This window comes from Nilaparvata lugens, chromosome 3 (genome assembly GCF_014356525.2).
Source record: "Nilaparvata lugens isolate BPH chromosome 3, ASM1435652v1, whole genome shotgun sequence".
Taxonomy (NCBI): Eukaryota; Metazoa; Arthropoda; class Insecta; order Hemiptera; family Delphacidae; genus Nilaparvata; species Nilaparvata lugens.
In genome coordinates, this window is record NC_052506.1 from 16501099 (window position 1) to 16611885 (window position 110787).

Consider the following 110787-nt stretch of genomic DNA (forward strand, 5'->3'; position numbering starts at 1 on the left):
GAGTGAATCGTGCTGTTTATTTCTGATTTCTGACGTCTTTTCAAATTTCGGAATGCATTTCAAGGAAATGCCATCAGCACTATTGCAAATATTGCGCCGTCTAGACTGGTAATTGTGGTGCTGTGTAAACAGAAAAAAACGTAGAGGCATAACAACCAATCAACAACCATTCTGCCAATTATGCGAACTGATAATGCGAATTCTATTAAGCCATTAAAGAGTAGGCTACAGTATACAATCATTATTATGTATATGAACTGTAGACTGTGCCTGTAAAATAAATTAGTCAAACACTTAGAACAATACATTTGTTATAGAAACTCATATTCATCACCATAAGTAGATTCCATATTGGATTGTTTTTGGAAAAATGTGATTCACAATTTCAGGTTTCCAATCCCGAAAATCCCGGGATTGACGCTGAAAAATCCCGGGATTGTTAGGTACCAAAAATGGACCGGTGCCAAAAATTGGGTACCAAATTAGGTACCAAAAATTGACATCCCTATATGGGATACAAATTCAAACGTGAACTGAGTTTATTAATATAAGTGAGTTCTTGATATTGGAGAAGACAAATAACATTTTTTAAGAGTAAATTATGATTCAACTGTGAATTATTGTGATTCAACTGAATCAACTAGAACAGGTGATATCAGATACTTGTGGATGAGAAAAATGCGTGAGGTCTACTGTTCACAGAACTACTAGTAGATAGAAAAATAACTTGAAACATTCGATTTCAATAATAAAATCATGTGTCGAGCATTTGTCATAAAACACCTTCTCAAAATTCATGAGGATGCATCATTCCGAGAACATAACTTAAGACGATCTGTTAAGCTGTAAATCTTTGAAATAATAATACTTTGAAATACTTTGAAATTATTGTAAAGTTGTTATTTGCGGGAAAATTATGATTTTTATAGGGAATCAATGGAAATTTCAAAAGTAGACAAAATATCTAGTGAATTTAGATTACGGAATATGAATGAACCGCCGAATTTTCGTCTCGTATCGTGAGCAATTCTACTATAATTATTGTAATGGGGCGGAGTTTGATCCACTTACGGAGTAAATAAACTGTTCAGATGTAATGTCCCAGGGGCGTAATGGTGTTGCCACATTTGGCCAAACATCATCCAATTTCCGTCTAAACAATCTAATTAACTAATTACTATACTGTTTGTGCTGAGTAGCTTCCAGATCTCAGCTATTTGGATGGTGATGTCTGATCTTCATCAACAATCAGTTTCCAATATTATGCATGCCTAATAATAAGGAAAGTACTGGTTCAAAAATTAAAAATTTGTTTTATTTACATTTTGTTTCAAAATGACGTAAAATGAAATTTCAAGTGAGAAATCTAGTCATATTTTATTTTAATATACAATTTCGACCTGAAACAATTAATACATAACCACTTACACAATTAACAATAAATATACTCTCATTTGTATGTAAATTAAAGCTGCGTTTACACCGGAGTTAATAACACGAGTTATTAACAAAAAGTTATTAACTTGACTGAATCGTCAAAACTTTCTCTTGACAAAAGTTTAATAACTCATGTGTCTAACAGAAAATTCCTTGTTATTAACAAGATCTTGTAATCAATATAATTGACTTCCATATGATTTCATTTAACGATATAACAGCCGGAATAAAAAGCAAAACAATTGTCTTCAAAATACTTTAAATTGAAACATGTGTGATCATTAACATAATGATCTTCATGTGATATAATGTAAATGAATTATTATGTGTTTACACCAGAGTCTAAAACAAAAGTTTTCAACATAAGTTGATAACATTTTCTTTTGGCTGCTAGTTTCGTTATCAACAAAAGTTAATAACTTTGTAACGTGTTTAGTCTGCAGCTGTAGTTATTAGGGAACAGCTGTAGTTGTAGGGTAGGGATGCTGGGCTAGTGTTGCGGGGAAGATAACCTTAGATAACCTTAGTTAGTAACCTGTTATTAACAAAAGTTAATGCGATAAAAGAGGCTTTGTTATTAACATAACACATTTCTTTTGATATTTACCGACTCTCGATGGATAACATGAATCTTGTTAATAACAAGGAATGTTCTGTTAAAAACACGAGTTATCAACTTTTGTTAAGAGAAATTTTTGTCGATTCAGTCAAGTTGACAACTCATGTTATCAACTCCGGTGTAAACGCAACTTAACATGATGTTATTGACTTTTGTAATTAACATCAGTTGATAACTAAAATGTTAAAAACTTGTGTTATTAACTCCGGTGTAAACGCAGCTTTAGAAAGAAAATACTTCTTATAAGAAATTATCACTGTGACGTTTCCAGTCAAAGATTGGACTATTGATTCAGCGTATTGGACGCAAACCAAAAATAAATAATTATTCTCATGACAGAGAAGAACTACATCCTCCATATTAAGAAGCTGTCAATTTTATTATGAGTAAGTACAATAGCGTACAAACTAATGAGCTCAAGAATATTGCACCATCTAAGGACCGAATTCACCAAAACGAAAACTTGCTTTAAGTGCCTGTTGATCTAAATAAACAAGAAATCTTATACAAAACCAATTTAAAATCATCTGACTAGAACCAACTGCCGTTCAAACCTAGTTTCGTTTTTGGTGAATTTGGGCCTTAATCCAGTGATAAATTATTTATTGTTATCAGCATTAATTTCCTCTAAACGAACGTCATACAGTGGTTCAATATACAGGTGATAAAAGGGCTTTGAGCTCATTAATGTTTGAGATAATGACTCCATCTCATGAAATATTCCGTTTGTTTTCACTGTAAATAAAAGTATAGTGGTGGGGTAGATGTAAGGTGTATGATATACATAGTTTAAAATTTAACTAATTTCCAATGTAATGATAGTTTTTCAGGCTTGTTTTTATGCTAACGATCGCAGTGCATGTGAGCGCAGCGTGAAGTCAGCTTTTTTGAGCAGGCGGTGGAAATAGTAGAGCTGTATTGGTTGGTACCAGTAGACGACGACAACGCCGACGTGTGGTGTGTTTGTGTGTATGTGTGCGTTCGGGTGATAAAAGTGGAGCGCTGGCTCGGAGCGGATCGTTGTGGGTGAGGGGAGGAGGGGACGCTTCCGCTGTGGAGTAGTGAGGCCGGCGACAAGGCTCGGAGGCGGAGGGTGGAGGGTGGTTTACGGAGGCGGCGAAGGTCGAAAGGGGTGGTAGGAGTGCTTGCTGTTGTACGTGTACACGGCGAGGCCAGGACAGACGTGGATTAAGTGTGCGAGAGAGAGCGATCCCGACGGGAAAGCGAGCGAGCGAGATGACGACAGAGGTCGGCTTAGAACGCCGAAGGGGAGCGAACGAACGGCGTAATGAGCGGTGTCGGTCTACGAGGCGGGGTGGTGGTTGGGTTCGGGCCACTTTATTTCAGTTTTTGCACTCGGACGGGTGTCGGGGTGGCGCCGAGGCATTGGGGCTTTACTGCCACCTCCGCTCTTCACCCTCTCGGCGGTGGTTTTCATCCAGAAGGCGGCTTTAGGTCGGGGCGGCGTAGCGGGGGGGAGGAGAGGCAACGTTCGCCTCACATGCACAGCCGACAAAACTGATCCGTCAGGAGATCGTCGGCTCTGCTTAACCCTCCCCACCACCCTCCCACCCATTTCACTTTACCGCAACTCTTCTTTACTACACCAACCCACGCTTTTTGCAAGCGCGGAAGTCCTTTCTTCGCCGTAAAAACTATGCAAACTTTACTTTTTTGTACTAGCTGTTCTATCTACAAGTGCTCCGATAAGCCATCCAAGAATATGTTGGACTCACAATAAGGTTTTTCTGTTATCTTAAACATAAGAAATGAATTTGTTTTTCAGGAAAAACACAACTATTTTTGAAAAATGGATTTTCTGTTGAAGAAACACTAACCTGATTTAGATAACCAGTCCAAGTTCAAATTATTGAGTCTCCCTTCCTAATCGCTAGGAGAATAGCGAATTGATCAATGATGATCTGAAACATTATCTAAATTTGAGTAATCTGATCATTTACTCCACTGAGCCTCTGGAGTCTGAGAATCTCGTACAATCTTCCTCTCTTTTTTATATTAAGGGTTGTATGGCAGAGAGGACCTGGAGAGCACCCTTGATGAAGCATAAAATTATCAATCACTCAATAAATCTCTTTTTAATCGGACATCTCTGTTAACTAAAGTTGAATCTCTAAATCTTCAACTAACAGCTCGACTAGAATATGATACATCATGAATCTATGTGGAATTGGAATGGAGAAGAGCAAGTTCTTGATATTCAAAACTGTAATACTTGATATAACTATTCAGTATGTTTTATGGAACATGAATCTCAAGCAATAAATGTCGTCAATATTTATATACTGATAATGAAACTGCAACAAAAATGTTCTAGTTGACAGCTCATTTGAATTTATCGAAGAGGTTATGTTAATTTCGAAGGTTAGTGAATCTCTTTTGGCCGAGAATATCACATCTTCAATGTACTGTAATCCTACAATGAAATTTAGATTTGACCGTCAGAATTTCCTATAAATAAAAATAACGTCAATTCTACCTCATCAACCAATTTTGCTATTTCGAAGAAGATATTACCAATGTACCTTGGTATTCCAGGTTCATTGGATCTTAGTATAGAAGTGAAGCCCACGAATAAGATCAGATATGAATTCGTATAATGTCGAACCCAGCAAATAATGATGTGTCTCTTTTTGCAGTGTATTGATGAAGGATTTGAAATCGTCCAGAAATGATATTCTTGTTCACCTTAGCTGCGATAGGGCCACGGGGCTGAAATGTAGATGCTCACTCAAAGGCGACAACAACGTTGAGGCGGCCTGTTTTGAAATAATGTAGCATTGAACAGAATCGTTGAAGGCCGACGTTGGTGTGAGAGTGCTGGAACTGTATAGATGCGATACATTAGCGAGGCGTGATGACGGTGTTGCCTCTAGGTGGGTGGGAGGGTGGATGCGATTAGAGAGAGAGAGTGAGAGAGAGAGAGTGATTGAGCGTCGGGGAGAGGTCAGTACGGCACGCGACTTTAGTAGGGCTGTTTGGTAGCAGCGGCTCGATAGAGCTTGCCTGCCTACCCAGAAGCCGAGCAATAACGTCGCGACGCCTAACCCCACCCCTCCCACCACCCGCATCTGATCCAAGACGACGTCGACGTCGGTCTACTTCCCCCCCTCTTTTGCCACAAAATTTATTACCATTTTCCCACTTGTTTACATTATTCTGAGCGGACCGAGCACACACGCACACACGCACCATCGCTCTTTCACGTCGGAAATAATCCGCGCCCGATATCCATCCCCCCCTTCTCCGCCCGACCGACCCAACTAGCGTCACAGCGACAAACGCAATTACCTGAATTAAATTAGACTGCCACCTCCCTACCCTGCCACCACCCAGCAACCCATTTGCTTCGATGCTAATGTTGTTCTCGCTCGCTTCAACAGTCCGTCACACACTTTGCTGCTCCGCTCTGCTCAAGTAGCTGCTCCACTAACACTCCCTCTTTATTGAAACGCGAGCCTGGCGTCACTTGTCACCGCCGCGACGCACATTCCCTTCTGCTACCCTCTGTTCATTTCGAATTCAACCTGCTCCCCATGCCACTGAGTAGAAATGTGTTTTCTTGCACAGTTGTTATCAGATAATAGTCTGGTGAGCTAGGTAACTGAAATGTGAGATACGGATGATTTGAAAAATATGCATTATCTTGAGAATATATTTTCCAGGGACTAACGATTAATTTCTTTGGATAAATTATATTAATTTGTTACTTATGAGTAAAATTGGGGTTATTACTGATCATAATAACATTTAGCTGGGACGAGTCTTTTTGACGTTCTAGTATCTTCGTACGCCATACAAATTGTTATAATACTCATACTCATCATCAATATCAATCAATATCGATAGTAATTTTATTCAATTCAACACAATATACATGAAAGAAATCAAGATACAAAAAATCACAATCAAAAATTAAATTTCTGATAAAATACAAAAACAGGCTTAATGGTGGGGTTTGCTAAAAAGAAAGAAAGGAGAAAAAATGTCTAGCAAACTATGGTTTCCCATGTAATAGGCAGGTAGAGGGTATAAAAGTAAGAAAAGAAGAGAGACTTGTGAATGATTTTTAGATTGAATAGCCAACAGTGTTGATTCATGAACTCATTAGACTATGACAGAGAAATTTAATAGATGCTTTAATGATATTTTATAAATATTTCTATGGCCAGTGAGCCTAAACAGGTACCATTCATCGGTTTCAATTCTGAAACACATGTCACTCCTCTTTCTCATCTTGAGATTTCTCATCAACCATGAAATATCTTGTAATTAAATCTGAAAAAAGGAGACTATTTCATCAATAGCAATATTTCCATGCAGTAAGTTTAATGGGGATTAGTTCGAAGAAACCAATACTAATGGAGACGTGGACCCGACTTGCAGTGGAAGATAGAGAAAAAACTGAATAGAGCAACAAGCAGTGAAAATGAGTGAGATGCATAACAAATGAAAAACTACAAGGTTGAAAAAATGATGCTAGATGTAATTAGCATAAAACATCCGTGATGAATTTTCCTTCTTTTTCTCATTTTTTTAGATTCATATCTCAGTAGGCTAACAGCAAGGTTTAGCCAAAACTGGAGAAGTTACTTGAATCTCCAAATTTTCACCAGTTTTTAACGGATCACCAGAGTTGTTCCATTAGGAACCGGTCGTCACTCTTCCCATTGCTTCAGCGATCTTTTTATTGTTCGCAGAAAGAGATATGGTATGACATAACGCCTTAACGTTCCTCTTGCAAGTAAGTAGTTAGAGCTTGAATGTGTATAATATATTATCAAATGGGTTTGTTTTCTACAGCTTCCAGTGATCAACGAGGTATTTAGATCATTCATAGTTCGAGATGAGCAGCTTTGTACGATTTGCGATCAAATTATTGCTATTCTATCAGATTCGTGTCCTATGGATTGGAAGATAGTGGGTGGATCACTTCCAGGTTTTCTGAAAGGCTTTTATAATAATTTGAAAAAGAGAAAAAAATGAAGGAACACACCAGAGATCATGTAGCAGAGATTTGAAACTAGAATAATTATACTCAAATAATTTGATTTCATAATTCAAATTGGTGAGCTCCCCTCAGAAAGATGGACATGATTGACATTGTGCTCTTGAGTCGGAGATCAACAAAGATAATTTATTATGCTGCACTTAGATATTTCGATGTCATAATACCAACAAATAAATTGCATCCAGAAAGAGGAACATGATGAACATAGTGCTCTGGAATTTGGAAGGTTTGGGATCAGTTTATTGGTTAAACTGCGCATTCGGTATCGTCTTGTTTCTCCACTATCGAAACAAAATCGGCATTGTAGCCGGCGCGTTGACTAAAATCCGTAGTGAAGCACAGAGCAGAGAGAAATTCGAGCAAGAGATGTATGCGCTGAACGAGATGGGGCATCAGATGCATCAGTTGATAGCAACTTGAGACAAAGCAGTGGTCGGATGAGCACCAAGAAGGGTACAGAGTACTCGATTTGGGTGTGTGTGTGTGTGTGTGTGTGTGTGTGTTGGTGAGAGAGCGGCTAGTGTTTGAGGCGGTGAATTGGCGTTGCAGGCACGGATGGTCGTCGTGTTGATGGGTGGGAAGGGAGGAGAACAGCAGATTTGGACCTCTGGGATGTCTGGACGCGCCCACGCGAGGTCACCGCACACGAGCTGGTGTGCGCCTGTGTGTGTGTGTGTGTGTGTGTGTGTGTGTGAATTGACGTCGGCCTACGCTAGTGTGACATGGCCTCCATCACTCTCGCACGCGCATCGTCCCAACGGCAGCTTGTCTTGCTGCCGCGCGCCCTTCACATCAACCCAACCCCACACCCCACCCACGTCTTTCCACCGGTAATTTCTGTTCTTTACACTGCCTCGTTCTCTCTGCTTGCATCACCATCTTCTGCTTCTCACATTCTCGTTCGATTTCCTTCTCACAGCTTCACTCGTTCTTTATTCCTACCGGCTACCGCACTGATCTCGAACTAATCTATTTTTCACATTTCTGTTCTCGCATTGTGCTATTTTCAATCTTGTTTACAAAAGTTTACATCGAATTTCACTGATATTACGCTGTGAAAAGTAGGTATCATTTATATTATAAAAATTATTGTAAGGAACTTGATAAGTGTGAAATAATGTTCAATTTCAAGTAACTTAGTAATAAAATTTTGCAACTTGCATAAATTGAAAAATCAAAGATACTTCCTCTTTAAATCATTCCAATTTATCTATCCGTCCCTCTCTGGGATCCTATGTGGATGAAATGTTGAACTGCAATTCTTCAGTCACTACCGTATTCTACAGCCAAAATAATTCTGTACTGTTTCACACGTGTAATCATTCCAATTTATCCATTCGTTCCTCACTGGGATCCTATGTGGATGAAATGTTGAACTGCAAATCTTCAGTCACTACCGTATTCTACAGCCAAAATAACTCTGTACTGTTTCACACGTGTATTATATTATAGTATGGCGAATGAAGTGGTTGATAATAAAAACTATGAACCTGGCTGGCTTAGTACTGAGTTTTTCAGAGTGTCAGAGTTTTTCTGATCAACTTCATAGGCTTTGACTTGACTGTGTTCAGGCAGCCAAAACCAACAGCTCAACATGCTCATTTGAAGTACGGATATTTTGTAATAATAGAAATAACCATCAATCATCCATTAAATAATATCAGCTCACTATATTTTGAAATCGAACAATCCTCAATTATGAGGGAAACCGCTGATAGGCTTGAGTCTTGAAGACTTCTGGAAACAGGAGCAAGTGCATTTCAAATTTCCAGTCACGAGTTGAATCAGATCAAACACTAATGATGGGAGAGTTGAGATTTGTAGAGGCTTGGGTCTACTGGCGAGGGAAGGATTAAGGTTCTGGCATCTTAACTCCTGCAAATTAGGCAATGATTGCACTAATTCATTGTACACTGTCGATTCAAATTGTAGGATTCCCTTAAATCATTTTCTTAATATGCTGGGATCGTTTCACAAACATTCCATTACGACATTCTAAATCGCATATTGAACATTCTAATCTCTCCCAAATAAAATAGCTCTCGACACACACATCAATATTTGGACAATAATTTTTCCGTCCTTACAAATTCTATTAGATTAAACATATGATGTCTGTCAAGCTCCGTTTAATCTGGTAGAATTCTTAAGGACGGCAAAAAATCAAACGTCCAAAAATCGATGTGTGTGTAACTTGTTTAACAAGGTGCTACAATGATAATGGAAATAGTTAATTTTGTCAAAAACTCCTACTTTGAAAACTTTGCTTGTCTTGATTTCCTCAACCATCACACAAGAATAATATTTTTCGTTGTATTGCTCTAATGGTGAAGTTGCTCAAGAGACAGACATAATCACCAAACGTGAGGTACCGGTTAGAGGAAGAGCGGCAAGTCCGGAAAAGCCGCCCCTCGGAATTAAGTCGGGGTGAAGTTGAAAAATTAAATCGACGAATTTGAAAGTATAAATGGGGAACGGGAGGCGTAGCGTACGTAGCGGCTCTGTGCCGATATTAATATTTTCTACGGGTCTGGAAGCTGCCTCTCGCAGACGTGGAGGAGGTGGAAGACGGATGACGCGGCGGCAGTGAGGATGGTGAGGCGGGCAGACAGGATGGCAGGTTGTCAGGACGATCAGTTAGGAGCGAGAGGCGGCGACGAGAGATGAGAGAGCGTGTTTCGGTGCTCTCGATAGTGGGTGGAGGCAGCGGAAGAGATTGCCTGATGCGAAGGCGGGCGGGTGGGGGGTGGGGAGTGGAGTGGCAGGCGTTGAATGTACACAGGCGGCGAGCGGTAAAGTACAGAAGGGAAGAGCGGAGTGCGGAGAGGCGGCCGAGTATTAAAGCGGCTACGCTGGTGCGGTATTGTAGAGCGAGCACACCGAGTGTTGGAGTGTTGCTGGCTCACAGGAGCAGCCAGCTCAGGGCTCCATTCGAACCAACACACACACTCTCACACAAATCAACCGTACTTTGCTGCTGCTGCTGATGCTGCTTGTGCTCGCTGCTCGACTCGCACACCGATAACAAACCGCACACAGAGGTACGCGCGTGCACGCCTACACAAAACCACCAGTGCTGCCGACGCTGCACGACACGCAGTCGATATATTATGGTGACGGCCTCACACACACACACGCAACACCAGGCACGGACGGCTACGAGCGTATTTTATCACTGGAACTGCAGAGGTGTATTGGTGCAGATAGGCCGAGGCCGGGCCGGTTTTATAATGACGGCAGACCTGGGATTAGGCGGACCGGCCGGCGGCTTTGCGTCCGAATTAGCGACGAATTCCGCTTTATTTGTTCCGGCCGCAGTATACAGTGGTCGACCTGCTAGGCGACTAATTATTTCCACTACGGTACTGCGCTGCGGTGGCCACTCTGCCTCTCCGCCCAACCCCCAACCACTACTAACATCACAAGATCAAGGAAAGGCTACATCACAACAAATATCAATTTGATGAGGAATTTTTCCCTCTCAAAGGCTGGAAACATAGTCTACATGTTTCAAAACATTGATGTCAAAAATTCCTTTATCAGACAGACTCAAGTCTTTCAATTCCTATATTGGAAAATTATCAAATATCTGTTTGAAAAACTATCGTGTTTTATTTCTTCACAGTACAACTATACTCATATAAGAATACTTATATGAGGATAAGATATAAAAATGTCTTAATGAGTTCAAAATTTGAAATGATGACCTAGTGTCGATCCGATGACAGGTAATTTGTGTAAAAGTTTTCGTGTTGGAGAAATATCTTAGGAAACAGTAGAGATAAACAATATTTTTAAGATAAATACTTAAGCAATATTGAAAATATACCAGGATAACGGATCACGGAGTAATGAACGATGTTTCTCTTCCCTGTGATAAGAGAAAGCCGTCTTGGAGAATTCTGAGCTGCATATTGGATATAAATAGGACACTTGAAAATGACATTAGTTCTGAAACATGTCAATAAAGAAATTAAAGAGGTACTAAGTCATGTGAACTGTGATCTGACAATTCATTTAGTTGTCAGACATAGCCTACTGAATGGCTGGATCAGACCAGATTTTTTCGGCCATGAACCGTATTGGTTTCAATAGTTGACTACAGATTAGTGAAATGCCTATTATCATAGAGAAACAATAGCATAAGTTATCTCAAGTCGATAGTTCATGTAATTCTTTCCCGTGAAGCTGTGTGACACTGGTATCTCATATTGTACCGTTCATACACTATCACCTCAACAAAACAGTAAAATTTGACAATAATCAACAGTAATCGGCTTGAGATAACAGTAAAAGTTGCGACATAAACGCTCTATACCATGATGGGATATCTACTTACGCTATTGTTTCTCTATGCTATTATAATTCTACCAAAAACAATAATTTTATCAGTGCAACTGATCCAATAGTTCTGATTTGAATATATCGAACGTTGGCTTTTCGCTACTCGTTTGAGTAGAAACCTTTTGGCAGGTGTACTATTTTAGACTCTTATTCCCAGATCAACATTGTTTCTCTTGGGCTAAATTTACCCTAACCGAAGACTTCAAGCTCGAACATACCGTTCGAGAGTTCGAATAACAACATAAATACCCTCCTGCACGTTATGCGTTGCTTCTGGTCTTTATTACACAATAAGTTGAGCCTAGTACCAGAATATAGTCAACTTATTAAACACGAGGAGGTCATGCTAGTACTTATTCTGTACTTTGTTCTGAAAGCAAAAGTGATTCAATCAACATTGCTGAGTCAGTATTGACCAGGAAGTTTAACACTTTGACGCTTGATGTTTAAATTGATTAAACAAAGATTTTCACCATAGCAAGAGAAGAATAGAAACAAATGGATATTGATATAGGAGTCTCAGAAACAAATTTATCACAGCTATCGATTAAAATAAAATTCATTAATAATGTACTTATTAATTTAATAATAAAATTTTGATAATGTACTTATTGTATGAATGAATGAATTGATGTTTTAACGCTATAACAGCGACTACTTTGAACCAACTAGCACGGCACACAATATTCACTTTGAACAAAATGAAAAGTTTCGACTTGAAAGCTTAACGATAGATACTTAATACAATAATAAGACTGATTCAATGTGATTTATATACTGTATAAACTTGTATGAGATTGAATACTTTTACTCATTCAGTTACTAATAGAATTCCAAATAGAACATGTTGATTACACTTACGCTGCTCCTTAGATATAATTTGCAATGAACTTTTCTCATACTTCGTCTTTCTCATATATTTTAAATTCTGTTCTTATTTTGTGAATGTGATTTTTCAAAATAAATTTGAAATCTGGATCGCGCTTTTTATTCTCTACAGATTACATCCAGGCAGGATGAGCATGAATCTTTCTTTTGTTTTGTTGTTAGTGGAATGAGATGTGACGACTTTTTTCTGTCAGTCAGTTGTTTCTCTGTAGAGGAAAGTCTTTCTGGTATATTTTCTGTCACTGTATACAGAAATTGCAAATCCTCAAACAAGATCTAGTGCACCACTGAATTTTTAGCTGCTAAGGTCAAATATGTTACAGAACATGCAAACAGGCCATAACCCTGAAGCAGATAAAATCGTGCATGAGCAGTTAATTCGGTCAAGAACATGTTCATCACATTCGGATGAGTTATAATATTTTACAAATCCTGTTTGCTTAATATCTTGAGGGGAACGTTTCAACTCATTTTTCTTGAGATAGCCTGTAATACCAATATTCTAATAGATTGAAATAAGGGTTTCAAATTCATTTTACATACAAATTGTAATAAGGTTTTCAAATTCATTTTACATACAAATTGTAATAAGGTTTCTGATTTTTTAATATATTACTGAATCTGGTATAATGGAATATTGAGATAGAATATTGGTATTAATATTGTTCGAAATTGGATCTGTGTATTATTTGCACAAAAAAACAAGAAAACCTACTCTAGAACATGGTACGCTATAGTGGAGTAGGTTGAATTTGGATTGAATCATGGATTGAAATTCAATCCATTTCAGTGGGATTTAGATACCATTGGTGATACAGTATTTTGTTACAGCACATGAAGTATCTCGTGTTCAATATCAATATCAAAGTATCAAATAAATGAATGAATGTTTATTTCCCAAAAAAACTAAACCTACAACATCAATTGCACAAAATATTGGATAAATTACAATTACATACGATAGTTGTAATGAATTGAATTTCAAATGTCAATTTCCACACAGAAAAAACTAAACAAGTAGAGCATACATAAGAATTTTTTGTAACTAACTATTGTATGTAATTGTAATTTATCTAATATTTTGTGTAATTGATGTTGTAGGTTTAGTTTTTTTGGGAAATAAACATTTATTTATTCGATACTTTGATATTGATATTGAACACTAGATACTTCATGCGCTCTAACAAAAGTACCACCAATGGTATCTAAATCCCACTGAAATGGATTGAATTTATATTAAAAAATGTGTAATCCGTTTTCCCTAACATGATGCTGTCAACATACCAAGATGTTGCTTGGTGAACGTTCACATAACAAACATGAATTGAATTTTCATAAAACTTTTCTGCTCCCAGTTTTTATCTCGGAGCCCTGCTTGTTTTGCAGTGGATATGAACAAACAGAACAGGTGTCGTCCTGCTGCTTGTCCAGACATGGCAGTTTTAGTGACACTGGGGAAATTGCCAACCAGGCAAAATGGGAACTGTGCCAAAATGTTAAAGAACTACTGCAGGTTGAAAATTCTGTTGAAATTCGTGACTGGGAAGCCAGATCGCTTGTTACTGCTTGTTGCAAAATATCTAGAAAATAATCTCTATCAGGGAAACGCTGAACTTAGAAACTCAATCAACCATAAAACTCGCTTGTGGTGAATAATAATTTTTATTCGTTCGAAAAGACTAATAAGTCTTCGTTACACTATGCGACTGGGTACATAATTCACAAGAAAATCTGCAAAATTGCAAGGGTTTATTTGAAAACTCTCAATACATTCTCATAAACAGGAAATAATAGATGTATGAAAAGGAATTTATAGAAATACAGTACACTTTGATAATGTATTCCTTGGTGGACAATAGTTTTTATAACGATTCTCCATTCTCTCTCATTTGATTTTCTCACAATAAGTATCATTCTATTGTTTTCATTTGCCTTTTTATACTTAAGGCCTTTTTGCCTTATATATAAATTTTAATACAAATATAGGAAAGAGATGAAATGATGTAGAAATTTAGTTCTAAAGGTTAGTGGAAAGTAGACTTTAAAGTGAAATGAAAATAAAGCTACTTCGTGTACTGTCAGTTGAAGGCGGGGTAGGTAGGCAACCCTGCACGACACCAGCCTTGAAAAGGTACTGCATTTAGCCTATATACTAGCAACCTCATGGTTGAAATGTGGTTTAAGTTTAATAACTAATAATTGGATTGAATTGCGATTAGATGATTAACGCCAGAGAAGGTTCAACTCAAACTAAATTTGAACATCAATTATACCTTCATCGTTAATGATTTTTCCATACTCTGCTGATCATAACTCCATAATGATTATCTCTGATGAAATTGACCTAAATTGATGAAACCTACATTTAGCTTATTGCTAATATAATAAATTTCTAATAATAACGTAGTGATCTTTTAGAGGGATCATCACATCCTTTAACTTTCTATATAATCCATATATTTCACCAGACATCATTTTAAATTTGAATTCTCCATTTCTTATGTAGAGCTCTTTCATTTCAATATGAATTAGCAAATCCTGAGTAGTCTACTAATATCTCTTGTTCTTTCATTTTTAAATAAATATCCGTTCCTGAGACCTTGTTTTATTATAATTAGTTCCTGATCATTTTTTTCATTACATTGAATTGAATTGCATTTATTGTTTCACAAAAAGTTACAGATTTTTAAAAAGATCAATGAATGTACTGATTCCAAGTAGATTATGTCTATACTTGAGATATTTCACAAAATAATTGAAACTGAACTGGACCTGTCGGTCTGTGAACAAATGGCTCATTGCTCTATCTTTTCGTTTCATTTCGATTCAAATCGCCACCTGCGTTGCCAGTCGAGGGGTGTGTCATAAGTTATTATTATTGTCCTCACTAGTAATTCACTTGAATAAATATAGTGTCCTGTCCAGGATATTGTCTTTCAATGACCTATTGAAAATAATTGAAAAGACTTAAGATATAGTCAATAATCCAGTTAATTTCAATAAATGTTATTTTTTACAGGAGCATGCTTTCGTGTGTGCTCACACATCATCATCACCTTTTGAAAAGTTTTAGTTTTCTATTTTCTTGATATTTTGAGCCAGAACATTGTGATTGCGATTCGGTTCCACTACTTGTTGGCTGAATGACACTTTTGAAAAAAGGTGGGCCCCTTTTTTGCAGGATGTAGGCAGTGACAGCAGCATTGGAGTGTTACGATGATGGAATCACTTGTACGTGTGGGCCGACAACTGATATGCTGCGGCGGCGGCTGAAATAAGTTGAATTTTTTGTCGGCGGATGGGTGCGCGTGCGGTGGCGTGGGTGCGTTGCGTTGCGTTCCATAATGAGCAGGCCTCACACTCACAGTGAACAGGCGGTGGCGGCGGCGGCAGCAGTGCTCGTTATCGGAGTATTGACTGTGTGACGTCACTGGTCTCGGCACGCGACTTGGCGCTGGGCGGCGATTGGCCGGCGCCGTCATGTGACCTGGCTCGCGACACTCACAGGCGGCCGCGTCGCTCAGTCGCTCGCCGGCTCTCGAGCGGTAAGCATCGCAGCGCAGAGAAGTGCATTGCAGTTAGTGCATCCTGAAACTCGCCGGTCACTCTACACCATACAACTACACAACACGCTGGTGAGTCTTACCACTACTATAATTTCGTTTTTCTTCACATTAAACTCCTCCAAATACCTCGCCGAAAAGTAGGAAACAACTGCTGAAAAGTTTCAAAGTTTTTTGTATATTTAAAATCAAATTCTCGCCCCCCGGCTGCGTAGTATATAATAGTTCAATTACTGTAATAAAATCAAATACTTTATTCACTATGCTGCATTTCTCATAAAAATAGGCCTTAAATCATCCATGGTAAATTTAGTTTCTTCATGCAAAATCTCAAGATGATCATAAGTTCTTCAGACGTGATTATGCCGTCAAACAATTATTTTGTATCCCGTGTATGAGCGAACTCTCTCATTCATTGATAAGAATATATAGATCAAGGGCATTCCTCATTGGGATAGGCCTGCGTGGAATCGTTGTTCGTCTTATTATTAACGAAGGTTATCCTTCAAAAATAGTTGAACACAAGTTTAGGAGATAGAACAGTGCTTTATTGGAATAGAACAAAATGTACTGCTATTATGGATGAATATGTTGTTATCCATATACATATTGAAATAGTATGTAAAAAAGTGAATTGATATAGTTGAATGTTTAGTTTTTTACAGAACTAACACTTTTGTTTCCAATTTCTCTTTTTATGATTATGGAGATTAATTTATCATCAACTTTGATGGGTTTGAGTTTCGATCATTTATGACGTAGAAAGATCTTAGTTTCCGATTTATGTTTTCAACAGTATCATAGTACTGTCATAGATAAAGGATAAGCATAAGTATATTTCTTGTATATTTATTTATATTTCTTGTATATTTATTTATATTTCTTGTCTCTGATACTGTTGACATCTACTCCAAATACGGTATATGTCCACTTATGAAATTAACATGACGCTTATCGACTTTAGGTACAAATTAATGAGTATGGAAGACTAATTGTGCTAGACAATGTGTCCTTTATTATCAGCTTGATTCGTCTTTGGCAAATTTGCATTGTCTGAGAAAATGCTCCCTTATTCATATTGCTTTACTATGAAATAATTATGTCTTGGGGCGCAAAACTCGTTCTATTCTAATCGAACTGATTAATTTGATCTTCATCCATGAAAGAAATTGAACAAGGATTCGAAGAAATTGATTACAAACCTTAATTGTTATTAAAGTCCGCCTACAGCCAAACTTCGGAACCGTACTAATTTCTCTCAAAATATGTACCATTAATTTGCTTCATATAAATATCAAGCATAAGCCGGTATAGGTTTGCTGATAACTATCTCTCCTGTGCAGTCAATTTCATCAACTTGATAATTCTTCCACACTCTAATATGGTTCGAAATTGTTCAATACGGAAACTGGAATAAAGTTTTAAACTTTATCAAAAAATTATTTTTTAAAAAACCATATCGATAGTCGATTTCAACAAATATTATTGATAACTGTCCATTTCAGTATTACGTTTTGTGATATTGCTGTTGAAGGTGGGAAATACAGCTTAAAGAACGTCTTCCTTGTTCAAGAGATTAGTAGCTAACAGAGAATAATTCTTCCAAGTTCCGAATCATGTCTTTTCAATACTATGATTCCATTATTTCTATTGAAAAAACATTCACCGAACATATTGAATGAAAAAAGACTAAGAAATTGTCAAAAAACCACTGATTTATTGATAATTAGAAAGACCGGTTTCGGTTATTACACCATTGTCAATCTCTGATAAACTCTGACAATCTCTGATGAGTTTATCAGAGATTGACAATGGTGTAATAACCGAAACCGGTCTTTCTAATTATCAATAAATCAGTGGTTTTTTGACAATTTCTTAGTCTTTTTTCATTCAATATGAATAATTACCACAATATCAACTTCTCAACTACACAAAAAAAAAAGATTCACCGAACATCTGTAAATTTGTAAAGCGCACAAAGTTCTAAAACATTTGAATATAATTATAATTTGCTCTCAGTTTCAAGCAATGACAATGCACCTGTTTGTTTCTTAGGTGATTTATCTTTTGGTGTACATGTAGATTGAAATAATCAAATTGTATCTTCAGACAATCTCCACGTTTATCGCAAAAATATTCCATACTCAGAAGTATACCAAGCTCCAAGGGTAGTATAGAATTTCCGTTTCTTGTCTCATTCCTTGAAAATGATATTTCAGGGATTATTAGTAAAGATCATGGATAGTAATAACATTCTTGAGGAGATACAGAATGATGAATAGATCGGCAACATTATCCTTTTTATAATAATATTTAACACAGATAAATATTCGTTAGTTTCAACAGTTGGATCACTTTCCAATTGATTTAATTTCAAGTATTTTGTTTGAGTTTTTATTATAGAAAAATATTATTCTCATGTATGAGTTCTTGTAAGAGTATGTAGAACTGACAGCAGATTGTGAATCATATTGTTTTGTTTTTTATGAGGAATACAGAAATTTTTGAATTGAATTGAAAAGTTTTTGCTGTGAATAGAGCAAATCTGAATATAAAAACTACTTTAATTTTAATATAAAAACTCACTCATTTGATAGAAATCTATTCTTCCACAGTTTTCATCCTAAGTTAATTAATTTGTTGGTCAAACCATTCAAGTAAGTCTAGTGATGTAGTGAAAGTGAATTTATTTTTTCTCCCTCTGGGAAATTGTCTCAAATCAAACTATTCCTTCAGGGAGAAAAAGCTGTATTTTCCACTCTAGATATACAAATAACTAATTCATCCATACATTGAATCTTAATAATTATATGCCGCTCTTAATTATATACTTATTTTATAAAGAATCCAAGGTCCATAATTTTTTTTAATACGAGGTGGGAAATATTAGAACGATAAAGTTGTCCAATTGGATGAAAACGTTACAATATATACGTGCATGTTGTATGAGACAATTCAAGTCGAATGCGTACATTATCCACCTACCTGCATACTTTCTAAACTGAGTTGGAGTATGGTAGCCTAAATTTAGCGTGGATTTTCGTGTTGGTGCGGGTCTTACACACTGCCCGCCAAGTCATCTTTATAGGTGAAGGCACTTACAGCCTGTGCACGCCACATGCATAAGAAATACGGAGTGAAGCATTGCCGTCTCTATACATGTATATATAAAGAGATGGCAATGGGTGAAGCCGGTGAAAGCAGAGTTCAAAGCAGAGTCCAGACGCCACCACCGAACTTCTGAGTGTCCTCGCAACTCCCATCTTGGATGCGTCGACAACTTAACCGTGGAACCGGTTTGGGCATCGATTGGGACATTGGGACACACATTGACAATTCCACTTGAGGCTTTTCTGCTTTTTTAAGGTACCGTCTGTCCTTTCTTCTCGCCGTTGTGTAAGATTTGTGCTTTGTGAAAAAGGTAACCCTATTACAATCCACGTGTCTGACTCCAGGTTCAAGCTCTGTGGTACTTAACATAAATAATCCACGAGTTCAAGATGTTTGTCATTTCTAGATAACGCTTCAATTATAAATAGGTGGTTTGAGTTTGAGTCCTGAATCACGTTTAATCTCCAACTTTCATTGGAGAATGATCCCGCTCATTCTCAACAGTTACTGATCATCTTTATTATTCGAATGAATCCACACAGTGACCAGATTACAATAACATAGATGATGGATATTCATTTAGTTGAAAGAATGCTTTACAGGAACCTCTCCATACGCAAAACTCTCAACAATATTGAGTTTGCAGCAATTTTCTAGTTTATAGAACCCTATCAATTATTCAATTCAAAAATGAGTGATCTGTTGCTGTAAGACTCACAGATGAGAGATAAATTATCAGAAAATGGGTCATCAATGTTTATTATGTTCATGATCGTTTTAAACGTTTACGAATTTCTACAAGTAAAGTGAATTGTCAAGTCGATAGAACTTTAGCTTCATAGGAACCACTCCATACGCAAAACTCTCAACAATAATTATTGAGTTTGCAGTAATTTTCTAGTTTATAAAATCCCTCTCAATTATTCAATTAAAAAATGAGCTAGCTGTTGCTGTAAGACTCATAGATGAGAGATAAATTATCAGAAACTGGGTCATTAATGTTTATTATCTTCATGATCGTTTTAAACGTTTATGAATTTCTACAAGTAAAGTGAATTGTCAATATAGAACTGGAGAATCTGGTATTTCAAAATAAGTTTTTGTAAGAGAAATGGACAATGTAATGCAACATTTTGTCGGAACACATCCATTATTACTGGAAATTGAATGTTGTCAGGCTTCATTTATATGATAAAATCGATTACTTTCAATAAGATTGTGGAAAAGAACTCCAGCGGCTCGTATACATTGCAATCCAAACCTGTAATACGAAACGAATAGAATAATTTGAAAAATATTATTTGTGGATCATACATGGTGGGTGGCCTGGAATCGACATACTTGTATCCATGGGACGAATGGGTTCCGAAACCAATGGTTCGATACGCTGGACACACGAACGAAATCCACAAATAATTGATGATAGTGATGAAGAACAAATAGATTTGTGGTGTGCATGGAAAAGAGGCCTCAATTACATCACTATTTATTTTGGATGGGAGAATGAAGGCCATAGCTGCTGTGTGAGCATGCAGGACCGCTATTTATGATAAGAGGGTGGCGGGGTCTGGTTCTGACGGAAGTTGCGGGCAAGTATTTCACGCACGGTCGGGCGGCAGAGCTGAATTGTGGAGGCCGCCGGGACTGGAGCCAAGTGTTGGGGGGTCAGAGGGTGGTTTGAGGGGGGTGGGGGGAGTGGTCGCATGCGGCACGAATATCGATGGGGTTGGGAGGGGTGTGGGGTGCGGGGCGCGGTCATCCAGCTCTTTAATTTTATGCTACTGCACCCGGCGCGGCGACATAAAATGCGTGCCACCGTTCAATTAATGTGTGCACCGGACTAAACGACGTCCGTCTCCCCCTCCCCCCTCGCCTCCACAGCATCTCTCTCCAACTTGTAACATTTGCCTGCAACTTGATGTTGACATCTAGTTTTTGATGGTTGATGAATCGTTTCGCTTTGTTGGACTCATCGACCGATACGAAAATACTGCAATTCTGAATCTGTGAGTTTTACTTCACCAACTTAGCATACCGAAAGCAATAATACATTATTGTAATCTCACCTCATTAACCACGCACTAGCAAAAGCATGTGTGGATGATAATATATGTAGCAGAAAAATTACTTTATCAGTATATAGTACCGGTATTAGTTGAATGAGCGAAGCGAATTCTATGTTTCAAGTCAATCGGCGTTTGTCTGTTAGTTTTTTTGTACCGCAGTTACAGTCGCAGTTATGGTCCGATTTGGATAAAATTTGGTATACAAGGCGCAGAAACGTATGTATTCAAAATTTTTTAATTCATTCCCGTTTCAAGATGGCGGCCCTTTATTCGGAAATTTTACCCTAAAAATCAACCTAACTTTTCAATACGGTACTTTATCAGATCAGGTACAAATTGGACTCATTCTTCTCAGCTCTTCAAAGCGATATTATTTCATGTATCACATGTTGAAAATTTTCTAATTTTTGGCATTTCGATTTCCCCCCCCCCAAGTCCCAATTCAAGTTTCAGTTTTTTTATCTTTTAAACCGTGCTTCCGAGCTCAAAAGTGTAGAGGACCTTTATTCTTCAGCGCTCCAAGGTGGACTTATTTCATATATCACATGTTCAAAATTTCAAAAATTTAGAATTCGATAATCCCCCCTCCGAAAGTCAAAAAATTTCAAGTTTCAGATTTCTTATCTCTTTAGCTGTGCATCCTAGCTCAAAAGTGTAGGAAACTTTTATTTTCCAGAGCTCGAAGGCGGTCTCATTTCATACATTATATGTTGAAAATTTTGAATTTTTCATAATTCAATTATATTTACCCCCCCCCCAAGACCCACATTTCAAGTTTCAGATTCTTTTATCTTTTTAACCGTGCATCCTAGCTCAAAAATATAAAGAACTTATATTTCTCAGCGTCCACCACCGATCCTATTGCATTTATATCAGTATACTCTAAATCCAATTTGTATGTGTGTTTGTGTGTGAATAGGCGGGCGTGTTTTTATAGTACTGGTACTACTATACTAGTAGTTTTTAGTACTCTATACATTTTGAAGACCAGGGTTGATACGGATATAAGTTAAATCAAACATGGACTTGAGCTTGATGAGTTGAATGACAAGTTGGAAGATTTAATAAGTTGACCTTATCAAATGGGTTAACCACATTGGAAGATTAAAAGATATGTGTGAATTTGTGCTATTCACTGTTAATGGAGAACATTTTAGGTGCTTCTGAATTCAAACACTCACAACTCAGTTTGGAATGTGTAAGCTACAGTACTCTACTGTGTGTTCATAGGATCCTTGGACAGTCGATGATACTGCTACAAGGCCTACAAGAAAATAAATATGTTCTCTAGTTTGAATTTTCTCAACTGCATCATCCAATAGGTACCAGAAGTGTTATGTTGTATAAGAAAATTCAGATTTCATACTATTATTTAAAAAAATCAGAAGTATGGAACATGATAATAAGAATGAGTAAACCTTTGAACATTACAAGGATAATGGTGAGTAATAATCTCAAATTTTGTGATTTTCACTTGAACCTTAGATGGACATTATCACTTTATCAGTGAGTGAGGTTTATTCAAGTCTTAATTTATGGCTGGAGTGATTTTGAGGTGAAGACTCACGTACAGTTGAAATAATGTTTGAATATCAGTATATGAAATTCACAAGGAAATGAATTGAAAAATTTTCAACATTCATAAAATTGAAATCATTTGGTCTTTCTGTAAAATAGGAGACTATTCTTCCAAATATACAAGTCATTAAAGTTATATGCTAATGACAAGTTATTATTTGTAATATAGATATCATTATGTGCATGCCTGTTACATAATATATATGTCCGATGAGAGTGACAGGCAAAATGACAGTGGATGTCGCTTTGAAATATTTACTGATCCGATGTTAATAGTTGGCCGGCCGGAACACGAGGCGGAAGGAAGAAAGGCATTGCCAGCATGGCTGGTGGTTGCCGTCTATTAATACCTGCGTCAAAGCCTCCTGCCTGGTCCGAGTCCGAACTGCAGTCAATAAATTATATCACCTATTCAGATTTCCAGATGAAGATAATTCAGGGCCCAACTAGCGGCTCGTTAATAATGAACGCTCACCCCCACCCTGTTTTGCTTTTTTGCCGTCACTCGTTTGCTATTATTCGATGCATTTTTGATGAGCACTCACTATTCGCATCGCTTCGCCTCCGGCTGGGAGGGGCTGATCCGCAGCCCTGTAATCTTCGCTTACAAGTACGCGTTTACTTTTAGACAAGCGTTTACAGCTTTGCCTATGAAGAACTACATTTATCGCAATAGATTATTGTCATAACCACAGACGTAATTGAGGTCGGTTGTGTTAGTAATTATGGTAGTCATGAATCTAATGATAACTTCTGGATGAAAAATTGAGGAATGCAATTTGGTGTTAGTTTTGTTGTCCAACAACACATAAACACATTGTGATTTATTGATCTGAAAAGCTGTTCGTTGCTGTAATGTGAGAAAAATATATCAAATCAAAATAAAATTTGAGAGATCTGCAATAACAACATAAAAAATTCACAATTTACTGATAAAAACAAATTACTGTTGTTGTAGGAAAAATATCTTATTTTGAAACTGCTGGTGAAACATAACGTTTTTTGAACTCATTTTCAATCAAAATTCGGGAATGAAATAGTAGACTAAGGGCTAAGTCAGTTTTTCTATTCCCAATCACTATTGTGTGATTATGTGTGAATCATGTAGATATAAATAGAATAAATTACAATAGGCTGGAGTTATTATTATTCCAGATGTATCATGTCTTCAACAATTATGATCACCAAGGAACGACTCGTTAATCAATAAAGTATTTTGAAAAACATTGTCTAGTTAATCAATGGTTGATGATCACGCAAAAACTGTTTATCTGCTCTTCTATTTCCAATTCTTATTTTCGAATCGTTCGTCACTTTATTGGTGGTTTTCAGATATGACGGATGTTAATGTCTAGTGATTGATTTTCAAAACAAGGTTTATGATTTGATGAGAGAAAACACCCTTGTGTTCGAGATAAGATGAAAAACTATACTAAGTAAAACTAGAAAGATTTGATATGGAAGGAAAGGAGAATGTTCGTAAGAAAACAACAAGAATCACGAAGAAGGATAGGATGATTCTTTTTCCTCTGTCAAGAACGCAGATCCGTATTTTTCGATTGTGCTGTAGCTTAACTACTCTAGGCTACAGCAGCTTATTTGCTTGCGGAGTCATGTATGTCTCTTTCTAGCTCAACAGTTTTTCGCTGCTGTTTCTCATCCCATTTAACCCGACCGACACCCGAGTATGGGTTGTTTGAGCGTGAGTATGTGCTGCGGAAACAGAAAGTTTTGATCCAACTTTGCAGCAGTGAGGGCAGTTGAAACAGTGCAGCTATGGGGGGGGGCAAAGGAAATATGAAGGGTGGTGAGAAGTTGTCAGAAAGTTTGGTAGGATGTGCTTTTCCATCTCTGGCTCGGAGCACGCTTCAGCAGTCGACCAGAAATAAGCAGCACAAAGTGACTTTGACTCGTGCAGGCAGCAGACGCTGATTAGCAATCTGCGTGAAATGTGCAAGTTGGTGTGCACTCAATCAATGACTTCACACGGACAACTACTCCTTGTGATGAGCGCTAGAGGCGGGGCACAGGCGCAATCTTAATCAATGCGCCGAATCTGGATGTATCTACTAGTTTTGGCAGTTTTTAACCCTCAATCTATCTGGATCTATCTACTAGTTTTGGCAGTTTTTAACCCTCAATAATTGAATGACAACAAAAACCCTTCTCTATTAGAGCAAAGTTGTTTCCAGGTAATCAAATTGTGTATGACAGATGATGAAAAATAAGGAATATCTATGATATAGATTGAATAATAGAATGGAATGACTTTTTTATTTCTTATAATTTTTTTATATATAATAATAGATAATAGATAAATTTATTTCCTTGAAAAATACAAACAAGCAATTGGAAACAAAAAAGTACAAAATATCTAAAATGCAATACAATAGGTCTATGAAAAAATATGGAATTTAATTCTATTGGAAATTAACCTACTCAACTATGGGAAACCCATGTACTAGAGTAGGTGTTAGTAGTAGTAATAGATTCTGGGTGGGGGTGGAAACTGCAAATACGTTGGGTAAGTGAGCTCACATATTGTTTGAGATTATGTTTTCTATATGATGTCTTCCAGTTGAAATAATCCAGTTCTTAGCGGCAGTTTTGAATCTTCTTGGTTTTTCTATTGTCTTGATTTGTGCAGGAAGTGGATTGTGGAGTTTTTGTGCTAGGTGGTTGAAGTGTCGTTGATATATTGCCTTCCTAGCCACGTTCGTTATAAGAAGGTTTCTGTTTCTTGTGTTATGACTGTGGTTCCTATGTTGAAAGCTTTCCGGGTTTTTTTTGTAGTCCGCAAATTATTCCATTATTAAATATATTTTTCTAAATACTGTGGTCAATAAAAATAATAAATATATTGGAAAATTATCGGATAAATCCAACCAACAAAGCGTGTTGTTGAGGACAACTATCATATCATAATTATTATTTGTTAGATCCAACATGGCTACTGAGATTCGTTGGGCAAAGTGATTTGTATCATATACTATCCTATCACATACTTGATGGCAGTGATAGGTCTCCGTTTCTGTATTAGTTCTGGTTGAAACTTACATAAAGTTAAACCATTCTATTGAAAGAAATCTTGAGACCTTCATGATCCTTATAATAGTCAATGGTATATCCAAAAAATCTTTGGAATCGATCCAGGTGGAATATTAAGGATTTTAAAGTGTATAAACTCTTATTGGAAAAGGAAATTGTTATTTTTTTTCAAGAGGAGAATTCGATTATTCAAGTATTGTAATAATACCGTTATGTTGATCATTATGTGATTAACATAAAAACATGAGGAAGGTTTCAATTTTTTCACAATCTTGGGAAATGTGAACGATTTTGGCTTAATTTCAATATCATTCACCTACGCTATATTCAGTTGGAAATTCAGTCTGCGTGAGAAACAAAAGCACAGCCTTGAGAGCTGACAAATGAAAATCTGTTTTCCTGTCATTACGGTGTCCAACGATCGTGTCAAATGTTTCCGATAACGTTCGACCTGAATTCTTTTCCGCGAGGTTTCGCAAATGACGGAGGCGGCAATGGCCTTGCTATTGGCTTGTTTTGTGTGCGCGTCGGCCTAGATGAAGAAAGTACACAGAAAGGTATTGCAAATAGAGGCCGACCGCCCTTATTCATGGATAATAGTGGCCTGCAGCGGCCACCCGGCAATCATCGATGCGGGCGGAGCGGGCTCAAATTGTGCTGCTACTGTTGCTGCTGCTGTTTCGACTGTCGACCCATTCACACGCGGGCGAGCAACTGAAACTTTGATGAATCAATTACCGGAGGACAGACAAAATAACTGTCGCTCAAATATTCACCGACTGTTGCCGAAAGCCGCCCCGAAAGAAATAAAAGCGCAAAGTGTGCACCACATCACAAATAATGGCAGCTTTGATTCATCTATTTATTCGTTCCATGATTGAATCTTTTGTCGACTAACACAAACAAACACCACACCTCATGCCAGAAATTGCGATCTAGTCATCAATATATCGAGCTGCCTTGCAGTAAATGCTCAAAGCAGCGAATATCTCCAGTAAAACAAAATCAAGTATAGAAAAATTATCAACGAACTGTATCAATCGGTGCCGTGAGAAACATAGACAGACTTCACAGAACATTTCAAACTATCATTCTTGTATTTTGGAAGTCCCATAAACATAGTATACTCCATACCGTACTAAAGATTGAATTTTTGACTAAATTTTTTTAAAAATCACCAAACATTCGTTTGCGTAATATTTAATCGTGATGAGGGATAGGTGAGAGAAGAAAATTAGTGTATTAGGATTAGGATTTGTGTTTGCCTACTTTTTCTATTGGATTGAAAAACGATTTAAATAATTTCGAATTTATTCAAGGTGCTGATTCGACTTGAGCTTGATCCATGCATGTAAGTCAAGGACTAAAGAAGAGTAATCGTGGTTCACAAATCAATTCCAGGTCTATGAGGTCTGGGTAGTGTGTTTTGTAAAAAACCTTTATTATCAATGTATAAAGATTGTATTGGCCTCATCTTGGTAAAAATTCCTCTTTTCATGGAAGAATTATGCAATGGAATGATATCAACAGAATATCCTCACACTAAGTTATCCTCTACAGCTACACTAAGATTGAAACACGAGTATACGAAAAATACGAGTAGACCTTAAATTTATCCATTCTGCAAATTTTAAACAAAGATAAGATTAATTTTAAACAAAGATACAAGATTACACAATACCAAACCTCACATTATTTCTACTATGATTGATTATTCTCCAACTGCTCTTAACTCGTATTATAATACATAATATTATTCCAATAATAATTCTAATAAAGGAGCGAATGCGCATTGCATATTTTGTTCACAAGTAGTTGGATAACGCAGTAGGTGACCTGTTTTATCTATTCGATTATTATTGTCAGCTACACGAGTGTGTAGGTTGCAGAAGCAGTTGATTGTTGGCATGGTTGATTATGGTGAGGAGGAGGAGGAGGATGGAGAGGAGTGGGTAGTGTCACAGAAGCCGATTGTTGGGTGTGATTAGGGAGCATGGTGGGAGGGGGGTGGTGGTTGTCGGAAGCACCGTCTGGCCAAGTCGTCATCATAGCTGCTGGCTCATGACATGGCATGGCACTGACATTCTGTGTGACAGAGCGGCGCGGCGCGCGACCATTAAGCGTTATGAGTTATGGGCGCACTGTCGCGGGGTGCCTTTGATCTGTGAGGCGTGCGCGACAAGTGCTACTGTCGAACAGAGACAACAAACCGAGAGAAAGAGATGGCTACGGAAACCTTTGTTTCGGACCGCTGCTTTATTTTCGACCAGGCCGGGCGTGCTTCAAATTTATCCCGGCGACTTCTTCCCATCTCATGCGGCTCGTCTCTTTCTCTCTCTCCTTCTCGTCGACCGTGCATGCACTTTGCTATCCCTGTCTCTCGACTCTCAACCTTCACTCAGACTCTCTCACTTTCAAGCGTCTCACTCTTCAGCTCATCCTCCCGTTACTATCAGTCTGCGGCAGTTGAGATAAAGTAGCACCGCTCACTTGCCTCTCTCTATTTGCGTACTCACTGAGCCAGCTTCGTTTTCCGGTCGCACGACGTTCGCCTCGATTTACTAAATGCTTCATCAATGTGCCATATCGCAATTCTTCTACAGTAGTAGCCTACATCGATGTACAGTCATATTGTCAGTGGAGGCCAAATGAAATATTTTTAGCATTAATTAAGCCTCCTGTTATAAAAAGTAGCTTGATTTATAGAAGGTATCTTACAGGATAAAATAATTGATTATTTATTCTTTATTGATTCATACAATAAGTACATCATCAAAATGATAGGCAGAGAAAAAAAGGTAAACTTGTGCTATTCCTCTCCCAAATTTAGATAAGGTTACATATAGTCCTAAATACTTGATAATTTTAAACAAATCTGCATTACTTATATGACTTTGAGCTTCTTTCATGTTACTTACATATTAGAGATATCAAATGAGAGAGAACCCAAATTATTGATTTCAAGCTGACTTTTAACAGTCATTGTAATACGATTGATCTCAAGAGCTGATTCATACAGTAGGGGCCTGTATTGAAAGAATTGTAGGGTAAATATTGTATTGATGAATCTAATGAGTAATGGAAGTTTAGGAAATTGAAGTGAAAATGAGTATTTTATTGTTTTGTATTCTAGATTTTCATGTTGTACTTGTTTTTGAATAAATTGAATTGGAGAAAAATGAAGGACAGTAATAGAATCTTAAGATTTACACACTCATCGCTAGTCAGCGTGGCAGTAACATACAAGCACGGTTCCAACTTGTACTATAGTATGTGCATCACTTGTAAGTGATTTATATGAAATATTTATATTCTTCTCTTGATATGTACTTCTTAGCTTGAAGAAATCAGAACATAATTTCATATGCAGCTATCACAATTGTTTACTCTTGTCTCCAGGAAATCTTCATCCATTTTTGAAAAAAAAATTCATTTCTATTCGAAAAGTTCGTAGAGATACAAGCAGGTCATTGCTATCTAGTTTTAGCTATCACTAGCCCGTACTTTATCATGTTACTTAGCCCTCATTATTAATATGTTAGCCACACGAATTCTGACAAAAATCTATAATTTTCATCTCAAAGTCACTCTACTATTTGGATGGATAAAAAATGATCAATTCAAAATAAATAACAATATTGTGAATTACTAGGTACTAATTTTGATTGAATTGTCATAGGTACCATGAACTAGTACTCATATTCAACAATAGTATGCAGTCAATAATTGACTTATTACTTAATCAATTATCAATTGATTTATTGACTTAATACTTGAATTATTCAAGTATCTTAGCGCGTATCAAGTAAATTCAACTCCATTGTTCAGATAAATGTTCAGTTTGTATAGTACCGTACCTGTACTGTCTTAATTGATTTTCAGGGGCAGTATAGGCAACAACCTTGACTGGTTCAGCGGTAGTGGCATAGAATAAGCAATCTTTGTTATATTTCCTCTATGGTAGTGGACACTGAACACTATAATCCTCATAGTCATATGAGACAGCAAAAAATGGAAGATGAACTTAATTGTTCGTATTTCCAACAGAGTTTTTGAACATTGATGTAATTATTAGAATAGGGTCAATATGGTTACTGGATGAGAAGTGATTCTAGGCTAAAATCGTATACTCTCAGCCTGCTCCTCATGGAGTTGTTGAACCCTGAAAAAAGATTTAGGATATTATACTAACCTGCTTTGAGAAGCTCGAAAACAGCGGCTACGAGACAGCAGCTGTGGTAGTGCTAACCAAATAAGGTTTCTTTGCGTCCTAAAGCTGTCGGCTTGTCTGAAACCCTGCGGTATCCGCCAATTAGAAGATCTCCCTCCAACGACGAAGTTCATTCTAGCATTGATAGACAGACATTCCTGAAAACATTAATTAACCTACTGATTATTCAGGAAAATGGTAAATCCGAAATTACGTTGATGAGTATGCATGTTGAAACTATTTCAAACCATACACATAGTACAGTTATAATAGTACAGTTCGAATTAGCAATTAACCGATTTTACTGCAAATAAGAAGCAGTAAACAAAGACAATAGATTATTAAAGTTATTGGAAAGCCAGCTTCTACAAAGATAGTTTCTACTGCGTAGAGTGTAGACCAGAAACTTCGGCTGATGATATAATGTAATGAGATAATCACAGTACACTGTGACTAAGCGCACTAAATTCGTCACTGTTTGATTGAGTAATCACGTAATCGTCTGTGTCGAATGAGTTATATACTTTGAATGCTCATATTTTTCGAGAACTCAGTAGATTCGATTTTATATTACTGAGTTTTAATGCTGATGCTTATTTGCTCTGATGATGAAATTTTATGTACAAATCATATAAATTGTGGGTATTAAATGTGAAATAAATCCCTTGAATAAAGATTATGTGGAAATAACGTCGGGTGTTTTCTCTTTTCCATATTTGTGAAGTTTACGGTGGATTGTAAAGACGTGTTCTAGACATTGACTGATAATGTAGGCTACAATATGAGTAATTAAGTGGAGATACTGAGTCACATGTGCTCTTCAGGTAATTTATTGTAATACAAAGTAAAAGTTACCTGACAAAGACTACCATTCTATGGAACGCATGTTCTCGAGAAGAAAATAAAAGAGACAGAAACGGATGATGTGCACGTTTCCGTGCAGCAGGCTCGACCATCCGTCGCTTCGGCGGCATCCGGCATCGTTTTAATTATCGGCAAAGTGTGAAGGTGACGAGGAGGAGGAGGAGGAGGGCATGAAGGGGTAGTCACGCAGAGTGCCTCCTCACCCCCTTCCCGCCAGACCCCCCTCGTTGTTCGTTGTGTTGCGGTGCCTTGTGCGGAGAGACTCGACATGGTTCGTGGGGGCAGTGCAGAGGGAGGGAATCCCACTCGTTATTTAGATGGCTGGGTGGTGAACGGGAAGCGCCTACGCCCCGCGGTCACCAAAACACTCGAGACCGGCTGCCGAAGTGAACTCAGCCTCGTTCCTACTGCCTGCCTGTCGCTCCTTGCCGCTGGCTGTCGGTCTTAACGACCGAGGTCTCTCGTGTGTGTGTGCGTGTGTGAGTGTTGGCGCATTCGGTAAAGCTCCCGATGCTGTGTTACGAGCTCTCACCCTCCACCTCCCCGACGTTTACCTCTCTCCGCATCGAGACCACATCGGATAACAACAACACGAGGACGAGGCAGCAGAAAATGTCGAGCCGAAGAGAGAGAGGGCCCAAAAAGCGCCGTTAACGAGAGAGACAGAGCTGTGCGCTGTGTTATCTGTGTACAACTCGTCTCCCGTGCGGTCGAGGCAACGCAAAAGAGACAGATGACTCACCCGACGGGCACCAATACTGTTTAGGCGCGCGCTTGCAACACGCTCACACACCAACACACACTCTCAACAATGTTCACACAGTCGTTTGCAGATGGTGATCGCTGTTGGACGACTCTTCCTTCCACTTATATTATATCTCTACTCTTCAGTTATCAGAAAGCGGCTGCTCTGTGCTCTCGGCTCGCTGCTTGCATGATTGCGCCTCAAGCTGCCAGCACCCAAATGCTGCATATCTTTCATTACAACAACTACACTGCTGTTTTCTACTCCTTGACTTCTACAACAGTACTCGTTCTACTCCTCTTTGTCTCTGGAAATAGTTAAACTTAGGAAAACTCCCGAATGCCTTGTATAATTCTGCAGATACAATATTTCAGGAAAACACGTCAATGTCCCATTGGATCGTAATAATTATTCATTGAGCCGACTTGTTCGGCATTAATTCACCTTTTATATGAGTTCATCTTGCATCGATTTGAAGCAATCTTCTAGTGTGGTTCTGGATAAATATTGTGGTTTAGATAAATCTCTCTAGTGTGGTTTTAGATGAATGAAATGATGAATTAATTCTGTTCGGTATATCAGAACAAGAGTAATGTTTTCTACATATTCAACTCCATCAAAGATCAAACAACACAAATAGTATAAACGAAATGGAAGTTGATCGTGGGTTGTAGATGAATTAAGTTGAAAACGTCGGCTCAATAGAGATTGATATAATATACACATAATAACAGTTTATAAGTGAGTTGCCGTTCCAATCTGGACACTACCATACATGCTGAAATGATTTATTTCTAAACCTCTTCTAACTTCTAATCTTCTTTTCTTCTTTTCTTTGTTTTGTGTAGTTAAGAAGTTGATATTGTGGTAATTAATCATATTAAATAAGAAGACTGAGAAGTGGTTTTTGACAATTTCTTAGTCTTCTTTTATTCTTGTATTGATGCAATAATACACAATAAGTTTTTTTTTAATTCTTCACATCAGGCCAATCTATACGCGTGGAGGCACTCAATCAGCGTCTATCAAGTACAAAATCTCAATAATTCCTGTATATCAGCTACTTTATGACAATGGACCAATCTCTATACACGTGAGTGCACTCAATTAGCGTCCATTAACTATAAAATCTCAATAATCAGCGACTTTATGACAATGTTTGTAGCTAAAGTATGCTGCCGCTCTAAAGTAAATCTTTGGAGTATGTTTCTCTGGCATTTTTCCTGGTCAGTCGTGAACCTATTCCGCCGCACCCAAAGGTGTCGTGGCAAATCAAAACGGTTGGATCAGTATCTCCTTATTTTACGGAGAATGTTATTGCTAACGGGGTTTAAAGTTTGAAGATTGATGGTGTTTTGCTTTGGGTGAAAACATATTGGAGCGGCGAAGGTAACTTCAAGCTTGAGAGTGTAGAAAATGATGCATGTAGTATTTAAATGGGTCAAAACATACTGCTCCACTATGTGCATAACCATTTTAATAATTATTTTTATCACTCCCAAGCATGAAGCCACCTTCGCCGCTCCACTATGTTTTTAAATAGGTCAAACATACTGCTCCACACAGCTCCACTATATGCACCTTCATGCATTATTTCCAACACTCTTGAGCTTGAAGCTACCTCCGCCGCTCCACCATGCTTCCACCCTTTAGGTAGCACATATGACCATTCGGAATAATTGGAATCAGAGGTGTCTTCTCGCGTTCTCGGCGGGTACTATTTATAGCAAGTTCCAATTAACGTTGTATTAATCAATTGTATTATTTTTAACCATCAACAATGTTACACAAACATGCACAGTCAATAAATTATGGTTATGCGTTAACCTATATAATATTTTAGAGGAATAGATTGGCTTATACATGTACAGGATAATAACAATATAAAAATCTTGAAGTACCCTTTATTTTTTAAAAACTTTAAAATAGCTCAACATTTTCAAGTTGAAAATGACCTAAGTTAGGGTCGAGGCTAGTTGTTGAGCTATTTTAAAGTTTTAAAAAAATAAAGGGTACTTCAAGATTTTTATATTGTTCTTATTAATTTGTAAATAGTAGCCCATTAAAGTGAAGTGTTTTTATGTACAGGATAGTAGTATGTACACGATAGACGCATGATCACTTATATGAACTGATTAACTTGCAATATTACAATAACATTTTGAATTTTCCGAAGATAGTTTAAAGCCCTTAGGTACTAATAAATTTATTCTAATTTGGTAATAAAAACTAATTTATTCAATTTGTGATTCAAAGTTTACGCATCAATAAAAAAGCCCAACCAAATAGAGCATTCTGCAAGTGATTCCGTAGCATAATTATTGGTAGCATGGACTCATGAATTTGAACTTTGAAGATCATTATATCAAAATTTGGGAACAGAATAGTTTTGGGCTATGCTATGCCTGTTGTTCTTTCCTGATCATATCTATATGATTTGTAATTGTATTAACAAATAAATAAATAAATAAATTATCCTCGTTATTATCTCACTGCCGGCGCACAAGTTGTGCCATTTTGTAAGTTGTGATATTTATCAATCTGTATTATTTTATGGCAAAATAAATGAATTTGAATTTGATGAAATAATAGATAATTATTCTATTTTTTTATATAAAATAGATTACATAAGAAGATTGCATTTTATAACACAAAATTTTCTCTAGTCGAATATCTAGTCGATCAATCTGCTAGTCGAACATGAAATGGGAACTGGATGATTTTTATTTCATTGTTCATTCCTATAATTAGAGCCGTACATTTTCATTGTACATTGTTCATTGTTTATTCCTATTCATTGATCATTGTTCATTCCTATCCATTCTTTTTCATAGTTCATTCCTATAGAGCTGTACTGGTATAATTAGTGTAGTATAGAAGTAGCCCTTTAACAAAGGAAAAGTGGATATGTACAGTCAACTTGCAAACAGATATTGATGTCACCGACCAACTAGTTTTGCTGGCATGTCTCAAGGAACGATGCTCATTTGTAAATTATTGTTGTGTTGAAGGTGCAGTGAAGCAGCAAGCAAGCAAGCAGTAAATAGGCCTACCGAGGTGCGGAGCAGCAGAGGAATGTGTGAGAGGTGCCCGCACGCTAGTGCGTCCCCACTCTAGAGATGACCGCCAAGCTAGTAGGCACAGACAGCGACCGCAACAACAACAGCAACAACAACAGCAACAGCAGCAACAACAGCAACAGCGGCAGTGAGTCGTCACTCTCGCACTCGCACGCACAGGTGCAGATAGTGGTGCCCAAGGTCGTGAAGAAGCACACCCCCGCCTCCACTTCTCCACACCACCCGCAGATCGCTCTCGGCGTCAGCATACCCGCCTCACCACTGTCGCTCAACCGAGACGGCCGACGGGTCAGTCTCACACTTTCTCACTCACTCCAATAGATAATATACTATAATCAATGAAAATGGAAAGAAAATTAAAATTCAATTCATTTAAATCCAAGTCAATTTTTTCCAAAACTCAAGGTACAAAGTTCGTTACAGTATCTATCTCAATCCAGAGACCAGAGATGGTTGAAACTCCAGGCACAAATGTGTGTCAAGAGACTTTATCAAGGGTGGCCAGGTGCCCTAGAGGCAACTTGGCCACCCCTTCCTCAGCGGTAGGACCTTCGAAGTAGGCCAGGAGTGGAACTCACGTAGGTCACGAGGACTAATCAGTCTGAAGAGACTGCCAAGCATATCACACTGGATTGCAACAAGCAACCGGGTGATGAATGGGATGTTAGTAAAGGGAAAAACTCCTGGTTCTTGTAAAGAACACAGGTATTGGTTTGCCTAACTAACGTACTTCTTGGGAACACAATAAGCTTCGGTTGACGTGTGGGGTTCTTTGAACCTTCGGATCCTTGAACCCGTCCCTTCAAAAACAATAAACAATACCTCAATCCAGCGTAACCTAGTAAGTTATAGAAAAAAATCTAACAAAAACAACTAAGGCACAAGATAATCAAATTTTTTATCAATGCTAATCATGGTGTGAAAAGATCAATTATTATTGAATGAAAAGGAAAACTAGAATAATGAAATACATTAAATTAATTAGTGAATTTCTGTAATCAAATTAGCAAGTGATCATTTCATGAATTAAAAGGCTAATTAGAGATTATTTTAAAATTATATAATATCATATTCCTGAAAATGTTCTGGTCGTATAACATAATTTTTCTTTACCATTTTATTCCAAGATTGACTTGTTTATTTAAATTCTGCATTAAACAGGACTCCTGAAGATCTCCTAAAACCTGATAATATATTACACATTAATATATTTTATTGAATTAGAATAATAATTTATAAATGGAATAATTTATCATTATTATCAATTGAAAATAATTTATCAATCCTTTAATTTAGCCTCCTTTATGAGCTTACTAGTATCACAGATAAAATAATTAATACGTAATATTTACTTATTAATAAGTAAAAGTACAGATGATACAGTGCATATAAAAATAAGTAATATTTACTTCCTTTTTGCTAGTATTAGAAGTGCATCATGGTTGACACATTTTAAAAATACTGTATTCAAAGAAGTAGGATAGCTCTGGATTGGTTGTCAGAGTTGCAATAGAATTTTGTTAATAATAATAATTATTATTTGATCATTGTTAATCTTAATAATTAATTTAACTCAAATTATTCTCTCAAATTAAAATTTCCGTTAAAAAGCTTGATTGATAAACTAAAAAATCAGGGAAGCCACTTACTTGAAAGCTAAAAGCTAAAGCTAGAAATTACTTGGAAAATGAATTATTTGATTGGATAGCAACAATTTACCTAAAATACAATGTAAAATACAATGTAAATACAATGCAAATACAATGTAAAATACAATGTATTTTAGGTACCTTGGATAGCAAAATAAATCAATTGTAAAAACAACTGTGATTAAAACATATTAGATAAAATGAATATTCCACTTGAAATTGAGTGGTATTAATCAATTTTCATGATTCCAAAATATTTAATACTACTGTAATAACGTTTTCAATATTGAAGGACTAAGTCAAGTTTTAGATTTGCCTGAAGTGCAGGTTCATGTATCTGGTCTTATCAATATTCAACATTCAAGAACAAAGCATCGTTCTAAAAAATCATACTGTAACTTCACTTGAAAATAACGTCAGTTTTTTCTAACCGGCCATGGATTCTAATTATCCAGTTATTTTTGTAACTATGTAAGACAACACATCTTACATCCCATACACTTTTCTATAAAAATAATGTTATGGATAATATAAATTCATCTATTCAATCTGAATGGGATATGATTCTCTGTTTAATTTTCTTGTATATTTTGGAGATCTGTTCAAAGTAGATTACTCATCAATTGAATGTATTGTTGCAGGCCAACAAGCCACTGATGGAAAAGAGGAGAAGAGCACGCATCAATCAATCTCTAGCACTCCTGAAAACTCTCATATTGGACTCTGCCAAGTCTGAGGTAATTATTGAAATATAGGCAGGCCTACGATCTGTTGAGAAAAATTCTTATAATATAATAGATGAAAATTACATACTCTTCCTGATTAGTTTGCAAACCAATAATCGATTTGGAAAATATCTGGTTGCATCCTCATTTCTCATAAGTGAAGCACATTATATCCAAAATAATATTGTTTACAATAATTCAAATATTAATAATTATAAATTATGAATAAATTAATAATAAATTGATTACACAATAATAGATCGTGCTTCTTCCCTGATGAATTCTCTATAAATTAGATCGATAATATAATATATTTTTTCTCTTGATTTGTTTATTCTTTGAAGGAAGAGAAAGTGACGTTTTGAAGAGAATTGTATGAATCGATAGAAGTCTTATACTATAGTCTCTAGTGTGTATCACATAGCATGACAAAGACTATGAATGATATAAATTGTTTTTTTTTTAATTGACCGAGCGAAGTGAGGTCTAAAATTCAAGTCGACGGTTTGGCATTTCTCTTAATGTTGAAATGTTTAAATTTTTGAATGTTTATATGTTGCGCATTTACGGCGAAACGCGGTAATAGATTTTCATGAAATTTGACAGGTATGTTCCTTTTTTAATTGCGCGTCGACGTATATACAAGGTTTTTGGAAATTTTGCATTTCAAGGATAATATAAAAGGAAAAAGGACCCTCTTTCATACGCCAATATTAGAGTGGAAATCAGACTATAGAATTATTCATCATAAATCAGCTGACAAGTGATTACACAGATGTGTGGAGAAGCAAGTCTATTGCTGTATTTCCATAAGGTCTATAGTTTCAATCAGGTACTTGTGGATGAGAATACTGCGTGAGGTCTACTGTTCACAGAACTACTAGTAATTAATAGTATCACATTTATTGAACTGTAAAATGAAAATGAAATGAACTGACATTTATATAATAAAGCTAATAAAAACTGTTTTAAAATGGACATAGGCCTTAAAGGCCCACCGCAAAGTAGACCCACGCTAATCCACGAAAAGCAACCCACGCCATGGGATGTTTTGTAAACCATTGCTAGGCTTTTCCAGACATCTGTGTAATGATAAAAATACATGCAATGAATGAACTGATGCACTTGTCAGCTGATTGATTATGAATAATTCTATAGCAATGGTTTACAGAACATCCCACGGCGTGGGTTGCTTTTCGTGGATTAGCGTGGGTCGACTTTGCGGCGGGCCTTAGCTCAAACAAGTGATAAGTACCTTGTACACTGAAAAAAAGCAAGGTACAAAATAAACAAATACAATGCAAACAACTTGAGATTCTGAAGAGCTATCTTTCAAAACGAATATAAAATCAAATTGAAAATGAAAGTAGCTACTTTCAGGTAGATAGGTAATTGTACAGTATTTAATTATATATTGTTGATAAAAAAAGGGTCCTACCATCCTACTGTTGTGGTTGAAATTCTCTGAAAAAATGAATACATCAATTTATTGTTATTTCCAGGTACTATACTGTTATAATAATACGGACCAATATTATAAGGTGGAATTTTCAATGAATTCGAGATCTGGAAACTAACATATATAAAAATTTACAATTCTTGGAATATGGGAGAAGCTAGGGAGTATTCCTCCTATAAGAGCGAATAGCACAACGGACTATAAAATATTTTTTCATATAACTAGTGTGTTTAACAGAGCTTGGAATGTGTCTCTGGTAAATATTAGTATAGTTTACAATATTGGAAATCAGGTCCAATAACATGTTAGTCGTAATTAGGATTGTTTATGGTCAGTAGGTCTGTAAATTTATAGGAGACTTATTGCAGTACCGTACTGTACTTGTACTGTTGTATGCCCACTAATAGTTGTACTATTAACATTAAACTAACAGTTGTACTGTTTTAGAGAACTCCGAACATATCAATATGAATCACCAGAAACCGTTCACTGAATTTCTCAACTGTCAACTAATCTTGACCCTATTCTTTCAGAATACAAAACATTCTAAATTGGAAAAAGCAGATATCTTGGAGCTGACAGTCAGACACCTTCAGAGACAGAAGACATTAGGGTCAGCTGTTCTAGACAAGTACAGAGCAGGATATCAGGAGTGTGCGAAAGAGGTACTGTATGCACCATTTTTATCATTTAATTTCCATATTTCTTAGTCATTGAAATATCGGTTAGAATGAACATTCCAACAAGTCTCCCTTGGAATAAATCTTACAAAGTTGAAGTTTTTTGACATTTATATACACAATACACGTACTGTTCCTGTATAAGAATTTCAATTATTATATCTGAATTTGCTCACCCAGTCAACTTTTATAGTCTCATTCATTACATTGAAATTGATAGCACTCATTTTCATGTTGAAACAGCACAAGTGCGATAAATTTAATACATGTGGATTTGACTAAAGTAAAACTGTGTTTTTCAATTATGGAGGAGTTCCACAATATCAATGCATAATATATTCATAAGATTGAACTAATGAAAACAATTTTAATTGAAGAAAAACAATTTTTCATCTTAGTCAAATCTACATATTTTATTAGATTTATTGACAGACCATATATGAAAATGAATGTCTGTTTGTGTGTTAGTTTGTTTGTTCCCTATAGACTCAAAAACTACTTGACAGAACGGCATGAAACTTTAGGAATATGTTGTGTGAATTTTGGGAATGGTTTCTGACCAGAAATTTCAATAGGGAGGCTAATAATAATTATATATTAATACATTTTACAGACCTATGTTTTCGAAATTGTCGGGCGAGCGGCTAACGTAGAACGGGAAGATCATCATGATTCAAGATCATGTTGTGATAATATGATCGATTTAGCATCTAAACTTACCAGCTGTAATAAACACTTCACTCTGTGATAAAATGGTTTACTGGTATTAAAACGGTAGTTTTAAGCACATAGGAAGTCCGTATTGAGATGAGAATGAAAATATTGATTGTAAATAAATAAATTTCATGATTTACCAAATAAAGTCAAGTCTGACATGAGATACATTGACTTTTTGGCGGTACGAAGTTCGCCGGGTAAGCTAGTAAATAATAAACTCCTCTGGATGTGCCGTCCAACATCCAGAGGAATTTTTATAACTGTAGTTTTGGGTTGAAACCAACACATGAGTAATAAATTCAATGAATAATGAAGGATTTGACTGAAATGAAACTGCTTCTTCAATTATAGAGAAGTTACACGAAATCAATGCATATTCATAGAATTGCAACAATTTTTCAGTTTACAAGATTTATGGATACGCTTGAGTTGCACCTGAGCATATTCATAAAGTTGGTTTGAAACCAACACATGTGTAATAAATTCAATAATTAATGTGAATTTGACTGAAATAAAACTGTAATTTTCATGTTTTTCAATTATAGATAAATTACACATAATCAATGCATATTCATAGAATTGTAACAATTTTACAGGTTACAAGATTCCTGGACACGCCTGAGCTACACCTGGGTGTGACTCCGAACCTTAGCATAAAGCCGGGCTCGCCGCACCAGCTGATAGACCCGACAATGAAGCAGCGACTGCTGCGACACCTGGAGAGCTGCGTGTCAGAGATCGACCTGGACTTCAGCCTGGCGGCGGTCAAGTCGGGCCTGACCGACGCCATCGACAACCGACTGGAGGACATGCTGATGGCCGTCAAACAGGAGCCGCTCGACTGCGACGACACGACGAGCCCCGCCAAGCCGGACAGCAGCACCGTTTCGCCCGGCGACGAGAACAACAACAGCGCCGGCGCCGCCAAGAACCACAAGCGACGCTCCAGCGGCGCGCGCAGTCGAAAGTCCAGCAACCCCGAGAAGAAGCCACTGGTCACCTCCACCAAGGCCACCAAAGCCATGGACGTCGCCACCGACTTCTCCTCCTCGCCAGCCACGCAAGCCAGTACCTCCAGTCAAGTGTCTGTCGTACAGGTCAGTTTTCAAACCAACAATAATAATGAATTGATAAGTTGGATCCAACCAGAGAAAAACAATACAACAATATATTCAAACTGAAAATTAAACTATTAAACCCTTATTATTACCCTTTCTAATATATAATATATAAAAGTAATAGAATGGAGTTTTGAAGAAGGGTACTTTGATTAAGAAATGTTTAGTTTAATACGAATAGCCTTGCAAAAGTGTTAACAATACATTTGTGTACTAAAACAAAATAATATACCGGTACTGAAAATAAAAAAGTAGTTTTTAAAAGTAGGTATATATTGAAAAATTATATTGAAAAAAGTAGTAGGTACTGAAGTATTGAAAACAATAAATGAAAGTGAATAAACAAAATAGTTTAAATTTGATAAAAGAAAATCTCACACTCGAAATAGGATGGCTTTTGGTACAAAAAATAATAGAAATTCAAATATATAACTTAAGAGCTTGAATTTTCCACTAAAAATTTGTTCAGATTCTCAACAAAACATGGCTCTTAACTAAACAGGTCCATAGCTCTATGGGCCTACTTCTGCAAAGTCCTGCAGTTAGCAGCCATATATTTTTGTAACATTATTGCTAGTTACTTTATTTGTAATATCATGAGCATCAATAAAGTTCAATGATAAATAACATAATACTGTAGTTACGTGATAAATTGAACTATAGGAACTTCAGTTCCCAATATAATTACCATTACCATCAACCCCAGTTTTCACTTTAAATTCTTCTCTCAAAAATTCAAATCAAATATACCCTCACTGTAATTATTTGTAATGGGTCAGTCCACTATTACTGTAGTAATTATTATGTGATCAATAAATAAGAATCTTTCATTTCTTATATCTAATCTCTCCTAGCCTAGAACATAAACACAATACCGGTACAGATCAATGAGATAAAAATCTTCAATTTCTTATATCTAATCTTTCCTATCCTAGAACATGAACACACTATATACCGGTACAGATCAGTGAGATAATTGAATGACTGGTTTTTGCTGTGACAGGTGATACCTTCACGATTGCCCGACGGCCAAGTGGTGTTCCTGCTGCCCAGTCACTACGTGCAGGTGTCCGGCCAGGAGTCAGGTCTGGCGGACACCAGTGGACACCGCGGCGGTGACGAGGACGCCAACATGCCCGAGCAGGACGCCCCACTCGACTTCAGTGTGCGTTCGAGCAAGGATACCAACACGCCCGACTGGGCCACCGAGATGTCACCTCTCACCACCCCCGCTCTAACCACCCCTCTCTCTCCTGCCGACAAGGACGAAGATGTCTGGCGACCTTGGTAGCCAGCCACCCCCCATCATAGATTGAATCAATCAATCAATCAACCCCCAACACTGTGTCATACCAAAAATGTAATATATAAAGTTATAAATAGCTTTTAAATTTTATAAATATTTTAGGTTATTTCTTTTGTACAGTAGAGTTATTAAATGAGAGATTGGTAGTTTATTTGTTGTTGAAATGTTTATGTATGTTACAAATGGTTTCCATTAATTTTTATTTTTGTATGAGGACATTTTGTTTTGTCCATGTTATTACTAATTGTTCCTTTAATGTAAGCTTTTGTGGAGTGATAATAAAAGGTTGAGTGAGTGCCCCAAAAGTACAGAGTTTGAGAATTTACTCCACAGTTTTATGATATACTAGGCCTACATGAATGTTTTTTGAAACAAAATACCGATGTATGTATTTGTAGATGACTAAGAAGAAAAATGCAAATATTATAAACCTTTCATGCAACTGATGAATTGATGTATTACTTCGATGTGCAATTGAATTTTCTTTAAGTGTGTTGCAATGTTAATTTCACATAGAACTGCAATCTGTTACCAATGACAACAATCAAAATATACTTTTTGTAAAAAAAGATTTACTGTAATAATTATTCTGAATGCACAAAATCCTATCTAAAGCTCTCAAGTTCACTCAAGTTCTACATTTTACTCTACTGAAACTTTCGTGCCTGAATTCTACTACAGTCATTCTCTAGAGTAGATCGAGAATAATATCTACACATCAAATACCAGAAGGCATTGATGGTAAAAATAAATTTCAATTGCAACTCACCATAAATATGGAGGGTGTAACTGTAGAATGAAAATATAGACTACCGTGCAATGTATGATTTACTAAAATTAGTTATAATATGACACACATTACAGTTAAATTTTTGAGAACAGTAGGTACCGGTACAGGCTGTTTGCAGTCTCAAGACTGAGAATTAATCTCTTGTCAAATAATTGAAAAATAATCACCAAAATCAAAACTTTATTATAAATAGTTTGATCTAATGATAATTATTGATTTTATTCGTGGTTATTTAATTAATGCATCAACCATGGATTTGATGACTGCTGTGGAATATCAGTAGGCCCAATATGAGTGATTTCGTCAAACTGAAAGAAGCAAGAACGTTTTGGTAATTTTTCAGTTGAAGATTTTTTTGAACATTTTTGTGATGGAAATGAGTAGGAGTGACTCATGAAATACTTTATCGTATAGTTTGTATTTAATCACCTTATGAAGCTTATAATTTGATTTCTTTGAACCACTCACTGTTTGTAAGTCACACTAGGTATCTATTAATCTATAAGTGGATTAAATTTTACTAGGGTACCTACTGTACGTATGAAAATCATGAATCAAGACTCGTATAACATGCATGACATTGAATGTATTGAATATTATTTACAAAAACATAACTACTTGTTTTCACATTCACATAAGTTGAATATGAATAGTAATTTGATAATAACTCATAGACAAAATATTGTGATATATAGTTCTGTTATATTAGTTTGATTTAAATAAAGATCATTCATACGCTACTTTTGTTACAAATAGAGATACGGTACCCTGCAGATATTTAATATTCCTATTGAGAGCTTTTATGGATTGGGATTGAAAAACAATTTATTTATTTTAAACGGCTCTTTGAAAGGTATAAATTGTATAATTATTACGGTATTACTGAAATTTAATTGTAATCGTTCAAATAAAACGTTCCAATTTACAGTACTCAAGATTATTCAATAAATTGGCCTTTTACCTATTTTTTAGTATTAAAAGTCCTATGATAATAAAAATTCGACTGAGTCAGCATTGTCAATATTGTAGAACCGTTCCATAATTGAATAAAAACACAATAATAATTGAACCTCTGATTGTAAAAAGGGCATTAGTCCAATTTTTTGTCAAAATGAGTTATGGTAGCCATTTTGTTGTATTAAGATAGACCTTTCGATTAGTGTAAAAAGGATATTAGTCCATAGAACCAAACGGAAGTTATAGCCATTCATATTCTACGTTGATTTGAAGAAGGGTACATCAGTCCAGGACTTGTATCGTTTTTACAGTCAACACGGCTGTTCCCAGTCAGCTGATTACTGTTGTCGTCTACGTCGGCCAACACAGCCATCTTTCTACAGTCTACACTCACATTTTATTTTCAGTTTAGTCAGTCCAGTGATCTGTTCAATATTATTGGTCTTTATGCTTCTTTGGCTTCGTTATAATAATATTTTCATTTTCCAAAATGTTATCTGAGAGTTATGATAGTGAAAATGATGTTTCTCTACCTAAGCGTAAAAGGGGTATGAGAAATACTGATTCATATGAACCCAAGTTACATCCAAGCAAACAGTTTCATTGGAGGCATTAGGGCCTACACACCTACACAACTGCCTCAACTTACTGACAACTGCTTCAAACTTCAGAAAAAAATGTCATCCTCTCACTTCCACGAATTGAATAGAAAGCGTACACAGGAGTGATTCCTCTGAACAACAAGAAGGTGGAAGATGTAAGAAAACTTTTAAAATACATCCCTGATGAGCACAAAGCATTTTATGACTCACTCATGTAATGGCCAATCACAATGGCCAATCAAGACGAAAGTGACAATGAATAGGGGAGGAGAGATAACTATTTTTTCTATAAATTTTTTTTTATCAATATTGATAACAATTTTTTCATCTCTTCAAATAAATGTATTATTTAAATAATTTTGCATGTTTTAAATCATTTCAATGCTCAGAATACTCAAAAATCAAATTGATTGTAAAAAGGGTATAAGTTTTTGGCCTTTATTATGTATTTATTGGAAAAATTTGAATTTTTTTTTGAAAATTTGACTGAATAGTATTATGCATATTATTGCAACCAATAACTTTTGTATATAACGTTTAAAAATCCAGATGGAAATAAAGAAGATAGAGAGTTTTTTGTGTCTCCTGAAAAATTGGGCTTCATGGACTTATACCCTTTTTCAAATCACCGGTTCAATTAAAATAATGTCAAATTCTACACAGTTATATACTTGTGTGGTCACGAAACTATATGGTCGTGTACCGAATGAAACTGTGTTGAATTTGACAACATATTTGTGTTTTCCTATGATATAATACCGGTATACCATGAGTGATCAATTCTGTATTTAGGCCTATTATACAGAATAGAAGAGAATAATGACACTGCATTTGTTTTTCATAAGGTGCAATTCACATTTTTTGCACATTGCACATTTGGAGAGCGAATTTAGAGCGCAGCAAACAAATAACAGATAGGTACAATAAATGATAGATAAGGTACTGTTATCTCAATAACAGGTACTACGGTACAGACGATACAATTTGCATGAAGAATAAAAATCAGGAAAAGGATACAACATACTTCTGAAATTTGAATCAACAAGTAAAATAAACTTAAATATTGATCTCATATATTTCACTATCCATGACAAACTGCTACTAATTTATAATTAGTTTTTGAACTATTTTTGGCGACACTACACAGTAATATGTGATTGATAATCAGAATAATTTGACGAATAAAAATGTATACATACATATCCGGGTCCCGTTCCAGCTAGTGCCGGGTCTGGGTGTTTACAATGCCTCTCCATCTTGTTCGGTCCTCCCACCATCGCTCGTCCTCCACCTGCCGCCATCGGTGTCCTCTCTTCTCCACTTCGTTGGCCACTGAATCTGTACATCGTCGTCGCGGTCGTCCTCTTGGTCTCCTCCCTTCAATCCTCATCTCCTCCATTCTCCTTGGCAGCCGATCCTCTCTCATTCTCTTCATGTGCCCAAACCAGCGTAGTCTCATACTTTCAACCTTTTCCCTTATACTCCCCATGTTCAATTCTCTTCTTATATCCTCATTTCTAACTCTGTCTCTTCGTGTCTTCCCCTTTATTGCCCTGAGGAACCTCATTTCTCCTGCCTGTATTCGACTCCACTCTCTTTCCGTCATCGTCCATGTCTCGGCTCCGTATAATATGATGGGTACGTAATACATCTTGTACATCATAATCTTTGCCTTTTCTGGTACTTTTCCATCCCAAATCAAATGTTTCACTGTTTGGTAGAAATTCCCTCCCTTTTGTAATCTTCTAGTTATCTCGTGGTTTATTCTCCCATCATCTGCAATTTCACTGCCCAAGTACCTGAAACTTCCAACATTTTTCAGGGGTTCTCCATTCAATCTGATATCTCCGGCAAAATTGTCATCCCTTCCAAAAACCATTACTTCACTCTTTTCCCTGCTTATTTTCAGACCATATTTCTCCATAACCCTGCTCCAAGCATCCAACTGCATCTGTACATCCTCAACTGTTTCTCCCCAAATCATCATATCATCCGCAAATATCATTTTCTTATCCCTTTCTCCTACTTCCTCTCTCACTTGTCTATTCATTCCTTCCATAACTACATTGAACAAGGCTGGTGATAGAATACTTCCCTGTTTTAGCCCATTCCTTACTTCAAACTCGTCTGTACAACAACTTTGTGTTCTTACTCTGCACTTATATCCCCTATACATCTCCTTTATTATGCCAATATGTTCTTTCTCAATCCCAAAATTTTCCATTTCCTGCCACAAACCTTGCCTATCCACTGAATCATACGTTTTCTCTATGTCTATAAATAGCATCACAATCTTCTTATTATATTCCCAGCTCTTTTCCATCAGTTGTCTTATGGAGAATATAAGATCTACTATACTGCGGCCTGGTCGAAAACCATATATTGTTCCTCACTTTGTTCAAGCTCGATTTTTGGGCAGATTCTGTTTAGTAATATTCTTTCGAAGATTTTCGCACAGTGGCTCATCAAGGTGATTCCCCTATAATTTTTACAATTCTTCTTACTTCCTTTTTTAAACAAGGGAATTATTTCTCCTTTCTTCCAGTCCTCTGGGATTACTTTGCTTTTCCAGATGCATTTCAGAACTCGGTAAAACCATTGTATTCCAATCGGTCCAGCTGCCCTAATCATGTCGACTGATAATTCATCAGGTCCGGGTGCCTTTCCACTGCTCATTCTCTGAATTGCATCTTCCATTTCCTTCCAGCTGATATTACCCTGGTTTGTCTCCCACTGGTTGTTTCCTTCTTCCTCTATTTCTCCCTCGTTGTTGTTGTATCTTGTCCATTTAGAAGTTACCTGAAATATTCTTCCCATAACAGTTTTATTTCCTCAGGCTTCTCTACAATTCTCCCGTCTTCTCCTTCCATTCTTTGTGGCATGTATACACTTATATAATATGCTCAAAGATATGATTTGTTTATCAAATGTCACTATACAATATAGTGACCTCAACCGGACAGATGCACTGAACTGTGACCAGTGGGCATTTATTTTATCAACTGTGAAAGTAAACTAGAAGTGGATTGGTGCATGAGCATGCCAAAAACACACGCTGGAGTTGGAATAGTTTTAAAATGCCAACCATTCGAGAACATCACCTGAACTAGAATCAACATACATGAGGTCCTTAATGATTCAGGCGGGTATTCCTCACACATCAGTTATCTGCACCAACAATGGGTCATATATGAATATTATGATTCTAGTTGAGAAGTCAATTTAGGTACAATTTATACTGGAGACTGGAGTAATGGTGAACAGTTGAGATTTCCATAGAATGAGAATTTCAAATGTCAACCAATCAATTATTACTATAAAAAAAAAGTCTGGTTGCCTGTAAAGTTGGTATACGGGCGAAAGTTTTACGTGACAACGACTTAGAGTGGTAAAATAATTTTAATGTGAATATTCATTTGTATAGTAGGAAGAAGGATGAAGTAATAGTAACAATTTAAAACATTTATTTATACAAAGAATTATATTTAAAACATCAATTTATACAAAGAATCTCGCACTGAAAATTTCATATTCGTGGCGCAAGTAGTGGCGCAGTCGCAGGAGATTGCTTGCGGCACCTGCGCAGGTTGACAGCTCCGTTTCACTCTCTCTCCAGGTGAATGCTTCGGGTCGCTGCTGGTTGCTTGCCTCTGCTCCTATTCGTGCTCTTTCCAGACGACCGTGAACCGAAACGAACGCTCTCACTCGCTCTCATTGTGAGCGCATAACGTGGGAACGTAACGCAGTTTCTTGAAGTGTCACCCGGCAAACCAATTTATAAGACGTTGTCACGTCAAAAACAACTTAAATTGATAATAATAGTAAGCTCACTACAATAAAGCAAAGTACACTACAATAAATTCTGGTGTCATACAGGAAAGATTCGAATTTTACTTAGGTTTTTTAGCAGTAGATGTATCAACAAATCTCTTGTCAATATAACAAGCAATCTATCAAAATTAATACGTATTCAACTATTCACATTCTGAATATTATACTGTACTTATCGACTAGCTAAAAAACGGCAACTCTGTAGTCGAGCAATTCAAAATTTTTGAACAAGATTGAATTAAGGTGGCATGAGCAATGCTTGTGACTTGTTAAGATGATTTAATATACTTTATAAAAATGCTGTGACAAATAGATTAAATAATACATTTAGAGAAATATTGAAATTCCAAATATCATGAAATATGATTTTTTGATTGGAATGATATGTAAAATATAATTTTGAAAAATAGGGAGCTCTCTATTATCTTCTGGCCAAATTCAACTTCTATGCTGATCACTTCACAAGCACTCTGAGTTCGGTTTTCAGACGCGAAATGCGTACCGTTGTCGGTGGTTTGTCGTCCATCGTTGCTGAAAATCCAGTAAAATTTCTAACAATCTAGAGGCTGTTCTTACTTCATTTTAACGTTTGTTATTTTCTGTGTAGATTGTCCTTTCAGTAATTTTTCAAAATGAATGTTGAAGAAGAAGTAATGAAGATACAGAAAAAACTGACCAAAATGACTTCCGAAGATGGATCAGTAAGTTGTTGGTGGTTTTCCTTGGTTCTTTGGCCGTCTTTTCCAACACTATCATATTGAACCGGTTGCCTTACATTTTATAATTATGTTTTTATCTATGAAAATAAACATTTGACATTTTGTAAATATCCTTTTTTGACTGAATAGTATAATGTTTGTAATCTTAGAAAACTTTATTGCATTGTTAGTGATAATCAAAATTGAATTTATTCATCAAACAACAATTCAAATTAGCAGGTTTCCCAATTATTTCTAACTTTATGATAATTTTAAACATGATATTTGGATAGAAAAGCCTAATTTCAGATTAAAAAGAGTGAAAGCACATGTAGGACAAAAATATTGAGTTACTGCTCACATTGTTGAAATGTTTTAGGTAATGCTAATGATTAACCTAAAATTGTTTGTAATCAACATTGTTTACCATCTAAGCGTTGGTTTAATGAAAGATAAAGGTTTTGTCCTGCTACTAATTTGAATCACTAGTTTCTATAGATTTGGCATGTTACGATGATATGTAGCCTTTAACCAATATCAATTTTGTTCAGCTCAATATTATTTATTTAAAAAAATAATGTTTGTTAGATCCCACACATTAGGCTACACTTTAATAGTCAGTCAGTCACTTTTAATAGTGAGTCACTTAGTCTAGTCTGAGAAGTGATACTATGTTTTTCTTTTGCTCCTTAAAACAACTTTTACATCTTTACGAATATATACCCTGGTGTGTGACTAGTGATGTGGATCGGGAATATTCCCAGTGGGAAGGAACTTATGATTTGGCAATATTTCCGAGGCCAAGAATTTCGGGAATTTATGGAAACTTAGGGAGTTTATAAAATTGCTCTAAAATGATTGAAATTGATCAATCCCACTCATATTTACATCAATATAATCAATAAATCATCATTCTTTGAGCCTGTTTTTGCTCACTCACTTACTGTCTTTTAAATACTCGTATAGTCCAGTCTATGATAGATTATGGAGGGAAAATTTTGGAACACAATTTTTGATCACGTAGCTCTTTTAAGGGTAGTAAGGGGTAAACATATCAAAATTCCTCACTCCTACCCCCTGTGATAAGGTGGTGGGGGTGGTTTGAAAGTGCCATATTTTGTTTTTTGCATATATCTCGAACAATATGCGCCTTTCGGAAATTTTTTCGAACTCAATCACAAAATTAAAACTCACAAAATATCCTACAAATTTCATTTCCAACATTTTTCCATATCTCTTATAGTTTTATAGTTATGAGCTGTCTAAAGGTGCGTAGAGATAATATACGAGCCGCGAACATGAGCAATTCATTTTTAATCAGCTGACTATATCTGTATTTTTACAGAAACTGTTAGATACAGACATAAAAAGCTTGGTATCAGCTGATTAAAAGTGAATTGCTCTGTAGGCACATTGGGATATCACATTTTGAAGAAAAACCCTTCCGACTTTGATTCTTCATCTTTTTGGCCTTATACATTTTTAACGATTAATTGAAAAAATCCGTGCTAATCATGGACTCATAGAGCATTATATTCTCTTCGATTTCCTCTATGGTCTATTATTTTACGCATCTTCCAACGATTGTTGCAGCCGTTATAGTTTTGAGTGTGAAAATCCTCAGTTTAACAACAATAGATTAATTGTCAGGGAAATTGGGAGGGAATGTTTGGAACACAATATTCGACTTCGCAGCTTTGTTTGAACTAGTTGGAAGGTGAACTTATCTAAAGTCCTCATCCCTACTCCTTGAGCTTAAGGGATGAGGGTAGTTTAAAAGTTTCATTTTTTCATTTCTGGCTGACACGCATGTAACTGGGAAACAATGCATTTCAGCGACATGGCTGAGTAAAAATGAATCTAGATAAATTTCCTACAAGTTTTGTAAAGTAGAGTTTTGTGATATCTTCTTTAGTTTTTGAGATATTCACTTTTAAAAGCTTGAAGTCTTTGAAAAGACAGTTATTCTTCCAAATTTTTGCACTTTCAGGGCTCATTACTCAACAACAATGCATCGAGAAATTTAATTTTTTTACACAGGGGGTAGGAGTGAGTAGCTTTTATATGATTACTCCTTTGCTTAGAAGAAGAGCTACGGGGTCAAAAATTGTGTTCCAAAATTTTCCCTCTATAATCTTTCATTGACTGGACTGTAGGAGTATTTAAAAGAAAGTGAGTTATAGAGCATTCAATTCTCTTCAATTTAATGTATTATTTCATCATTTTATGCTTTCCATCAATTTTTATAGAAGTTTTAGTGTTGAGTGTGGTAGGAGTGAGGACTTTTTATATGCTTACCCCCCTCACTATCCTTAAAAGGACTGCGAAGTCAGAAATTGGGTTCCAAACTTTTCCCTCTATATCTTTTTCGTTGCCTGGACTAGTATCTTATCACAAGTTAAATGAGCCTCAATGACTCTTGAAAGGTTGTGAGCTGTGGAATTATTTTCTTTTTAATATTGAATTAAACTCGAGTATTCTCCTTGTTTTAGCCTATTTTGCTGTATTTTATAACTTTCTAATTTTTGGATTGATATTCTACTCTAATCTTTATTTAGGGGTTCAATTATTTTTGTGCGGAGAAATTGAATAAAATCATGCAATGAAAGTTAAATTACACTCAATACTTTGTTGACTTTGTTTACCTGATTTACAGGCATTTATTAGTTATTAAAAAAATCTTATTGAACTTGTAAAGCTGCGTACACATATACGCTCTTCCAACCCTCACGGAGCACGCTCCTCCCTCGTACCGCCCTCGTTCCTCCATCGAACTGCAGTCGCGCCGCCCACGCACCCATCATGAATGTTACGGAAGATGTTACATCTTCTCGCGTTCCCCGGTCGAACCATTGTTGCTCCCCGGTCGATCATCAATCGCTCTGCTGGAGTGACGTTCGGTTGCGGAGCAGAGCGAAAGTCTGTACGCACCTTGAGACATGAAAGTAGCATGATAATAGTGGTGCAATTGAATGATTTAGGCTATTGAGTGCTCATTTCTCCTTTCAGTCCATGATAAGTCTATGAACTTCAAATGTAATTACTGTTTTCTTTGAACTTACTACAATTTATAAGTTATTCATCCTTATATTTCTAACATAATTCTGTTGAATAACAGTTGATTGAGACCTTGTGTAACAAAAAACGTCTTTTTCGGTAATTTTTTATGAAAGAAATAATAATTTTTTTTCAAGTTCCCATAAATTCCCGGGAATTTTACATCACTATGTGTGACTCTTGACAGTAATTAGGCTTAGGGGAAGGGTGGGTAAAGTGGCCATTCGACTTTATGCTGTTAGTTAGTAATGCATTCTCGTGGAAATAATGCCAACTAGTCGCTAGCCAGTCGGTCATTGTTGTCCGTGACTTTGGATGCTCTACTGTTAATGGTACCAACAAATTTCGCATTTTGCTGTTTCCAACATCACATAGTTAAGGTAAGTGACAAATATTATTTGATACTGTTTAATATTAATAGGTGTCATATCTATTTGCTAGGTTGCAGCTGATTTGCTTACTTTTCATCTTTGAATACATTTTCGTTTGAAAGTTCATTGTCAAGTTGGTTAGTTTAGGCTATAATGTATCTTATTAGTAATGGCGTTCTTTCGGGCAAAGTGGCCACTCTGTTAATGGGCAAAGTGGCCAGTGGCCACCCCTTTGTTTTCTCATCACTTTCTCACCACTTTGCTCGCCCCTTTTTTTTCTTATCAGGTAAATTTTTTAGGCTATCATTGAGATAGCCTACCTATAAACTATTAAGATTAAAAACATTAGGCTACTTGAATTATTTCATTTATTTATTTTTAATCATTTCAAAAACAACATATTGCAAGGAACAGCATGGTTTTATACCCATTCTCCTCACACATATTCATTCTCACTCATGCTTAGCCATCATTTCCATAAACTGAAACTCATATTTCTCATTCAAGTAGAGGTGATGAATGAATCATTATACTGTATAGAGTTTGGATTAAATTTTGAATAGAATGGAGTCTATAAGTAAAAGGTCTATGGGAGGTTCTTTTGAGTATGTTATAAAATGAAAATATTCTCTATTAGGTGGAGTTAGCACTAGGAAGTCCTTTCTACCATTCAATATCATTCACAAATAATACAATATGGGTATGCATGAATAAATAAATAAATTATGTATGAATGATGGAGAAACTATAAATACTTATTTTAATCTTCATAATTTCGTTCTCTATTGTTACAGTTACGCTGCTATCAAGATGCCATCTCATTATAAGAGGAAGACTGACCATCAGCAGTCATGGGATTCGGAGTCCATGAAACAAGCAATACTGTACTGGCTGTGAAGAGAGAAAAAATGCCATTTGCAACAGCTGCAAAGTGGTTCAATGTACCAAGGAATACTCTGAAACGTAGAGTGCTTGACAAAAATGTCTATGCAGTTGAAATCAAGAAGGTTCTGGGCAAATATAGAAATGTTTTCAGTGAGGAACAAGAACAGGAGCTTTGCGAATATATCATTGACATGGAGAGACGTTTCTATGGGTTGACTCAAAATGAACTTCGGTGTGCTGCCTACAGCCTTGCAGAAAAAAATAAGATTCTACACACATTCAACCATGAGAAGAAGATGGCTGACAAGGATTGGGTAGCCGGTTTTAAGAAGAGGCATCCTTCCATCAGCCTGAGGACACCTGCAGCAGCATCCCTAGCAAGAGCTCAAGGATTCAACAAAGTGAATGTGTGCAAATTCTTCGACATTTTAAAGACTGTTCTAGACAATCATTCGTTTCCTGCTCATAGAATTTACAACTGTGATGAAACAGGACTTTTAACCGTTCAAAGTAGAAGTACAAAAGTTTTTGCTTTAAAAGGCAGGCGGCAGGTGGGAGCAATCACTTCTGCTGATAGAGGTCTACTCTCAACCTTCGAAGTATGCATGTCTGCTGGGGGAACTTTCATACCTCCTTTTGTAATATTTCCCAGGAAAAATATGAAAGCAGAGCTGACAGATGGAGCTCTCCTGGCTCAGAATTTGCATGCACTCAAAGTGGCTGGATGCAAGCAGATATTTTTTAAAAATGGTTTGAACACTTCCTGAATCATTCAAAGCCTTCAGCAGAGTCACCGGTGCTCATATTGGACGGGCATGCCACACACACTAAGAATATTGATTTCATCAACATGGCCAGAGAAAATCACACGACTGTGATATGCTTGCCTCCCCATTGCAGCCACAAACTTCAGCCTCTGGATGTATCCTTCATGGCACCCTTCAAGGCATATTACATTCAAGAGTGTGAAAAGTTTCTGAGGAATAACCCTGGACGAGCCATCACATAGTTTCAAATCAGCAGACTCCTTGGTGAATCTTTTTTGAGAGCAGCTGTGCCCTCAACAGCCATCAATGGTTTCCGGAAATGTGGAATTTTCCCATTCAATCCAGATGTTTTCCGTGATCATGACTTTCTACCAGCTGATGTGACTGACATCCCAATTATGGAAGAGAAAAAAGAAAATCAAGAAACAAAAGAAGATTCTGGACCTAGTGGTGTGAATGAAGATATGAATAGAAGCTCATTCAATGTTTCTCCTAGAGAAATTTTCTTCCAAAAAAATCCCAGATTGTGCCAAAAAGGCAAAACAGAAAAAAAGGAAAGACAGCAGTCATAACAGGAAATCCTTACAAAAATGAGTTATTGGGGAGATGCAGAAGAGACAGGAGAATGTCAATAAAAAGATCCAGAAAAGGAATGAAAAGAGAAATATTGCGCCAAAACAGAAGGAAAAGGGAGCAGTTTCTAGAAATGTAGGCAAATCAAAAAACCCGAAAACAAAAAAAATTAATCACCAAAAAAATTGAAGAATGAAAGGAAGAAGAGAATTTATTCTACATCAGAAGACGAGAATGATGAAGAGTGGGTGCCTTCTGAGAATGAAGATCAAAACATTCCTTTAGAAAGTGAGGACCATGAGATGCCTTCAGCAGAAATTGATGACAACAGGACTTCAAAAAAGCCAAGCCAAGAACTTCATACTGAGTCATTAGATTCAGACAATATTGACAGTCAAGATCTTCTACAGCAAGCAGAAGATTTTTGTGCCAGCCTCAAACAGGGAGAAGAGTTTCTCACAACTGAAGATGATATTCGACAGGAGTTAGAATAAATACTTCAAGAATAGGCAATTTAATGGTATAAGGCTATAATTATTATATTGTAAAATTATTAAAATAAACAATAAATATGAATGGAGTATTGTAATAAGTGTTCTTTTTTGAACTAATTCAACACTTTCATGCTTGGATTTTGGAGGCGGGTAAAGCGGCCAGGTTGTGGCCACTTTACCCAACCTTGGAGGGTAGAGTGGCCATTTAGCACATTTTTAATTCTATTATTGAAATCAGATGAATAATGAAATTTCAGATATAACACATGTTTACTTGGAACCTAGTATAAGCAATTTTAGACATGAGTTTCATTACTGTCAACAATCATAAACTTATTGAAAAGCCAACAAAATAAAAGAGGGGCCACTTTACCCACCCTTCCCCTACTTGGATAACAACTACATTGAGGTTAAAATTTCCATTCTGGTTAACCGGCGTTAAACTTACTGAAGATTCAACCGTCCGATTTACGATTTTTATTCAATACATCAGTATTCAATATTCTTATAAAATTACTGGAAAATATTAAATGAATCTGGGATCAAATCTAGGATCTCAAGGCTGCTACGCAAGCACTATTCACTAGCCTTCAGATGATAGACCTATAAGGTGTCCTCACATACTGTTTGCGTGTTTAATGTAGTCACTGTTTTTGAGGTGTTTGATGATAACTAAATAAAGCTTTATTCAGAGTTGAAGTGAGTGCTATAAAAGTCCAGTTCTTTACTTTAAAAGGTAGAAGACGTAACTTCAGTCTGATAATAGCCCACACTTGGTTGAAACGATCTCGTCACTGCTAAAAATAAGTGCTTATTCCACATCAAAAGTGTTTTCAAAATCAATGCCAAAAACGCTTTTTGATTGAGGTTTTTGTATGGCTTACAGGGTTTTGTTCATTGTTCATCAACATTTTTCAGGGGCAAGAGCAGGCTTTAGACTTGCTGAAGGCTCTGCAGAACTTACCGGTCAATTTGGAAATTTTGACAAAGACAAGAATTGGAATGACTGTCAATGCTCTTAGAAAGTCTAGTACAGATGAAGAAGTGATCAGTTTATCTAAGACACTCATCAAGAATTGGAAAAAGTTTCTCGGTGAGTCTGCTTTTACTGCCTTATTGTATGTTAAATCACCACTTAAGTCAGTGGCTGCTAAAAGAGTAAAACGTATAGTGGGGGTTATTCCCAAGAAATTAATTTAAATTCATCAAGCAGAGGTCAACTCTTGGGTTTTGTGATGACCCACTCTATCGTGGGAGCGACATAATGCAATGCTGTGCAATCGACTGGCCAGTTTGACAGTTTGAAACTGAAGCGACATGTGCCTGCCAACTACTCGATTCCAGCCTACCATGGACTGTTCCATAGCCATAAGTTATTGAATAGTACTAAGGGAAAAAGAAGATAGTTCTCCGTGTTATCACGTCATCGCATTACCTGGGGCACTGTTGGCCAATTTTCAAACGTCTGAGAATACTGACAGTCTACAGTCAATACATGTATTGACTCCTAAGGAGTGAAATTCATGCCTTCCGGGAGAGGGCTACCTGCACCACCACGATACGAGGACTTAGGCAACGAGGCAACATTGACCTGCCCTACTCCTGACTATCGAAAGCACATGAATGCTACCCCTTATGGACTCAATACATTTTTAACAGACTGTCGATTTGTGTTCGTTAGCTGGAGTATAGGAAGTTTTGTAGGCTGTTACGTGAGAAACACATCAGCTACCCTATGTACTTGCTGAGAGATAATGAAACCAGTGAACTTGTGAAACAGTTTGAGACTGTTTCATAATTTTGAATTGCAGTCTATCTACAGAGCTAAGTGAAACTATCAGCAGCAATCTCAAGTTATTTGTTTTTGTTAATGTTTTAAACTTTGACGAAGTCTGTCTGGCGACGGCTGGTCATGGACTGATCGTATACTGAATTAACTACTTTGGTTTATATAAAAAATATTTCCTTGGAAAATTTGTAGCATAATTATGTAAACTATCTTATATATTATCATGAATGGTTCTAGTTTATCAAATACTGCAAGGCAATTTAATAAAAAAATTGCATTTTAGTTGTACGTGTTATGAATTCCTAGTATCATTGTGCTGCTTAAAGCTGCGTACACATATACGCACTTCCAACCCGTACCGAGCACGCTCCGCCTTCGTACCGCCCTAGTTCCTCCATCGTACCACAGTCGCTCCGCCCGCGCACCCATCATGAACGTTACGGAAGATGTTAGATCTTCTCGCGTTCCCCGGTCGAACCACTGTTGCTCCCCGGTCGATCATCAATCGCTCTGCTGGAGTGACGTTCGGTTGCGGAGCAGAGCGAAAGTCTGTACGCACCTTAACAATAGTATATGAGTTATAGCATACTCTAGGCATGCCGGTATTCTCGAACTAGGGGCCACAGAGTAGGTCTGTAATCTTAGTTGATGTTTTCAGTCTTGAAGGTTTTTATACCTAATTCTTTTATGGAATGCACTAGAACTCCAACTATCCGAATTAATTGGGACCGGAACCCATTCGGTTAATCAAGTATTCGGATGCTTGTAATTTTCACACAAAAATAAGGAAATTAAAAAAACTACAGTATTGAATGTTTGTTGACATTATATCGAAAATAGATCATTGTACAGCCAAATTTCGAGAGTAGGCTATATAACTTGATACAAATAGTAGAACATGAGTAATGCAATATCATCAAATAATTTTTGGTAGGCTAATACTGTACTAACATAAGATACCTTAGGTGTTGGCTGTGATTTCCATTTGACTCACCTTGATTCAATTCTGCAGTTCAATGAAAGTATTATTATTCACTCACTCACCTCAAATTATCCACCATGCTCTCAAATAATTATTTTAATGATTCACTTGAAATTTTTTCAAAAGAACTGAGAACTTTGATCCATTTACAGTATCGTACATAAATTGAAATTATGCAGCAGTTCATCACGTAAAACCAATTTTTCTTTGCTTAAAAGTAATTTGTTTTTCTGATACAGCTGGTCCCAATGCTTCAAAAGATACACCAGCCAGTGGCTCGAAAAAGCCAAAGGAAAAGGAAGAAAAACCTAAGGAAAAAGAAGAAAAAGAGAGCAAAGAGAAGGATAAAAAGATGCAATCTTCGTTCCCACCAGCAAATACCACAGATGCAGTTCGTCTAAAATGCAGAGAACTCCTTGCTAACGCAATTCGAACTGATCAAAGTGAGTCCCTTATTATTATTATCATCATCTGAACTATTTATAACTTGATTTTATGGAGATCTTTTGCAAATCATTCATTTACAATATTGTAACGTTATTCCGTGATTTATTCAAGATGAGCATTTACTCTCATTTAAAAGTTGTGAAAGTGATCATTTGAAGTCAGAAAGTAGGCTATCCACATAGTCTTCACCGTACACCAGACTGCACTGCAATGTGATAAGTTTCAGTAACACTCATTGAGTGAGACTAGACACTTTAAGACACATTAACGCATAGGCACGATGTGAGACTCATTGAGACTTCATACTAGTGCTCTTGAAAATTTCTGAGTAAAATAATTTATTGACAATCTGTGATGAGGACACATATAGCTGCTTCAGTGTTGTGTGAAATTTTAAACACAGTAACAAGTATCAACTTGACGTTTCTGCACTTTCATCACAGGGCTGGGGATGAGTATTCCCAATATGTTTACCTCCTAACTAGTCTCAATGAAACTGGAGAGTCAAAAATTGTGCTCCAGACATTTTGTCTCCAAATTAGCCTACATTGTCTAATGATCTATTTGCAAAATGAATGATCTCACTATTAATACTAGAACTGCTATAACAATTAATGAAAGCATGAAATGGTGAAATAATACATCGAATTGAAAATAATGAAATGCTATACAACTCTATGTTTAGCACTTATTTTTCCGGTGCATTGTTGAAGAGTTATAAGCCCCGAAAGTGCAAAAAGTACGATAAAAAACTGTCTTTCCAAAGACTACATTTTCAAGAGCTGATAACTCGAAAACTATAGAATATGTCACGAAACTTGTAGGAAATCTATAAAGTTTCATTTTTGTGTAGTTGGTCATGTCGTTGAAAGGCATTGTTCACAAGATACATGTGTGTTAGCCAGGAATGAAGAAACACTACTTTTTAAACCACCCTAATGTCTCAAACACAAGGGTTAGGGATGAGGATTTTCGATATGTTCACCTTTCAACTAGCCTAGTTCAAACAAAGCTACGAATTCACATATATATTTTGCAATAATTATGCATGTATTATCGTTATTATTTGTAATTTACAGCACCTGCAAGTTTGGAAGGCTGTGCAAGTCCCGAAGAGTTGGCTGAAGAACTGGAGGAGGCGATCTATCATGAATTCCGCAACACGGACAACCGCTACAAGAATAGGGTTAGAAGCAGAGTTGCCAACTTGAAAGACTCGAAAAATCCTCAACTTCGGACGAATTTCTTAATTGGAGCTCTTGCAGCATCAAGACTTGCTGTTATGACTGCTGAGGTAACTAGATCGATCATCAAATCCTTTCATCAATGGAAAATCTTTGATACGATATTTCTCTCATTTTCACAGGGGTATGTTCTAAAACAATTTATCCTGTTGGAAAACTGAACTCACTTTTGAACTTGAATAGTGCAGCCGACTATACAGGTTGGGTAAAAAGTCCGAGAACGGTTTAATATCTCATACACAAAGGTGATTTGGCGGTGGGTGTGATTGGGGATCGATATCTCAAACCGGTTAGAAGATATTCATATTATTAATCAATACCACTAATGTATTTCATTTCTGATTTGCATGGTATTGATTAATAATGTGAATATCTTCTAAACGGTTTGAGATATCGATGTGCGGATTTCGCCATTCATGAAATTTTGTCTTGAAATTCTGTATTGAAATCATGTATCATATGACAACCTTCCTATTTAAAAAATAAAGTTGCATTCAATATTGGCGGATCCAAGATGGCGGGCAAGATTTTAAAAGTCATAGTGTAGTAGTATTACCAATGGGAGTAGGATCCTCAATCACACCCACCGTTAACTTACCTTTGTGTATGAGATATTAAACCGTTCTCGGACTTTTCACCCACTCTGTAGAAGGTTCACTCAGGAGAAAAGAGGGATAGAGTACTGCGCATGTGCCTTGTTTCTCTCATAATCTGTTTTGCTCCAGCCGATCTGACATCCTCTTCACTAGCTGATATGTTTCTCCTAACTGAGCCACAGTATAGATACAATATGGAAACTCGGCTAGTACACTGGCACAAAAAACCGCCATCTTGTTAGAAAGTTCCGCATTGTAATAGTATTGATGGGAGGTTCGGATCACTCTACTCACCCGGATCAATTGATTTCGTTTACTGCTGCGAGCCAATCAAAAGACCAGGATTGGAACTTTCTAACAAGTTGGTGCAGTCACGTGACGTGTCTAGAATTTGTGCCATGTAAAAGCATTGGTTGGATAGGCATTTTCAGTGGATGAATGAATGAATTTTATTTGCCAAAAACAAAATGCAAAAAAGCTTTACAAAAAATAAATATAAGTATATGCTACTGCACTTAAACCAAGATACATACATTTATTTAATTAGATATAATAACGAAATGATATCCTTTATATTATAAATAATAGTTATAAAATGAAGATTCAATTTATTTTATTGATAGTTTCCATTCTGTATCTATTCTGTGACTGAGCCATCTACAGTTTCTCATGTTTAGTGTGTGTCCCTATGTGGTAGTCTTTTCCTCCAGCACAACACTTCTACTTGCTAATAAAACGCTAAAGTGGTCGGACTTCATCAACTATCATAGTAAAGATCATCTACAAGTTGTGGGTGAAAGTTTAATGCTATCAAGCCGGCGTATATTAGTAGACTGGAGCGTCACAATTTCAGTATCCTTTCACTGTATCGTTATTTGGATCAATTCTCACTCCGTTCAGCATTTATTTGTATTATACCTCACTTCATCATCTCCCACAAGTCAAAGATCTGATGCTGGTAACACTCATACATGAGTTTATTGAATAGGAGCAATCAACATTGATTATATTTGATTATCTATTGTCTATTTGATTTAATTTCAACTATTTTGTTTGGGGTTTTTATTGTAAAAAAATATTATTCTTATGTATGAGTTCTTGTAAGAGTATGTAGAACTGACAGCAGATTGTGAATCATATTGTTTTGTTTTTTATTAGGAATAAAGAACTTTTTGAATTGAATTGAACAATCATACCGATGTAAAAATTAGAAAATCTGGGTACGGATTAGTTCCATTTGCTAAAAAATCTATGTGTCCACACTAAAAATGGAAAATTTCATTTGAAGTAATGATTACAGTTAGAATATTTTTATGATTATAAATACAGTAGAAGAGAATGTATTTTTCTACCTGGAAAACTGGATCTTCCTTCACCGATTATAGTACTTCGAAAAATGAACTATTCCAAACCCAATTCATTTTCCATTGAGGTAGACCATAAGCTGGCAAGCGTAAATAGTTGTTTAAATTCATTCGATGGATTTTTTCACCTCCGAATTTTCAACATATTGTTCACATTCAAGTATCATAAAATAATATTGAATTTTGTTTCTGATCAGGAAATGGCAAGTGATGAAATGAAGGCGATTAGAAATAAGTTCATGAAAGAAGCAATTGATGATGCTCAATTGGCCACAGTCCAAGGAACCAAGACTGATCTACTCAAATGTGGAAAATGCAAAAAGAGGAATTGCACATACAACCAGGTAGAGTATTCTTTTTTATTCCATTATTTACAATACTTTTTAAAAGGCACTTTAGGTTCAAGCCTAAGACGGTCGATTGTTTCCATTCCAATGTAGCATTTTAAGGTTAAGCTTTAATCCTCAAACATAGAAGATCTAAATTACAGAATTAGTATATTCTACTTGTAGCAATTCTATCACCTTATTCAAATTGGTATATCAAATTGGTAATCAAATACTTAAGATTTTGAAAAAGATTTGCTTTACTCTTTTATTACACAGTAGGCCTATATTATTCAATCCTTAGAAGTCTGTGCCAGGGACGTATATAAGAAGAGGCCCAGGGGGCCTGCCCCGAAATAATGAATATAAATCAGTACAGTAATTACAGAAAAAAAGTACAGTAATCTGAATTTTTGACGGCCTGACGGTAAAGTAAAAAGGACATTCTGCGCAAATTACCCTCTGAATATGAGCAGCGAAACTGGAAGTGAGTATCATGGAGTGTTACTATATTTCATAATTTAATTTGGATTTTCTTTTAATAATAATTATTAATTCATTAGCATTTGAAAAATTGCAATATCTCAGTAATTTATATCCATAAAAATCAGATGTAGCAAATAACAAGGCAGCAAACATGTTGGCCAACTTCAGAAAAGTACAGCTACAAGAGTTGACCATGTTCAAATTTGACCGACGGAGTTTTGATCAATCCCGAGGTTGGTGGAACAGTATGTTTGAACGAGTGATCAAATTTTGACCATGGTCTAATTGACCATGGCTAGGCTATATTTGAACGAGGTTAATGAAACCGGGCGTCAGGCCATAACTTTACAGATATAGATTGCAATATGAAAATACTAAATTATGGTAATAAAAGTGGAAAACTGAACGTTAAAGAAGAATTTCATATTTATAAAGCGGCAAAATTAAACAGAGATAAAATAAACTTAATCCAATTAGACACCAATAACCCCATTTTTGATAGAATCATGCTAATTTAAATCCAAAATTTATAGTTTTATTTCATAAAATCATATGAATACACTAACATATGTTCAAAATAAGAATTTTCCATCAGTATTTATTTACTTACTTACTTCATATCACTTAAAAATGGCATCAATGTCCGAAACTTGTTGTGATTAAATATTTCAAAAGGGTACTGAGATTTTTATTTCTATTTCTATTACAAATAGCCCTATACAGAAAAGAGATAAATTGATTTGTATGTGTATGTCGCGAATGTAAAGCCGTGTTCACACTGAACAAATGTTCGACAAACATGTTTGTTAAAATGGTTTGGGCAAATTTATTATGTTTGACTAAACAATGTTTGCCCATGGCCAGTGTGGACGCGTCATCAAACAAAATATTTGTAAGTGAGGAGAACAGGTTTCATGTTTTACTGCTGTCAACACTGAGAATGTTTGGAAAAACAGTAATTTTTTGTTTGACAAACAATGATTGTCCAAACTTTTTAAAATGTTTGTCCCTGAGCTCCTCAACAAACATGTTTGCCGAACATGTATGCCGAACATGTATGTCGAACATTTGTTAATTTGGACACGGCTTAATATAAAGAACCTGGATTTTTGTCAATATTATTTGAATATTGACAAATATTCAAATATCTTTGTTTATTTAAATGGAGGAGTGATTCAATCATGAAATTTCAATCTGTGTGAACGCAATTCGATTTATAAAGTAGCACAATGTAGACAAGACACCGTCTTTGTATTGAAGCCGTCAATAACATACAATATCAAGTCATTTGAAATGTCAAACTCATGAAGTGTTGTGTGATGTTTCAGGTGCAGACAAGAAGTGCTGATGAACCTATGACAACATTTGTTTTGTGCAATGAGTGTGGCAACAGGTGGAAGTTCTGCTGAATTGCAGCGATTGTCAGGTGTGCTACGCTCCTCTTATGAGTCAGTCAACCTCCATCCTTGTAAATATTCAATTGGATCTTTGTGAGTGTACATTTTTCAATGAACTTGGATTCTTGCAACGTTTTAGGATTATCTCAATGTCTCTGCTAATAGTTAGTGGGATTTATTTTAGAATTTGATTTAACATTACGATGTTTGCTATCAAAGCAGGTTAATTTGGAATATCACCGATAGTTGATGTGAAATCCTCTTGAAAAGTTGTATCAAATTTTATTTTAGTTGTCGAGCCAAGTAAGCTCTCAGTTGAATGAACTTGGTAATCAGTTTTTTGCATGACTAGGTAATTGTAATTTACTCTTGCATACGTAACTCTGTATTTACATAACATGATCGTTCATGTGTGGTAAGATGATTTATTGATCATTTGAGATTAAGACCCATGATAAAGTCTGTTTCCAACTATCTGAAATGTGTTCATTTTATTTTTTGATTTTATTCATTGTTTTAATTCAATTTGAATCAATAAATTAGAATTTGTTATCATTGAACATTTAATTACAATAGGTTATAAGACTTGAAGTCAACTGGAAATGTATAATAAGCACAATATTTGTAAAATTATTTGTTTTCCCAAACAAACAGTCATCAATGTTAGTATTGAATGATAGTAGAGATTAATCTAGTGGATTTCACCAACAACTGGATTCCGTGTCCAAAGCATCTTAATGAAATTAAACTCATTTCAAGTTGCACCTATAATATTATAATCGTTTTATATTTTTTTTAGTTTCACATTGAAGGAAACTGTATTTCATTTTAATCGAAATAGGAATTGATGTTACCTTCATGAGTAAGGTCATGAATAAACAATTGAGTATTTATTATATAAGTTCTCATTATAATTTTTATTGATTTTATTAATCTTCCTTCTTATGTTAATAATTATTTTGAGAAAATATTTATCCAACTTATTGAGCATCTTATTCAAGTTGTTTATGCTGGATACATATTTCCGGGGAAGAGCGGTCACCCAAGTCGTTTTTGTGATTGTTTACACGGCTGTTTATTTGTGTGAGTGTCATTGTACTGTTTAGTTTCTGAACGAGAAATCTGTCCGACTTTGAGTCTAATGGACCAACAAAAGTGCCGCATTACTTTCAATATTGCTTTCATTGTCCATTTTTTCAAACAATAAGTCTAGAATTTTTATATTTTTGATTTTTTAAAATGATGTCATTGTACTCGCTGAACAGATTTGGAATTGTTCTTATTTCTCCAAATTTGAGGTTTTTACAATATCATGTGTTATTTTAATGTTAATCAATCCCCTCAATTTTGGGTATTTTGTTTCTAATCTGTCTTATCTAATTTGTTGACATGTAGTACCATACAGCAAACTATGGGTCGCTAGAAACGAATTTGAAATCAGAAATTTTCCATCACGTGAAAAGGTCAAGTTCCCCTATCCACTGAATATTGTAGAATAAGCATTTTTTTAACGAGTGGCTGTTGTACAATTATTATAATTGTCCATTAATTATTTTCTCCGGCCTAGCCTCTACATCAGCATTTTGATCAACAATCACACAAACTACTTTGTTCCCGTACAAAAGTTCCACATGTTGAGTCTAATTTAGACAGTTTTCTGAAAGCCCAACATGATCTTCAATCGTTATAAATTGGAGGGAATGAAATCTGATATATAAATAATATTATATTATTGAAATATTACCTTATTTCCCATCACTGATCATAATATCTTGATTTGTAATCTACATTAATTATATTGTTTGAAATATCTTATTTCTCATTGCCATCTGGTACTAAAGTCAGGTATGTCAAAACAGATGACAAGTCACGATTATAATAATTATGTTGCGGCATTGCCGGCATAAACCAAACTACTTTAGTCTAGTTGGTTTTCAGCCTTCACAAGTCAGTGAATTTGGTAACACTTAATCAGGAAAGAGAGATACACTCTTTTCAATTTTTCCCTGTTACTTGAGATGCATGAATTTGATACAAAAGTTCTTAGACTTCTCATCCCCACCGCATAGACCTATGAGTTCATAAACTTAGTCGAACAAATTATTAGTCTTTGTCATCATTATTTAAATTACTGAAGACTGCCATTTGCATTGACATTGTCTGATAATGTTGTTTCGAATAACCAGACAGTTGACTTCCTCATATTAATGCTTCATCATTTCTTGTTAAGCGCAGTCTGGCGCAAGCTATAGCTTGAATTAATACAGCTTTTTATGTTTATTGTTTTAATAATGCATTCCCCATCGAATGATAACAATAGTTTACATTCAACTAAGTAATAACTGAATAATCACTGTACTCAGTTAATCATTGACGAGTAATAAGATATAATACTGTAGTTCACTACTTGCTATCTTTTCAGAAAGATTCAATAATTTTTTTATCAGACTTCTACTTGATATACTTTTTTGACGATTCAGAAATTATGTGAACATAATATTTTGTATTTATAATGACGACTTTTTCAAACAGAATTAGATTATTTACATGCGGCTTGTGCCAAAACAAAGGTTAGCGTTTCATTATGTGCAGGTTTTATTAATGTATTTTTAAAAAATTGGATGAAATGGAAAGTATGTGAAAATGGGAGGAGTTGGAGGAGATGTCTGGCTTTTCAACGGAACTGCTTAAATTTGAATGCTACACAGGGTCATTTTCAGAGTACCAGTTTAAACGGAATCTTGTCTTAAAATTGATTAAATGTATGTCAAGTTTCGTTTTCTATAATGTGATTCATATTGAGGTTATTAAACCACCAGCTGATTCAATTTAATTTAAGCTTTCACTGTGCAAACGGCGCGTAAAGGTAGGCGCACACAGATCGTCATCGGACGGACGGCACGCATCGGACGGATCAGAAGATTAGATTTGATGCATTGTTTCCAATTGGAGAACGCATACCTATACGATGCGGATAGATGCATTGTTTCCAATTGGAGAACGAATACCTATCCGATGCGGATAGATGCATTGTTTCCAATTGGAGAACGAATACCTATCCGATGCGGATAGATGCATTGTTTCCAATTGGAGAACGAATACCTATACGATGCGGATAGGTATTCGCACTCCAATTGAAAACAATGCATCAAATCTAATCGTTCGATGCGTGCCACCCGTCCGATGACGATCTGTGTGCGTCTACCTTTAAGAAATGAAATCTGCTATGAGCAGATTTGAACAAAGCATGCACGCTTTGCATTTCATGGGTTCAGGCTATCATAAATTTAAAATTTTTTCAATACTGTCACAGCTATCTTTAGGACCATCCTAGAAATGACTGTGATAAAGTACTTTAGTATTCATGGCTCAAGCATAAATCTCTTCAGTTGAATAATTAATTTAATTACCATGTTTCTTAATGATACTTTATTATGGAACAAACTTTTAATAGGTTTGAGCTAGGTTTTAATTTCTTATGAATGGGGTTTTTAGTTAACTGTGGAAACATTTTTTAGATTGATATCAGGTTTACTAAATTCTTTTGAATTGAATCAACGTTCTTCATAGACTTGATAAGTAGGTTTAATGATGTAAAATCATTATTGTGAATTATTGTAATGTAGAATCAAGAGCGGTGTTTCTTTTTTAAACCTATTTTATTTTTGGTTATTCAACATCATGTGAAATATCTCTGTCTTAATTAACTTTCTTATCAATTTTAGTTATTATTTTAATGATCGCAGCCTATTATATAGGCTTAAATTCTAGTGGTTTTGAACCATCTTATCAACATTATTTATTGTGATTCTTCACGTCTCATAGTTAAGTCTACCTTTTAATTGACTGTAATATTCAAGTAGCCGATTTTTGGTTGATTAAATAGATTTAACATGTCTGTACATCAGGGCTATTTCTTTATTTGAACCGAAACCTCTTTGATACTTGATTTATGGACCAATGCATTAAGACTAAGGCTGGTCACATCCCGATTAGTCAAGACAAGACTAGTCACTTCTAGTCACAATACTTCACATTGCTGCTTATGACGCAACACACACTGATTAGTCATTGCAATTAGACATGACTCCATAAGCAACTAAGTAAATAGTTGTATTAATCTTCTATATATATATATAAGCGAAATGGCACTCACTCACTGACTGACTGACTCACTCACTCACTCACTCGCAGAACTAAAAATCTACCGGACCAAAAACGTTCAATTTTGGTAGATATGTTCAGTTGGCCCTTTAGAGGCGCACTAAGAAATCTTTTGGCGTTATTTTAACTCTAAGGGTGGTTTTAAGGGTTTAAAGTTCTTTTAGCATGTATATTCTTCTTATTCCAATATCTTGAAATTATAATTGAAATGTCCATACCATATGTTAATATAGAACTATAATCTAGAGAGAGTACCTCTTCGAAACAGTTGTTCTGGTAACTAAATTAAAAATTTTGTCAGGTTGGCATTAAGTTGAGTTGACTTTGTTGGGTTGGCACCAAGTTGAAGATTGAAATGCATTTATCCAGGACCTCCTTAATACCAACTTAATTAGCCAAAATTAGCGATTTCTCAGCTTTTCTGCGTTTCCTCACCCTTTTCAATAATTGATGGAAATATATTTAAAAAAAATCAGTACACAGGTTCAGCTGAGGTGGAAGAATTTTGTTCGCCAAAGATACGCCGATATAGTAAGAGGTGTTTTTCGAGATCAAATTTGACATAATACGTTCAAATTCGGTACAGAGGTTCCGCTCAGGTCTACATGCAGGCGAGCGAAGCGAGCCCGCTGATCTCATTTTTGGACAATCCAGTCGGGGGTTCAGGGGGCGGAGCCCCCTGGCTTTACGGACATTGCGAACAAAGCGAGCCTGACGGCTAGTAATAGTATATAGTATTAATTGACCGAGCGAAGTGAGGTCTAAGATTCAAGTCGACGGTTTGGTGTTTCTCGTAATGTTTGAATGAATGTTTATATTATGTTGCGCTTTTACGGCGAAACGCGGTAATAGATTTTTTTGAAATTTGACAGGTATGTTCCTTTTTTAATTGCGCGTCGACGTATATACAAGGTTTTTGGAAATTTTGCATTTCAAGGATAATATAAAAGGAAAAAGGAGCCTCCTTCATACGCCAATATTAGAGTAAAAATCATACTATAGAATTATTCATCATAAATCAGCTGACAAGTGATTACACAGATGTGTGGAGAAGCCAGTCTATTGCTGTATTTCCACAAGGTCTATAGTTTCAATCAGGTACTTGTGGCTGAGAATACTGCGTGAGGTCTACTGTTCACAGAACTACTAGTAGAATAGAATTGAATAAGTTTTAATGTAACCGCTTCTGAGGTCTTCAGAAGCATTACCTCCGTCACATTGTACAACAAATGTCACACATACAATACAATTATTGGAAATATACTATTCTAAAAGAACTACAATATCATGATATATTAATATCATGTCCAAACAAAGAAAGATATTAAAAAATATATATATATATTCAAATATAAGATATTCTGGTCTTGAAATATAATGCAGTCACACAAATAAAAACGAACAAACAGAAATGAAAAGTATAAGTAGTTGATACAGTATTTACTTAATGTAGGTACCTCAACATAATATTAATAATTTTACAAAGTCCTAGCCAGTTCATAGAACTCCTGGAAAGTGTAAATGGGGTTACTGATTAGGAATATCTTCAGCCTCTGCTTGAAAACTAGATTTGGCAAACCTCTAAATTGTTCAGAGAGCATATTAAAAAGCTTCACACCAATGAATAGTAATGTTTTTTGCGTGCTAGAATACTCGTAGCGGCTGGTGATCAAATTATTCCTGCCTCTAGTCTGATGCTCATGGGATACTCCCTGCTCAACAAAACCATTCACATTCTCCTTTACATAGGTCAGACACTGAAGAACAAAAATAGAGGGAAATGTCAGTATTTCTAATTCTTTGAAGCTCTCTTTGCATTGAGCGCGCTTTGGCAGTCCACAAATAAGCCTGATTGCCTTTCTTTGAATACGAAATAGCTTTGAGCTATATGCCTTTGACTCCCACAGTACAGCACCATAAGACAGGTGTGACTGAATGTACCATAATATATAGTCTGCTTGAGGTCTACTGTTCACAGAACTACTAGTAGTACCATAATATATAGTTGTATGTAATAGTTATATTGTGACTAAACGTGACTAGTCTTGTCTTGACTAATCGGTGTGTGACCAGCCTAAGAACTGCAACTTGATTATTTGATGTGTATAAATTTCTGGAACTAGTTCAGCTTGACTGGTTTTGGTACCTGTAAGTGCAATTTACTTCATACTGTCAGCATTCCTCACAAATTAAACAAATGCTTCCCATTCAATTAATGCTGACAGTTTAATGTGAATCTCACTTTACTTACCTTCCTCTCAGCCCCGTAAACATGGCACATTTCGTTGTTATATGAGACCGTCATAATTCATTTTAATAATAATGGAATGTTGGAATTCTATAGACAATTGAACGACCGGTGATTGAAATGAATGTGTAAAGCAGTATTTCTCCCACCTCAACTTACCAAGAGAGGTGATGTAATAGCATCACCTGATTTAGATGATGTCTAAATGTGATGATTTAGAAGTCATCACAAATTGACTTTCACAAGTCATCATGATTTAGATGTCTAATTGCCGGTTGCACGTACATCGGTTAAATTTTAACCGTGATCAATTCCACGAGAGCCAATCAGAGAAGCCGTCTTTTCAAAAAAACCTTCTCTGATTGGCTCTCGTGAAGTTAATCACGGTTAAAATTACCCGGCTTTTGTGCAACGGGGCCTTAATCGAACTGATTTAGATATTTTTCCTACATCTCTTCCCAAGCTATAGGAGTCTTCCTATATTAAGGAACACTTTAATATAGACTTCAACTATATTAAGTATGAATTATACTAATATTATAATATTGCGAGTGAGAAAACCCTCCCTACTAATGGCAGGGGAGCCAATGAATTTGTTTATTTATCAGCAGTTTAGTGCAATTATTATTGTTGTATGGTGCTCACAACTATAAGTTGGGTGCTGATGGGTTCAGAAAAGAAATAAGTTGAAAATTATAAGTTGAGTACTGATAAGTTCAGAAAATAAATTTGCGGGATTATATTTATATTGAGGTCCACGTTATTATGGCAGTGTTTGGTTAGCAATTGTATTTCTATCCTTGTCTATCATTTAACAATTTAAAATATTTATAATTTAAATTATCGATCATTTAAAAAACAGATAGCGCTATCTCTTTCTCGCTTTGCTCTGTTGCCAGATCGGTTTTCAACAATGTAGAAATATAATTAATTAACAAAATATTTAATCTTGATTATGAAAATGTATTATGGAACCATTGAAAATTTAATTTCTGGCTTGATAAAATATAATTAATTATTTTAAACGAGAGTTGATTACATCAATAAACCGGTATGATGAGTCACTCTCCATAGAAGGGATTGATAAGACAGAGGTTCGGCAACGTTGTTCTCCTATCTTCCTCCACTGCAATTATAACGTGGGCCTCGCTATAGTAATTAGAAAGGTGAAACCAGGTTATGAAAAAAATTATACATTCACTTCACATTTGGTGGTTAATAAAATCTATTATTTTATTTGTCACAAAATACTGAGTTAGCAGAAATACTGACTTAATAAAAATGTAAAATTAACAGATACGCTTTGTACAAGAGGAACCTAACTCAATAAAGTTGGAAGTTCGTTTATTGCATTAAAAAAGTGCTATAGTATAACTTTATTGGAATAGTATGTTTCATCTTCAATCAGTTACGTCTTCGCTAGTTTTAAAGATATTTTTAACTGTTGTCGAACAGTTATTTTTATTTCAGTTCACGAAGAACTGAATCCTTTTCAAATTAATGGAAAGTGGTATGCTCACAGAACTCTGTTCTGGAATTTTGAATCCGGAATGATTCCTTATTTCTCCAGCTCTCCGGTTCAAGTTTGTTTTGATGTCATCTGACTCATCCCCTAAAATCAAAGTTCATCAATTAAACAACGTTATCATATTTAGATGCAATACAATATTGAAAATCGACGCTTTTTGAACTTGACAGCGATAAGCACTATTGTTCAGTTCAGAAGATCAGAACAATAAATTATCAATATTCAATATAGTCAAGAAAAATTCAAATTCGAAGTGAGGTACTTCGAAGTGAACTCCTATTTCTCGGATAGTTTCATTCAAAATTTGAAATTCAATTCGAATTATCTCTCTGGCAGTGAAGTTATCTTCCTGAAAGAAAAAATCAATTTATTTGACAAAATTCATGAAATTTTTCATAACTGAATAAGGTTTTCTCTTTTGCTATTAAAAAGAATGACTAGCAGTCACATTTTTCTAATAAATGAATTGATCACTCACTGTGACAACGAGATCTTTCGGCAGGTCCGTCATCTTCCTGGTTGTACTCATAGATAGAAGGATAGGACCTACCGAAAGATCTCGTTGTCACAGTGAGTGATTAATTCATCTATTGGAAGAAATCTGACTGCTAGTAGTTCTTTTAAATAGCAAAAAGTGATTTAATAATAAGTAGTTCGTGATGGAAAACAACATTGAAGTTTTCTCTTTCTATCAGGGTGTGATTACTTTGAATGCGTATATGTGCAGGTGCAATCATGCAAGAGCCGAAAAACAAAATTTGAAAAATGCCATTGAAACACGTCATGACTTGCATGTATAGCTGCTCACATTGAACGCACCAGGAAGTGCAAGCGTTCAGTGTGAAAGTGTCTATTGCTCATCCCAGATTTTGTTTCTCATCTGCAAGCTTGGTCATGTAACCAACCGTGCAGATCAATACACGCATTAAATGTGATCACACACTAAGCTTAAATAGTGTGATGTTTCATGTTCGATTAATAAATAAGTAGAATAATTTGCTTAATCATAGGAAATGAATGCATTTTATCAACTCAATTGGAACAAACCACTTTTGTTTCAATATTTTTGTCTATTCTTCCTGATATGTCTTGTAAAGGTAGAGTGCAGGTCTGAATGATTGTGTACTCACTCAACGTCGATTTGCACGTCAACTCATCATTGTACTAGCACTGGAACTGACTGCTGTGCGATCCAGAACTCACCACCGTTCTTAGCGATTGTTCCACTGAAAGAAAAACGTCAGCTGCTCATTATCAGGTAACTAATGTCAACAAATTCTTTCAATATAATTTTTTTTAAATTTCAAATTTTAGTTATTGCAGGCTTCTATTTACTAACAATATATGGAAAGAAAAACGTATAAAATTTTTATAAAAATAATGTATGTAGGTGGAGGAAAAGTTTTGTGTATATCACGAGTGAATACTGCTTTTTCTCCCTTGGGGGAATTTCTTCAAACGTCCCCCCTCAGGGAGAAATGTTGTATTTTCACTCTCTATATGCAAATTAATATTAGATTCGGTATAAGTATCAATATCAATGATGTAAAAAAATGAATAGGTCTATAGACCACCACTCACATAAAACTATTGTAAATGTTGTAAAGCTAGTCATAAAACTCATTAGAAGCATCATGTTAGCAGATTAAATTTGTTAGAGAAGCAAAGCTTCTAGGGTTGAAATTAGAAATGAATTTTGATGAAATAAGATAGCAGAATCAATAGTTTAAATAATATCCTTGTCACATAATCTTTGATGTTTTTTCAAAACATGCTATCAAATAAGATAATGCAATATTTGGAAGAATAGTGTGACGTCACAATACATCGTCTGCATTGACTTGTTTCCAAACAAGAATATTCTTCGGGTATAAGTAGAGCATGCTATTACTGTATGTACTTAGAATTCCTCTATCATATCAATAAATTCACTAACAAATCCTTCAAAATAGAATAATTTAATATCAGCACACTCACGTAAATTTGACACTTTCCCTCAGTTTGGCTGGCGCATTCCATATCAGTGTTACATTGTATTTCTCATCGGCATTCTTATGAGTTGCGGTGTTCTGGAAATCAATTCAAAGACAATCGTTTAATACATTATGTTATCCTCCGAACTCATGAATGTTTATCCTCAAATTCTCATCTATTGTCTGCCTCAGCAGAGAGCAGATTTATTTTTGGAAAGACTCCTCTTGCTCTCCCTGTCATCGAGTCACTTTTCATATTTATTTGTTTATTATTTTTCATCACATTACATCATAATATTGGGAATACTCCCATTTGATAGGTGATCTGTTAAATAATTGCCTCCTTAGAACTAAGTAAGATTTTTAACACGTAAAATAATACAGTAACAGTATATAAAAAAAATATGTAACAAAGTGTAGCTTACATTAAGTCTATCATTATTCTTAGTCCTAAAAATAGATAAATCGAGTGTTGCCAGATAATATAATAGATAACATCACACATTTCCTCTTAGTTATTGCAGTCAAAAACTAAACATTTCTCCCACTCAGAGCAGTAGAATTCCAAGCATGAAAATAATGTAAAATAAAGAAACTCATCAATTACCTCAAGCAGAATTTCATAAAACCAATTCATTCTAAATTTTATTCATAATGTTTTCATTAAATTCTCTTAATTGAATGAAAAAATTAAGAAATTGTCAAAAAAATGCCTTTGTGTTTTTTTACAATTTCTTGGTTTTTTCATTTAATATGAATAATTAGGCTACCACAATATCAACTTCTCGACTACACAAAAAGTGAAAAAAAAAATTCTCTGAATACTGGAAAGTAATTAAGGTTCAACTTGGCTATCTAATAGGATATCTTTCAAACTTTTCATCACTTCATCCTTAGCTATTGAACAAAAAATACAAATTCCACTGAAATTCAAATAAAATTTATTAAAAACATATCGCTGATTAAATAAGTCATCCTCATCTCTCGTTGACTGTCGTTAAACATTCATTCAATCGCGGTTGAACTTACTTGCAACTGGGAGGATAAATTTCAATTTAATCCAACTAAGAATTAACGGCTTTTAAAAATATTTCACTTTGTTATGAATCAGTATAATCAAAATATGGTGAGAACAAAAACTACCTACCCTCTTTCCGTGAGTACAGTCCAAGAGCGAGTACTGGTTGGATGGCTCGAAAGTGCCGTAAGGAATGTCGCCGACTCTGGCTTGCAGGATGAATCCCTTGAACGACTGCTTCTTGGGGCTGAAGATGACGATTTCGGTCTTGCCGCCCGGCTTCACCTTTGTGAGCGACGGCTGGATGACGTAGGGCGACGCACTCTTCTGGCCGTCAACGCCGTGTTGTGGCACGAGGTCCTCGCACGCACCCGAAGGGGCGCCCGTCGCGAACGAGCTCACCCTCTGCACTAAGCACAGGCAGACTACACTTCCCAAAAGCACCAACTTCACTGCCATCTGCAACATTCAAGTCAATTCCATTCATTTAGTACTTTTCCTAGTCAATAACTCCATAAAAAATGAAAGACTAGAATAAAATATAAAAAACGTTTATTGAATAAATAAGCTACCTTAAGCGAACATTAAAGAGGCTGCTTGACAAAGTACCATAATACTACCACAGTATTATTAGTACTGTACTATATTATTAGTTGGCCTTTACAGTATTATTAGAATTATTAGTACTCGTATTATTATTTTTAAAATAATAATATTATATTCGTATGGTTTTTCAATGGTGGGAATTCCCCGGCGGAAATTCCACCTTTGCTTGAATTTTGTAATTTAAGCCTGCAATGTGCCTCACACAACTTTTATTATATCAGTTGGGACCGACTATTTAACGTGCCGATCCGATAACCTGGCTGAAAACGTTTTTCATATTCGGGTTTGAACCCGGGACCGATCCCCTGAAGGAAGTTATATTAGGAACTCCCTGAATTATCTAATTAAAGCCGTCAATGGGCCTCACGACTGTTATATATCAGTAGGGACCGACAATTAACGTGCCCATTTGATACCAAGGAGTGACCTGGCTGAAAACTGTGAACCAGAGATTGAAATAATTCTAACAAAGTTTCAATTATTTTAATAATGTTAAACAATGATTGAATATTCAATTTAATGAGTGTGGCTCTTCCTCTTTAGGAAGGGCGCATTTTCTTTCTCCATGAGGAAGCAAAGACTATTCTGTAGACAATGTTCATCATACTATGACCTAATTATGAACAGATATCACGTGACTGATAATGATTTAGCGTGTAGTCTTGTAGTTTCCTTTTTTGTAAAGTCTTCACATTCTACCTTCCGAGTGTTTTCACACTTGGTCGAGTGGAAACAAAGGATGTGAAATTTTGTTCAATTATAGTATTTATCATATGAAGGCTGTTGATAAGGATTTTTTCTACTACAATAGGTGTATAATTGACATTGGCGAACTGTAAATTATTAACTCGAACATAATGCACTGTGTTTATTAGGAAAGGTTGAAAATTAACATCCATTTCAGCAGTCGAATTCCGTTGCCCAAGGACACATAAATGAAACTAGGACGAGCTTGTCCTTGCGCTGGCAATCTGGGAATACCAAAAGTTCAAAGACATTCCCATTGCACTATGTGCCAATCAACTCCAGATTGTGTCTAATTCAATTGCACTGACCCATAATTGAATCAATATTTTTAAACATTCATACCAAATAATAATATTATTATCTATCACAGACTCTCAGCATTATTGATTGTATGGATTTTCCTGTTTCCTTCTTTTCCCATCAATTACTGAAAATCGTCATTTATTGTAAATTAGGCACTGTAAAATATGCTATCAAACTTATTTGTGCAATTAAAAAGTGTATAGAAAGCGTAATTTTTTACCTCTTACAATCAAATATAATCAACTTACGATGAAGTAGGTATTATTTCGCTGCTAATAATGGAAGAATATTATGGTTTTCCCAGAACTACTGGAAAATCAAGTTGATCACCTTGATATAATTGGGTACAGAATGTTGATGTAATATTTCTTTTTCTTGAGGCGATTACTTTTGTGTTGAAATGTTATCTAAAACTAATGTTTGTGTTATAACTCAATTTAACTTCTATAAATCGTCTAATTATTACTGAAAAAATACAGTTATTCCCTCTTACCCACTACAAAACTACAATCAATCTAAGCGATTCAAAAAAATCCCAATCAACAGATAAAAACTGGTCTATTCGTCAGTTCAAATTTTCAATTCAGAAAAAACATTTCTGATGTATTTTTAATGATGGAGAATGACGTGCAAGCTCTTAATAATTTACAGGGTTTCCTGGGAGTGTATAGTTATTAGCTTGATGATATATTAATAATGATAAGCGAATTGTATGAGAATAAGTGATTTATTTAGAAACATATTACGGTATGTACAATTTGAAGAAAAAGGTAAAAAATTGAATGAATAAGTCAGCCTTGTATTGACTTGACTTGCCGATGACCGGATCTCCAAATTATAATAATTAAATAAGTTGTTTGAGATGTTTGGTCTGTCGCTTTTATTTCTTTCTAAATGCAAATTAGCTTCAAAACTATATTTATCAATATTATACCGTAATTATTTGTTACCATAAATACCGTAATAGTTATTATCAACCATTCATTTCATTTCACCAACCTTGGTTTAATTTCTCAATTAAAAATATAATTGTTATCTATCATTGGATTATATACCAAACACGACTAATATAATGCTACTAGTTGACATGCTACTATCTTGTACGTATAATAATATTGATTTATGATAAAAATAGAAATAGCTGATTGCTTTGTTACCTTTTTTACAGTTCTTTAAATAATCTGCTCTGATATTAAATTCTATCAACATTCTCATTAAATGGAACAGGTGGAATTCACTCTTGGAATTACCTAGGAGTACCTCAGTAATTCTCTCAGGAGTCAGGAGTACCTTGTCAAGTTTGTAATAAATATTTAATGTAGGTAACTCACAATGAGCCATACCGTAAGCATCATCGTTTTAACCATCTCGTAATTACAACAAATGCAACTTTAGCATAATGGATAATTACATAATTTTTGGCTTATTTTCTTCTTTAATAGGTATATTATTCCATTATTGGAACTTATGTGTTCCTAGAGGCTCCTTACAAAATCAAAAAGTTCTAAAATCGACTTTTTTCAATGTAGAGCTTTCAAGCGCATAATTGATATTTATTATATTTTCAAATATAAAACATAATATGTGCTTCAACTCTAGATTGAAGCTTGAATTACCAAGTCTTCCAAGTTTAATTTTTTCCATGAATTCCATTTGTTGAAAATCAGTTTAGTAGCTTACCGCGGTAACGTAGAGTATGAAAACTATCATTTAAAATTTATGAATATCATTACATTCCTATTGAATGAAACGTTTTGAATAATTATTTTGCCTAAATTATTATCATACCTAAATTTTAATTTATGAGAACGGTATCCACAAATTATAATTTGAGAGTTTACATTCAGAAAGCTGCTGGACTTATAATGCATGGAGATCGTCTGTTCTTGACCTCCGTGACACAATTTCTTTAGAGACCATACACACACACACACACATACACACACACACAACTTGTCTCTCCAAGTTGTATGACATACAGGCTACTTAGTTAAAAAAACGTTAAGAGTAGGTAGTATATCTTAGTTTTGAAAGTGTTAATCATATGCAATATGTAAATTCATTATTTCATCACAAAACTACAACCATTTATGGATGTAATGATATTCAAATTCAAAAATTCAACTTTTTAATGTTGAGAGTTGTTAATTTATCATACAGGCTACCTGACTTGTTTGATTAGTTCATCTCCCAGTTCCAGAAATTGTTTGAAATAGATTGTTAAGCTTTTATTATTTTCTGACGATGTAAAATGCACAACCCATGCCGGTTTATAATGTAAAAAGTTCGGTACCGGTATACTAAATAATAGTTCACATTGATCAAATAGGCCTGGTGAATTTCAGCCTTTTAAGGCAACAATATCAAAATTAATAAATTTATTTCGTAAGTATACTTTTGAATTGAAAGTGTGCGTTAACATATTTTCCAGGATTTTCTCAGTTTTCAATTGAAAATATAATTTTTTATCTTTTGAAAGATAATTTGAGAAAATCTTAAGGAAATACCTGTACAGTAGCCTACTGGTACTATATTTGCGATGCTGTAATGTTTTCGATATGAATGTATAGTACTCTGCACAATTCATGAGCGAATTGTCATCGTGTAGGCTGTGTAGGCTTATCAAGATCATTTACTCCAACAAGTGAATTATTATCAACTTATTCTCACAGAGCAGGATTATTTCAAATTTTCTTATGAATGTTTCGCTTGTGACAGTCAAGCATTAATAATAATAATAATTTCTCTGATTGCCACCAATGAATTGGTTGGCTGGTGGATAGTTGTAGTCAAGGAGATGATGGTTATTTTGTGAATATATCATCTCCTCATCAAGGTCTGATTTGTAGTGAGGTGGAACCTGTAAATATAGATGTATATAGCTTGAATAACACCGACTTTGAGAGGGCAGGTATTGGATTTTTGTTCTTGAATGTACAAGGGCTGAATAAAAAATCAGTTATTTTGGAAAGTCTTGTTTCAGATTTAAAAAGTGGTTCAGGGGCTCCTATTCTGTTTCTATGTCTGACAGAACATTGGTTGTGTAACGATGAAATAGAATACTCACACCCTGAGGGATACTATTGCTCTTCTTATTTTTGTAGAACCAACCACATTAGAGGAGGCACCGCTATTTTTGTAGCAAATGGCATTGAAGCAAGAGCTTTGAATATAGATAGCTTTATTTCTGAATTCAACCTAGAAGCATCAGCTATCATAGTTGATAGATTTAAGATTATAATAATCTGTATCTATCATTCGCCAGGTTATGATCCATTTGTATTTCTAAGCGCTCTTGAGAGTCTTCTAACTCACCTATCTAAATGGGAGGGTTATATCATTGTAGCTGGAGGTGATTTCAACGCGGACTTTGATGTTACAACAACAAAGCCTACCGCGTTGGAGTTCCTCAACATCCTTCGACAGAATAACTGTGTTTGTATCAATTCACAGCCGACCAGAGGTGATAGCTGCCTAGACAATGTTTTTGTAAATTGTCAACGCTGTCAAGTTAAGTGTTCTGTGGTTAAGGATTTTCCGTTTTCTGACCATGATGGATTGTTGGTGAGTCTGATAACACCCAAAATATCATGTATAGTTGATTCTGACGCTTCCGATAATTCAAGTGGTACTACCAAACTCATGTTACCTTCTAAAAACGTTCCTCTTCTCATTGAAACTCTGAGAACACTGACTGGAGCCTGCTGGCTCTCAATGATTCATTGGATGCATCGACAATGTTTAATATTTTTTTTAATTCCTTGACCAGCATTCTTAATTGTTACTTGGTTTCAAAACAGTGCAATACTAGAAATAGAGTAGTTAAAACAAAAGGAAAGTGGTACACCCCAAACCTTGCTAAGACTAAGATAAAATTCTGTCTCTCGACTTTCTTTATAAGAGCACCGGTAGTGATGTAGTTAAAGCCCAGCTGATAGCACTGAAGAAAGAGTATACAAGAGAAATGTCTAATGCCAAAGCTTCCTATAACAGTACATTAATAAATAGTAGCAAAAATAAATGTAAGGCGGCTTGGGATCTAATTAAAAGTAGTTGTAACCTGTCGGGTGGAATAAAGCCTATGGTATCACCAAATTCTTTTAATATGTACTGTGTCGAATCTGTAGACAAAGTAAAAAGTGACATTGTAAAGCCAAATAAGTCAGCAAAGAACTGTCTTCATAAAGCAAATAATAGGTCAAATGAATCTCTCAAGTGGAAAACTATTGTTGAAGAAGATGTCTTGAGAGCTGCAAAGCATTTAAGTAATTCATATAGTGACGATTATTACAACATGTCCAACAGTTTTTTAAAATCAATAATACCTTTCATTGTGACTCCTCTTACTCAGTGTATTAATAGAATACTGCTAGAGGGTATTTTTCCAGATATTCTTAAAATATCTAAGGTGTGCCCTATATTCAAAAAAGGAGATAAAGGTAAACCAGAGAGCTACCGACCAGTTTCCTTAGTACCAGTTATATCCAAGATCATAGAGATTCTGATTTGCGAGCAAGTAAATGAATTTTTAGAACGAAAGAAGGTATTATCTGGAGACCAGTGTGGCTTTAGAAAGGGTAAGGCAACAGTAGATGCAGTGGAGAGTCTAGTCTCTGATGTTATTCAGGCCTTTGAGAACAGGTGCTATACTCAGGTCACATTTTGTGACCTGAGTAAAGCATTTGATTGTGTTGACCATTCTGACTTGTTGGAAAAACTTGATTATTATGGATTCAGAGGTGAATCACTTTCACTATTTGGTTCATATTTGAAAGATAGAAAGCAGGCAGTCTGTATTAAGGGTGAGTGGTCTGAACTTGTAAATTTAAAATATGGGGTACCTCAGGGTTCTGTTCTTGGCCCTCTGCTGTTTCTGATAAGTATAAATGACTTGCCTCACAATGTATTGAGTAAAACAGTTTTATATGCTGACGACACAACGTTCTTGAATACCTCAGATAATTTTGCAGAACTCTCAAATCTTGTAAACATTTCATTGGCGAATGCAGAAGTGTGGTTCAGGGCTAATGGTTATCTTTTAAATGAAAGGAAAACTGAAAATGTTATCTTTAGTTTGAGACCTTATGATAATGAACTCATTGAACACGGTGTAGTTAATAATGTAAAGTTCTTGGGTGTTCATGTTGATCATCAGCTGACATGGGGGAAACATATCGATTATCTGAAAACGAGGCTTTCAAGAGTGGTGTATCTTATAGGACGTCTGAGAAATTGTGTTACAACAAACTGTGTAAGAATGGCTTATTTCGCCTTTTTTCAGTCGGTTATCAAATACTGCTTACTTTTATGGGGTAACTCTGCTAGGGTTGACGAAATACTCAAGTTACAAAAAAGGTTGTAAGGATTATGAGCAGTGCAAAGTATTTGGATCATTGCAAGCCTTTATTCGTTAAACTGGAGATAAAAACTATTATTAATCTGTACATTTTTGAATTAGCTGTATACTCTTTGAAAAAAATGCCTTACATTACTCTTAATGAAGACATCCACTCACATAATACACGAAATAAAGCAAAAATGAGTTTTCAGTACTGTAGATTGGAAAAGTCACTCAAGAGTCACATAGTAATTAGCAAAAAAGTTTATAATAAGCTATTTGACAGCATTTGTAAATACTCTTATAATCAAAAAGTATTTTTAAGAAAATTGGATGTTTGGCTGGTAGAAAACATTTCTATAGTATTGAGGAGTTCTTTGAAAATACAAATGTAAACTTTTAGGTTTGAGTAAGAATGCCTGTACTGCTTTTCTAATTTATTGTTTTATATTGTCATGTGCACAAATTTTAATGTGTAATGTTTTAGATTAGCTCTATGTTACATTGACGTTGTCGATACATGTATTTGTTAATGGCAATAAAAAATATTTGATTTGATTTGATTTGATTTGATTGCAACCAGAGGAGTTTATTGACAAAACATATACATAATTATTGTTATATTATACATACAAAATTGCTAATACTGAACTTAGTTCTAATTAAGATACCCCACTATAATAATATGTGTCGGGGTGATCATAATATTCTTTTCTAAAATATGTATAAAACATTGCAAGCAATGTTGATATTTTAAACGTCACCTTTATCACATGCTTATAACTCAACTAATAAATATTCGCGCATATTCTTGTCAAGGAGCTGCATTATTGAGAATCGCCTTTCATCCGTATAAAACTGTTCCACTGTCTGACTCTTGACTTTTCCACTAGAGTTGATTTCCACAATTTGATAGGATCAAGTTTCATTCTTCCAGTTAGATTCCATTCATGAATATTGAAGGTTGCCAGGTAACGTATAAATGTCAGGAATCGCGAGCCAAGATCTTATTTATGAGTCATAAATGTCTCTATAAGACACTGAGGAAATGTTAAAACGAGTTGAGGAAGTGCTATTAAATCACAGACTAGACAATAATGAATTCAACTCAAACAGCAGCATTGTATTATACGGTACCGTGCCAAAAGTATCACTGTATGCTGACGACTGATCATTGGCTACTGATAACTTCTACCACAGATGTAGACTGTTGTTTACTTAGATATTGCTATTTTACGCGGTCTTTTTGTCTGAATACTTTTCATGGATTTCGTCTTCTACAAATGGATAAGCTGAGCTCACCGTGATCGGCTGATACCCCACAACAAGGTTTTAGATTAATTTATCCCTACAAAAAGTAGCAATTGATTAATTTCATTCATCAAGCTTCTTTTCTCATTTATTCTTTTCTTGGCTCAACACCTTGGTGGCTGCTGGTTTTTTGTTGGTGAAGTAATTGGCAGAGGTCATTTCGTTGGATACAAATTCCCCAAAGACCATTATTTCTCTGTGTTGAAAATGGATTCAAAAAATCCGAAAGCTCTCCACATGTGAGTACTAGTTTTTAATAACTAATATTCAAAAATAAGAGTGTAGTGTCGTCGAAAATAAAATAGTTCAAAACGGATTAAGCTTCTTCTATTGAGTGGCTACTTCCGATTGTAATGCACTGTGACTGTATTTACAATTTAAATTGTATGGACTATTTCTGAAAGCCGTTTTATTTGTCCAGATAATTGCAGAATTGAATAAGCTACTTCATTATTTGTCTGAAAAAATGGAGAAGAATAATGCAGTAAAAAGGTGGATTAGAATGGACTCAATAATATTGTTGCAGAGGATGTTTCAACAATGAATTCATTGAACGAAAAAATCAATACTTGCCCAGATAATAGCAGGATTAAAGGCAATTTATTATTTTCTTATTATTTGTCTAAATAGAGAAGAATAATGCAGTAAGAAGGGGATTAGAATAGACTTAATAATAATATTATTGCAGGATGTATCAACGATGAATTCTATTCAACAGAAAAAAATCAAAACTTTGTCCTACATTTTTTATACATTATAATGCAAATGTAATACAGCTCGTAAGGTATAATTAGTAAGAGCGAATTAAATCTTACCACCTAAAACTTACTAGTTGTTTGACAACATTATTGAATCACATCTCTCTAAATTTTGAATGCATTATTGTTACATTTCACTAATAATATTATTTCTTCAATATTGCAGCAGTGATGAGAATTAAACAACAAATTGCCAGAAGTGATAATAGAAAAAGATTACAATCATTAAGTTTTCAATAACATTTCTAGACAATGACTGCAAACTAAACTACAATACTTTTACCTCTCCTAATCTATTAAGTGACTCAGCTTGTTCTCTACAAATAGCATTGCCAATTGTCCATGACACATTATTTTTAGACAATAAGTGACGGTTGCACAAAAGCCGGTTAAATTTAATCGTGATTGACTCCATGAAAACCAATCAAAGTCGTCTTATCAGAAAGGCCATCTCTGATTGGTTCTCGTGGATTTAATCACGGTTAAAATTCAACCGGCTTTTGTGCAACCGGGAATAAGTTCACGAAGTCATTACGATAAGCCTACTAATGTAACATGCAACTTACAATAGCGTGCGGTATGTGATAAATTTTTGAAAAAGAGACTGCAATTGATCCTTTATAAAGTTATAATCTTAATCTGATACAAACCATAGATTAAAATTGAAAATTTAATAATTGACATAAATGTATATTTTTATTTCAAATAAGTTATCCAACTAACTAGAGATGGTCAAAAACTATAGCTATTGCTCAAATAATCACTTATAAAAACTTTTATTTTTTTGAATTAAGAATTTCAATTAATTCTGTGTGAAATGAGAAATGAGCTGAGAAAACATATTTTCAATTATTACTGACTGAATTGCTGTTAACTGCTTACTCATGCCGAAACACCATGACTATAAATCATTTGTGATTGATAATAAAAAATTAGTGCAATTATTATCTATCATATTATTTTCTCCAAGTCTGATAATTATCATTCGATTTTGCATTGAAGGTGAAAGGACTCTCAGCAAATTTTCAAGGTTATTGGAATGGAGGAAGTGGGCAAATTGTTGCCAATACATACGGCTAGTTTATTCCATCAAGGAAGCTTGATACTCGACAATGTGTTTCCATCTAGTGAATAATAAAAGAGTACAAAATGTTTCTACAAGGTTGTTTTTTTACGAATTCCAGTATTTTCCACAAAAAAGATGCGGTCCGAAAGGACATACTGAGTTTAATCACCTGGAACTAATTCCCACCATCATATCAAATAGTTACGACGTAATAGGGACTGATTGGATTGGACTGCTGTATATATTTTGCAAAATTCGAAAATTCAATCATTGATAACAAAGGTCGAGATCATCATCTCGACCATTATCTCAACATAATAGGATTTCACACTTAAAATGGTACAGTATACGATAATGGAAATAATGGTTTCTATCCCAAAATTTTCAACAAAGTATTTTCTTAAATTTATTATTTGACGAAATATATTCTCAATCAACAAAAAAAAATTCAATAATGGTCGCAATTTTTTCCATGGATAGAATAAATCGATGCACCAGGCAAAGATAGTTAAAACGTATATTTTCAAACTTGCCAGTAAGTAGTATCATAGAGAAACAATAGCGTAAGTAGATATCCCATGGTATAGGGTTTTTATGTCACAACTTCTACTGTTGCTGTTAATCTCAAGCCGATTACTGTTGATTATTGTCGATTTTTATTGTTTTGTTGTGGTGAGAGTGTTTGAACGGCACACTATGAGAGAATACCAGTGTCACATAGCTTCACGGGAAAGAATTACATGAACTATCAGCTTGAGATAACAGTAAAAGTTGCGACATAAACGCCCTATACCATGGGATATCTACTTATGCTATTGTTTCTCTATGGTAGTATCATAGGCACAAAATTATTGTACAATCTGATATATCAGGGATAATGTACGATATAAGCGCATGGAGCTTATAAAGCGGTACTCGTATAAGCCGAAAATCAGTTAGCTGACTAATGAGATGATTACGGTAAAGTTTATTCAATTTTTGTGTTCAATGAGAACTTCAATTAATTTTAAACGTCGTCAAAAGTAGCCTACTATTACTCAATTTTTCGTGATAGTGATACCGTACATGATTGCAGGAAAAGATAATAAATTAATTGTCTATTTAATCAAATAAGCTAATAAATTATTATGCTCTTATTCAGTCAATCCATCAAAATTAATTTAACTCAAACCACCTACTCGTCCAAGAAGATAAACAATATATACCTGTGTAGATGAGCAATATAATGATATATTCACTATATTATAGTGAAAATGGCAAGTAATACTTTAAAAAATTCTACACAACCCTCAAATATTGAAGCAAATAGAACAAAACAGTGTGAAAACTGCAATATTGAGCAGGATCTCCTTTAAAAATATAAATAAGAGGTCCTGCATTGATAAAAATCCTACGACACACGGTTCACATAACTTCACTAGAATTCGCTTACGATCAAGGTATCTTACTCATTTACCTCTTCAAGTGACGAACTTATAAAAATAATGGACAATAATATTGAACCCCCCCACAATCATTGCTTGCTTTGTAAAAATTGACCGTCGCATTATTTTATTCTTTCACTACTTTCATCCACTTTAGTCCAAGCAGCTCTATCAAAAAGCTGATGGATGGTATACCACCATTAGTTTTTCAATACTTTATTTTGACGCAAATCAACCACCGTACATAATATGCAAATTGGCTCTATATTACGCCATAGTAGCTGTTATTAGCTCTACAAATCAAAGGTCACAAGGAAAACATTTGTGTGAGTAGTTCTCCAGTAAGGAAAGAAGATCTGGATAATTTCCAAGAAATCTTGTGGTATCTTTTTAGAAATACGGTAGGCTATTTGGACAGGAAAACATCCAGTATGTAAGAGTTGAACTGTAGGTCCTGTTTTATAAAACTATCAAATGTTATGGTATGGAAAAGTACATAAAATATTGAGAGCGTCTTATTCTACAAGATCAATGAAAATTGATGCTCCCTAGAATAAAGATTAACTTTTTTGAGACTGGAAATGTTGAATGTTTGGAAACAGATTCAAAATTTGCAAGTGTTCTGGTATGGAAAAGTTAATAAAATATATTAACTTACAGAAAACTTTTGGACAGGAAAACATCCAGTACTAGAGTTGAACTGTGGGTCCTACTGTTTTATGAAACTATCAAGTGTTATGTTAAGGAAAAGTTAATAAAACATTAAGAGCGTCTCATTCTACAAGATCAATGAAAAGTGATGCTCCCTAAAATAAATATTACATTTTCTGAGACTGGATATGTTGAATGTTTAGAAACAGATCTAACATTTTGAAGAATTATGAAAAAAGAGGGATTCAAATAGGCTATTATTTGCAACACTACCGTATCACTTTCAAAGAATTTCATAAACTCAATAGCAGGCATTTATATTTGGTTAAAGAGGACAATGGATCTTGTATGCAGAGAACCGGTTCCCGGACTTGGATACAAGTTCTGGAGCAATAGTATAAGACAGCAGCTGTGTTATGCAAGATTACATCATAGTCAACAAACATTTAATAAAATCAGTTTTGATTGGATCGGTAATAATGATCAATCAGGCTTCCTTGTAGTCCTATTATCATTTTCAACCTTCCCAGAAATTGATTTGAAGTTCTGCAGCAAAAGCCGCACGGTGCAAATTTGCCTGAACCTTGACTACATCGTCTACCGGCAGCTACCTAGTCGAATAATATTTTATATTTTTTATGATACGGTACCGCATAAATTAATTCAATACAATATTATGAATGTATGTCTGCGATTCCGTGTAGCTTAAATGAATTCTGATATAGTCTGAGAGAGTCTCATTTTATTCGAGTTACAACCACTGTGATACATGATATTTATTTCTACATTGAATTTACAAAAATAATAAGTTTTAGTGTTTGTTGAGATGTCCAATCCCAACTTTTTCCACGAGAGTAGCAAATCTGCATTAAACGTTTAACTATAGCCTACCAGTAGGCTATAGGCTAGTAAACTATTTGGTGAGGGCAACTCGTATTTATGTGAAAATTGAAAAATTACTGACTTGAAAATGGCATTATAATAAATGTCGAAACATGTCATGAGTAATGAAGTATTTTTTTAAATGTACCTACTTTGATTTTCTAATTTTCGCAAATAAACTAGTACCTATATGAATATATTAATTTTTATTATATATACTATACCGTAGTGAGGTCCACGTTATAATGACAGTATTTGATGAACTTTGGTTTTGCTATCCTTGTCTATTATTCGACAAAGTCGGTAGTTAACCCGTGCTCCATAAGGGCCTGTTTAAACTTGAAAAACTGAAAACTTGACTTGAAAAATCTTGAAGAATTTAAAATAGACCCATGACCATCCTTGGTAAATCAATAATCTATAAGCAAAATTTCAAGTTAATCAGTCCAGTAGTTCAGACTTGATGATGAGTCATTTGTGAATTTCCTAACCCGTACGTTTATAAAACAAGTTTCTTCCTTTATTATATTATAGTTTTCAAAAATATTTTTATCATAAAAATTTATAATATATGCTTTATCAGGAAGCAATAAACTCACTAACAAAAGTTACATCAGGCTTTCCAGCTTAATGTTATTTACAATAAAAAACTGTCTGAAGCAAATAAGAACAGGATGAATGTCAATCAAATTATCCCGATATTCGGTACCTATGAAACATTTACAGGAATGTTTAGATCAAGTACTGTCACCACCTTCAGTCAAAATGAAATTGTATAGGTACCGGTATTGATTCAGTGGAGCTTGGATCGGATAGAGGAAATAATTTTTTTCAACCTTTGTTTCCAGGAAATAATATTCTCCCTAATATGATAATTGCTAGTCATTCAAGGAAATATGAATGATAAAAAATTAAACGAATTCGTTAGATAGAGTAATTTTCACAATTTTATGAATAAACAATTCTTTTTGAAATTTATTTTCTTACTTTTTTACATGAATATAGTCAGAGTGTCAACGTTCTATCTAATTTATTAAATCAGATACTAATTTTTGAGAGAACATAATATATCCAAGCAATCCTCATTACATAATAATAATTATAATTAGTAAATCATAATAAATTCCACGATGAAAGATAAAGGTAAAAGTTTCTCATCTAAGGTTTAGGTGTTTCATGATTATTATTCAAGTAGAAACCATTTTCATCGACATTGCTTCTCCCTCAACACCCTTCTACTGTCTTCTTTTTTTTCTTATTATTAGTTGAATGATCAACTAAATTGAATTTACTATATCTAAAATTGCTTCTCCTTCAACACCCTTCTATTGTCTTATTATTATTATTTATTATTATTAGTTGAATGATCAATTAAATTGAATTCACTATATCTAAAGTTAGTCATTCATGAGGATTTAGTTGAATCGTTTATTCATTCAAAGCAATAAAAGAAATACTATAGCAGCCGACCGCTGCTAAAATAAGAGTGTAAGTCAAGATTGTTTAAATGAAAGTATTAGTACTATTTTATTTTAAATGTCTGCACAATATTATTTTAAAGGTAATACATAAAGAAATTGAATGAAATCACTTCACTTATGGGCTACTTTGTTCAAATTAATAAAACAATATAAAAACATGTAGTACCCTTTATTAGAAACTTAAAAATATTAAAGTTATATTTATATTAATATTTTAAAGTTTTTAAGAAAGGGTACTACAAGTTTTTATATTGTTTCTATTAAATTCAATAATATTTTTCATTAATATACTAAATTGAGCCGTAAAAATGAGCTTCTTATAAAATAAGAATCACAAACCTTGTATATTGTATCTAGTCACTGCAGCAAGCTGTGTTCAGTGATCACTGTAGTGTAGCACTGAGCCTTAGCAATCATTTCTCCGGTTTTTACCCGAAGCTGGTGCGATTTGATTGGCTGTGAGGTGAGCAGGATTGCCGGCTGATGTGGAGGGAGTGATGCGATGCGAATAATGCTGGACTAAGGTACAGGCGCCACTTCAATAGTACCTATATATGTCCCAATTAGTAAAAGCAGAATACAACAAGAAATCCTTGGAATTCAAATTACACTCACGGTACACATCGCATTCTGAAAATTTATTAGCATATTTAGAATGTGGTGTGGTCAAGATAAAGGCATCATTTAGTAGGTAACATATTGACTGTGACGACTCTCTGGTCTAAGTCCCTATGATTGTCAGCTAATATTCGCCTGCTTGGGAGTCAATTATCGTGAAAGGCTACAATTATATGCAATGCATATTTCTGAAAGTAGAATGAAACTGACCAGCACCATTTTCATAAGTCAATAAAAAAAATAGAACTCGAATCAAATTTCAGAAGCAAAAATTGAATAGGCTACGTACTATACAGTAGGTATTGCGTGATATATACCTCCTATGTATTTTTTCTTTAGGGCTACTTGTAATATAAATAGAAATACAAATCTCAGTAGACCTACCCTTTTAAATTAAAATTATGAAATAATCAATATAATTTATAATTATTTTATCAAAATGATAAAATAATTTAAAAGGGTACTGAGATTTGTATTTTTATTTATACCTCCTGTGATTTATGTATAATTATTATTGATGAAGCCTAGTAGATATTCATGAAAGAGGAAAAACCAATTATAAAATTATTAAAAATTAATAACAACTGGTTTTAACTAAAAACTGAATCAACGTTTTATTAAGAAATTTTGAAAAAAATGAAAAACGTAGAAGTGAAATCTATCAATAGTAAGTTATAACAAAATGAATACAATTTTATTAAATTAAATTTACTACCATAGTATTTACTGAGGCTTCTTCTATCAGGACCTCCTAAATTAGGAGGTCCTGCTTCTATACCACTATTTTCAAAAAACATTATTGCTGAAATAGAAATTGAGAATCTTTAAAATATCAAATTAGAAAATAATTATATTCAAAATAAACCCAACAATATTATCACATTGAAAAACGTTTTTTGTAGTAAAAGAAGTTGACATGATAATTTAAAAACAGAACTTGATAAGGAAAATCAGTGGCAAACTTTAGACCAGCTTCTCATTTCAAAAACAGATGTGTAATAAAAAAATGATAATATTATAAATAACTGTACCTATAATATGAAAGCTGAGCAAAAGCACTGTAGCATAATATTAAATTTCTTCACAAACTACATAATAATGAATTGTTGTTTTATGTTGCTTTCTTATTAGCATTGGATTTTTTCTATTGTTTTCGTTTTCAAAAACAGATTAGAACAATAAATTATTAGGGTTTGGCTTTTAAATGGAAATATGTTAATATTATTTGAAATGTTTTGATAATTTTATTTAAAACACAAATAACGAAAAGTTGAAATACTCGCACTTCAGAGATATCACACTTACGAATCAAACCCGAAAATATATAATAATTACCGGTATTTATCATTTTATAAAAAATACCTAAATTTTCTTAATCAGAGTAAAACATTTCAAGCAAAAAATGAGTTTGATTGGTCTCGTACCCACAACATTTCATTCAAAATCGCGCGTACTACCAATTACGCTACGGATCCACTGGGAGAAACCTGTTTTTGGTTGGGCTTTTATTGTTGTATAAACTTTGAATCAGAAATTTGATTTTTTTTAATTATTCAATTAAAATTAATTGATTAGATGCAATGAAAATAAGCCTAAAATTATATAGCCTATATAGGTTTGAGATTATAGGACAAAAAAGTATGAATAATTATGATATATCATTTTAAAGGTCTCAAAACGAGCTATAACTTTCATATGAAACATTTTCGAGAAATGGAGTGCGAACTTCCATCAGACAAAGTATGAAATTATAAGGTGAAAATTTTCTAGTTTTTTTGGCCTTGTATGGGCATAAATTAAATGTTGTATGACATTAATAATTGTAGATTCATCCTCAAAAGGATAGAATGAGAGTCAGATCGATATCTTGATCTGGAACCGAGGTATGATTAAGGTATGTGTTTTACAAAACCATTGCAGTTTCGAATTTCGGGGAGGCCCTGCGAAACATGCGGTGGAAAGATGGGAACTCTACGGTTCCAGGCTATATGTTGAGCTAATTTGTTGGGCATCAATATATTTTTCCTCCACCTACTGTCTAAAATACTTACTTTACTCCCTGAAACCTAATACTAAAGTGTCACTTTTTCGCTCTCGGTAGTAAAAAACAGAAAAACTCCCTAGGGAGTAAAAGTGACTCCATTTAAATAACATGGGGAGCATCTCTATTTTTAAACTTATATTGTAATAGGTTAGAAGGTCTAAGCTCAGATGAGAAAGCATAATAGAGGTGTCTGTCATTGAGTCAACTGAATTCAATACCACAACCAGAAATTTGATTAACTCATGAAATATATGTTTGTATGATAATTATTATATTCTCAATATTAGTAGACGATAAAAATTTATACAATTTTAAAAATATTTTATTCTATTCAAAATACCAGCCAACAAATATTTTTGATCTGCAATTCAAATCTGAACCGCGTGATCTGGAGTCAGCCATTTTTGGTAGCTGCTCAGCTGATATAATTGTTACAACTTTTGCCGATAGATAGCGCAATCGGCAGTGCCAATCAGATGACCGGTTTTTAGGTTTTAGATTTAGGTTATGTTGCTAGGAATCATTGTCACCAATACATAAGTTATTAGAATGATTTTATTTGGAGTTTCTATAAAAAAATGTAGATGGAGGAAAAATGTTGTGTACATCACGAGCGAAAAATACTTTTTCTCCCTCAGGAAAATTGCTGCCCTTGGCTTCGCTTCAGGCTTCAAACTTTTTCCCACAGGGAGAAAAAGTCGTACTTTTCACTCTAGATATACAAATAACTATATTGATACTGGACAATAAGTGATTATTGTGACTTTGTCGTGTAATTCCTTCCTTGTAAATACTAAGCTATTCCTTTTAGATAGAATAATTATGTAGTGAGTTTTTCGTATGAGAGCTTTCATGTTTGTATTGAATTATAGGACAATTGCATGTAGGTATGAATAATTCTTGTAAGGTGGCAAACATCTTATTGTGAAATTGAAAAAACATCTTATTGTAAAATTGAAAAAACATCTTAAAAAATTACCCGTATTGATCATGGTAGCCTATATATTTTCTCAAATTCACGCTGAGGTATACCCTATTCATAAAGCCTCCTTTATTCCTTATAGTTTTTGTACAATGATATTCACATGATATTGTAATTTTTTTTGATAAGGAGAAAAATTGTCAATTTTGCGCTACCAAAATGAGAATTATAAGTATAATCATTATTGAACAGGAAAATATATGTATTTCAGATAAAGCCTAACTATATCAATTAATACTAAATGAGGTATATTGTCATCAGAGCTTCCAAGTCGCACCTCATCAATCTTAGGGCATTGGACATGATTCGACTGGTTCTTAATAGACAGTCGGGATCAACGACTTCACGTGCCCAAATGTAAAACGGGAGTAGACTAGCGCAAAAATATCATTTGTGCACTTGAAGTTATTCCAATCATAATTTTTTATTTTGAAAATAGAATTGTTTACCTTTTGGTCTAAACATTCAATTTAGGTACCGGTACCGTATGGTATAAGCAATCGTATGGGAAATAAAGAATATGATTCAAGATACAAATTCAAAACTCAAAAGCAAAATAATTTTTTTCATCTTACAGATCCAATAAAAAGATTGATAATCTACACTTTGAGTGGAGTCATCGCAAAACTAATATTTCGTCTGCTTCCAATTCGAGAAATTTAAATTTTACAATTTTCTCATGTTCACACATGAAACTTTGAAAAGAGGATTTTCTTTAAATAACAAATATCCATCAGCGCAGTGAATTTCTCTCCTCTTCCTAAACTTAAAACTCGAAATGGTCCAAAATATTGGTTTATTTAATAAATTTTCACAATTTTTCTTTGCCATTTAGCATCTTTTTGATAACAGCTGTTGTGGCTGGCAGACCTGCAAAATTAAATTTGCCCACCTCGCATGCTCCATTCCACACCACAAGTTTTTGAGGTTAAGATTGAATTTCACGTTTTGTGATTTGTATATTTATTCTGTTTTATTATTAAACATGTTGAAAATAAAGCTGTAGGAAGAAAATTACTTTCCTGGAATTGAAAATTTGTTGAGGTAATATTTGCTGATTATAAAAATAGAATAAATGTTAATGAAAGGTCAATTAGATCATTTTATGGCGAGTGTAAATTTAAAAGTATAACCGATATTTGTTTTAGATGTATCTAAATATCAATCATGGCATAGAAAACCTGATAAATGCAAGAATAGAGGGGTTCTGCTTACATTTTAGCTTTTGTGAAACTAGCCTTATGTAGGTTGGAATTGCCGGCTGGATTGTTTGGCCCAATCTAAAATGAACAGACGTGGTGGAGGTAAGGGGTATGCAAACCAAGCAGGGTAGTGGCATTATAATTTTATAAAGATTGATTCATATTATATTTAACTGGTTTTTTCTCCATTCTCATTTGGGGGAAGTGGCTTGCTATTCCTTACGTTACGAGATACTTCGAAGAGACGTGGGGCTGCCAAGAAAGTATTCGACTGCACTACGTCAATTCTGTGTGCATTGCAACATAATATGTTTAAATATAAATAGGACTTGCGTGGAAGTATCAAAAGTCCGTTGTATGTAAATTATGGCTATAAACTTGATTTTCTACCACCACCTGATTTGTGGGTTAAAATCTCGCTAGTAGCATGGACGCATAATCATTTCATCAACTCTTTTCGTCCACACATTTTACCCAATGACAAAATACTTATGTGCGCATCATCCTCAATAGATAAAAGTAGATTATTGCAATATACATCAAGCATCTACCTATTAAAATAGAAAAAATCAATTTTGTAAGCTAGTGGAATAAATATTTGGAACCATAGCAGAAAAACCCAAGTATCTAACACAAAGTTTTTGTAACACAGTAGCAAAACACTAACACCTAATTCTAATTGGTACCTGCCTATTGATCGCCAATTGCTGGCAACATGAAAACATTTATTAAAAAGCTGAGTCTCCCAAGAATTGTAATCAGCCAATTCCTGCCCAGCGTTTAAAAACTCCTTCAACGGATGTTGTATGTTCAGTAGATAGCTTACTTAGTGTGAAACTGGACTGATTTTAATGGCCTTCAAAAAAAAAACACATCACTAATACAGCCTTTGAATATTCAATCAATCAATCAATCAATTCATTTATTTCACAAACAAACATAATACAGAATAGAAAAGAAAGATATAAAAAAATGTGAAATAAAAGTGTGATGGTGATCAATAATTGGGCATGAGAGAATGAGAAGATAGCAATAGGCTTGTTTAGATAAAAAAAAAAATAGTCATTGAAACATTGATACAACCAATATATTCAAGGAAAAGCGTTGCAATGAATCAGATTTTAATTTGAGTTACCGTATTTTAAAAAATTTCAAGTGCGAATTAAAAACGTGATTTTCCAAGTTGAAATATTACTAAATCTATTTTGGTTGAACTGGTATTTTGAAATAACTGAAATAATACACCAAAATGTGTAATGTTTTTATAACAAACATTTTTTTGTAGCTTGAGAATAACCATTTTGTAGTATATTAAGTATCCAGTCCTTCCTTAATCAGCCTGCTCTATAAATTATGCTCTTTCTGTTACAGACAAGATGGGAGTCCGTGGTCTCACTACATTCATCTCCAACAATGATAAGAGATATCTGAGAAGCTATAAACTGCATGATACTCATGTCATCATTGATGGCAACAGTCTAGCATGTCAGTTGTTCTCTCTTCGTGGAACCAGAGTATATTTCGCCTTTGGTGGTGACTATGACAGATATGCGCAGCATGTTAAGGAGTTTTTTCAGATGCTTTCTCAGTGCAACGTGAAGCCTGTGGTTGTTTTCGATGGTGGATATGAAAGAAAAAAAGTGAAGACAGTTATAACTCGGCTGCAAGACAGATCTGCCATGCTGAAGCATGTGAAGCCGGCCTCTAACTCGACTCCGGTGGTGTTTCCTCTGCTGATGAGGCAGGTGTTTCGACAGGTTCTGCTGGAGATTGGCGTGCCCATAGTTCAGTGTGACTTTGAGGGTGACCAGGAAATAGCTGCTCTCGGTCACAAGTACAACTGCCCCATTCTCAGCTACGACTCTGACTTCTTCATCTATGATGTGCAGTACATCCCGATACCGACAATTGAACACGAAGCGTTACCTTTGAATTTCTCATTGGATAACTCATCCAACCAATTTTGTATACATTGCAAAATCTTCAGAGTAGAAAACTTCCTTAACTGTTATGGCGGTCTGGATAAGTCGATGCTACCCATGCTATCAGCTCTGCTCGGAAACGACTATGTGCGAATCTCAGTGTTCAGAAATTTCCATTCTCAAATGAAAGTAGGAAAACGCACACCGGGACACAAAAGAGTTGCTAGAATAATAGAATGGCTCAGACATGCTGGCGATTTTGAATCTGCTCTTCAAAAGGTAAATAAAAAATGCCAACTATGTTTTATTTTAAACCTTAGTTTATCTTGAAAATAATTATAATCGAACTGTTACAAAATTATAATAAAACATTGAATTGAAAAATAAGATTAGAAACTATAATGAAAAACATCATCATGATAAATCATTATTTATGATTATTTATTCATACATCATCATGATAAATGAGAAACCATAATGTAACACTTGGCTTTAAATTACTTGAAAAACTTCAGTGAATGACATTCTCTCCTAACTTCAAGTTCTCGAGAGTAACATTTTTTTTGGAAATGACAGAATTCATTATAACTTCTCAACTACACAAAAAGTAAAAATTCATTATTCAATACGGTACTCATATTGGAAAGAAAGATTTCATGGCCACTTATTCTCCCCATAGTTTGCCATTTATACAATACAATAAAAATTGAATATTGATAAATTAACGTTTCCAACTGCAAACGATCAGCATTATACGATTACTAGCAGGTAACCCGTGCTATGTAAGGGTATGTTTAAAGCAAAAATAGATAGAATTTAGTTTCATTTTTCCATGCTGTCATTGAAAGTATTAGCAAGTGTAATAATTCATGATAGATCGATGTAAAACTTGAGAATTTGGGATCAAAGGATTCAAATCACATTAGATCTCGACTTTTTTTTTAAATATATTGAATGATGCTACTAAGGGCCGTTAGCACAGTCAAAGCTTAAACTGGTTTTAATCAGCTGGTGGCTTAAACTTAAAATGAAAAAACATAAAAAATTATACTTGATACGGATTTAATCTGTCACTGTGCAAACGACCCTTAACTAGATTCAGTTAACTGATCAGCCCAAGCTGAAAAAAGTGAGTAAACTTGAGAGAAGTTCAAACTTTGACATTTAATTCACGTTTTGAAGTTAGTGTAAATGATAGAATGGCATAGTTGCCACTCTTCCTTTCCACCGCTTTCTACAATAGATAGCTGTGATTCCTATATATATGTATAAATAAAAGCGTCTGATATAATATGAATTGTTTATTTTTGTCAATAATGATCAATTCTATCTCAAATATAGGCCTATTCAAAAATAAAATTTATCTTTTTATGATTTAATAGTAAATTTTTATAATTGAGATCAAATAATCTGGTAGTTCATTATCTACAAAGCCTCCAAATGATTTGGCATCGATTCGGCTTTGGAAAAGGATATAGCTTTCTACTTCGTCTTATGATAGACAAGGAGAGCAAACCAATGGTTAACAGGTGCTGACTTAAACGTGAATCTCATGTTAGGTAGAAATGCATTGAAAATAAAAATTTTGATGCATACATCTAGCCAGCGCTGAACCTAGAACCTAGGTCTAAAGTCTGTGAGATATTACTTTTAACCTGAAGAGGAGAAACCCATAATTATCCTTCCACAGTTTGTAGAAAAGACAGAGACAGTCATCCTGCGCACATTTGGATGTGTCGTGTTATTTCGCTTCACGTTCTTGTGATGAACACATCTCCGTAATCACACAAACCAATATACCTGCTGCCAGTAAACAATTTTTGGAACAATGCCAGGCGATAACTGGGAGTGATTAGTGGAGGATAGAGCATCGGACCTCTCCGTCTTCGAGAAAGAGCCGTGTTAAAAGTAATATCTCACAGACTTTAGTATGACATTTGTTTGTTTATTTTGACATTGTTGCCAATCAGCAAGTGCAGATTATTTGTAGAATAATTATGCAAAATTGATATATAATGAATATTACCATTCATGAAAAGTAACATTTGTTCTAATGTAGATTACAGGCAAAGTGAGGATCCGAGCATCCTAAAAAAACCGATTTGCATGATGAAGCTCATTGCAATAACTACTTAGTCTTCAGCCTAGTGTCTGTTATCATACTATTATCCAGGCGCAATTTATGTCCGGTACATCAGAAATAAATTCTAATAACTTACAAGTCTTACTTTTCCGACCAGTGATATCTTCTATTAATAATAAAATTATTGTATTTGTCCACAGATTCTTAGCAGAATGCAGAGGATTCATCGTCGATCTGTTCTGAGGAAAATACAAGAGACAATCAAGATTTACAGGTGTGAAAATTTAACAGTGGAGCATTATCTTCCTGCAGATATGGCTAGCATGTGTTCCTCATCAACTCCAGAATCAATCAAGGTAAATCTGAATCAAATGATCAATGATGCTGACATGGAAAGTGCTGATGTTGAGCAAGATGTTTCCATTTCTGAAGAAAGCTCTGATGAGACTGAAGAATCTGAGGTGGAAAATAACGATGATCAAGAACAAGATTTACCAATTGAAGAGAAAGAGATTGACATTGATAATGAAAGTATGGATATCGATGATGGTGAAACACCTCCAATCACATCTCAAGTAAAAAAAGGCTTGAAAATTCCGGATTGGCTGTTAGATAACTGTAGGAAAGGCTTAGTTGATACTATGGTTATTGATATCTTATCCTTGAAAACATGTTTCTCAACTCCTCAAGTTGAGGATAAGTATCTCAATCCTTCTCATGAAATTAGTATCCCATTGCTTAAAGCTATTATCAAAATTATATTCGGTGACAATAAAGTAAGTGTTAGCTACTGGGCCAGAAACAAATACTGCTCTATCCAGCGAAATAGTCTCAAACCATCAAATGATGATCTACCCAACTTGGAAAATCTTCTAGAACAATCACCAGAATCTAGAAGAAGTTTACTCTTGAATTTGCTGCATGTCCCAGCTGACTTTTGTATTGACATTTTTCCAGATGAGTGGAAGCTCTATCTGTGTACAATTTTCTATTGGATCAAGAATTCTACCACTCCCTTGGTAACTGAAGTCCATGTAAAGTCGTTAATCCTTTGTCTTATTGCTCTCAATATTATTGATAGTAACTTGGGATTTATTCGTGAAAAATTGCAATTTCTGAAGAAATGCGGGAAAACGTTGAAGAGACTGTTGAAAATTCGCCAGAGTGACGATGATTTGAGTTTAATCGGTCAAGTTGATGACGATAATGATGAGGAGGAAATGGCATGCAGTAGCAATCCGCCCCCACCTCAACCTACCAACACCATTACTGAGACAAGTTCTCATGATAACTTCAGACACGTGCTATCCAGAGTCGATGTTAACGACTGCATTGTATGCTTTGAAGGTTTCCTCAAATTTCACAAATTGAAGGAAGATCTGAAAGCAGATATTAGTCTATTTTCTTATCCCGATATTCATGCTTTTGCACAATTTCAAAACTGCTTACATCATGCAATGATACTCAACTCTCTTCTCCTTTTCCCATTGAAGCAGTGCATGGTGCATAAACTGTTCTCAGGGACATTCATTTATAATGTTTGCTCAACATTGAATTGTAGTAAAAATACGGACGAAGTGCTACAAAGCTTGCTTGGAAACTCGCCAAAATTATTTGAGGTTTTCTCAACGTTGGTTTCGGCAATCTCAACAACTACTACCTTGTCTGCTCCGCCCTCCAAGAAAACTAGAACTAGAAAACGCAAGAGAACAAAACAACAAAAAACTGAAAACAAAGAGAGTGACATTCGCCTAGAAGAAAACAATTCTGATGACACTGAAGACCATTATCATGATGAAAATAATATCTTCTCTCTTCTGTCTTCCGTGTGAGTTTAATGTAAGCTCATTTTAAGAAGTAAATATTTATTTTTATTTCTGAGAAACTTATTCATTTCCAAACCTTATTTCTTTAATAGACTATTTCTTCTGATTTGGAATCAAGAAAAACTACTTGTTTGTAATTATGCTAAATACACTCTAATTTTATTATGAGGAAATGAAAAATCATTTGACTAATGCATCCTAATTTTCGACACTTATCTATTTACTCTCGTTGTACTAGAAATTGATTACAAGAATTTTCTACATTCATGAGGTATAGGCATAGCCACCTCTAATACCTGTATTAGAGGTGACTATGGTATTGGCCTATAATAGCTAGTAGAGTTGATGATTGAAATTCCAAAAAGCCACGATTTATTATAATCCATTTATGAATAATTAATGTGATAAGCGCAATAAATTAGAATGTGCTCGCTAGTTAAAATTTGACGTGATTCTGTTTCTATTGTTAGTTTATTCTAAATGATTCAACAATAAGCTATTATCCTCATTTGAAGTTTTAATCATTTTTTCAATTTTAGATTTTTCTATACTACGACCAATATGTTAATAATAAAATGAATACTGTATTGGTATATTTGTATTCAATAACACCATTGAATGAAATATTCTATTTATATTAATACATATAGGTATTGAATTGATTCATAGTATTCAATATTTTTTTTTACTTTTGGTGTAGTTGAGAAGTTGATATTGTGGTAATTATTCATATTAAATAAAAATACTAAGAAATTGTCAAAAACCACAGATTTATTGATACCTACTTGGAAAGACCGGTTTCGGTTTTTACATCATTGTCAATCTCTGTTAAACTGATAATGGTGAAGTGCTACGTTTTGTTTATCAGAGATTGACAATGGTGTAAAAACCAAAACTTGTCTTTCTAAGTATCAATAAATCTGTGGTTTTTGACAATTTTTTAGTATTTTAATTTAATATTTAGTATTCAATAATATTCATGAACAGCATAAACGTGGATAATATGTTACACGTAACAGCGCTAAATCACATCAGTATGGGCTGCCATTAGTGGAAGCCACCAATGTTCCTGATGAGTTTTGATGGCGTATACCCGCACACTATACTCCGTACAAAATTACTTCTGACGGAGGAATATTCGGCGCAGAGAAACGGAGGGAGATCAGCCAATTACAGTGATGGATAGTCATAGGTGGAAGCGCAGTTGCCAATTTGTCGATTAGAATCAGTCGAGTCAGTGCTTGCAGAGATGAAACTTAGTAAGTTTAACATGAGCGATTGAATACTCACTCTAGAAAATAGAAAACGCTGGCCAGTTCAAAACGGCATCATCGCCGCCGTTGTATCCCTACCCCTCTATGTCTTCACTGCAGCGCATGTCCATCCCAACTCAAAAGTTATTTTGTACAGAGTATAGTAGTGACAGCCACTAATGCCCCTGGGCTGGATGCAGAGAAGCGTTCACACTACACACTGCATCTAAAGGTTTGCCATTCACATTCGAATTAACAGGTCAAGTGAATAATTGATTCACATCTTGGAAGTTGACCAAAGGTAGATGTCTACAAAAGGCATATCCTATAAGTGAGATACACATGTTATAATGCCAGCATAAAATGATAAGACCACAGAGTTGCTAATTCTCTTTTAACAACACCTTCAATAGTAGATGTATGTATGCTTTTCTAATTTCATTCAAGAATAACAAACAAATTTAGTATTAATAAGGTGCTGACTATAACTTGATTGTATAGCAACAGGTAGGTAAATCAAAAAGGGTCTGTAAATCTGTATGAGTCTGTAAATCAAAAAGGTAAGCCCCAACTGATTATGAGCTTATAGAGCATTAAATTCTCTTTTATTTTCTTTCTATTTCTGTTAATTTTGTTTAATAACAACTTATTAACTTTTTCTACTTTCGTTCTTGTACATGTACATAATATTATATAATTACTTTTTAATTGAACTCACTACTGGCGCTCAAGTGTTAGTTTGGCCAGTAGAGCCAAAATTTTGTTATTACTTTTCTTTTGTTTTTCTTATTTGATTTTTATTATTTATCTATTTTATGCATTTCCCTAAGACTGTTATTGCATCAGTTTTTTTTGCAACAATAGATCAATTATTGACAAAGGAATTTAAAGCGAATATTCAGAACCCAATTTTTGACTTTGCAGCTTTGTTGAGAGTATGTTAGTTTAGAGGTGAACATATTAGAATTCTTCATCCCTACACCTGGTGCTAGAGGAATAAGGGTTGTTTGAAAGTTACATTGTCTCATTTGTTGTTTTTATCTTGGGAAAAGTACGTTCCACCGACATGAATAAAAATAAACCTTGATAAATTTCCTACAAGTTTTGTGTAGAAGATAACCTATACACTATTCAGGAAGCCGAGAGGATATTACAGAGAATATAAATGTGTGCGTGAGAGTTTATTATTAGGTACGGTAGGCTACTGTATGAATATAGGTATTGGCACATATTGGTCAGCCGCAGTATTTTTAACTGGAAAACACTGTTGAAACATTTAAATGTGATAATAATCATATATAAGACCTTATAGCCACCTTGACCTGCACAGAAAACTATCATCTTAATTTTGATACAGTATTAATATAAGAAAATTAATATAGTGAGGTCCACGTTATAATGGCAGTGAAGAAAGATAGGAGAAAAACGTTGCCAAGTCTCTCCATTTTGCCACTGAGTGTACACAACTGTCACTCAATTCATACCATTAAATTTGATCTAATATTAATTATCATTTCCTTGATAAAACTAGTAGTTCTGTGAACAGTAGACCTCGTCTGTTATAAACCGCAGCCTCCTCTTATACTGTCCATCAGAGTAAATCCTGCCTGTATGTCATGTCGGCGAGATATCGGTGTGAAAACGGCTAATGGCTGTTGGGGTTGGTGTATCAAAAATACAAACATCAAAAGCTAATCTCCTTCAAGACATACTGGCATCAGGACAGCCCAAGTTCAAAGCAGAGAAAGTTCGAGAGACAATACTATGTTATTTTAGTTATTAATATTGCATGCAAACAATAGTTCAATTATTTATTGACCGAGCGAAGTGAGGTCTAAGATTCAAGTCGACGGTTTGGCATTTCTCTTAATGTTTAAATGTTGCGCATTTACGGCGAAACGCGGTAATAAGTTTTCATGAAATTTGACAAGTATGTTCCTTTTTTAATTGCGCGTCGACGTATATACAAGGTTTTTGAAAATTTTGCATTTCAAGGATAATATAAAAGGAAAAAAGGAGCCTTCTTCATAGGCCAATATTAGAGTAAAAATCATACTATAGAATAATTCTATATTTAGAATAATTATTATTCATCATAAATCAGCTGACAAGTGATTACACAGATGTGTGGAGAAGCCAGTCTATTGCTGTATTTCCATAAGGTCTATCAGTCCAGGCAATGAATGCTCAAAAAAAAGGTGTAGAGGGAAAAGTTTGGAAGAAAATTTTTGATGCCGCAGTTCTGTTTAGAGTAGTGAGGAGGTAAACATATCAAAAGTTCCCACCCCTACACCCTGTGCTAAGGGGGTGGGGGTGGTTCAAAGGTACCATTTTTTGGTTTCTCGCATATAACTCGAAAACTATGCATTTTACAGACATGACTATTCTATAAGAAATTAAAGCATACTTTTCTATAATATTGATCTGACAACTTTTTTTCTATATCTCTTTCACTTTTCGGGATATCCACTCTAAAAGATGTGAGATTTTTGAAAAAAAAAACACATTTTCCCTAAATTTTTCGCTATTTTCGCTCTTATAACTTTTTGAATATTGATGGGAAAAATCCATGCTGATCAGGAGCTTATAGAGCATCAAATTCTCTTCAATTTGATGTATAATTTCACAATTTTTCGCACATCCCCACGACTGTTGCAGCAGCTTCAGTGTTGTGTGAGATCTTCAGTTAAGCAAAAATAGACCGATTGACAAAGGAATTAGAGAGAATGTTTTGAACACAATTTTCAACTTTACAGCTTTGTTGGGACCAATTAGAGGGTGAACATATCAAAAGTCCACAACCCTATCCCTTGTGTTAAAGGGATGAGGGTGGTTTAAAAGTTGCATTTTTCAATGTTTTGCCTACACGCTCATATCAAAAGTCCACAACCCTATCCCTTGTGTTAAAGGGATGAGGGTGGTTTAAAAGTTGCATTTTTCAATGTTTTGCCTACACGCTCATATCTTGAGAAAAATGCGTTCAACCGACATGAATAACTATTCAGAAATGAAGCTTGATAAATTCTCTACAATATTTGTTCTGTGGTGATTTGTGATATCTCCAACAGTTTTCGAGATATAAGCTCTTAAAAGTGTAACATTGTTAAAATAACAGCTTTTATCCTATTTTTTGTTGTTTCAGGGCCTACAACTCTCCAACAATGCATCATAAAAATGAATGCTGACCGTAGATTGGTAGAGCTTTATTTTCTCTTCAATTTGATGTATTATTCCACTACTTTATGTTTTCCTTTTTTTGTTATTGCAGATTCAATGTGGGGCTGAAATTTTCAACTCTGCAACAAGTGTCAACTTAGCAGTTCCACGCTTGCAATGGACGGGCTATAGATGCGTATTTTGACTATGTTTACCTCCCAACTAGTCTTCATTATAAGCTTTAAAGTCAAAAATTGTGTACCAAATGATCCAGACTCATATTACATAGTCAAGTGATCAATTGTTACAAAATAAAATTCCCCCCCCCCACATTGAATCTGTTATAACAATAAAAGGAAAACAATAAGTAGTGGAAAAATACATCAAATTGAAGAGAAAACAAAGCTCTACCAATCTACGATCAGCATTCATATTTATGATGCATTGTTGGAGAGTTGTAGGCCCTGAAACATCAAAAAATAGGTTAAAGGTGTTATTTTAACAATTCTACACTTTCAAGAGCTTATAACTCGAAAACTGTTGGAGATATCACAAATCATCACAGAACAAATATTGTATTTATAAATATTATATTTCTTGTCTCTGATTATAGGCTACCATACTGGAAAGCTATTCATTTTAGCTTTGTTAAAAAATGTAAAAGTTTTAGGTCAGGTTTCTTTTATTCAGTGACCATTCAATTTAATATCAATATCTGGTGAATCATACTCAAATTAGTGAAATAAATATCAATACCCAATACATTCTGAAAGAAAATAATACTCATTTAAAATTCAACTAGTTGTCGAACATATAGAAATGGTCTCCTTTTTATTCGAGCAATTCGACTTTTAAAAATATGTGCTAAACAGTGCAGACTGCAGAGTGATTCCGACTCAATCAGGCTACTCAATTTTCTTTTTCAGGTTATGTTTATGTTATATCTGTATTATTTTCAGTTTTCGCTTTTCTTATCATTTCTACATTTTAAATTATTTGACATTAAAATTCATTTTTGAGTAGAAGTTGATGTGGAATATTTAATGAATATAAGTTTAATAACTATTATTTGGTAAGCTGACAAGTAAAATAAAATCACTTGCAAAATGTATGGTTTTATAATTTAAATCTGAGTCTGACACTTATAATAAGCCTAGCCTATAACTAAGGTGAGTTGTTTCTCTTCCTCATTTTTTAATGAGTTAGCCGATGCAAAATGAGGTTTATAATAATCACAATAGTTTGCGCGATATTATTCTCTTGAATGTAAGTTAAATTAAGACACAGGTTTCTTGGAGTTTCAGAGCTTATAACTTTTTAAAAATACACCAAAAAATAAAAACCATACTAATCCTATGATTGAAGAGCATTGAATGCTCTTTTATTTGAAATATTATTTCAGCATTTCAAGCTTACCTTCAATTTTTCCAAAGGCGAAACTTGCTACGCTCGTTCAATGATTGATTTGATCATGATTAGGCTACAGACCAGAAAAAACCTCATAAAATCTCTTATATCCCTTAAAAACTTTTCTTCTTAATATCCTTCCAGTCATTAGTCATGCTAACCTACTGATGTCATAACTTGAAGATCGTCCACATGGCTTATTCTCACTGACTGGCGAATTAAAGAACATTTTCAACAGCAGTTCATAAAACAATCCTTCAACATTCTAAAACAACACTGTGGTATGCCCAAGTTTGATCTTCATTTAGTTTGAGAGGAGTATAGTAGCTACACTACATGCATTCTCTAGAAAATTGTACCTGACAACATACCCATAGCAGTAAAGCCAAAATGAATTAATTATAGTAGTTACTAAGAAAGTGTTTGAATTCTTATTCTGCAGAAGAACGCATTAGATTAGGTACCCTCCTCTGCTCATCTATTACCCCCCCCCCCAATTTCCTTCTGCGGCGGTCTTGATTCATAATATGTGGGAGACTACTGCCACCACACCAAGAGTATAGGCACAAATAACTATCTCTGTGCTACACTAAGGGCCATATGCTAACACTACCTACGTTTAACACTAAACCTCGTTTACCTATAGATATGGTAGATATGGTTGCATTCATCATAATGTGTTTCATACGGGGTTTAAACGAACAGCTGAGATTTCTCCGTTTAAACCGAGTATCTGAATACGGGCCTAAGAGCTACATGTTTTCACTATTATTCACTATTGTAAACATGTTTATGTGTATTGTATAATGCAATATACTTTTTTGTTACAGGTACGATGGGAGTTCGTGGTCTCACAACATTCATGGCTAAAAATGAGGAGCTTATGGAAAAATATAAGCTGCACGATACGTTCGTTATTATCGATGGAAACAGTTTATCATGTCAACTATTCACCAAGTATGCCAATAGCGAATGTTTTGCTTTTGGAGGTGACTATGACAGATTCGCGCAACATGTTAAAGATTTTTTCCTAATGTTTTCCAAGTGCAATGTGAAGTCAGTTGTAGTCTTTGATGGTGGATGTGAGGAGAAAAAATTGGAAACGATTTTAAAAAGGGCAAAAGAAAAAACGGTTCAGCTGGAAAACATTTTGCCCGCTTCTAGCTTACCTTCAGCCGTGTTTCCATACCTCATGAGGCGTGTATTCAGAGAAGTGTTATTGGAAATTGGTGTGCCAATGGTTCAATGTGACTTCGAAGCCGACCAGGAGATAGCTGCGTTGGGCATCAAGTACAACTGCCCCATCCTCAGTTATGACTCCGATTTCTTCATTTCTGGTGCCAAGTACATACCGATACCCACAATTGAACACGAAGCTCGAACAAGCGTTTCCAACCAGTTTTTCATTTACTGCGAGATTTTCAGAGTTGAAAATCTACTAAAAAGATATCGAGGACTGGAAATGTCTATGTTACCTCTTCTATCAGCACTGGCTGGAAATGACTATGTGGAAACTCATCAATTTGAGAAATTCTATTCGCAACTGGGTATAGGACAACGTTTCCCAGCACATATGAGAGTTGATAGCGTGCTTCATTGGCTCAGGAGGGTCGGTGATTTTGATTCTGCTCGACGAAAGGTAAGAACAAATTGTTTCTCTTCACATGTATATAATTTAATTCAGTTTGTCTCACAGTTATAAACTCATGAAATAACATCTAACTTCAAGATATGTAAATTTTCAATATGATCAATAATATTGCATAATAGTAGTTGAATACAATCTATGATATTGACTATTCTGCAATTAATCACTTTTCAAAGGAAGATTTCTTGTTCGTATGAAGTAAACTTATCATTGTTTATTGTTTTCCATTGTAAGCTATTCTGTTATTTTTGGATCTAGCTTTTGAGAGTAATTTTTTATGTAGGAGCTAAATTTAATGTCACCATGCTCGAATTATGTGGCTTCACTCGAGATTGAGTAATATATGTTGCTATTACCATAGAGAAACAATAGTGTAAGTAGATATCCCATGGTATAGGGAATTTATGTCGCAACTTTTACTGGTATCTCAAGCCGATTACTGTCGATTATTGTCAATTTTTACTGTTTTGTTGGGGTGATAGTGTATGAACGGCACAATTTGAGAGACTACCAGCATCACACAGCTGCATAGGAAAGAACTACGTGAACTATTGGCTTGGGATAACAGTAAAAGTTGCGACATAAACGCACTATACCATGGGATATCTACTTATGCTATCGTTTCTCTATGCTATTACTCTGCATAAAATTAGTCATTAATTTTTCACATAAAATTAGTCTATGATAAGATGGTGTATCATAAGTGTCCTATGTGCGCTCCTTTTGAGGCTCGGCCGACATCTACAAGAAAGTAGGGTTCATATTTATACCATGATTTGTGAAAATTCCCAAAAAACATTCACTTTAAGCAAATCTCGTTCATAGTGATGGAGCAACGTTTCATTTTAGCGGTAAATTCATTTAACAAAATGTCCGTATGTATGGGGAATCGAAAACCCTCATTAGGCAATGGGAAATTATCGAGATTTATACAAGTGAACTTTTTTGGGAATTTTCACAAACCATGGTATGTGGACCATCCTTCTTTTTAATGGCCGAGCCTTAAAGGAGAGCACAACTTATAATACACCATCATAAACTTGATAATTCTGTGAGGAAACTGATTAATTTTGTGTGCATCGTTTTTCAAAATTAATATAATTAAAAAAAAAATGCTATGTTAATTTTGAATCAATCTGTATATCTCATTTTCTATTAATATACTATTCATATTTTTTTCAAAGAACTTTTTGTCACAAAGAAGCTAGAATTTTCAAAGTTAATCACACGAGGCACAACAACATTTTTTGTACATTATTAATGCCTCTCATCTTCCTCGACTAAACAAGTACGGTAATAAATAAAAACATGAAGCAAGGGAAGTAACTCAACCAGAAGTAACTTTCTGTAATTTTTTGACATCTGTGACCAAATTTTGAAAAATACCTTCATTTATGTAGGTATTGTTAATTGGGAAGACTAGGCTTACATTAGACTAGAATTTATTATAGTCCACTATACCTTTAATAAAATAATTCTATTTTAAAAAATATTTTCAACCAAAAAGCAAGATAATTCAACATAAATTAGTAATTTATTCTGTAGCCTTTTTTCGGAAACACGTTGTACAATATAATATAAAGTCATTGGTTATACATTTGAAAATGTTGTTTATTATGAAATTTAATTTTCATAATTTATTTGCAGATTCTCAGAACTATAGGAGCGAATGATCAAAGCTTCGTTTCAAAGAAAATAGAAGAAACTATAGAGAGTTGCAACTGTAAAAACCTAACAGTGGAAAGTTATCTGCCTTCGATAATTATTGGTCATTCATCAAAACCTGATCTTTGTAACCTGGGAACAAACCAAGTGCAAGGAAATGTTCAGACGATATCTCAGGTGGAATCTGCTATCAAATTTCCCGATTGGCTGTTGAATAGTTGCAGAAAAGGGTTGATCAACAGCTCCGTAATTGAAATCTTCACTTTGAAAACATGTATCTCAAATCCTCAGGTCGAAGATTTCTCTCTCACACCCTGTCATGAAGTGAGTATTCCATTGATTATGGCTCTTATTAGAATCATTCATGGTGAAGGAAAAGTGACTGTTGACTACTGGGGAAGACTCAACAAAACTTCATTTGGAAAATATCGCTTACAATCATCGAACATTGCTTATCCCAATTTAGAAAATTCACTTGAACTTTCTATAGAGAATAAAACTAGTATGTTTTTGAAACTACTAAATGTCCCTGCTGACTTTTGCGTTGATATTTTTCCGGATGAGTGGAAACTGTACCTGTGCACAATCATCTATTGGATGAAGAAAACTACCGTTCCTTTGATTACTGATGCTCATGTCATGTCATTAGTTCTATGTATGATAGCTCTCAATATCATAGATGGAAAGCTAGGGTTTGTACGTGAAGTGAGCCAATTCCTCAAAAGCTATCGTAACAAGTGGCCTTCTATCAGCCCTTTGACATCTCATCGTGATTTGAAGGATTTATTACTTCAAATCGACGAAAATGACTGCATTTTGTGTTTCGATTCTTTTTTAAAATTCCAGCATTTGAACCAAAATTTAATTTCAAACCCGGCATTATTCTCTCGTTCAATTATCCATGCTTTTGCACAATTACAAAGCTGCTTACATTATTCCATGATAATCAATTCAATTATGAATTTTCCGTTCAAGCAATGCGTAGTTCATAAACTGTTTTCGGGCACATTCATTTATAATGTTTACTCAGAAATTATCAGCCATAAAAATGCCGAAGAAGTTCCAAAAAAGCTGCTTTGTAAATCGCCAAAACTATTTAAGGTGTACAGAACACTAGTTTCGGCGATATGTAGGCCTACACCTACTATTGCATCATCGACGGCTACTCACCATAAACGTTCTAAAAAAGAAGAACGTTGACTTGAATAATGCTAAACTATGGTAGCTTGAAACAGTATCAAATACATTTACATAGTTTTTACTTACTAATTATTTGTAATTATCAACTCGAGGATTTGTCCCATTGTTTGGATTCACTTGGAAATAATTCACAAAAATAAGACGAAATACGAAACCTTAAAATATGACAAAAATTACTTGAAACCTCTTGGAATGGTGCATTCCATCATTCATCATTATATTCTTGGAATGAGCAAATGATTTTCATTCGATTTTCTATTTGTTACAATTGAACATGAATTAGTTTCATAAGAATGAAGTTGCATGTAATAGTTTTCAACTAAGGGAAATAATCTTATCTTAAGAATAAGAAAAAATGTAGATTCAAAATCTAGCAAGGTCAACTTAAGCC

The 110787-nt window shown here is 34.9% G+C and overlaps 6 protein-coding genes across 7 annotated transcripts; 5 read left to right on the forward strand and 1 right to left on the reverse strand.

Moving 5' to 3' along the window:
• The first annotated feature begins 15679 nt into the window (after window positions 1-15679).
• LOC111061236 (protein hairy) lies at window positions 15680-43110 on the forward strand. Its single transcript, XM_039423065.1, has 6 exons — window positions 15680-15952; window positions 34514-34870; window positions 36873-36968; window positions 38949-39080; window positions 40409-40909; window positions 41934-43110. The coding sequence occupies exons 2-6, from the start codon at window positions 34622-34624 to the stop codon at window positions 42219-42221; spliced, it is 1266 nt and encodes a 421-aa protein (XP_039278999.1). The 5' UTR covers window positions 15680-15952; window positions 34514-34621; the 3' UTR covers window positions 42222-43110.
• Window positions 43111-48885: 5775 nt separating this feature from the next.
• Window positions 48886-67794, forward strand: LOC111061237 (transcription elongation factor S-II). Its single transcript, XM_039423067.1, has 6 exons — window positions 48886-49117; window positions 56180-56354; window positions 58272-58475; window positions 59559-59773; window positions 61881-62027; window positions 63824-67794. The coding sequence occupies exons 1-6, from the start codon at window positions 49049-49051 to the stop codon at window positions 63902-63904; spliced, it is 891 nt and encodes a 296-aa protein (XP_039279001.1). The 5' UTR covers window positions 48886-49048; the 3' UTR covers window positions 63905-67794.
• On the forward strand, window positions 52388-55527 carry LOC120350338. Its single transcript, XM_039423068.1, has 2 exons — window positions 52388-52551; window positions 53337-55527. The coding sequence occupies exon 2, from the start codon at window positions 53394-53396 to the stop codon at window positions 54192-54194; it is 801 nt and encodes a 266-aa protein (XP_039279002.1). The 5' UTR covers window positions 52388-52551; window positions 53337-53393; the 3' UTR covers window positions 54195-55527.
• A 3717-nt stretch (window positions 67795-71511) lies between the features above and the next one.
• Window positions 71512-90015, reverse strand: LOC111050133 (putative defense protein). Its single transcript, XM_022336396.2, has 5 exons — window positions 89730-90015; window positions 74953-75282; window positions 73810-73901; window positions 72963-73058; window positions 71512-71916 (listed from the first exon to the last, which is right to left on the reverse strand). Exons 2-4 carry the CDS (start codon window positions 75280-75282, stop codon window positions 72989-72991), a joined length of 492 nt encoding a protein of 163 aa, XP_022192088.2. The 5' UTR covers window positions 89730-90015; the 3' UTR covers window positions 71512-71916; window positions 72963-72988.
• Window positions 90016-93914: 3899 nt separating this feature from the next.
• LOC111050132 (protein asteroid) lies at window positions 93915-100122 on the forward strand. 2 transcript variants are annotated; one of them, XM_022336393.2, is made up of 3 exons: window positions 93915-94078; window positions 95608-96437; window positions 98442-100122. In XM_022336393.2, the coding sequence occupies exons 2-3, from the start codon at window positions 95613-95615 to the stop codon at window positions 100071-100073; spliced, it is 2457 nt and encodes an 818-aa protein (XP_022192085.2). In that variant the 5' UTR covers window positions 93915-94078; window positions 95608-95612; the 3' UTR covers window positions 100074-100122. The 2 variants fall into 2 exon arrangements, with proteins under 2 accessions (XP_022192085.2, XP_039279003.1); XM_039423069.1 differs by having other exon boundaries at window positions 93938-94338.
• Window positions 100123-105724: 5602 nt separating this feature from the next.
• Window positions 105725-110780, forward strand: LOC120350339 (protein asteroid-like). The gene is made up of 3 exons (XM_039423070.1): window positions 105725-105742; window positions 106714-107522; window positions 109179-110780. Exons 2-3 carry the CDS (start codon window positions 106719-106721, stop codon window positions 110394-110396), a joined length of 2022 nt encoding a protein of 673 aa, XP_039279004.1. The 5' UTR covers window positions 105725-105742; window positions 106714-106718; the 3' UTR covers window positions 110397-110780.
• Window positions 110781-110787: the final 7 nt, after the last annotated feature.

Coding starts and splice junctions, on each gene's coding strand:
- LOC111061236 (XM_039423065.1), top strand. CDS start 34,622: ATGACCGCCAAGCTAGTAGGCACAGACAGCGACCGCAACAACAACAGC. Junction 36,969..38,948: donor TGGACTCTGCCAAGTCTGAG/GTAATTATTGAA, acceptor CTATTCTTTCAG/AATACAAAACATTCTAAATT. Junction 39,081..40,408: donor ATCAGGAGTGTGCGAAAGAG/GTACTGTATGCA, acceptor ACAATTTTACAG/GTTACAAGATTCCTGGACAC.
- LOC111061237 (XM_039423067.1), top strand. CDS start 49,049: ATGAATGTTGAAGAAGAAGTAATGAAGATACAGAAAAAACTGACCAAA. Junction 58,476..59,558: donor CGCAATTCGAACTGATCAAA/GTGAGTCCCTTA, acceptor TGTAATTTACAG/CACCTGCAAGTTTGGAAGGC. Junction 62,028..63,823: donor GGAATTGCACATACAACCAG/GTAGAGTATTCT, acceptor GTGATGTTTCAG/GTGCAGACAAGAAGTGCTGA.
- LOC120350338 (XM_039423068.1), top strand. CDS start 53,394: ATGGGATTCGGAGTCCATGAAACAAGCAATACTGTACTGGCTGTGAAG.
- LOC111050133 (XM_022336396.2), bottom strand. CDS start 75,282: ATGGCAGTGAAGTTGGTGCTTTTGGGAAGTGTAGTCTGCCTGTGCTTA. Junction 73,902..74,952: donor ACTGTACTCACGGAAAGAGG/GTAGGTAGTTTT, acceptor ATTGATTTCCAG/AACACCGCAACTCATAAGAA. Junction 73,059..73,809: donor AGGGAAAGTGTCAAATTTAC/GTGAGTGTGCTG, acceptor TTTTTCTTTCAG/TGGAACAATCGCTAAGAACG.
- LOC111050132 (XM_039423069.1), top strand. Junction 96,438..98,441: donor TTGAATCTGCTCTTCAAAAG/GTAAATAAAAAA, acceptor ATTTGTCCACAG/ATTCTTAGCAGAATGCAGAG.
- LOC120350339 (XM_039423070.1), top strand. CDS start 106,719: ATGGGAGTTCGTGGTCTCACAACATTCATGGCTAAAAATGAGGAGCTT. Junction 107,523..109,178: donor TTGATTCTGCTCGACGAAAG/GTAAGAACAAAT, acceptor ATTTATTTGCAG/ATTCTCAGAACTATAGGAGC.